The sequence below is a fragment of the Gymnoscopelus microlampas genome (assembly GCF_963454915.1).
Source record: "Gymnoscopelus microlampas genome assembly, chromosome: 9".
NCBI classification, from domain to species: Eukaryota; Metazoa; Chordata; class Actinopteri; order Myctophiformes; family Myctophidae; genus Gymnoscopelus; species Gymnoscopelus microlampas.
This window is the reverse complement of record NC_139946.1, coordinates 51,844,002-51,988,180: the sequence shown is the minus strand read 5'-3', so window position 1 is coordinate 51,988,180 and position 144,179 is coordinate 51,844,002. Positions and strand designations below refer to the sequence as shown.

The following is a 144,179-nucleotide window of genomic DNA, read 5'->3' as shown; positions in this document are numbered from 1 at the left end:
GGACACAGACACACATCATTAGTGTCCCAGTAACGTGTGATACAGGGTTTGCAGTAGTTGTGTCCACATGGAGTGGTGATTGGATCAGTGAACACATCCAGACAGATACAACACAGGAACTGGTCTTCAGACAGGAGACTGCTGGCAGACGCCATTTCTAAACACTGAGAATAAAGATGCAAATATATCAGATCAGATGTAGTTCTTGAATGCTACTTCTCACAGCTTATAGGGATAATATTACTAATTTCTCTAGCTTTAGTTCAAATCAATTCAATTTTATTAAAGTTTCAAATCACAACAAGTTGTCTCAAGACACTTTACAAGTAGAGAAGAGACCCGACAGTCCCACCCTGAGCAAGCAATTTTGCGACAGTGGCAACGGAAAAACTCCCCCTTAACTGGAAGAAACGTCAGGCAGACCCTAGGCTCTAGGGAGGGGGCCTTCTGCCTCGACTGTGTCGGGGGGAAAGAAGAGAGAGAGAGGGAGAGACAGAGGAGAGATACAAGTAGTAACAATAACAATAGTAGCAAATATAATAGTGTAAGATAGTATATGACAATATAATATAGTACAGCAATAATGTGTATGCAGTATATAATGGTATAATATAAGAATGTTAAGATAATATACAGTATGGTGTAGTGGTAAAGTGTAATGTAGTAGAAAGGCCTTGCATATATAATTTTATGGGATGGATGAGTTTATGTCCATGAGATGAGCCTGAATTGAATGAATATAGGATATGACGAATTATTTAATGCATTCATGACTTGAGTCAGTGTTCTCTGCATCATGATCTTCCATCCGTCCTTCCTTGTGTCTGTCTGAACTGATTACAAGTAGCCTATAGGTGGTCAAAGGTCTTAGAGATTAAGGATGGTCTCCATGTACCAAATGTAATTATTTCAGCTCTAATAACAGACTATATCATCCTGAATTAAAAGGCTTCACCTGAAGTTATTTAGCAATAATTAGAGTTTAACAATTCATTCAGTCAAGAGTTTCAGTTAAATAATTTGGAAACTATTGTGTCATGCAGCCTGTTATCTTTCATTATAATCAATCATACAGTATATTGTTATTTGTAAATAAAAAAGACTGTTACAGTCCTCAGAGGATCCTAACATTGCATCAACTGTAGGTAGAAGTGATAAATGCGGACAGGCTTGAGGCTGTTGACAAAAATATGAATTGTAAACGTATTTCCATCACCTGGCTGTATGTGGTTGACCTGTGAGAGTTAATGCTGCTGTTCAGGGCCTGTCTCTTCTTGAGAGCAGCATAACTCGAGTCACAGTAACCCATGACTTGTGATGTGACTTGGACTCGACTATCTGTGAGTTTAGACTTGAACTTGGACTTTTTTGTATTTATTAAGACAGCAGCTGGTCCTAACCAGCAATTAGTGAAGTTGTAATTGGTTCCCCTTTCTCTACCCACGTTATTGTTTGCTATTTTGCTTGTTTAGTTTGTTGAAATGTTATGAATGTACTTATTATGGGTTGTATTATATTGTATGTCACCCCCCCCCCCCCCCCCCCCCCCCCCCGCTTAAACACATGGCACTCAGTTTACAGACATTCGCACTAAAAGGACCACAATGGAGATAAGCTCTCAAGCCTTTTTGAGTTGTATCCTTTTGACATATGTAAAAATTATATGGTCAAAAAGATCAATCAATCAATCAAGGAGAGCATGTATTGTGAAAGCATGAACACCAGGTTAAAGAAAATATGAAGGTTAGGCTATATTGTGATTGGTCCTCTGTTCTTCCTGTCAGGAGAATGAGGCCCTACAACACTCCTTGAAATTATGTCGCACTATTAGTTTATCTAATCTGTTTTATCTCTGTCACTCCCATTGGTCCATTCTTATTGGCTCCTCTGGCTATGAGTACCAGAACACTGGGTTCAAAGGCCTGGTACATAAATAAACAAGAAGGAATTTGATAATAGGCAGTGTGCACCAAACACTTATTATTATGGCTTCCCAGACAATGTATCCACATCCACATATTGCTAAATGTACATAATAGTTTTTACACCTGTTCATTGCGGTTCACGTTCTCCTCAACCTGTAGCAAAATCAACTTCTCTGACATTCATCATGTGTTATGTTATGTTTTCAGCTTCTTAATTTCAGTCATTTGTCATTTAATTTCCTTAAACATGGATAACTGCAGCAGAACGACCTTAACACGTGTTGATATGGAGCTTTGCTTCAAGGATTGAGTCATCTTATAGGCTTTGTTCCAGCAGCAGGTTGTTGGAGATCAAGCATGGTTCACTTCCTCACACTTGTCTCTGAAAGACTATATGAAACATCTTGAATATCTCACACCACAGATCTCCACTTGCCTCTTTCCTTATTGCCATGCTTTAGGAGACATAGCTATAGGTTCAGCATTAATATGTTGACATAACAGACTGTTGCGTCTGTTGTTATAACAGAATATCTCTTCTCATCCCAAATTAAATATCTTCACCTGAAGTCATTTAGCACTGACTCTCAGTTATCACTCTCTTTAGTATGACTGTGTCTGCCTATCCCACTCATAACTTCATTCTACAGTTGATATATGAGCGTCAGCAACATCAAACTGTTTTCAGAGGTATTGATGCCATCTACTGGCTGTGTTGGTGGATTCCAGTGCCTGCTTCACCATCTTGCACCCATGCTGTCTTCAAATGTATGTTACTTCAAGCATTATACTTGATAACTCAAAGCCCAAGCAATTTTCTATAGCCTTTGAGCCATGTTTCAAATAAAGAAGGCTTCAATATCTACTCTATTCAGTACACTATAAAATAAAGAGTTAGTCCAGCTATCAAATTGAGAAAACTATCCACATGTCCCTCTGTATACATTTTTCTCCTCAATAAGTTGGCCAATCGATCTGAAGCTGTACATATTCATTGAGCATTGGCATAGGCAGGGACTGACAAAGCCGATTTTTCCATTTCCTTAAAACCACCAGTGACCTTTTAAGGTTTATAAATTGACAAAATGCAGAAAAAGAAAACGGCAACAACACGCCAGGGAAATGTATTGGTTTCATCTTCAGTGATTAGAACATTTTGAGTGAGTCTGTTCCACTGCAAACTGAATGACAGAGTTTATTCTCAGTAAAATTATTGTGACAGAAGATTACATTTGTAGTTGGAACTGCATCAAATACTCAGCTTTTCTTTGTTTTCTCAACTAGAATGAAGTTAAACCCTGTTTTGATCATAATTATAATTTCAATGACATTTTATTTATATAATTATAAATCGCTATTATTTTGTAGTGTGAAATCAAAATGCTTTTTGGTCCATCATACATGTTATTACCCTCTGAGAAGTAAAACATAATTATGATAATAATAAAAAAAATAATAATAAGCTCTGATTATTGTTTTTATCGTGTTCAGTTTACAAACACAAGAAGGGGACCCCCCCATTGCTTCAGAAATGTTGAGTTGAACTGAAACTTGAATGCAATAAAATTAAATAAAATATAAGATTAAGCCCTTAACGTAAGCAAGATTGCAATAGTACCACAGACAAAGACATTTTAAGCTAAATATTTCAATGGCGAACTCCCTTCGGCCAGAATGAACGACAGTTAAATGGCTTGATTTGACTGGAAATAAACCTGTAAATGAACCATTCCATACACACATTTGTTGTCTTAAATGAAAAACTAGCCTTTTCATAAAGAAAACAAAACACCATCAACAACAAAAACAACAGAGGATAAGTCTAATCTGGGTGATTGACAGGAGAAATGATCAGAGGAGCAGAGTTTTTGCCACCATCATGAAGTTCAGGACAAAAGAATGGATAGAGTTTCTCAGTGAAGGTGCAGCCAGTGAAAGAGTAGAGATGAACTCTGGCCTCCACATCATAAAATGAGACCAGACCCTCCTCATAATCCACAAACACTCCCACTTTCTGGACATTCTCTCGTACAGGGAGGAGGACATGAGGGTCAGCAGCAGCATAGTACTCATTTCCATTAATCATATCTAGAGTCCAGTAACCGTTGTTGGGGGTCAGTGTGATTGGATCCAGCTTCCTGTCGATGGACTCTCTGGCCACTCCTAAATACCATTGAGTCTTGTCTTTAACCTGAACCTCATAGTAAAATCTTCCTGAGGAGAAGCTTTGTTTGCCTAAGACAAAGATATATGGAGAGAATCTCTGTGTGTTGTCTGGGAGGTTCTTACTTATGTCTCCATCATTCACTTGTTTTCCATCCTCAGACAGGATGAGATTGCAGTGTGCTGTATCAGGGTCCAGAGTTACATCCACTGCATATTGCTGGATCCTCCTCAGTTCAGCATCACCCATCTTCTTCTTCATCTCTTGACTGAGTGTCTTCTCCAGCTGAGCCATAGCTGTCCTCATAGTTTCCCCGTATGAAGATTGCTGGACATTGATCTTGGTCCAGTCCTTAGTGGGTGGAGGGGTGTTCATGGATGGTATATTCTGGAGGAAACGGATGTGGTCCTCAGTGCGTGAGAGCTGCTTCAGCTCAGAGCTTCTCTTCTTTAACTCAGTGATCTCTTGCTCCATCTCTTTAATAAAACCTTCAGCCTGTTCCTTTTTGTTTTTCTGCTTCTCTTCAATCACGTCAACAACCTCAGCCTGGCTTCTCTCAATACAGCTGATCAGAGTAGTGAAAACCTGCACGCTGTCTGCTATCTCTTTGTCTGCATCTTTCTTGCTGAGATCTACTGATTGTTTGACCTCCTGAATCTTCAGTTGTCTCTCCTGGATCATCTGCTGGACTTCAGCCTCTGTCCTTTCCAGCTCAGCCTTCTTTCCTTCATATTCTTCTTTTAGAGATACAATCCGATGTAACCTGTGGTCTGACTCAGTGCAGAACAGACAAACACACATGTGGTCAGTCTTACAGAACAGCTCCAGAGGTCTGTCATGTTTCTTACACATAATGTCTTCCAGGTTCTTTAAAGGGTCGATTAGTTTATGTCGTTTAAACGCAGAGACTCTCTGATGAGGCTCCAGGTGAGTCTTACAGTAGGAGGCCTGACCATAGACTGTATAAATGAGATGGACAAACCCCCTCCGCTGCTTTCTACAGACCGAAAATGAATCCTTTGCTGCAGACTGTGGCTCCGCCATCTTTCACTACGCGTCAGAATGAGTTCAGACCATTATTGGTTGGGTAACTTGTCAATCAAGAGCGGGGGGCGGGGAATGAATGCTATTGGTTGTGTAGCATGTCAATCAAATCATCCCGCCCCTCCTAGAGAATAGCCTACTTTATCGTCAATTTTATAATAAATAGAACCATAATTTAGCAAAACGCATATCCTGATGATTGAAAGGAGACTTTAAACTAGCGACTGGAAGCATATAGAATTTATGACAATTTTTATTACAGTAAGAAAATCGAGTCTGAAAGTTGGTAAAAACCCATTGGCTTGCGTTAAAATAAATTCTTTCTGAACTCACAGGTCGGCACGGGTGAAACAGCGCCTCTCGCTGGACATTTACTAAACATCCGGGTTGGCCTCATAGTAAATATCTCAGCCTTGCCCCTTGGGCCTGACACACCAGGCAGGACTTCACAGCATTGTGCTTGGTCTCAGTACAAATGTCACAGGAGACTTCATCTGATTGAGCAGATTCTTGGTTTGTGTTGGAACTTCTTTTCAGCTGCCTTCTTTTCAGTGTCTTCCTGAACTGATCAGCCATCTCAGAAATGAAAGTATTGATAAAGACTTCTGGTCTCTTATTAAAGGTCTTTTTACATAGTGGACACAGACACACATCATTAGTGTCCCAGTAATGTGTGATACAGGTTTTACAGTAGTTGTGTCCACATGGAGTGGTGATTGGATCAGTGAACACATCCAGACAGATAGAACACAGGAACTGGTCTTCAGACAGGAGACTGCTGGCAGACGCCATTTCTACACACTGAGAATAAAGATGAAAATACATCAGATTATTATGAATCTGGTCTGGATTGTAGTTAGATCACATACTGTACTACGTCTACTAACATGCCAATTTGACCAATTGAAAGACTGGACAGGGGAATGTCATGGAATAAAAAAATAGGTAAACACAGAGCTGCCAAGTCTCACCCTTTGAGAGTGAGTCACGCAATTTAACCTCTTCTTACGCCTCACGCCACACTTCCATTTCACACGCTTTTCCCCCCCTTTCACAGCAAAAAAAAACAAAAAACAGCAACCGGGTGGAAAATGGAACGCTCGTCCTAAAACACACTGCCCCATTTTTTTCGGACCGTGGCCTCCGGATTAGACCCGGGATGAGGGTGTTTTAGGACGACGGTTGAACCGTCGTCCTAAAACACCCTCACATTGACGAGAAACGCAGCCCCAAAACACACTCGCCCCCATTTCTTTCACCGACCGAGCCCGCCGGATTTACCCGGCGCAAGCGTGTTTTGGGACGAGGCGTTCTTGTATTCCATCACGCCCACCAGCCAACATGTGATTTCATTCACTGGCTTGCAAAGTGTGCAGATTTAGTTTTTTAGTACTAAATATTTTAAAACAGTGAAAGCTACCGAGGAAAAAGAAACAGAAAGTGTTTAGACGACTCAAACTAACGACCACGGGAGTCGCTAGTTTGAGTCATCCAAAGTTTGACCAAAACCGAAGGTATTGAAGAGGAGGACACAGAGAATTTTGCGGTCATCAGAGATCAAAGGATTTAGCTGCTGCCATTCTGATAATGTCAGGAGCAACCAGACAACACTATGACCAGGTAGGGTCCAAGTTAGCCCTGGTCCAGAGTGTTAGTGAGTTAGAGAGAACTCACTAACGCTCTGGACCAGGGCTAGGTCCAAGTGTTTCCAAATGGACTGCAGTCTGCACAGAACCCTATCCATCAGATCAGGGGTCTTCAACCTTTTCAGACCAAGGACCCCCTAGCTGAGAGAGAGATGAAGCAGGGACCCCCTCTATATTGTATAAAATTGTGTTTCAGATTCAACTTTTTTTGTTTACTTGGTCTGCTCTTTTTTTCCCTCTACACCAAACACCTCTTTGCCAAAAATAGCCGATCTACAAGCTCACAACGCGAGGTGTTGTGAGCTTGTAGATCGGCTATTTTTGGCTAAAGTTCTCCTCAGAATAGGGATGCTAGGGTTCAAGTGGTTAAGGTAAAAAGAAAACATCATATCACACAAAGATTTGGCGGACCCCCTGTAGTAACTCTAAGGACCCCCTAGGGGTCCCGGACCCCCTGTTGAAGACCCCTGCATCAGATCCAAAGTAGACTAGGTTTTTTGCGACCAAAAGACCATGTAGGCTATTATGCAAGTAGGCCTACATAATGTTGACCAAAGTTTCTCAGCTGCATTATATTTGTTATTAGTGTCTATGTCCTCAGAAACAAAGGGGTTTATTAGTGAGAACTTACTTAAGCTGCTTTATAAATAAAGCACTTTGAAACTGAAGATGATGGCCAACGTTGATGATAATTGATAACAAAATATATATATATTTCAAAAATTACATAAGCCCCCCCCCCTGCAACGTTTCCTTTTTGCCACACATCTACACTTCATGGAATGTTGTTTTATTTGTGCATGTGTGGCGCTCGTGCATGTGATGACACTAAAGTCTCACTCTTAGATTTTACTGAAAGAAGCTGAAGCTGTGTGTAAACAACATGTCTGGATACAGTTGTGGCTTTTATTCTGTTAATGAATAATAAAATACATCATTATCTGCTGTACTCACGTCACGTGTCGTTAAGTTGTCAGTATTTCTGTGTAAGTAAGTCCTGTCGAATGAAGGTTTCGTACGGCCCAATTCCAAACCACCCCCTCACTGACTCATTGACTTGGGTGCGCGTTCATGTGAGCTCCGTAAGGGCTTGAGGGTTGTTCCAAATGAAATCGGAAAGTCAGCCTGAAGTCAGCGAGGGCTCGGGAACGCCCCTTTCTGCACCCTTTCCGTAAGTCAGCACCTTTGGAGACTTTGGCAAAGAAATTGCCCACAATACATTGCGTAGTGGGAGTTACCAGAGGACGCCGATACCCACGGTGCCCGGATTTAAAAGGGAAAGAGGCCTTTCTTCTGCGACGTCGCTGGCCGAGAAATAAATGCAGAATTAATATTTTACCACCGGTCTCAGTAGCGGGGGGGCGGAGGGCGGGGGGGGGGGGGGGGGGGATTCATGTCATGGCATCAGGCCAGGGTTCATTAGTGAGTTTTTTATTATCAAATAAATTGATTAAACACTTTAATCAACCCTATTTTATACTTCGTTGTACTAAGTTGTTGTGCAAAATAGCAACGTGTCCCAGAAATATAAAGTTACTCCTAAGGCTATCATATAATTTACTTATATTGACTGTATCGATAGCTGTTTCACTCATGATACAATGTCTCTTTTTTATAATATTTTATAATATAAAAGTTTATAATATTTAGAGAAATTCGAAGTTTCAAACAGGGAGGCAAGTGTCAGTCGAATCTTTGGTTGTCACGGCAACGTTGTCATCTGTCGTCAAGGTAACGTGGGACGTCACAAAGGGCTGTTCCATTGCTTTTGTACCCTTTTGGAACCCTTAAACCCTCCCACACTCAGGCACTTACCAGCTGACTTACCTTAAGCTAATGAGGGTGCAGGGCTTGAGGGCTTAGGGTGGAGTTTGGAATTGGGCCAGTGTGCTCAGTGCTGTTGCAAGTAATGTCAGCACTTTACTTTCACGTTTAGATTTACTGAGAAACACCTCCCCCTGGTAGCTGTTGAAAATGCAATGTATGTATTAAGACAGCAGCTGGTCCTAACCAGCAATTAGTGAAGTTGTAATTGGTTCCCTTTTCTCTACCCATGTTGTTCTTTGCTATTTTGCTTGTTTAGTATGTTGAAATGTTATGAATGTACTTATGGGTTATACACATGGCACTCAGTTTACAGACATTTGCACTGATCCTTTTGACATATATGTACAAACATATGGTCAAAAACATTCAATAAATCAATCAATCAAGGAGAGCATGTATTGTGAAAGCATGAACACCAGGTTAAAGAATTAGGCTAGGTGCTTAGTCCTCAGTTCTTCCTGACAGGAGAATGAGGCCTTACAACACTCCTTAAAATTGTGTTGCACTATTAATTCATCTAATCTGTTTCATCTCTGTCACTCCCATTTGTCCTGGCTTCACAGACAATATATCCACATGCACATATTGCTAAAAAATGTACATAATAGTTTTAACAGCTGTTCGTTGCTGTTCTCCTCAACCTGCAGCAAAATCAACTTCTCTGACATTCATCATGTTATGTTTTCAGCTTCTTAATTTCAGTCATTTGTCATTTTCTTTATACATGGATAATACAACTGCAGGAGGACGACCATAACTTCCTCACGTGTTGATATGGAGCTTTGCTTTAAGGATTTGAGTCTTCATCATCTTATAGGCTTCATTTTCCAGAAGCAGGTTGTTCAAGCATGGTTCACTTCCTCAAAGTCTCTGAAACATCTTGAATATCTCACACTGCAAATCTCCATTTGCCTCTTTCCTTGTTGCCATGCCTTAGGAGACATATAGCTATAGGTTCAGCTTTAATAACAGACATACGGTAGCCTACATTAATATGTTGACATAACAGACTGTTGCGTCTGTTGTTATAATTCATAACAGAATATCTCTTCTCATCCCAAATTAGATTGAAGTTGAAGTCATTTAGCACTGACTCTCAGTTATCACTCTCTTTAGTATGTGACTGTGTCTGTCCATCACACTCATAACTTCATTCTACAGTTGAGTGTCAGCAACATCAACCTGTTTTCAAAGGTATTGATGCCATCTACTGGCTGTGATGGTGGATTCCAGTGCCTGCTTCACCAGCTTGTAGTTGTACCCATGCTGTCTTCAAATGTATGTTACTTCAAGCATTATACTTGATAACTCAAAGCCCCAGCAACTTTCTATGGGCTTTGAGCAGTAGTAAAGGTGTGGAAAATGATCGATTCTAAGATGCAGATGGTAGAACAAAAACAGTTTTTTAGGGAGCTACAGTAGTAGTCCCAGGTCCCTCATTTGTACAATCCTTGTTCATCCATTATGAAAACCTGAACTCTAAATACATGAGTAACCTCACTATTTGGGCAGCAGTGGTTCACCTAGAGCACATACCACTACGGCTCAGTCCTTGCACAGCTGGCCCGGGTTTGAATATGACCTGATGAGGCTCTTTGCTGCTTGTCATTCCCCATCTGTCTTCTGCCATTTACTATCTAATGTCGCTATTAAATGAAAGCTTGAAAATGCCTCCGAAATATCAACAAGAAAAAAGATACAGCTACATCACGTAGAGCCTGTGACGTTGTTTATTTCAGCTGAATCTTGCAATCAAAATTTAGATTTTTGACTTCACTTTTAGCTTAAAGGTAGGGTAAGTGATTTGCTTTTGTTAAAATAAGTGTTAAATAGCTCTGTATTCTGATAGTACTCATTGCTATTAGAGTGTATGTTCAGTTATAGGAGTCTCTATGTCTCTCCACCTCTTTATTAAACAGAAAATGCGTTTTCAGTACTCTCTCCTGATTGGCTTATATGTTGTCACCTACCTGAAAATGTAGGCTACTATATTCTGTTTACTAAAGAGCTGGGGAGACCGAACAAACGCTCTGTAGCAATGATTACTATCAGAATATAGTACTTTAACCTTTTAACAAAAACAAAACAAAAATAACAAAAAAATATCACTTACCCTACCTTTAAGTATATTTCAGATAAAGAAGGCTTCAATATCTATTCTATTCAGTACACTGTAAAATAAAGAGTGTTAATCCTACTATCAAATTGAGAAAACTATCCACATGTCCCTCTGTCTGTCTGCATCCATTTTTCTCCCCAATAAGTTGGCCAATGTATCAGATTTTGTTTTTATAGACAAAACGCAGAAAAAGAAAACAGCAATAACACGCCATGGAAATATTAGTATAATAAATAGTATTGGTTTCATCTTAAGTGATTAGAACATTTAGAGTGTGTTCAACTGCAAACTGAATGACAGAGTTTATTCTCAGTACAATTATTGTGAGCAAATTACATTTTCCATTTGTTTGTGGTTGGATTTAACATAATCAGTATAACTGCTTCAAATACAACTCACATTTTCTTTGTTTTCTCAACTAGAATGAAGCTAAACCCTGTTTTAATCATATTATTTCAATGACATTTTACTCATATAATTATGAATGGCTATTATTTAATGTTATTACCCTGTGAAGTAAAAAGGTGATAATAATAATAATAGAGATAATAATAAGCTCTGATTATTGTTTTTATCGTGCTCAGTTTACAAACACAAGAAGGGGACCCCCCCCCTCCAGGACATGATCCAACAGAAATGTTGAGTTGAACTGAAACTAAAAATATATAAATGATATATGATTAGCAGTCCACTTCCTCCTGTTGGTACGGATGGATTCACATTGCCTCGTTCTGTACCAAAGTACACATGATCCGGATCCGAGACTATCTCCGGAGGCGGTCTCGGGTACGGTACGGTGATCCGTTTCGGGGAACGATACGCAACGTTCACACTATCACAACATCAGCCAAGTGGTCCAGGATTTGCACCCGGGACCGTAGTGTGAATCCGCCCTTAAATGAAAACAAGCCTTTTCATAAACACCACCAACAACAACAAAAACAGAGGATAAGTCTAATCTTGGTGATTTACAGGTGAAATGATCAGAGGAGCAGAGTTTTTACCACCTTCACTAAGTCCAGGACAGAAGAATGGACAGATTTTCTCAGTGAAGGTGCAGCCAGTGAAAGAGTGGATAATAACTCCCGTCTCCACATCATAAAAGGAGACCAGGCCCTCCTCATAATCCACAAACACTCCCACTTTCTGGGATTTCTCTCGTGCAGGGAGGAGGACATGAATGTCACCAGCAGCATAGTACTCATTTCCATTAATCATATCTATAGTCCAGTAACCGTTGCTGGGTCCCCGTATGATGGAATCCAGCTTCCTGTTGATGGACTCTCTGGCCACTCCTAAAAACCATTGAGTCTTGTCTTTAACCTGAACCTCATAGTAAAATCTTCCTAAGTCGAAGCTTTGTTTTCCTAAGACAAAGATATATCTAGAGAATCTCTGTGTGTTGACTGGGAGGTTCTTCTTTATGCATCCATCATTCACTTGTTTTCCATCACTGGACACGAAGAGTTCACAGTGAGCTGTATCAGGGTCCAGAGTTACATCCACTGCATATGTCTGGACCTTCCTCAGCTCAGCCTCACACAGCTTCTTCATCTCTTCACTGAGTGTCTTCTCCAGCTGAGCCACAGCTGTCCTCATAGTCTCCCCGTATGAAGACAGATGGACATTGACCTTTGTCCAGTCCTTGGTGTGTGGAGGGGGGTTGATGAATGGTAAATTCTGGAGGAAGCGGATGTGGTCCTCAGTGTATAAGAGCTGGTTCAGCTCAGTGCTTCTCTCCATTAACTCAGTGATCTCCTGTTCCATCTCTTTAATTAAACCTTCAGCCCGTTTCTCTGTGGTTTTCTGCTTCTCTTCAATCACAGCAACAACCTCAGCCTGACTTCTCTCAATACAGCTGATCAGAGCAGTGAAGACCTGCACATTGTCTGCTATCTCCCTGTCTGCATCTTTCTTGCTTATATCTACTGAGTTTTTGACCTTCTGAATCTTCAGTTGTCTCTCCTGGATCATCTGCTGAACTTCAGCTTCTGCCTTTCCCAGCTCAGCCTGCTTACCGTCATATTCCTCTTTCAGAGATAGAATTTCATGGAACTTGTGGTCTGACTCAGTGCAGAACCAACAAATACACACGTAGTCAGTCTTACAGAACAGCTCCAGAGGAATGTTATGTTTCTTACACAAAAAGTCTTCCAGGTTCTTTACAGGGTCGATTAGTTTGTGTCCCTTAAACCCAGAGACTCTCTGATGAGGCTCCAAATGAATCACACAGTAGGAGGCCAGACACACCAGGCAGGACGCCACAGCATTGAGCTTGGTCTCAAAAGTACAAAAGTCACAGAAGACTTCAGGTGGTTTAGCAGATTCTTGGTTTGTGTTGGAGTCTCTTTTCAGCTGCTCTGTCTCCGTGAACTGATCAGCCATGAAAGTATTGACAAAGACTTCTGGTCTGTCATTAAAGGTTATTATACATTGTGGACACAGACACACATCATTAGTGTCAAAGTACGGTGTGACACAGGTTTTACAGTAGTTGTGTCCACATGGAGCGGTGACTAGATCAGTGAACACGTCCAGACAGATAGAACACAGGAACTGGTCTTCAGACAGGAGACTGCTGGCAGACGCCATTTCTACACACTGAGAATAAAGATGAAAATATATCAGATCAAATACAGTTCTCCGTATTTTAACTTTTTTCATAAATTAATTCTTTACTTCGCCATTCTACAGTATGTCACACAAAAGTAGTAAAAATAGCCAATCTATCGGCTTTTCAGCTTGTAGATCTGCTATTTTTGAATCGGAATCCTGAAAAGAAACATTTTTATCTAATTTCAAATGCGTTTAGTTATACTTATGTTAACTTTATGAACTTAAATACAAATACATTGGACATAAAAAAAGACAATAGAAATGTAATACTAGTCATTAAGCTACTAATATAGACTGAAGTAAGTGAAGCGGGTCATGTTTTGGAATTGTAGCAGCTGAAATCAATAATATATCAGTATTCTGACATTAACCTGAGGGCCGCATTAAGTGAAGGTGGGGGCCGCCCGCATGTGGCCCCCGGGCAGCCAGTTGCCCATGTATGATATACATCATTATCTGTACTCACAAGTCTTTAAGTTGTCAGTATTTCTGTGTAAGTAAGTCCTGTCGAATGATGGTGTTGTAGACAGTGTGTGTCAGCCTTAGAGGTATGGGTGTCAGCACATTAGTTCCTGTTTACAGTGAGGTAATAACTCCTCCTCCTTGTAGCTGTTAACCCTTCACAACCTCTTTCTTCTAGCTGCCATTTACACCATTCACATCATGAGAGAGAAAGGAAAAACCTTTACATTTAACTTGTTGTTTATCTTTATTTCAGTGTGGAACACTGTTGCGTGTGTGTGTGTGTGTGTGTGTGTGTGTGTGTGTGTGTGTGTGTGTGTGTGTGTGTGTGTGTGTGTGTGTGTGTGTGTGTGTGTGTGTGTGTGTGTGTGTGTGTGTGCGCGCGCGCTTGCGTGCGTGTGTGTGTGTGTGTGTTTACTCTGCCTGGCTTCTTTGTATATAAAACAATTATAATTATTAAATAGTGATAATATTACTAATTTCTCTAGCTATAGTAAGGCCTTGCATATATAATTTTATGGGATGATGAGTTTATGTCCATGAGCCTGAATTTAATGAATAAAGGATATAAAGAATGAATTACAATTAATTAATCAATTAATGCATCCATGATTTTGAGTCAGTGTGTTCTCTGCATCATGATCTTTGTGGTTTAAAATGGTTGCTTCCTTGCGTCTGTCTGAACTGATTATTAGTAGGTGGTCAAAGGTCTTGGAGATTAAGGATGGTCCAATTGCTCACAGAGTCTCTGATGTAGTCTCCATGTATCAAATGTAATTATTTCAGCTTTAATAACTGAATAAAATGGCTTCACCTGAAGCTATTCAGCAATAATTAGAGTTTTATAATTCATTCAGTCATTCAAGTCAATCCTGTTTTGGACAGGATCCAAACATCAACCAAATAAACACATTTTGCAGAAGAATATTTGTACACAACCACAACCATCCATTTAATAAAAAAAACATGATTTTAACTTGTTCTACCTCTGGCAATGACATCTCAAAAACTAAAGCCTTGTTGATCTTTGCTATTTTGCCTTTTAGTTTAGTAAGTTAAAAATGTATGAATGTAATTATTATGGGTTATATTATATTGTATGTCTCTGTACCCCCACCCCCCAAACACATGGCACTTAGTTTACACACATTTCCACTAAAAGGGCCGCAATGGAGATAAGCTCTCAAGCCTTTTTGAGATGTTACCCTTTTGACATATATGTACAAATATATGGTGAAAAATATCAATCAATCAATCAAGGAGGGCATGTATTGTGAAACCATGAACACCAAGTTAAAGAAAATATGAATGTTAGGCTAGATGTGCTTAGTCCTCTGTTCTTCCTGACAGTAGAATTAGGCTCTACAACACTCTTGAAGTGTTGCACTATTAGTTCATCTGTTGCACTATTAGTTCATCTAATCTGTTTTTATCTCTGTCGCTCCCATTGGTCCATTCTTATTGGCTCCTCGGCCTAGGCATCTCCTATGAGTACCAGACAGGGGTGCAATGCTCACTGGACGGCCTTTGCACACCGTGCCGGAACCTATTTGACCAGGAGCACACGCAGGCACACGCATAGATTTAAAACTACTTTAAATTCGCACCTCAACAAAGTTTTCAAAGGCTCCCGACTCACACCTAGCGAATATAACATAGGAATAAGCCTGCATGCATATCAATTGTCCATTGTGTGACTTGCAGTGTAGGTGTTAAGCGACGTGCGCATCACGTCATTGAAATAGAGTGCAAGAACATACCAAATGAACATTGCATGCCTGGTACCAGAACACTGGGTCAAAGGCCAGGTCCATAAATAAACAAGAAGGAATTTGAGAATAGGCAGTGTGCACCAAACACTTATTAGCATGGCTTCCCAGACAATGTATCCACCTCCATGTATTGCTAAATGTACATAATAGCTTTAACAGCTGTTCGTTGCTGTTCACTTTCTCCTCGACCTGCAGCAAAATCAACTTATCTGACATTCATCATGTTTTGTTATGTTTTCAGCTTCTTAATTTCAGTCATTTGTAATTTTCGTTATACATGGATAATACAACTGCAGGAGAATGACCTTAACTTCCTCACGTGTTGATATGGAGCTTTGCTTTAAGGATTTGAGTCTTCATCATCTTATAGGCTTCATTTCCAAGCATGGTTCACTTCCTCAAAGTCTCTGAAACATCTTGAATATCTCATGCCATAAATCTCCATTTGCCTCTTTCCTTACTGCCATGATTTAGGAGACATCACTATAGGTTCAGCTTTAATAACAGACATACGGTACATTAATATGTTGACATTAATTATAACAACAGACTGTTGCGTCTGTTGTTATAATTAATAACAAAATATCTCTTCTCATCCCAAATTAAATATCTTCACCTGAAGTCATTTAGCACTGACTCTCAGTTATCACTCTCTTTAGTATGTGACTGTGTCTGTCTATCACTCATAACTTCATTCTACAGTTGAGCGTCAGCAACATCAAACTGTTTTCAAAGGTATTGGTGCCATTGACTGGCTGTGATGGTGGATTCCAGTGCCTGCTTCACCATCTTGTACCCATGCTGTCTTCAACTTTCTGGGCTTTGAGTTATCAAGTATATCTCAGATAAAGAAGGCTTCAATATCTATTCTATTCAGTAAACTGTAAAATTAAGCGTATTAATCGTACTATCAAATTGAGAAAACTCTATCCACTGTGTCCTTCTGTATCCATTCTTCTCCTCAATAAGTTAGCCAATCGCTCTGAAGCTGTACATAGGCATTGGCATAGGCATAGGCAGGGACTGACAAAGCAGATTTTTTTTTGAATTGACAAAATGCAGAAAAAGAAAACAGCAACAACGCGCCAGGAACATGTAGTGGTTTAATCTTCAGTGATTAGAACATTTTGAGTGAGTCTGTTCAACTGCAAACTGAATGACAGAGTTTATTCTCAGTACAATTATTGTGACACAGATTACATTTTCCATTTGTTTGTGGTTGGATCTAACATAATCAGTATAACTGCTTCAAATACTCACCTTTTCTTAGTTTTCTCAACTAGAATGAAGCTAAACCCTGTATTAATATTATGTCAATGAAATTTTACTTATATAATTATGAATTGCTATAATTTTATGTTATTACCCAGAGAAGTAAAAAGATGGTAATAATAATAATAAAAATAATAATAAGCTCTGATTATTGTTTTTATCGTGCTCAGTTTACAAACACAGGACCTTCAGGACATGATCCAACAGAAATGTTGAGTTGAACTGAAACTTGAATGCAATAAAAATAAAAATAAAATATAAGATTAAGTCCTTAACGTAAGTAAGTACCACAGACAGAGAAAGCATTTTAAGCTAAATACTTCAATGGAGAATTCCCTTCGGCCAGATTTGACTGGAAATAAACCTGTAAATGAACCCTTCCATACACACATTTGTTGTCTTAAATGAAAACAAGCCTTTTCATGAAAACAAAAACACCAACAACAACAAAAACAGAGGATAAGTCTAATCTGGGTGATTGACAGGTGAAATGATCAGAGGAGCAGAGTTTTTACCACCTTCATTAAGTCCAGGACAGAAGAATGGACAGAGTCTCTCAGTGAAGGTGCAGCCAGTGTAAGAGTGGATTATAACTCCCGTCTCCACATCATAAAAGGAGACCAGGCCCTCCTCATAATCCACAAACACTCCCACCTTCTGGGCTTTCTCTCGTACAGGGAGGAGGACATGAATGTCAGCAGCAGCATAGTACTCATTTCCATTAATCATATCTATAGTCCAGTAACCGTTGGTGGGTCCCCGTATGATGGAATCCAACTTCCTGTCAATGGACTCTCTGGCCACTCCTAAAAACCATTGAGTCTTGTCTTTAACCTGAACCTCATAGTAAAATCTTCCTGAGGAGAAGCTTTGTTTTCCTAAGACAAAGATATATCTAGAGAATCTCTTTGTGTTGACTGGGAGGTTCTTCTTTGTGTTCACTGGGAGGTTCTTCTTTGTGCGTCCATCATTCACTTGTTTTCCATCGCTAGACATGAAGAGTTCACAGTGTGCTGTATCAGGGTCCAGAGTTACATCCACTGCATATTGTTGGATCCTCCTCAGCTCAGCCTCACACAGCTTCTTCATCTCTAGACTGAGTGTCTTCTCCAGCTGAGCCACAGCTGTCCTCATAGTCTCCCCGTATGAAGAGTGATGGACATTGACTTTTGTCCAGTCCTTGATGGATAGAGGGGTGTTGATGGACCTGACGTTCTGGAGGAAGTGGATGTGGTCCTCAGTGTGTAAGAGCTGTTTCAGCTCAGAGCTTCTCTTCTCTAACTCAGTGATCTCTTGTTCCATCCCTTTAATGAAACCGTCAGCCTGTTTCTTTGTGGTTTTCTGCTTCTCTTCAATCACATGAACAACCTCAGCCTGGCTTCTCTCAATACACCTGATCAGAGTAGTGAAGACCTGCACGTTGTCTGTTATCTCCTTGTCTGCATCTTTCTTGCTGAGATCTAGTGATTGTTTGACCTCTTGAATCTTCAGTTGTCTCTGTTGGATCATCCGCTGAACTTCAGCCTCTGTCACTTCCAGCTCAGCCTTCTTACCGTCATATCCTTCTTTCAGAGATATAATTTGATGTAGCTTGTGGTCTGACTGAGTGCAGAACTGACAAACACACACATAGTCAGTCTTACAGAACAGCTCCAGAGGTCTGTCATGTTTCTCACACATAATGCCTTCCAGGTTCTTTACCGGGTCGATTAGTTTGTGTCGTTTAAACGCAGAGACTCTCTGATGAGGCTCCAGGTGAGTCTCACAGTAGGAGGCCAGACACACGAGGCAGGACTTCAGGGCCTTGAGCTTGGTCTCAGTACAAATGTCACAGGAGACTTCATCTGGTTTAGCAGGTTCTTGGTTTGTGTTGGAACTTATTTTCAGCTGCTCTGTCTTCTTGGACTGATCAGCCATCTCAGAAATGACAGTATTGACAAAGACTTCTGGTCTCTTATCAAAGACCATTGTACATAGTGGACACTGACACACCACATCATTAGTGTCCCAGTAACGTGTGATACAGGTTTTGCAGTAGTATTGTCCACATCCACATGGAGTGGTGATTGGATCAGTGAACACAATCAGACAGATAGAACACAGGAACTGGTCTTCAGCCAGGAGACTGCTGGCAGACGCCATTTCTACACACTGAGAATAAAGATGAAAATATATCAGATCAGATGTAGTTCTTGAATGCTACTTCTCACAGCTTATTATGAATCTGGTCTGGATTGTAGGAATAGAGCACAAAACGTTTGACCGGACAGGGGAATGTCATGGAACATGAAAATGGGTAAACATTAACTCTGGTCCATAGTGTTAGAAGGAGTTCTCCTAAGGAGAACCCCTTCTAACACTATGGACCAGGGCTAGGTAAACACAGTTAACTTTTACTCTGTTAATGAATAATATACATCAGGGGTGATGCAACTTTGATGATGGAAAGGGACACTACACTGGCCAATACAAACTAATAGGCGAGTGCGCTCCGGTGTGCAATTTCCAAACGCACACTATATTTCCACACTCACTCCAGAGGGACACATTGCACATACTGTCGGACAAAAACCTCTTATCTCCGTATTTTAACTTTTTTTTCGTAAATTAATTCCATACTTTGCCATTCTACAGTATGTCACACAAAAGTAGTAAAAATAGCCGATCTATCGGCTTTTGAGCTTGTAGATCTGCTATTTTTGCTATTTTTGAATTGGAATCCTATTTTTTTTTGCTATTTTTGAATCGGAATCCTGAAAAGAAACATTTTTTTTTATTTAAAATGCATTTAGTTTAGTATACATTTAGTATACTTATGTTAACTTTATGAACTTAAATACAAATACATTGGACATAAAAAATACAATAGAAATGTAGTACTAGTCATTAAGCTACTAATATAGACTGAAGTAAGTGAAGCGGGTCAGTGAAGCGGGTCATGTTTTGGAATTGTAGCAGCTGAAATCAATAATATATCAGTATTCTGACATTAACCTGAGGGCCGCATTAAGTGAAGGTGGGGGCCGCCCGCATGTGGCCCCCGGGCAGCCAGTTGCCCATGTATGATATACATCATTATCTGCTGTACTCACAAGTCTTTAAGTTGTCAGTATTTCTGTGTAAGTCCTGTTGAATGAAGGCTTTGTAGACAGTGTGTGTCAGCCATAGAGGTATGGGTGTCAGCACATTAGTTCCTGTTTACAGTCAAGGTATTGTTTACACTGAGGTAGAAACTCCTCCTCCTTGTAGCTGTTAACCCTTCACAATCTCTTCTTCTAGCTACCATTTACATCATTCTCATCATGAGAGAGAAAGGAAAAACCTTTACATTTAACTTTGTTGCTTATCTTTATTTAAGTGTGGAACACTGTTGCCTTCAGTTGCGTTCAGATTGATCTCCCTGGTTCAGTAATGTTTGTGTGTGTGTGTGTGTGTGTGTGTGTGTGTGTGTGTGTGTGTGTGTGTGTGTGTGTGTGTGTGTGTGTGTTTGATCTTTGTGGTTTAAAAGGGTTATATTATGTTAAATGTGTGAAATCTCTGTCCTTCCTTGTGTCTGTCTGAACTGATTAAACGTAGCCTAGGTGGTGAAAGGTCAAAGGTCTTGGAAATCAAGGATGGTTCAATTGCTCTCAAAGTCTCTTATTTCAGCTTTAATAACAGACTATGTCATCCTGAATTAAATGGCTTCGTCGGAAGTTATTTAGCAATAATTAGAGTTTTACAATTCATTAAGAGTTTCAGTTAAATAATGTGGAAACTATAGTGTCATGCAGCCTGTTATTTTTATTTTTTATTTTTTTATTATAATCACACAGTATATTGTTATTGTTTGTTTCTAAAGAAAACACTAAATAAAATGAGTATATTTAAAATCATAAAGAATTATCTTTTGAATCTGTTAGTTTGTATTAAATATAGTTTTTTTTCTTTTCTTTTCTTTTTTTGTGTTCTCTCCATTGTATTGTATCTGTTAAAGTGCTGGCTGCCTGTTAGAGGCTGGTGGCAACGGTCTTTGGTATGGGTACATTTAAGTGACATTCTTTGGTAATTGGTCTCCTGACTTTAATAATAACTGACATACTGTACAAACAAACCTTTTGGATTTTTCATTTCCTGTTCAACTTCTGGCTATAATTCATGTGTTTAAGTATATACATTTAAAAGATCAGATGGACAAAGGTATCCGCTATTCATACAAATCTTTGCTTTATGTGTGCAGTAACTGGGGGACATTCTGATCATCATTTCCAGAGATCTTTTGAAGCAGCCTATACATTTTAACCATTTTCAGTTTTGGACAGGATCCAAACATCAACCAAATAAACACATTTTGCAGTAAAATATTTTTATACAACCAAAACCATCCATTTAAGAAAAAAATGATATCTCAAAAACGAAAGCCTTTTTTGAAGAGTTGTTCCTCTAACTATAATTCTGCATTTGCTGAGCATAAAAATGTTTTCATGGGTACTGACGCCATCTACTGGCTGTGATGGTGGATTCCAGTGTCTGCTTCACTCACCTTCTTGTACCCAGGCCTTCTTCAAGTGAATGATTTTCATTTGTTTAAAGGTTCCTGGAGGCCTCAGTGTCTTGGAGACAACATATACATTCATCCTAATCTTTGATGTCCAATGTAGGATGCAACCTCATGTTCCCTTAAAACATTTTTTATTTATACATTTTTGCCCTTTGCCGTTATTTGGCCCTTAAGATTTTCCTCCCTGTCTGCCGTAGTAGTAGTAGGGGTAGTGTTATGGTTTATAGTATTATGATTATAAATGTTATTGTAATTTGGCTTAATAAAGTATTTGTAATATTATGTTGTCAATAACATACTGTATACTATTTATTAAGAATCATGTAGCATTATGCGTTGTGTGAGCTCTGTGTGTGCGTGCGCTTGTGTCAGGGTTTCACAGAAGCCATGAAGGCCATGGCAAGGCCACTGTGCTCTCTCAGTTTGGACTTATGCCCTTGACAGAAATATATATGGCCTATAAGACCTCAGTGGCCTTGATGCCCACACTTTTAATATCACCATTTTCTCCTTAGACCTCTTTCCTGTCATCATCATCATAACCGTTATTTCAACTCGGAGTACAGTTGAGGGGCAGGCCCTCATTTTCAATGTAGCCGAGATACAGAACACAATAATCAACAGGAATATATATAATATACATTAATCAATATTAAATCAGAAGACAGAAAAAAAAATACTCAAAAAACTAAAACAGATAGACCAGAAATCAATTAAAGCAGTTATACTCTGGAACAACAGTGTTGGAAACCATTGCCCTGTTGACCCAAGGAAGGCAGTGATCTGGACTTAAGGACTTCTGGAGCTCATTCCAAGCAGATGGAGCACTAACAGAGAATGCTGCCTTGCCTTGCTCTGTATGAGCAAATGGAACTTTGAGCGTCAGGAAGTCACTCAAGTGGGTCTGGTAGGGACTAGGGTTCTGATCCAACATAGAACAAATATAAAGGGGGGAGCATTCCTGAGATGGCTTTACAAATAAACAGATACCAGTGCTTATCACGCCTCTTAGAGAGAGAGAGGATAAGCCTGCGTTCCCATAGTAGAGAGTACAGTGATGGGTACCATAACTGTCACCAGTTACCCATCTTAAGGCAGAATGGTACACAGTGTCAAAGTGCTTTAAAATTGATGGAGCAGCAATCCTATAAATAATGTCCCCATAATCTAAAGCTGAGAGAAAAGTGGCTTCAATAATTGTTTTTTTTACAGGATGCAGGAAAGCATGCTTTGTTTCTATTAAGAGAAACACATTTGTATTAGTTTGGTGACAAGATTTTCAATGTGAAATTTAAATGACAATTTCTCATCAGGCCAGATGCCAAGATACTTATATTTTGAGACCCTCTCAATTGTAGAGTCACTCGAAGAGATTATGGCTAAATGGTCATGGTTGGTGGTTCTAGCCCTAGTGAATACCATGAACTTAGTTTTGCTTGCATTCAGAACAAGCCTAAGCTCAACCAGTGCATCCTGGAGAGCATTGAAAGCAAGCTGCAGATTCCTAGTGGCAAGCTGGGCTGTGTCGGCAACACAGTCACCGTGTCGTCTGTGTAAAGTTGGGCATAGCAGTCATTAAGAGCAGAAATAATATTAATATATAAAGTAAAAAGGACGGGGCCTAAGATTGAGCCCTGGGGGACAACCATGGAGACTGGTCGGAACTCAGAGTGCTCCCGGACAACGTTGACACGGGCAACACTAGTGTCTTTTGTCCCCCCCCCCTGTCTCTCCATCCGCATCTTCAAATGAATCCAGTGACTCTGATTAGTCCAGGGCTGAGTGTGGATGAACTTTTAACCCTTTTAGTTTCTACAAATATTGTCAATTTGTAAATATACCAATACATTATTTGGTGAGATAAGCAGCTTTTCATGTACTGTAGGCCTATTTATTTCACTGGACGTTATGAAATCCTCCCTAACCTGTAAGTTAAAATACGTGTTTCTTAAAATCAATGTTTTATTGTAATGTTTGTCTTTGAAACAATATATGCATTAATACTAACCATTAGTGTCAGAATTAGATGTAGAATTACCGGTATATGTTTGTATAACATTATTTTACTTGAGTTAAAATGGTCTAAGTTATTACCTTCTGAAAAGTAAAAAGAAAAGAAAGTACCTTCTTCCATCTGATTATTGTGTTTTTATTGTGTTGTGTAAACACTGAAAACATAAGAAGAAGGGAACCCCCTACATTCAGGACATGATTCACCACTGCACCCTGTCCCACAACCAACATGTTGAGATGAATGCAATGAAATAAATGATACAATCAAGTGATTGTGTCAAGGAAGAAATGTAGATAAGATTCATCAATCTCACAGACATAGAAAATATTTAAGCTAAACTCCATCTATTAGTCTTAGGCTGTACTTCAGACATTTATCTTGAGTTTAATAGAATACATCTGTTATGATTATGAACAATACATGGCTTGATTCGAAATAACAGCTGACAGAAAATAAAGGTGTAAATGAATCCTTACACATACACATTTGTTGTCTTGAAATGACAGCTGACAGAAAATAAACGTGTAAATGAATCCTTACACATACACATTTGTTGTCTTAAACAAAAACAAACCTTTTAATTTAAAGGGCAAGACCACTTTGGTAGAGGTTTGGGTTGTGTAGTTACCTTGCCATGATGTAACTCCAAAGGTGGGCAAGAAATAAAAAAATATTGCTCCATTGATTAGAAATTGATAATTCAAAATATGCTCCTCATTGACTTACATTGTACGGTAAAACAGCTCTCAAAGTCACTCTTTTAGCACAAAAACGAACGCAAACAAAGTTGATTCAGACAATATAGAACATCACCAAACCCAGTACTGTTTTTTTTTTTTTATAAAAATGTCAACTTCCTGTTGATTTTACCATTTTTAATAAGAAGAAAACCCGGACTGGATCGGCGGATCCGGATCCAGATCTTCAAATAGTAAAATCAACAGGAAGTTGATATTTTTATTAAAAAAACAAACAGTACTGGGTTTGGTGATGTTCTATATTGTCTGAATCAGCTATGTTTGGGTTCATTTATGTGCTAAAAGAGTGACTTTGAGAGCTGTTTCAGCGTACAATGTAAGTCAATGAGGAGCATATTTTGAATTATCAATTTCTAATCAATGGAGGAATTATTTTTTATTTCTTGCCCACCTTTGGAGTTACATCATGGCAAGGTAACTACACAACCCAAACCTCTACCAAAGTGGTCTTACCCTTTAAGTCTAAGTTGAGTGATTGACAGGAGAGATGATCAGAGGAACAGCATTCTTACCACTATAATTAGGGAAAGGATTAAAGTATGGATAGAGTCTGTCAGTGAAGGTGCAGCCAGTGAAAGAGTAGAGATGACCTCTGGTCTCCACATCATAAAAGGAGACCAGACCCTCCTCATAATCCACAAACACTCCCACTTTCTGGAGCGTTTCTCTTACAGGTAGCAAGACACCTACAAGAGCCTTGTACTCATTTTCATTCCTCATACATATTGTCCAGTAACCGTTGCTGGGTGCTATCTGGCTGCTTGATCCCTTCCTGTTGATGGACTCACTGGCTACTCCTATTGTCCAGTGAGTCTTCCCTTTAACTTCAACTTCATAGTAAAATCTTCCTGAGGAGAAGCCTTGTTTTCCTAAGACAGAGACAGACAAAGAGAATCTCTGTGTGTTGTCTGAGAGAACCTTCTTCCATATCTCTCCATGACTCACTCGTTTTCCATCCTCAGACAAGAAGAGTTTGCGGTGTGCTGTATCAGGGTCCAGAGTTACATCCACTGCATATTGTTGGATCCTCCTCAGCTCAGCCTCACACAGCTTCTTCTTCATCTCTTGACTGAGTGTCTTCTCCAGCTGAGCCACAGCTGTCCTCACAGTCTGCCCATATGAAGACTGATAGACATTGACCTTTGTCCAGTCCTTGGTGGGAGGAGGGGTATTGATCGATGGTAAGTTGCGGAAGAAGTGGAGGTGGTCCTCCGTGTGTAAGAGCTGTTTCAGCTCAGAGCTTCTCTTCTTTAACTGAGTTATTTCCCGTTCCAGCTGTTTAATGAAACCTTCAGCCTGTTTCTGTGTGGTTTTCTGCTTCTCTTCAATCACATAAATGACCTCAGCCTGGCATCTCTCAATACAGCTGATCAGAGTAGTGAAGACCTGCACGCTGTCTGTTATCTCCCTGTCTGCATCTTTCAGGCTGAGATCTGCTGAGTGTTTGACCTCCTGAATCTTCAGTTGTCTCTGTTGGATCATCCGCTGAACTTCAGCTTCTGCCTTTCCCATCTCAGCCTTCTTTCTTTCATATTCTTCCTTAAGAGATACGATTTGATGTAACTTGTGGTCTGACTCAGTGCAGAACTGACAAACACACATGTGGTCAGTCTTACAGAACAGCTCCAGAGGTCTGTCATGTTTCTTACACAGAATGTCTTCCAGGTTCTTTACAGGGTCGATTAGTTTGTGTCGTTTAAACGCAGAGACTCTCTGATGAGGCTCCAGGTGAGTCTTACAGTAGGAGGCCTGACACACCAGACAGGATTTCACAGCATTGAGCTTGGTCTCAGTACAAAAGTCACAGGAGACTTCATCTGTTTTAGCTGATTCTTGGTTTGTGTTGGAATTTCTTTTCAGCTGCTCTGTCTTCCTGAACTGATCAGCCATCTCAGAAATGAAAGTATTGACAAAGACTTCTGGTCTCTTATTAAAGGTTCTGTTACATAGTGGACACAGACACACATCATTAGTGTCCCAGTAATGTGTGACACAGGTTTTACAGTAGTTGTGTCCACATGGAGTGGTGATTGGCTCAGTGAACACATCTAGACAGATAGAACACAGGAACTGGTCTTCAGACAGGAGACTGCTGGCAGAGGCCATTTCTAAACACTGAGAATAAAGATGAAAATATATCAGATCAGATGTAGTTCTTGAATGCTACTTCTCACAGTTTAATAGTTATGAATCTGTCAAAACGTTTGACAGATGTTTCTGACCGTACTAACATGCACATTTTACCAATTGAAACATTGGACAAGGGAATGTCAAAGAAAATGAAAATAGGTAAACAACTTGTCTGGATTCAGGTGTGGCTTTTATTCTGTTAATGAATAATACATCATTATCTGCTGTACTCACGTGTCTTTTTAAGTATGTCTGTGTAAGTCCTGTCGAATGAAGGTTTTGTAGAGAGAGAGTATGTGTGTGTGTGTGTGTGTGTGTGTGTGTGTGTGTTGCAACAAGTATTGTCAGTATTTTGCTTTCAGTTTAGAATTAGGGAAACACTCCTCCTCCTTCTCTGTTAACCCTTCACAACCACTTCTTCTCTAAATGGCTCACCTGAAGTTATTTAGCAATAATAAGAGTTGTACCATTCATTCAGTCAAGAGTTCCAGTTAAAGAATTTGAAAGATATTGTTGCAGACTGTTATCTTTTATTATAATCATATAGTATATTGTTATTTTTTGTTTAGCTTCATCAACCAAATAAACACATTTTGCAGTAAAATATTTGTATACACCCACAACCATCCATTTAAGAAAACATGGTTTTACTTTGTTCTACCTCGGGAAATGACATCTAAAAAAATTAAGCCTTTGTTTAATTTTGTTCCTCTAATTACATAATTCTGCATTTGCTGAGCATCAAAATGTTTTCATGGGTACTAACGCCATCTACTGGCTGTGATGGTGGATTCCAGTTTCTGCTTCACCTGCTTGTACCCAGGCCTTCTTCAAGTTAATGATCTTCGTTTAAAGGTTCCTGGAGGCCTCAGTGTCTCGGAGACAAAATAGACATTCATGCTAATCTTTAATGTTCAATGTAGGATGCAACCTCATGTTCCCCCAAAACATTTTTATATGTTTGCACTTTGCCGCAATTTGATCCAGAGGTCCAACTTTCCCGCCTGTCTTCCATAATAGTAGTAGGGTTAGTTTTGTAATATTATGTTGTCAATAACATACTGTATACTATTTATTTAGATTCATGTGGCATTATGAGTTGCAGTGTGAGCTCTGTGTGTGCATGCATCAGGGCAGGAATTTCACAGAAGCCATGAAGGCCATGGCCACGTTCTCTATCGTGGTCGAGACTGGCTCTCCACTACATATTATTCAATATGTACGGGAACTGACCCCCAGGGGCAGTGCTCGTGGATACTCTTTAAGACACATCACTCATGGTGGCCCTGCCCTGATCTGTGATCAGTGGGGTATTTAAGTCCCACCCAGGCAGAGCCACTTCGACTCTTTGATTTCCACGAGTGCAGACGCTTGTGGGCTCAGCTTAAGACATACAGTATACAGAACGGGTGTTTGGCGGTCGTGGTCCACTTACTTTAGGTAGAGAGCAGGTCTTGCGAGGCTCCTCTCAGGACGCTTCGCTGCCATATTTACACCAACACAAGTTTATTCCATATTATTCCTGGCGCGGCGGGCACCCTGGTTCCGAATCTGACCTAGTCGGAGGGCGGACCAGGGCAGCTGCTGTTCTGCTCGAGTGACTTAAGTGGGAAGCCGTCTGTCGGCCGAACGCTTAGATCGCCGGCAGCGCCAGTGCCGCGGCTGCATTCTGGTTCCGAATCTGACCTAGTCGGAGGGCGGACCAGGGCGGCTGCGGGGTTGTCGCCGCCGCAGTGCGGTACCGAGGTAGAACCCGAGCGAGGCTGACCCAGTCGGCGGACCTCCGGGCCATCTACTATCGGTTATCATTATCATTGCCGCCGCCGGCGGAGCCAAGTAAACAAACAAACAAACAAACAAACAAACAGAGAAAACGTTTGTCTGCAGCGTGTACCTACTTCCGCATCGACGCAGGGCGTCAGCGTGGGGGGAGGGGCCTGGGTGCTCCCTAGGGAAGGGCTGCACTGTGCCCCGCAGGTCACAAGGCAGTGTGGCGCTAGGTCAGGAGTTATCTCCTGGCAGCCCTCTGACAAACTGCTGCAAGTCACTGTTGCAAATCACTGACTTTGGAAATAGATAATTAAGTGAAATAAAGAGACACTTGGCTCTGCCCATACACTTATAGAGATTAAGTGTACTTAATATACAAATATATAGACGGACGAATATTAAGTATATGAGTATACAATATTCGAGTATTGAGTATATGAGTATATAGATATACAAATACATACGTCTACGAATTTATACCTTTATATATAGGCCTATAATTTAGGTATAGATTTGCATGCATAGCTAAATAATATAGCAAACATGGCCAGCCCAGCGCCCCATCTCTGTCTGGGCTGTGGGATAAAGATGCCCGTGGAGGACGGCCATGATAGATGTATGCTTTGCTTGGGGAGGGAGCACGCACGCACGGGCAGTATGCACCCCTCTGCGTGCATGAATTGCTTTATCCTGCCGGCTAGAGTGAGGGAGGCCAGGGCTCGGTCGTTTCTCTCCAACCCATGAACACTGCCTTAGGGCAGCTGCATCCGGCCAAACGGCGTAAGAGTGCAGTTGGGGGCGACCAGTTGCCTATGCCACCTCCTGTGGCCACGATAACAGTGGCTACAATGCTCCAGCCAGGTGCCTGTTGTGTAGAGGCAAGCCGTTTCCACTCCAACCCAACAGACTGAACGTCCCAGGGTGGCAGAGCCGCACCATACGAGCGTATTGCTGCCAGGTTCGGGCCTGCGGCAACTGGCCCGCAGGCTCCCCAGGCTGTCTGAGGAACAGGCAGGGTATGGCTGCTCTCCGGTCGGTGAGGCGCCATCGGTGGCGGTCCTAGTCCAAGCTGTGGCCACTGGTGTGGACAGTCACTATAGCCTGCTTTACGGCGTATCACAGATTGTGTCGGTTTACGCGTCCGTGGCGGAGTCCCGTCAGTGGAAACACTGGGTGGGGCGTGCTGGTGGTCTGTTAGAACACACATAAAGCAGCCATTAGACCCCGCTACACAACGTATTATCGGCTAGGCCGGTTCACACGTTCGTGGCGGAGTTCCGTCAGTGGAAACACTTGGCGGGCGGTCTGGTGGTCTGTCCAACACAACCTGGGCGGCCATTATAGTCCGCTATGTGGCGTATCACCGATTGGGTCGGTTCACGCGTCCGTGGCGGAGTTCTGTCTGTGGATCTGGTCTCAGTGACGCAGGACAGAACGTGCTGGGTCTGCCAGGGGTCCCCTGAATCAGCCATTGCACACTATACAGCGTATAGCCGACTGGGTCGGTTTACGCGGCTGTGGCGTGGTTTGCTGGAGAACCGGGTTTGGTGATACCAGCAGAGTGCATCCGTGCTGTCAGGGGCGAGCGGAGCGCACCATATATGGGGTGTTGAACGGCGGGGCCGTCTACACACCTAGGTGTAATTCTGCGTGGTGGAATCCGGTCATCGGTGTGAGGCCGCGGAGTAAGCTCCTTGCTCATCCCGAGAATGCACAGAGCGATGGCTATCCGGATGCAGCTAGCCAACACAGAGGCTATTCCGTCACTGTATCAGCGCCCTGCTTACACGGCGCTTGCGTGACCAGAATAGCCCTTACCTTTAGGGAGGAGCTGCAGCAACCGGCTTGCAGGCTCCCCAGGCTGTTTGAGGAACAGGCAGGGTATGGCTGCTCTCCGGTCGGTGAGGCGCCATCGGTGGCGGTCCTAGTCCAAGCTGTGGCAGGAGGACCGAGCTTGTCCGATGAAGTGGCCTATCGAGCCATCGGCCATGTTGGGCCAAGAGGCCAGTGCCCGGCTACAACGAGCTAAGGAGGCTCGTGGAGGTGCACGGGAGGTGACGGCAGGAATGCTCCGGCAGGGCGGTGAGCAGCTTGCCTAAGTAATAGAGTACTTTTTCCACCACGGGTGTGGACAGTCATTATAGCCTGCTATACAGCGTATCACCGATTGTGTCGGTTCACGCGTCTGTGGCGGAGTCCCGTCAGTGGAAACACTTGGCGGGCGGTCTGGTGGTCTGTCGAACACAACCTGTGCGACCATTGTAGTCCGCTATACGGCGTATCACCGATTGGGTCGGTTTACGCGCCCGTGGCGGAGTCCCGTCAGTGGAAACACCGGGTGGGGCGTGCTGGTGGTCTGTGAGAACACACATACAGCAGCCATTAGAGCCCGCTATACAACGTATTACCGGCTAGGCCGGTTCACGCGTTCATGGAGGAGTTCCGTCAGTGGAAACACTGGCGGGTGGCCTGGTGGTCTGTCGACCACAACCTGGGCGGCCATTATAGTCCGCTATGCGGCGTATCACCGATTGGGTCGGTTTACGCGTCCGTGGCGGAGTTCTGTCTGTGGATCTGGTCTCAGCGACACAAGACAGAACGTGCTGGGTCTGCCAGGGGTCCTCTGAATCAGTCATTGCACGCCATACAGCGTATTGCCAACCGGGTCGGTTTACGCGGCTGTGGCGTAGTTCGCTGGAGAACCGGGTTTAGTGATTCCGTACTGTCAGGGACGAGCGGAGCGCAACATATATGGTGTGTTGCCGTTTCTACTCCAGCCCAACAGACTAGACGTCCGAGGGCGGCAGAGCGGTGAGAGCCAAGCTCAGGCTATGGCTCCCCCTCTTTATCTGCCCTGCCTGGTTTGGACAGGTCTGTAGAGATGGATTTTGTTTTGAGAAGACTACGAGTGTTGAGGCGGCCTCTTGGTCGGCGCCCTCCACATTCACCAGGTTCTACTGCATGAACGTGGCAGCCAGCACCCCATTCACGGAGCGAGTGCTGGGCTCCAGGCAGTAGAGCAGGTCATACTCACCGTGCCTCCGGGACCCCGGCTCCTGTGGGACGGGCCGGGGCTCGGAGTGATGTCGGGCATAGGAAGCTAGCCCTGCGCCTTGCGGGCTAGGTGGCTAAACAGTGAGCCTGTTTTTGACCGGCCTTGGCATCTGGCGGGGCCAGCTGGGCCTAGGTAGCGTCTTGCGCCTAGGCCACGAGTATTACATACTTCGTTGGATGACAGGAGTTTGGAGCACGCCTTGGGCTCTGATACTTCGGGCTTAAACTGCTTCGGGCTGCCGCGGGGGCAGCTGGGTCTGCTTATTTTCTCGCGGTGTGTCTTAGAGTGTTCCCATACATATTGAATAATATGTAGTGGAGAGCCAGTCTCGACCACGATAGAGAACGGGGGGTTACATCCGATGTAACCCTGGTTCTCTGAGTGGAGAGACTGGCTCTCCACGCTTGAGCCGCTCCGAAATTCGTGTCAATCAAAGTTAATCGAAGTGGCTCTGCCTGGGTGGGACTTAAATACCCCACTGATCACAGATCAGGGCAATGAGTGATGTGTCTTAAAGAGTATCCACGAGCACTGCCCCTGGGGGTCAGTTCCCGTACATATTGAATAATATGTAGTGGAGAGGCAGTCTCTCCACTCAGAGAACCCGGGTCCAATCGGATGTAACCCCCCGTTACTGTGCCCTCTCAGTTTGGACTTATGCCCTTGAAATAAATATTTGCCCTAAGCCTTAGGCCACAGTGGCCTTGATGTCCCGCCCACACTGCTCCAATTAATATCACCATTTTCTCTTCTGAACTCTTTCCTGTCGAACATTCGCCCCACGGCTCACGGTTCATTAGTCTGGTGTTGAAATCTACAATATTGTTCAGCAACCTTTATGATAAAGGCGAAAAAAGATAGTAGACCCGTGAGAGCCAGATTGCTCACATGCTGAATGAAGCTCCTGTGCTGGTATTCGATCCCATAACCTTGTGGTCAAAAGTCAAGAGCTCTTCTGATTGAGCTATGGATAGAGGAACTGTATATCAAGCAGAAGTCACACAGACCTTCAACTTCCTCCCTCGCCACTGTCACCAGGGTCAAAAACTTTATATTTGAAATCCGAACGTTTATGTAGATGAATGAATGGGTCAAAAATGTAGAAAGTGCAAACACCAGGTTGAAGTACATCCATGATGGTCATGACAGATCCAGACTGCATGGGTCATTTGCATAAGACGTTACCATATTGATTTTATCCCACTGTTGAGGGTTAGGGTTATATTTTATATATTTTGTTTAAGACTTACAGTAGGCTGCCTTGCCCCACTGGAATACAGTGACTGATATGAATGAATAATATACTGGACCATAGATAAAAAGAATACCTTGTGATGTCAGTGACATTTTATTACAAATGAAAATAAAAATAAGAAACAGTGCAGTAACAATACGTTTTCGTATAGCAGCAATTTTGCATGTACAATATAAATATAAATATATTGTCTGGCGGAAACCTCATTATGGCCAAAACTGTTTCAGCATAAACATTCTAAAATAGCAAAAACAGCAGATCGCCAAAAAAAAACATTTTCAATTTCACTTAAAGGACGACTTCACCACTTTTCAACATATCTTCATATAATAGGTCCTCACTAATGCTCATGATAAAATGATACAATCTTTTTCTAATCAGTCTGTGTCTCAGAGGAGGGCTGTAGACAGTTCAGAAACCCGTCTATCAGTGACATCATCGATGGGGAATCCAAGCTAATAGAAACTGCAGGCTTTGTATTCCTGGAAAGTTGCAATGCAATAATAGATCCCATTGTTCTCGCCTTAATACAAATCTGAATAAAAAAATTGTAATCTTTTTGGAAAAAAAAATCCTGCCTAACGATGATGTCACTGGTATACGGGTTTCTGGACTGTCCACAGCCCTCCTATGAGACACAGACCAAGTAGAAAAAAATGGTATCATTTTATCATGAGCATTAGTGAGGACCTATTATATGAAGATATGTTGAAAAGTGGTGAAGTCGTCCTTTAAATCTATGCCATTTATAGTTAAAATAAGACCCAACAGAGCAAATCGTTAAACCCAAGATACTTTTATTTTCCTGCTTTCTGAATTTGACATTACCAATATAAGTCCTCATGCAACACATTTGAACAAGCAAATAACAGATGTCCTGAAGATTGATCTGCAATGCGATGCAATCTATTCAACACCGACATGACTCAATAGTATGCCTTAAGAATGATTTTAAATCAAATATTAATTATGATTTTAGCAATTCAGGGGATGTGTCCAGATAGTCTACCTTTGGATACCCTATATTTGCATTGGTCCATTTTCTTTGCTTAAAACAGTGGTTCTCAACCAGTGGTCCTTGAGGGGGTACCAGGGGGTCCCCAGCAAAATTAGTTAGCAATCATTTAACCACTTAACCATATTTTATACCTTGGCTATTCAAAAATAGCAGATATACAAGCTCATAGCGCCACACCGAGTGCGGCGGTATGAGCTTGTAGATCTGCTATTTTTGAAAAATCCCTGGCACAAAATATTTTTGAGAAGGGGGGGGATCCGCAGCCAAATACATATACTTTTGGGGGTCCTGGACATGAAAAAGGTTGAAAACCACTGGCTTAGAACACTGGAGTGCTAAAGGAGAAAACTAAAAATGCTTTTGACAAACTGTGATGAAGAAAATGTAGGACATAAATGAAATGTGTAAATAACTGGTTATTAAGACTATACGACTGAAACCTTACGGGAAACCTCAGGGACAGATTCCTACGTGTGTGAAGCCTCGCCCCGATGTCTCAGTAACTTAGTGGATTTGCATGGCGATGACGAGGGCAGTTTGACCATCTGAGTAACTATGACTACTCAGATCTCTTTAACCATCGCTCCAATACAGTCCACCTCAAACCAGCAGAAAGCAACAATCAACTCCACCATGACGACACACTTGGCACTAGTGCTGAAACCATCATGTATTTTCTAAGTGATTATTCCACCGTTTACTTTTTTTGATTAACCTTTTTTTTTATTTGGCTATCAACGAATCAATGCAATGTGGTTAAAACATACATTAACCACTTCAGATATATACACATTTCGGCATTTGAAAATAGGCAAGTTCTACAAGTTCACAATGAGTCGCATCGCGAAGACTTTTACTTTAGCAGAGTACTTCTACATTGCAGCATTGATACCTTTACTTAAGTAAAAAATATATACTTTTTCCACCACTGCTTGCCATCCTGAATCACTTTAGTTCCAGTGTACTCTGGGTCTCCTTTCTGCTTGACAGGACCAGGTCCAACCATCATTACTGTGTCCTGTCATGTCTCTCTAAGCATGATGACACTCCTCGTCTCTGCTAAGTAATTATCTGAAGGAGCAATAATTAATCAAATTTATCAATTTAATTTATTAGAAATATATCGCAGCTGTCAGGCCGAAACCTCCTACTGTATCTCCGTATTTCAAACATGTTTTTTCGTGAATGAATGCCCTACTTGATCATACTACAGCGTCTTATATGATTTACGAGTTTGCAGATCTGCCATTTTTTACATTTGTACGACAACGTTTAAAGTGCGACTTAAGTGGTTAATCAGACCAATCAATTTAGTTGTAAAGTAAAATACAATTAACTTAACATTTTTTTCATGTTGATTCATTGATATAATACATACAATGAAATAGAAATTCTTAATTTTCGAATTAATAAAAAAAGTTATCGATAGAATAATCGTTAAGAAAATAATGGATGGTTTGCCACACTGCTCTATGTACTGGATGATAAGACATGCGTGTGTATGTGTGTACAAGTGAAAACAGTGGCATTAAAATGAATTAAAGAGATGGTATGTTACTATCACTCAGCTTAAGCTATGGTAACTATACAAGTGAGTGAAAAACACAGTTGAGAGCGGGTGAGGGGAACCTATGAGAAACTACAGCACGTAGTTAATAATGGTTTGATTCACTACAGAAAAACGTTAAATACTTGGTGCTTACGTTTCTCTAAACCTTTAGGAACAAAATGAACAAAACATAAAAAACAAATAACTTCATATATAAGCCTCAAAGGAAAAGAAACAAGACTGTACATTTTTGCAGATACTTCAACACCCGTGAATATTTTCCTTTTGTGTTTTTTTTTTACGAGGAGTATTTCCTAGAAATACAGGCAGAAAAACGGAAATGCCGGCAGCCAGCTGTTCCTTTATACAGTTTCATCCAGAAACAAACTTTTATTTATTTTTGTTGTTTTCTCAGTGACACAAAATAACAGCGAATGGTATTCCCAAAGTTAAAGTGCAATAAGGAGACATTGACAGGTTAGGAGGAGGAGTGACGACCACCCTGCTTACACGAGGTCACTCCCCGGAGCGGCAGCAAGCGCGGAAGCCGCACTGCAGGTTCTGGCAGCCGCTGGCCGTGTCTGCGTGAGGACCTGATGGAAGGAGAGAAATGCAGTTAGAGCAAGCTTTCACTGACTCACACACACACACACACACACACACACACACACACACACACCACAGTACAAGGGCTGAGGCTTCTGTTGACAATTATGGTCACGTAAGCCCTAGTTGCTGATGTTACGAAAATCGACCACAAGGATTTACACAGCAGCTGAGTAAAAGCTGCGACCACACTACCTGCAGTGTATTCTGAACGCCTGAGAAATGCCGTTGTTACGGTCACTCGAGGAAATGAAGAACACTTTCAGAGGATCAAGAGCACAGTTCTACGTAACATTACAAAACACCCCACTCGCTTATTTTGCAGACTTATGTTAAACATAATGATTATATCCTATAATCATAACGTACTCTTAACCACTTAAGCTCTATATACTTAAACAACTTAAGCTCTATATACTTAAATCATACGACGAATACTGAAAATAGGCAATCTACAAGCTCACATCTCGTCGCAATGTGATGCGTCCTGACCTTATAGGTCGGCTATTTTCACAATTTGTTTTAGCTTGGCCTAGTGGTTAACTCTTTCAGTGCCAGAGTATTTTCATAAAGTACTCCCCCAGTGCCAGCAATTTTTGTTTTGTTATTTTGTAATTTAATTTTCAAATAGCTTGTCTATATGCAGTATGCAACTCATACGACAGTTCTACCAGTAGAGAGCAGCAAATCGAGCCATTGATCACCTCGTTGACTCGCTCGCCCCCTCCCAAACAGGACATCACGTGACATCTGGTCATAACCGGATGTTTACGTTTTCGACAATCTCTGATCGGGTTAAAATACGATGTTATACACGACTACGATGACTGATCGTCACCCAGACCAAAGAGAATAGACGTAGACCTCTCCGTTCGTTTTTTCTACCGTGTGAAAAACCGTGACTTTCCCTATTCTGGCCGAAAATGACCGCGGGAAAAAAATTTGAACCGGAAACGGAATCTGCGTCATGAAACCGGAACCCAATGAGTCTGAAGGAGTCAGGAAGCGAAAGTGATCATGAAAAATAAACAGAATAGCGCGACCACAATCAAAAGTAAAAACTCGGGATTTCTCGTTCTGGCAGGGAGGGTACTCGGGGAAAACTCGGGATATCTCGGTGCGTGGCACTGAGAGAGTTAATGTACTGTGACTCATTCATGTGTTTGTGTATATGTACAGACAGAATTGCTACACTGATTATATTATGTTTTCCAACCTGCCGTATTTATGAGACTTCATATTTTTATATTATAACACAAGTAAAACTGCCAGAATATGATGAATCTGACTGAGGTATGTTTTAGCTATCAGACAAACCTTTGTACAAGAACTAGTTTTTTTTCCCCCTAACAGATCATTTTGGGGGGGGAAAACATGGCATCTTTGTAGCTAGTGCAAGCGCCCACTTACCTTCCAGCTCACAAGCTCAGCATCTGTTACATAAAGGCATTAGACTGGGAACAATGCATGCTGCGCTGAGTGGGGGGTTAGTTAGGTTTCATTACAATCATCACACAGCTGTGAAAGTCCTGCTGACGAATCTATCATTTGTCATTCAGCAGATGCACAGTAATGTCTGTCACAAGCGGTCCGTCTTTCCAGATGGACTGTTGGTTCAAACAGTTTCCAAATACTTCCACCTAACAGTCTGCATTGTTGGGCTCGCAGAAAATGTAAATTATAAAAAGCTGCGAAATTATAGCTAGCTGCTAAATCAGAAAGGTATTTCATATGTACATTTTAAGATATCTAAAAATGCATTATGGTGAACACCACATTGTGCTTGGTTGAATTCCCTTACGGTCTGAATAGCAGATGTCAGCTTCCTGTAAGAGGAGTAGTTACAGACTTGCTTTAGCGATCAAAGATTGTGGAGGAGCGGTCTGGCTTGAGAGACAAGCCACAGGCATAAACACATATTGTGTGTGTTCCTGTATTACTGTACTTGTGAGGGCCAACAAATAGGCAGAATTTGAGAAATAAGACATAGTGAGGACATTGTCCTGGTCCTCACAAGAGAAATGGTTGTTTTATAGTATATTTAATAATAATATTTTTAGAAGTAGGCTTACAATTAGGAAAAGGTTGAAGTTGGGGTTAGGATTAGACATTTAGAGGTTAGGTTTAGGTGTTAGGGTTCGAATGTCCTCTACAAGCTTTGAGCTTGTTGATCTGTTATGTTAGGCTTTAAGCTTAAAAATGCCAAGAGATGCGTATGGCGTTCATAAAATCACCGTCCTGAAACGGGAATAGTAATACAAATGTGTGCATGTGTGTGTGTGTGTTACCGTCGATGTTGTCGCAGTAATAGAAGTGCTCATCGTTGAGGGCGGGGCAGGCAGACACCAGCTCGTGCAGGCCCACTTCAGTGATGAACAGACAGCCGGAGAGGTTGAGGTGCTCTAAGAGCGGAAGCCCCCCACGCTGAGACAGAGCCCTGAAACACACAACGGAACCACGTTTGGTGCATGGTGGCATGCAAGGTGGTGTGTACAACAGACACACACTGCGTTCACAATACGTCCCTCTGTGTTTTATACGGCTTTACACACACTTTCGAAGACCACGAAGCAGTGTTGATTTCGTCGACTAAAACTACGACGAAAAATGTTTGTCGACTACCTTTTTTCACTGACGAAAACTAGACAGAAACTAAATATAAACTACGGTAAGCTATGATGACTATTGCCAATTTCGTCAACAAATTAAAAACTAGACAAAATGTTAGAGAGGGACTAGTGGAGAAGAGATCCAGTGGAACTAAAGACGAGCTCCAGTAGACCTAAAGACAAGTCATTTCATGCTTTGCTGCGCTCGGGTGTTGCGCTCTGAAAATGGCAGATCTACAAGCTCACAACGCGTCGTGTGAGCTTGTAGGCTATTTTCAGCATGCAACCAAGTGTAAAATCAGCCATTACGACCCAATCAAGGCACCGCCAACATACATTTTAGTCGATTAAATCAACTGTAGATTCAGTCGACCATAATCTTATGATATTAGTCAACTAAAACTAGACTAATAGTAAAACATTTCAGATTACTAAAATATGACAAAAACTAAATGAAATTTGATACAAAAGAAAACTGAATCAAAATTTGCTGTCAAAATCAACACTACCATGAAGTAATAGGGAAGCAATGGAGAGATTCTATTTAGAGCCCGGCTGATATGTCGGTTTGGCTCATATACAGTATCTGCCATTATTTAAGGCAAAGTTTTGTTTTTCAAATCATTTGAAAAAATTGGATTTGATTAACATTTCTGTTCTGTACTATTGATTCAAAAATGTTGTGCTGTAATAAAATAAGTTGGTCAAAACACCGGTAATCGGTGGTCTAGGACGAATCGTGTTTTCGGTTGGGCTATAATTCTTTTGGCAAATGTTTTCCCCTGTGGTTACAATGCAATGGAGTTTTTCATATAAATCAGTGGTTTTCAACCAGTGGTCCGGGGACCACCAGTGGTCCTTGAGGGTCTTCCAGGTGGTCCCCAGCTAAATGATGGAGAGTTGGTAACCAAATGGACCCTTGTAGATCTTTAACTCTTGAGAGCGTAAAATGAAACCAAATGGGTTAGGGTTAGTTCAATTATTGTTAGACATCTGCATTACTTATTTAAAGAACTTTCTATGGTATCAATACAGCATGGAATTGTGGACAGAATCGTATCCAACGATAGCAAAATATTCTAAGTCTTTGGGTCTAAAAGAGTCTAAATCTCATCAAATGGTGGTTCCGTGGCTCAAATGCCCAATAAATAATGGTCCTTGATATGAAAAGGGTTGAAAACCACTGATATAAATCAATCAATCTATCCATCCATCCATCCTATTGGAGAGTTCAATACATTTCCCAGCCCTGTGTGACATTTAAAACCATGTGTTTTAGTTGAACATGTTGCAGCCTGTGGTTGTGTTTACCTCAGGCCCAGGTCTGTGACCTGATAGCATCCAGAGAGGCTGAGGAACGTCAGTGTGCGCTTGGCCTCTGATTGGTCAGTCCTGTGTGTGTGGGCGGGGCACTGCGGCCCCCTGAGGGAGCATTTAGTCCTGAACTCCGCAGTGCCCGCCCTGCCGCGCCCCGCCGCCCCCCCGCTTAAAGTCCTGAGGGTGGTGTCCCCGCAGCAGGTGGAGTGACGGCAGAGCCTCTCCCCGGAGGCGGCGTACTGCACGTAAGAGGCGCTAAAGCCGGTCCTGAGGCCACGCCTCCTGCAGCAGCACGAGCCTCCGGCGAGCTGCGTCTCCGCCAGGCTCTTGGCGTCGGGGAGGGACGCCCCGCCAGCGCCGCCGCCGCCGCGGCGGCTCCACTCCGCCGCGTCCTCGATGTCCAGGTCCAGGGGGTCCAGCACCCACACCTGGGCCGCCGCGGTGCGGGCGCCGGCGGCGGCGGCTCGGAGGCCTGGCCGCTGCTTGAAGATGAGGGCCTGGCGTCTCCTGACGGCCGGGCGCAGGCTCCTCTCGTCCAGCAGAGAGAGGGGCACGGAGGAGCTCTTCAGGAGCACCGTGCGGCGCTCACAGTGTTTCTCCAGCGGCGCAGAGGAGGAGGAGGAGGAGGAGGAGGAGGAGGACGCCAGGTCTCCGAGGCCCAGAGACAGCTTCTTCAGGGTGAGGTCGGTGAGCTTCTCACAGCCCGATAGATCCAGGTGCTGCAGAGAGCGACAGAGGAACCCCGGAGAAGACCAGCTGGACAAGACAGAGAGACACAAACTTATTGTTTGGATTCACATTCAAATGCATTCATTTCTCCTGATGGCTGGTGGGGAATTAGTGGTAGTTACTGGTGGATGATGGAACTACACCCCGTTTTGTTGACTGCATTCCTGTGACTAAAGTAAGAATAGTGTTTTTGTGCATAACAAATTAAGACTGGGAATGCATCTGAGTCACTAATAGCAGATCTACAAGCTCATAGGGGTGCCGCGCTATGAGCTTGTAGATCTGCCATTTTTAAAAAAATCTTTTGTAACATTTGTAACTCAAATCTTTGCTTCTGTAATATCGCTATAATATCAGTGGTTTTCAAACTTTGTCATGTCAAGGACCACCCAAAATGATATATATTTGGCCTTGGACCCCCATCTCAAAAACATTTTGTTCCTGAGACCCCCAGAATCAAAGATTTGAGTCACAAAATAGCAGATATACAAGCTCTTTTGAATAGCCAAAGAAATCTTAAATAACAGAGAAGCATTCCCGGATTGAATGGGTTAATGGGCTAATACACGTCTTCTGCCCTCATCCATGCTTCTAACACGCCAATGTCAAAATGTGTCTTCCTGTACTGTACGTCACTAAAATCTCACACCCTTTTGTAGATCTTACAAAGGCAGTATCAATGGGGCATGGGGAAACCAACACTAATGGCACTTGTATTTTACAAAAAAATAAAATAAAAAATGTAATCCTACTATATGTAGCTTTAAATAACAAAACATAGCCATTACACAGTGATAAGGCTATGGGGGTAATACATAACAGAGTGAGTATAGAATACAGAAGTCCTGACGTCACTCGTTCATCCCCCGGTTCGTAAAGTAATGTCTCTATGGAGAATAACTTTGTGTCATCATAGAATCGTCTCATATAAGAATTGTGGTCCAAAAATAAACAAACTGTCTTTGTGATATTGTCTGGGAGGAGGTTCTGTATCGTTTATGATAGTCAGTCACTCATATTTGATACAGTCTGTTTCTGGCGAAAATGTAACTAATTTGTCGGAAGTAACATTATCGTTTTCTCACCGTCAGTTGATGGTTCATATCCATATGAGTCAAACCGCCGGGATCATTTGTTTATTTTTGGAACACAGTTCTTATTTTGTTGCGAAATTAAACACGTCTATGGGAATTCAGAACTGGGGGGAAAAAACGCGACCCAGGTAGGATGTGTAAATTACGTCAGACTTCGGTGCTCTATGGGGGTAATAATTAACAAAGTGAGTATGGTGCACTGGTTTACCTGTCAAATGCAGAGTCTGTAACGTCAGTCTGGGTCAGGTCCAGATGAGTGATGTTAGGGCAGAGGCTGATGATCTGACGGACCTGGAGGAGAACAACTCATCAAAAAAATGTGTACACAGAGTCCGTTTGATCTCAGGCAATGTTTACATTCACTGCCAACATTACACATAGACAGTATGTCGTTGCTGTTGGGTGGAAACCTCAAAACGCACCACGTTTCCAGCTTGTGGATCTGCTACTTTAGATACACACGACGCTGTGGTATGATCCAAGTAGGGCAGAGGTCTTCAACAGGGGGTCCGGGACCCCTAGGGGTCCTCAGAGTTACTACAGGGGGGCCGCCAAATCTTTGTGTGGTATGATTATTTTTTTACATGAACCACTTGAACCCTAGCATCTCTTTTCTGAGGAGAACTTTTGCCAAATATAGCCGATCTACAAGCTCACAACACCTCGCGCTGCGAGGTGTTGTGAGCTTGTAGATCGGCTATCTTTGGCAAAGAGGTTTTGTGTAGAGGGAAAAAAAGAGCAGACCAAGTAAACAAAACAAAAAAAATGAGTTTAATCTACAACACAATTTTATACATAGAGCGGGTCCCTGCTTCATGTCTCTTTCAGCTAGGGGGTCCTTGGCCTGAAAACGTTGAAGACCCCTGAAGTAGGGCATTCATTTACGAAAAAACATAGGTTTCTGCCCGACAACAACAATGTTCCGTGTGACATCAGGATGAGAGGGAGATGTTCTGTGCTTACGTACCATCTTACTAGACAGCGTGGAACTGTACCCCAGAACAATGGACTTGACAGAAGGACCCACTGCTGGGAGGAGGTGGTGGATCATCCCGTTGAGGAGCTTCTTCTCTCTCTGCGCGGTGCTGATGGCCCGGGATCCCTCTTTATTATGACCGCACACATCTGTAAACCAAACCACAGGTCAGGACGACACTAGGAACTATCACACTGGACAGAATATTAGAAATGATACCTAAACAAGACCCGGTCTAATAACGCCGTGGCTTCCATGTGGATCTCTGATGTGGCCAGTCTATGACATACATGGGCAACTAGCGGCCCGAGGGCCACATGCGGCCCCCACCTTCACTTAATGCGGCCCGCAGGTTAATATCGGATTACTGATATATTATTGATTTACAATATATATGTATATATATATATATTGATTTACATATATATGTCTACATTCTATTGTCTTTTTTACAATATAAAATTCTATTGTCTTTTTTATGTCCAATGTATTTGTATTTAAGTTCATAAAGTTAACATAAGTATAACTAAATGCATTTGAAATAAAATACCATTTTTACTTTTCAGGATTCCAATTAAAAAAAATCTCGATTCCAATTAAAAACTAGACGCGTCGCAATTCCGGGGAAATTGCAGAGTGTGGTTGCGCCGACGCCGGTCGCGGGTCGCGGCCGCCGGGACTCGAGGAATACTCTGGGAGGAATAACGTCGGAGGCTGCGCCAATTACATTGTGTCGTCACTCCTGAGATCGCTTGCGTTTCATTTTGAGAGGATTGATCCCCCCAAAAATCATGTTTTTGCATCAAACGGTTACATTTTGAGCATTCGTGGCGGCCCCTATGGATCAAAGTGGAAATGCTTTTGGGGATTTGTTGAGTAAACCACCCTCGACATGTGATTCAAATTTGGGATTGACCGGACGTTTTGTTCGTGATTTATGGCATTTTTGGTGAAACGGGCCCCTCCCGCTAACTTTGGAAGCCATTTACGGACGGACGGTACGGACTATCAAAATTCCGCTTGGATAGGTTTATCGCATGGGTCCATAGATCACGTGTACCGATTTGTGTGAGATTTGGAAAAAAATTGAAGGAAAAGGAGCAAAAAGTGTGTTTTGAAGAAAATTCTAAATGGCGGAAAATCTATCCTGACGCAAATGGGCGTGGCCTATATGGGAAGATGCGTCGTGACCCAAGGAATCCAGGGAAAAATAAATTTTGATTTTACGACCTACGGTTCAAGAGTTATAGGCCAAAAGGTAAAGGGGGCTGTTATAGCGCCACCATGTGGCCGACTGGTGTGATTATTTTCTTAATAATTTTTCAAAAAACTATTAACCTCCCCTCCAAGTTTTGTAACTGTAGCCTCTACGGTTTCCGAGAAAAAAATACTTGAATGGGAGTTTTTGCAATTCCCATTAAAGTGGATGGGGAAATTTAATGCACAAATAAATCAATATCAAAAAATCTATCCTGACGCAAATGGGCGTGGCCTATATGGGGAGATGCGTCGTGACCCAAGGAATCCAGGTGAAAAGAAATTTTGATTTTAGGACCTACGGTTCAAGAGTTACGGGCCAAAACGTAAAGGGGGCTGTTATAGCGCCACCATGAGGCCGAATGGTGTGATATTTTGTTAAATAATTTGGGACTTAATTATGAATTTTCCCTCCAAATCTGATGACTCTAGCTGTTAAGGTTTCTGAGAAAAAAATACTTGAATTTGAGTTTTTTCACTTTTCCATTAAAGTGGATGGGGACATTTAATGGCACTAATAAATTAATATCAATTAAAGTATTCAACCAATCTCTTATCAAAATACAAGCGCACGATTCCCGTTCAAGACGGTCATTTTGATATATAGCACAACATTAGGGTATAAAAACTGTGGGAGGAGTAGCGGTTCGAAAAAAGTTTATCTATAAAGATGGAAAGAAAGCTATAGAGTACTATAGTCTGGTTGCCCTGTTGGGCAACCACACTAAATAGCCGATCTACAAGCTCAAAACGCGTCACAGCGCGGCGCGTTTTGAGCTTGTAGATAGGCTATTTTTGCTACTTTTGTGTGACATAGAATGGCAAAAAAAGTTAAAATATGGCGAGACAGTATATGCAATGTGGCCCTCTGGAGTGAGTGTGGAAATATAGTGGCCCTCTCCATCATCAAACTTTGGTGCTTCATGTTTTTTCCGATAAGCTCAGCAATGGTAAGACGTGCATCAGGCGCATGTTTACACTGTAAACAACTCCAGTACTATAACCAGCGTGCTGAAAGGTCAGATACTGTGTGTGCTTGCATGTCTCATAATGATAAGTGTTGGTACAGTCAGTTTGCATGAAATTACAACCTGAAACTGACCCAACCCTACATCATGCAACACGACCTAACCCCTATTTTCTAAAATAGCAAAAAATATAACTTTAACAACTTAACCCATATGTAAAAAGAAAATAGCTTAGAATGGCTATTGATTATTAACCCATTAATACCTGGAACGCATCTGTGTCACTTTAGATGTCTTTGGGCTATTCAAAAATAGCAGATATACAAGCTCATAGCGCGGCACCGAGTGCCGCGCTATGAGCTTGTAGATCTGCTATTTTTGAAAAATTGTGGAAAAAAATTTTTTTCTATTTTTTTCCGAAAAACTTTTGAGATTTTGAACATTTTTAGAAGTGGCCTCAGGTCTTAATGGGTTAACAAGCACAAACGCCTATTTCCTGATCATCTTGTATTCGGGTAAATACTTCCGTTTGTCGTTCTCTCTCACTGGAGATCAACACTCACCAGTCTCATCTACGTCTGCGTCCTCGTCCCACTCCTGATAGGCCCGGCCCTCGTCCTGTCTGCTCTTCACCCACACCTCGTCTGGCTCCAGGTCCAGGTCACCAGGAGGACCGCTGTAGTAATCCCCTACATTGTGCAGACAGAGGGCGGGGGTTAACACAGATCCTGTTGCAATTTGGGCCATTGCCAGACTATGATATCTTACTCAACACATTTCTATCATACAGATAAATCTGCATCTAATACTACGTTCACTAGAGATGCGCGGATCGCGGTTTTAGCCGCGGTTGCCGCAGTTAACCGCAGTTTGGGTGGATTTGGGTCAATCAAATATAATTATTAATTAATATTGGATAAACCGCGGGTGAAATAATGCGGGAATTAAATTAATGATATCAATCTATAGGCCTATAATAGCTTTTGAAAAGCACTACATTTCACCGTGTGTGCGTTAACTGCGTTTGTAGTATTTTAATATTACGTCATTTTACACCAGGCACAAAATAGCCGCTCACTACATGTTGCTTTGCAGCCAGACGGTGTGAGTACGGTGTTGCCAGGTAGGCTGCGAGAGAAATAAGCAGCCAGGTCTATGAAAACAAGCCCAAAACAAGTGCCAAACCTGTACAGTCTATGTGCCAAACAAGCCCAAAAGTCGCTTATAAAAAGCCGACATGGTAACTCAATGAAGACGTTTGCTTGTTGTTAACATGGTTGTGGATTGTATACAGACACAGTCACTGCATCGCAACAGTGGTGAGTGACATTGTTTATAAGAAAACTAACATCAGGAAAATAACAATTATTTGGTGCGGATCTATAAATAGGATGATATAATTACCGCGGGTGGATGACGGATGGATAATGAATTTGTTAACGCGGATTCGGGTGACAAAAAAAACCATCCGCGCATATCTAACGTTCACACTGGCAGCGACAAAGTATCAGGCTACAAGTAATTTTCAATGGAAGCCAATGATATGAAGATACAAACTGACGGCGACACTTGTCGCTGCCTGACGAGCTACAAAACAAACACAAAAGAGTTGAGCTGGCTTAAAAAAGATTCTGCCCTCCAATGACGTGGTTAAGCGTCAATCACATCATGTTTTTGTTTCACAATTTCCACACAATTCCTGCTTGTAATGGAGGAAAACTAGTTCTTGCTATCAGCCAGTTCCCTGTTATATTTAACCCAAGCCTTTATATTTTCTTATATTTTTCTTGCTCGGCGCTCCCACGCTTGATGACATCAACAAGCATGTTGAGTAACACTTCAACAGAGACTCAGGAACAGTACAGCTTACCACGCTTTGTCGCTTTTGCCGCTGCTAATGTGAATTCAGCAGCCGAGATTCACTTGACTTTTTAGCGCCGTTACATAATTATGTACAGAGTCATCAGAACGTTCAATATTCATATTTAGCCCTCATGCATGTCCTCACTGTTTGATTCTGGCCACTCACTGGAGACCTACAGTGAAGGAGAATGAAAATCCTTCTGCTGGAGCTCCAGACTTTTTTGTCAACTATATTGAAATCTATGTATTAACCTCATTAACCCTGGTGTCACAATTTTGTGCATGTCATTATAGGTGAAATAAAAAATAAATCTAAGCCCAAGTATAAAATAGGGCTTTCGCGGTTGATACAGTATATGTCAACAACAGCGGAATATTTTTGTTATCTACTTACATGTGTTTCAAGCACCAACTATGTATCCTCAAGTCAATAACAAAATGAATTCCATCGTGTAAAGCAGGGGTCTTCAACAGGGGTCTGGGACCCCTAGGGGGTCCTAAGAGCTACTACAGGGAGTCCGCCAATTATTTGTGTGGTATGATAATTTTTTTTTTACATTGACCACTTGAACCCAAGCATCCCTTTTCTCAGGAGAACTTAAGCCAAAAATAGCCGATCTACAAGCTCACAACGCCTCGCAGTTTTTGGCAAAGAGTTATAGGTGTAGAGGGAAAAAAAGAGTAGCAAAAGTTTATCTGAAACACAATTTTATACAATATAGAGTAGGGGGTCCTTGGCCTGAAAATGTTGTAGACCCCTGGTGTAAAGTAAGTCAGTCAGCAGCCTACCTCTGGCCCAGCGTACGGGGTAGAGGTGTGTAAAGTAAGTCAGTCAGCAGCTTACCTCTGGCCCAGCGTACAGGGTAGAGGTGCCTCCACAGGGAGCCCGTCTTGGCCAGCACGGCCCATGTGCTGCACACCCGGCTACAGTGACACAGATCCTCAGGGCTCAGGTAGTAGAACAGCCTCAGTAGGATCTCGGTAGGCAGCTGGGAGATGTGTGTCGAGGAAGACCCCGTCGGCTCCAGTTCTGGGGAAGTAACAAAGCAAACGGGTTGGCCTTGAAAAAGGGACTCACTCTGGACCAACGTTGTGTTTTATAGTGAAGAGGTGAGATGGGGCTGGGTGGCCACGCCTCCTGCTGTTTAGCACCAATGACTGTGAGCTAATTGTAACACGAGACGATTAGTCATGTCCTCCTTTCCCAGACTGCAACCTACACAATACAAATCTTAAGAATGGCAGATGAACCCTCTTGTAAATTTATATTTATTTACTTAGAGACGGCATGCTGGATTTGGGGGCCCGTATTCGGCGAGGTCATGCTCAGCACCGGTTGGGTACAGTCACCCCCGCGGCGCTGCTCAGAGTCTTAATCAATTCCCCTAGCCAGATTTCAACAGCTCTTCTATGCAGAAGACACCTTTGACTTGAAGTAGACCATTTTTATCACCTTTTTTCCCCTCCCAATTTAGTCATTATGCCAATTAACCCACCCCACACATTTCTGCTGCCAATGCTGTTGTACCCTACAGGCACACCCTGCCATGGAGGAGTCCCCGACAGGAGGACTTAGTGCCTCCATTCTACTCACTCCACTGACAGGCACCGCCCCAGCCCGTAGGAGTCACTAGCGTAGCGCACAAAGATTGCGCTCCCCAACCGGCTTCCCTCCCTCAAACACGGCCAATTATGATTGCATATACTGTGTTGTTCAGCAAGCCAGATGCACCACAATGTCTTCGAACCCTTAGAGTCCACAGTGGTGGACACTTTCTTTACCCCGTCCCCTGCACCCCCCGAGCACCCTCTACATTATACTTGTTGGTTGTAAAACTCTAATCTAAAAACAATACTTGGGGAGATGGCTAATAGAGCACAGAAGTCCTGATGTCACTCGTTCATCCCCTGGTTCGTAAAGTCATTTCTCTATGGAGAATAACATTGGGTCATCTTAGAATCGTCTCATAAGAATTGTGGTCCAAAAATAAACAAACTGTCTCGGCGATATTGTCAGGGAGGAGGCTCTGTATTGTTTATGATAGTCAGTCACTTATATTTGATACAGTCCGTTTCTGGCGAAAATGTAACTAATTCGGCGGAAGTAACATTATCGTTTTCTCACCGTCAGTTGATGCTTCATATCCATAAGAGTAAAACTTTACTATTTTTTTATTTTTTTGGAACACAGTTCTTATTTGATGCGATATTAAACATGTCTATAGGAATTCAGAATGGGAGGGAAAAACCACGACCCAGGTAGGATGTGTAAATTACGTCAAGACTTCGTGCTCTATAGACCAGGTTTTGTCTAGTCCGTGTTGAGGCATGGACTCACCATCGTCTGTCTTCTCGTGGTCGGCGTATTTGAAGGCCTTCTGCAGCTGTTCCGCCTGGCTCCACAGACTGAGTCCCTTCAGCACCTCGGCTGCACAGTTCCACTGCTGTTGGCTGCAGTGCTGAGCTATCACCTGTAGGGGGGGGGACAGTTAATTTAGCTGATCGCTTTAATTGATTATGAAGAGAAAAAAAAGATTTTAATAAAATGATCAATATTCAAAAAGGGCAAAAACAGCAGATCTACAAGCTCACAATACGCCATGATGGGACACATTGTGCATTGACTAATTGATCTAGTCAAATATAAAGAATATTATTTGATTAATTTAACCCATTAAGACCTGAAGCCGATTCTACAAATGTCTTCTAAATCCCCCAAAAATATGTTTCTATATCAGTGATTCTCAAACTTTTTCATGTCAAGGACCCCCAAAATGATGAATTTGGCTGCCGACCCCATCTCAAAATATTTTGTTCCAGGGACACCACAGAAGCAAAGATTTGAGTTAAAAATGTTCGCTTTGAAATAATATATATTCAAAAGATTTGCACACATTTTCACTATTTTTCAAAAATAGCAGATCTACTAAAAATCTACAAAAATAGCCAAAGTCTAAAAGAATGCTTTTTAGCTCAAATCAAAAAGTGACACAGATGCGTTCCAGGTCTTAATGGGTTCAAATAAATAATCGATAGAACAATCACTAAGATAATCCATAGCTGTAACACCAATCACCTGTTTCTTGATGTCCTTGAGCTCCTCGTAGGTGAAGTATTGCATGAGCATGGGCTGAAACACCTGCAACATATCGCCTTATGTTACGAGTGTGAGTATAGGGACGTAACATCTTAGTTTATAAAGAAATGCCAACAGTGCCAACCATTGTTCCACAAGGAAGCAGGTTTTCACCCAACAACATTTCTCAAGTTGTTCTTGAGTGAAACACAGAGCTTATCAGTTTACAGGAAATATTTTTCATTTGTTTAATTCAAAAAAAAAAGAAGGGGGAAAGCCATTTGAATGTTTTCTACCTCTTCCTCTTCCTTCATGTGGGGCAGAAAGTCCTGTGTGAAGGCCTCCAGTCTCTCCTTCAGCTGCCGGGCATAGTTCAGTTGCTCGTATTCATTCTGGGAACACATCAGTGCAGCATTTAGGCTAAGTTATGTAATGCCTTACAAACATAACAGCCTATCCTCATTAACAACCTCTGACAATTCAACACATTCCCTTGAAAACCCAGACAAAAACATCAATTCATAACGTCCACTGTCTAGTCATGATCGGGTTTGCATGTGAAGCCCAACAAAACATATCATGGGAGCAGCACAGTGTGAATTAACACAGGAGTGACCCTGACAGCATACCAAAGGTCCAGGTGAGTTTCCCGTTTAGTAATAGGGCTACGGTTTAACTACAGCTAGCAAAGAGATATGAGACAATACTGTTTAACTATAGCTGGCAAAGAGATATGAGACAATACTGTTTAACTATAGCTAGCAAAGAGATATGAGACAATACTGTTTAACTACAGCTAGCAAAGAGAGATGAGACAATACTGTTTAACTACAGCTAGCAAAGAGAGATGAGACAATACTGTTTAACTATAGCTAGCAAAGAGATATGAGACAATACTGTTTAACTACAGCTAGCAAAGAGAGATGAGACAATATTGAGGACGAGTTCGGGAAGAGACGCCCTGAGCCAAGACAAACGGTGTCCATCTGCAATGTAAAATGTATTTGTCCCATCTGCAAATGTGCAGCGATAACAAGAAAGGGAAGTGGGAAAGAAAACACAAACCATTTGAGAAAATCCAGACGATAGTGAACTGAGAAAAAGAAAGGAAATTTCAACTCATGTGTTGTTTCATATGACACAGGACCACGTTTTGTCAAACGTGTTTTTAAAAGTCCCATAAATTATTTCTGAATATATAATTTCTTTATTATTCATATTAAACTATTAACATATTCTATGATTGTTTTGTTGTATTTTTCTTGACTTATTCTATGTTCGCATTATTCTGAATAGCAAAACTCAGTGGTTGTTTTCAATGATACTGTACTAGATCTGGCCAGCCTTGGAAAATGGCTAGTTAGATCTCATAAAAAATAAGTAGATCTAATAAACTAATGAAAGAAAGAATGCGAGCACTAAGGTTTTTTTCTATTGTTTCTTTCTTACCGGGTGCATGGACTAGTCATGTTCTTTACAATCAGAGGGATTACCAGCAGTCATGTCCTTCAGGCACTTTTTATTTCGTTTGCACGGTCAGCATGAAAAGGTTGCACATTACTTATTAACAAATATTTAAACACAGCCTTCCATATCTCTCAGCCGTAATCAAGCATTCTCTCTCAGTTTCATATGGAAGATTTCCAAGTTTGAGGGACTATCACAGACAATGGAATTTTCCTCTCCGCTTTTACAAACTGCGATTAGGACAGAGCGGAAGTCAGCTTCAACACAATTGCGCCATTCTGGAGAGCCCATTTTTCGTTTGCCCGGTAAGTTAGTGAACAATATCTCTGGATTCTTTACACTAACAGATCACAAAACCCAGTCTGCCCTCCATTACATAAACAGGACTCAAGTAGGTCAACATTTCAACCCACTTCTTTGTCCAAATGGCTTTCTTCTCGTCAGGTCCATATGTACAGAGAAACCATAAACATCCAAACGCATCTTACATAAATAATCAGCCTTAGAGACTAGAGAGTTCCATTTCTAAACCTGGCTTGTTCTCATGCTTGCCATTTTGTGAGAGAAAAACACCTCAAACTGTCATGTCACTGTAGCCACACAGAAATCTGGTTTCCTGTCTTTTTGCAGCCGAGTACCAACTCTAGGGAACTGGCACTTATGACTAGAGCCAGACCGATGCCAGGTTCCTGGGGCCGATGCCGAATCTGATTTTGGAGTCCTGGACCAACGATTAACAATGTTTTGACCCATATATGGTCAAAAATCATTTCCGTCTACAAGCTTGTAGCTCTGCAATTTTTTTATGTTAGAAAATGTTCACTTAAAATTGCATAATCATCAAAAAAGTCAAATAATGGCCGACATATCGTCCAGACCCATATATCTGTCAGGCTCTACATATGATGCACCTTAAATATCATCAAAAAGAGGAAGTAAAGTTACGCCTACTGTGGCCCACCTCACAGGCAGTAACGGCTAATGAAAGGCTAGTACAACTACATTCCAACAGCTGTGTGCTAGAGTTCCATTTACACGTATGTAGTAGTATGTACAGTGTGTGTGCATGGCCAAATCCATTTACACGTATGTACAGTGTGTGTGCTAGAGTTCCATTTACACGTATGTACAGTGTGTGTGCTAGAGTTCCATTTACACGTATGTACAGTGTGTGTGCATGGCCAAATCCAAGGGCTGTTAGTTTGTCACTTGAATGTCGGTGAAAAAAACTGATGTTGGATTTTTATTCATCAGGTATAACATTGTTGCAAACAGGGCTTAACCACTTGACCGTAATATATTTAACTGACCCCCTCAGATCGCCTAGAGGCCCATACTCGACCCCCTCTTTTTTACCTCTAGTCTACACCAAATCTCTTCACCGAAAACAACTATTTTCGCCAAATGTGCACCATTATTACTGTGGTTAAAGTACTGTGAACATAAAATCACATTTTAACTTTTCTTTTTACACAAAATATACTTCATTTCTGTTATCAAGCTGTTTTTCTGTTTGTGTCCCCCCCCCCCCCCCCCCCCTCCCTGAATGTAAAACAAAACAGACCATAAAGACATGTTTGAGTGCTTTGCTCAACCCAACAAGGCCTCCATTATTTGCTGGTGTGACTTTTGAGTGTCTGACCCAACTGTTATTTGTCATAATGGTCATGTAGCAGCAGCTGAGCCCAGCGGGCCTCACAGATGACTTCTCTGAAACCCAGCCAGTACCACTTGTTGTCTGCTGAGTCACACTGACACACATGGAACGCTCTTCTTCAGTGTCTCCTCTTAACCCATTAAGGCCTGTGGTTCCCATTCTACAAAATGTCTTCTAAATCCTAAACGTTTTTTTTGAAAAAAACGTATGTCAGTGTTTCTCAAACTTTGTCATGTCAAGGACCCCAAAATGTATATGTATTTGGCCACGGACCCCCATCTCAAAATATTTTGTTCCAGGGACCCCCAGAAGCATGTTCGCTTTAAAAAATGTGTGATGGTATGATATAAGATTTGCATTCGCACTATGAGCTTGTATATTTGCTATTTTTGAATAGCCAAAGTGTAAAAGAATGCTTTTTAGCTCAAATCTAAAAATGTCATTACACAGATGCGTTCCAGGTTTTAAGGGGTTAACGCAGGGGTTCCCAAACTTTTAACAACTCAAGACTTAACCTTACAAAAAATATATTATGAAAGATATGCAGTGTCCCGTCTAAAGAAAGACAGAAAGTAAAAGTAAAAAATGAATGAAAATAGTGAAAAAAGACGATCTACATGCTCGGCTAGCTGTCTTATTGTGAGCTTGTAGATCTGCTATTTTCATTATTTCTTAAAACTTTGAAAGTTTTGTCAATTTGTGGAATTGCTTTGATGATTTGGATATTTTGAGGTTTTATTTATCTTTTTTGGGAGGGGGGGGGGGGATTTGTGGAAATATTTGAAAATAATTGAAAGAATTGTAAAAAGCTGTACATTTACTAGTGACCTATAAAAATGATTGTGTGAGTGTGATGACACATCGTTTGGTAACCACTGCCCTTAACATTTTCTGCACGTTATTCACCTTAACGTTGCGCAGTCCTTTCTCGAACAGGGACAACATCTCGGAGAGCTTGTTGTCAGAGTGCACGTTGTAGACGGTGCAGCTGCGCTGCTGCAGCAGGCCGATGATGCACTCGTTCTCGATCTGCTCGTGCATCTTGAACTCCTTGAAGGTGGCACACAGCGACTGCAGGAAGGAGCGGAAGTCGTTGTTGTTGGAGAAGTTGGTCTTGGACAGCTGAGGAACAACAGAGGGAAACGTGTTTCAGAGGGAGCACTCGTTTAACAACTCATTAAGACCGGGAACGCATCTGTGTCACTTTTTGATTTGAGCTAAAAAGCATTATTTTACACTTTGGCTATTCAAAAATAGCAGATATACAAGCTCATAGCGCGGCACAGAGTGCCGTGCTACGAGCTTGTAGATCTGCTATTTTTTTTTAATCGTGAAAATGTGTGCAAATCTTTGAATATATATATATTTTTAAGCGAACATTTTTAACTCAAATCTTTGCTTCTGGGGGTCCCTGGAACAAAATATTTTGAAGGGGGTCTGCGGCCAAATACATATAATTTTGGGGGTCCTCGACATGAAAAAGATTGAGCACCACTGATATAGAAACATACGTTTTTCAGAATACTGTTGAGATTTAGACTTCAGGTCTTCAGGTCTCAATGGGATAAACATGCGCATTCACAACGCTCACAGGGTTCATGGTTTTGTGATTCACATACAACACTGCACAGCAGCATTATGGACATTCTTGTACTTCAGGCTTCCTCAACAGTCGATAACAATAAGATATATGAGCTGTATTGCTATTTGTAAGCACCTTATATATATTGGACAGTGTATATTTGATTAGACCCTGAGTCTTCTTGCTATTTGACTTATTTGTTCCTTTCTTCTCTATTCTTTCTTCCAACTCTTTCTTTAACTCCAAATGTTGAGACTGAGCTTGCACACAAAAATAATAATAATTCTACCCACTCTTTTACACCTGTAACTGTAATCGTGTGATGTTACAGCAGGACCACAACGGCCCTGAGGGCTTTTTGTGTTATCCTTTTAGCATCATTGTATAATCATACCACTGTTCTATTTGCAAACTGTTAATAAAGTATTCAATCAAAGTGACAATAAAGTTGGTTATGAAAGATAAAAAGGTAATAACAACAACAAACAATAGGGATAAAATAAGAATGAAAACAGAAAGATGTTGTTGCCAATACATTGGCCCTGTTGGCAGCAGGGCCAATGTATTGGATTTTACTAGCCTTGGATCAAGACTATAATTTTTATCGATTTTGACATTTTATAGATTTAACATGTCAAAATCCAAATACATCTATGATAGTCTTGATCCAAGGCTAGTACTTCACTATAAACATGTGTTGTGTTGTTGTATGGGTGACACAGTGGTAATGTTACAGCAGAGCTGAGTGGTGGCTCAGACACTTTAATGTCGCACCAGACACCGTTACTTAGATGAACCCAGGTCTGGAGAGCAGACAGACCGCCACTATGTCCACCATCATGTCATCATGCATTCAATGAAAGGTTCCAGTGTGTTTGACACGTTGTTCGGAACCGCAGCAACAACAAGCCCGCCGTCGTCGCGTTGCATAACAAGCTAACTTTAGCTGCTACGACAAGTTGAGCTGCGAGCTAACAGGATAGAGAGAGAACACCAGACATGCTACAGGGGCGTGTGCTAGCTCTGGTCCATAGCGTTAGAAGGAGTTCTCCTTAACCGCTATGTTACTTTAGAGCCGTTCCCCGCACACCCCCGGTAGCGCAGCCTCTTGTCTTTATTAAAAATAGAAAATACACTTTCGCTACTCACTAAAATAAAGACAGTTTTAACATGTGTAAAGCCTACTTTCCTTAGTGGGAACACTCTGAGCCCCCCACCTCACGTCTAAAATACACTTTTTGACCAAAATTTCAAATAATCCACTGGATGGAAAAAAATGTTTTAGTTGCTCCGCTGCGCCCCCTACAGATCTTGTCAATATAAAACTTCCATTGACCAAATCTTTAGGGGGCGCAGTGGAGCAACAATTGTTTTTCCACATCCGGAGAAATATTTTCTTTTCGGGCCAAAAAGTGTATTTTAGGCGTGAGGTGGGGGGCTCAGAGTGTTCCCACTGAAGAAAGTAGGCTTTCAACATGTTAAAACCGTCTTTGTTTTGGTGAGTGGCGAAAGCGTATTTTTTTATTTTTAATAAAGAGGAGAGGCTGCGCAGCCTGTGCTGCCGCGGGTGTGCGGACAACGGTTCTAAAGTAACATAGCGTTAAAGGATAACTCCTTCTAACGCTGTGTATGCGTTTACAATGAGACAGAGTAGAACCAACAACACAACCAGACGACAACACATGTCACTACGACCATCATATCGTAACCCTCCATTAATCGATTACTACTAACCGATGAGACGATATGAAAACAAGCCCTCCAATGGTTCCCTCCTCTATGCTAACCCACCAGAGCTAAACGTGCGCAGCATGTTTTCAGCCTGCTCGGTTCAGAGGAGGAAGCTTTGTTTTTGGTCCCCTTTCGACTCATATTTCTACTTTGTGAGACGTCCATGTTGTTGTATAAGAACTTGTCGTACACACCTTGTCGCAGTAGAGGCCCACCAGCTGCTTCATTCGCCAGTGTGGGCCGGTGAACACGTCCACCTCGTCTGGAAACGGAGCCATGTTGTTCCTCATCAGATCATCAACACTGACTGACTGACTAGAGCAGAGCAGACTACTGCGTCATCATACACAACACTGACTCAGTGTTGCCAGATTGTGCAAGAGAAATAAGCAGTGGTGGAAAATGTAATCACATTTTTTTAAGTAAAAGTACACCGCAATGTAGAAATACTCTGTTACGGACCAAGTAAAAGTACGGAATTAAAAAAAATACGTGAAATTAGCAAAAGTGGACTCATTATGCAGAATGTCCCATTTCACAAGTTTTCATACGTATAATAAAATGTATACACATGTTTAAAAAATAGCAGATCTACTAGATCTGCTATTTTAAAATGGCTGAAATGTAGGGCTCTAAATGTGTGTTTTGTAATAATCAAAATTACAAACTAAATAAACTTTTCGAATAATTATAGTAGAGTAAAAGTACAATATTTGCCTCTGAGATGTAGTGGAGTAGAAGTAAAAGTACTGAAAATTGGAAATACTCAAGTACAGTACAAATACCTCAAAATTGCACTTAAGTATTTAAGTAAATGTACTAAGTTACTTTTTTTCCACCACTGGGACTATACAAACAAGCCAAAAAGAAGCGAGCAATTTAAATAGCCGATCTGCTATTTTCTAAAACATCTTGGAGAAAAGGTGAACACAAATCTGGTACTGGCAGTCCATGGCACAAAACATTTTCATATGGGAGTTGGGGGGACAAATACATATTAATTTGGGAGTCCCTGACATGAAAGTATTTGAGAACCACTAGTTAGGGGGGGGGGGAACAAATAAGCAACTGCACTTTAGAAACAAGCCCCAAAAACCGCAACCACCAATATTTACAAGCAACTTTACAGGGGGAAAAAGCCCAAGGTCGCTTATAATAAGCGGACATGGCAACAGCCTGTCACGTAAGGGAAGGAGGAAAGAGGCGTGTTGATGCTACACACAGTCCCATGGTCCGGGCGGACCGACGAGCTGTGATTGGACACAGTTGGTTGTTGTGGAAACTGCTTGCTGGTGGTTGGTCGTGGCAGCTGATAAGGCCAGTGCAAGCTTCACGCATGCGCATATAAATAAATATTGATAATAAATAATAATAATGATCATAATAATATTAGTATTATTTAATATAAGTAAGTATAACATTACTTCTGCTACTACAACTACTACCTTTTGAACACTACCTTTAAAAAAAGTTTTTATTTAGAGTATAGCCAATACTTTTTTCTCCCCAATTTAGTCATTATGCCAATTGATTCCTCCTCACACACATTTCTGTGTTGTCACTGCTGTCGTATCCTACCTATTTTATTTCTCAGTGACAATATAAATCTAACAGGTAATAATACAAATCTAACAAAAGTTTTCAAATAATTGTAGTAGAGTAAAAAGTACAATATTTGCATCTGAGATGTAGTGGAGTAGAAGTAAAAGTACTGAGAATCTTAAATAACCTAGTAAAGTAAAAAAAATCCTCAAATTTGTATAAGTACAGTACTTGACTACAGTACTTAGTTACTTTCCACCTAGCCATGGTTCACATGATGCTCGTCTGTCACAAGTATGACAGTCATGTTTCAGGGCTACTCTCCACCAGGTGGCAATGCTAGACCGTGGTACCCCAGCCAGGGGCAGCTGTAGCCCAGAGCACATGCAGGGGCAGAGAGGTGTGTGGACTGGAAGCTGTGAGGAAGGGCAGCTCCAGGAGTTTCTCAGTAAATCCAAACTTAGTAAAACGGTGACTGTAGTTTAGATGGTGACACTGACAGCACAAGCTCTCTCTACAAAACCCTCAGTCAACAGGACACAGAAATACTGACAACTTAAAGACAAGTGAGTACAGCTGGTAATTGCTCATCATCAACCCATGTTAAAATAGAGAGAAGCTTAACGTCTTGGGTTGAAATGGGTATCACTTATTCTATATAACTTGGGCTATTTTAACAGCAAAGTATTAACCATTCAAATGCATTCTGACACTGACACATTGGTTGTCACAGTGTTTGGGGTTGGTTGTCTCTATCAATGGGGTTTTAGGGTTTCCTGATCATGGTTCCTCCACAGATGTGGGGATATGCCATTTAAGCTTAGTAAATAATGACCAGGCAATAGCAGTGTTAAACATCATGCTGTCTTTCTTTGAACAATGTTTAGTTGCATATCACATATTGCATTGTTCAAGTGTGTGTGTGTGTGTGTGTGTGTGTGTGTGTGTGTGTGTGTGTGTGTGTGTGTGTGTGTGTGTGTGTGTGTGTGTTCTTTTTAGAGGATTGTCGTGTAGCTGTGGGAGAGACTGACAGAGCCAAGAAGACCCTGCCTCCTGGATTTAAGGTAAATACATACAGTACATACACTACAGGCTGTACACCATACAGTTCATAGCATGTAGGCCTATATAACATATGAAACATTATCTTAATATCTATCTCCATAAATCTCCGTCAATTTTAAATGGTTAAAATCTACACTAATCTATGACGTGAGTGTACTGTGGTACTGACTCACAGTTTTCAAGGGAGGGCATAAACATTACAATGTTTCTCTCTATATCAAAGAAGATAACTAGAACAATGAAAGCTCATGTGCACAAGTGCTACATTCAAGGCTTCGTTCTACTTGAATAGGCTTCTCAACATTATTGTGCTATTTTCCCACACAATCCAGACCACATTCATAATTATTAACCGATACAGTGATAAGTAGCATTCACAAACTACCACTGGTGACTGGTACTTTTTCCGTTTTTATTCTCATTCATTCTCTGTGTAGAAATGGCGTTTGCCAGAAGTCTCCTGTCTGAAGACCAGTTCCTGTGTTCTATCTGTCTGGACGTGTTCACTGATCCAATCACCACTCCATGTGGACACAACTACTGCAAAACCTGTATCGAACATTACTGGGACACTAATTGGCGTCAGTGTCCACTATGTAAAAAATATTTCAAAAAGAGACCACGTGTCTTTGTCAATACTTGCCTTTCTGGGTTGGCTGATCAGTTCAGGAAGTCGCTGCTGCTGGAAAACAGTTACAACATAGACCAAGAACCTGCTAAACCAGATGAAGTCTCCTGTGACATTTGTACTGAGACCAAGCTCAAGGCCCTGAAGTCCTGCCTGGTGTGTCTGGCCTCCTACTGTGAGACTCACCTGGAGCCTCATCAGAGAGTCTCTGCCTTTAAACGACACAAACTAATCGACCCTGTAAAGAACCTGGAAGACATTCTGTGTAAGAAACATGACAGACCTCTGGAGCTGTTCTGTAAGACTGACCACATGTGTGTTTGTCAGTTCTGCACTGAGTCAGACCACAAGTTACATCAGATTATATCTCTAAAAGAGGAATGTGAAGGAAAGAAGGCTGAGCTGGGAGAGACAGAGGCTGAAGTTCAGCAGATGATCCAGGAGAGACAACTGAAGATTCAGGAGGTCAAAAACTCAGTAGATCTCAACCTGAAAGATGCAGACAGGGAGATAGCAGACAGTGTGCAGGTCTTCACTGCTCTGAGCAGCTGTATTGAGAGAAGCCAGGCTGAGGTTGTTGATGTGATTGAGGAGAAGGTTAAAACAACAAGGAAACAGGCTGAAGGCTTCATTAAAGAGCTGCAACGTGAAATCACTGAGTTAAAGAAGAGAAGCTCTGAGCTGAAACAGCTCTTACACACAGAAGACTACCTCCACCTCCTCCAGAACTTTACGTCCATCAACACCCCTCCACCCACCAGGGACTGGTCAAAGGTCACCATCCATCAGTCTTCATATGTGGGGACCACGAGGAAAGCTGTGGCTCAGCTAGAGAAGGCACTCAGTAAAGAGATGGAGAAGGCGCTTGATGATGCTGAGCTGAGGAGGATCCAGCAATATGCAGTGGATGTAACTCTGGACCCCGACTCAGCAAATCCCCATCTCATCCTATCTGAGGATGGAAAACAAGTGAATCGTGGAGACAAAAAGAAGAAGAAAAGAAAAGAAAACGATCATCTCCCGGACAACACACAGAGATTCTCTTCATATATCTTTGTGTTAGGAAAACAAAGCTTCTCCTCAGGAAGATTTTACTATGAGGTTCAGGTTAAAGACAAGACTCGCTGGCATTTAGGAGTGGCCAGAGAGTCCATCGACAGGAAGCTGGATTCCATCACACAGAGCCCTGACAACGGTTACTGGACTTTATGGTTGAGGAATGGAAATGAGTTCTATGCTGCTGCTGACCCTGCTGTCCTCCTCCCTGTACGAGAGCATGTCCAGAAGGTGGGAGTGTTTGTGGATTATGAGGAGGGTCTGGTCTCCTTTTATGATGTGGAGACGGGAGTTAATATCCACTCTTTCACTGGCTGCACCTTCACTGAGAAACTCTGTCCATTCTTCTGTCCTGGACTTAATGATGGTGGTAAAAACTCTGCTCCTCTGATCATCTCTCCTGTCCATCACACAGATTAATCCTAAGGTGTTTGCTTTTTTTAAATGAAAGGGTTGCTTTTCATTTAAGACAACAAATGTGTGTGGATGGAAGGGTTAATTAATGTACGGTACAGGTTTATTTTGAAAATCAAGTCAAATCAATCCATTTAACTGTTGTTCATACTGCCTGAATGGTTAATGTAGTTCTCCTTAATATGTATTCTCTGTCGTGATACTGTTGAAATCTTTCCTACATTTCTTCAAGGACTTGATTGTATATTTGATTAGATTTAATTTTATTGCATAAGTTTCAGTTTAACTCAACATTCCTGTTGTAGGACGACTGGGTGTAGAGGTGGATCATGTCATGAAGGCGCTCCCTTGTTTTTTGTGTAAACTCAACATGATGAAAAACGCAATAATCAGATTGAACTGAATCAGACTCTTATCAGATGGTAATAACATGTCTCATTTCATTTTCTTTTGCATTTTGATTTCACACTGAATTAAATAATAGCAATGTATAAATAAGTTTAATGTCATTGAAATTATACAATTAAAGCAGGGTTTAGCTTCATTGTAGTTCTGAAAATAAAGAAAAGATGATTTGTATTTGAAGCAGTTATACTGTTAAATCCAACCACAAACAAATGGAAAATGTAATCTGCCATGTCACAATAATTGTGTCGAGAATAAACGTTCATTCAGTTTGTAGTGGAACAAAAACTAAGTCTGACATTTTTCTGACCATTGAATCTTAAAGCATAATACAGTGAACTTGTTCATTTAACTGTCAAAGCTTAAGAATTGACCATTAAGTGTCCACAGTTTCAAAGTTAAATTAACACCCACGAATTTGCTGTATACTAAATAGATGTTGGTGTCTTCTCTTTCTGAAATACACATCATAACTCAAAGCCCAAGCAAAGCACGGACGCACGCCAGTGCTGAAATGTCATCATTTTAGTGGCATGGTCATTTTGCCTTTGAGGTTGTCAATTTGTTGAGGGTGCAAAGACCAAATGCCGGGACAGCAAAGCCATGGTTAGGGAGGATTGTATTTTTAATACATGGTATAACTTCCAGTGAAATCTTTACATCAAAAAATACCTATATAAAAATTAAAGCTGTTTATTTCACAAAATAATTTATAGGTATATTTAAAAATTGAAACTATTAATAGAAACTCCTGAGTCAAAAGATCATCCACGTTCAGCCATGGACTAATCAGAGTCACTGGACTCATTTGAAGATGTGGATGGATAGTCAAGAGAAAAGAATTCAGAATCTCGACAAAAGACACTGGTGTCTGAAAAGTTGATGTTGACAGGAAAGAGGTCAGATGTGAAAATGGTGATATTAATTGGGGCAGTGTGGGCGGGACATCAAGGCCACTGTGGCCTTAGGGCATTATGGGCATATATTTATTTCAAGGGCATATATGTCCAAACTGAGAGGGCAGTAACGTGGCCATGGTTTTCATGGCTTCTGTAAGACAGGTGGGAAAAGGCCCAAATAGCAGCAAAGAGCAAAGAGTATACTGTAAATAAAAAATGTTTTGGGGGAACATGAGGTCATTTAGCAGACGCTTTTATCAAAAGCGACTTACAATAAGTGCATTCAACATAGGTAGGGAACAAAACTACTAATCACCAGAAGTCTTAAGTGCATTCTCTTCTAAAACAAGAACTGAACAGATGAGACAAATAGGAAAATCAAATGAGCAAGAGCTAAAACAAATAAGTGTATCGATTGGACATTGGACATTAAAGATTAGCATGAAAGTATATTTTGTCTCAACACTGAGGCCTCCAGGAACCTTTAAACAAATGAAGATCATTCACTTGAAGAAGGCTGGGTACAAGCAGGTGAAGCAGACACTGGAATCCACCATCACAGCCAGTAGATGGCGTCAGTACCCATGAAAACATTTTGATGCTCAGCAAATGCAGAATTATGTAATTAGAGGAACAAATCTCCAAAAAAGGCTTTATTTTTTGAGATGTCATTGCCCGAGGTAGAACAAAGTAAAATCATGTTTTTTTCTTAAATGGATGGTTGTGGTTGTATAAAAACATTTTTCTGCAAAATGTGTTTAGGCTGCTTCAAAAGACATCTCTGGAAATGATGATCAGAATGTCTACCAGTTCCTGCACACATAAAGCAAAGACTTGTATGAATAGTGAATACCTTTGTCCATCTGATCTTTCAAATGTATATAATATACATGTTGCGGCTGATTTCATTCCCAATAAATGATCAGCCGGCAGGCTAAGCCTGGGAGAAATTAAAACTGTGTGACGCGCATTAAACATGTAAAAACTCCAAACAAACGCTCAAGTTTAAAAGTATTTACTGTGCAGTGTCACCAAATTATTACAATTTACAATTAACAAATCTGTAATAAATATGTGCACCAAATAACTTAAACAGTGAGCAATTTAACGATAATACAAAAAATGCGGTCAACAAAAATAAAGCTCTCCCATCTCACCCTACCTCCATGGTCAAATCAGCCTTAGGGTGAGCAGGTGAGAGCCATTACCTTGTAGACACTGAGGCCACCCCCAGCGACACTCCCATCACCTAGGTGCCAATGTGGTGCCCTCATCAATAACCCACTTTAGTGCACACTTGGCTCCTACAATACACTTAAACACATTATGAATTATAGCCGGAAGTTGAACAGGAAATGAAAAATCCAAAAGGTTAGTATATGTAGACTAGAGCATCACTTATCATTAAAGTAAGGAGACCAATCACCAACGAATGTCACTTATATGTACATGCATTGATAGCATCCGAATGGGGTGTCCTTAGTAGGTTATTTGCCTATTCACTTCACTATCTGATGCCACCAGCCCCTAACAGGCAGCCAGCACTTTAAACAGATACAATTTATTTTTTATATAATACAAACTGACACATTCAAGAGACAATTATCATTTTAAATACACTCTTTTTTTATTTCTTGTTTTCGTATTTAGAAACAAACTAACAATAGCCTATACTGTATGATTATAATAAATAAAAGATAACAGGCTGAAACCTTTGACTGAATGAATTGTAAAACTCTAATTATTGCTAAATAACTTGGTACATGGAGACCTATATACCTTTATCCTTTATCTCCAAGGCCTTTGACCTTTGACCACCAGCCTCATGCATCCCATGAAATCCTATATGAGCGGCCTTACTATAGCTAGAGAATTGAGTAATATTATCATATATTTAATATAAGAAGCCAGGCAGGAGTGCACACACACACACACACACACACACACACACACACACACACACACACACACACACACACACACACACACACACACACACTAAACCAGGGAGATCAATCTGAATGCAACAGGCAACACTAAGATACACTAAGATAAAGAGCAAAACTAAATGTAAAGGTTTTTCCTTTCTTGCTCTCTCGTGAATAGTGTAAATGGTAAGAGGTTGTGAAGGGTTAACAGCTTCCAGGAGCAGTGGCGGAGCGTCCGGGGAGGCAAGGGAGGCGGCCGCCTCCCGGCCCGCGACCCTGGAGGGCCCGGCCGCCGGGCCCTCCAGGGTCGCGGCGCGACCTCTCCGCGGCGCCTCTCCGCCTCTCATTTCATTAAAGCAACAACATAACCCTAACCTAACCCTAAAACCGAAATAAAGTGACAAAAAGCCCCCCAAAAGGTGACCGACCCGACCCAAACCCGCAAAATTTTCCGCGCGCTTCGCGCGCGGGATGTGCACCCACGCGCGCGCAGCGCGCGTGCGTCGTGGCACGGGGGGGGGCCTGATCACTGTGCTCTGCCTCCCGGCCCGGCTTTCAGTTGTTCCGCCACTGTCCAGGAGGAGGAGTTTCTCAGTAAATCTAAACTGAAAGTAAAGTACTGACAATACTTGTAGTAGTACTGTAGCACTGAGCACACACTCTACAAAACCTTCATTCGACAGAAATACATACTGACAACTTTAAAGACACGTGAGTACAGCAGATAATTATGTATTATTCATTAACAGAATAAAAGCTGTAACTGTATCCAGGCATGATGTTTACCTATTTTCATATTTCTTGAAATTCAAAAAGACTAGGGGTGACCGCTCTTTCATGGCCACGGCCCCGCGACTCTGGAATAGCCTGCCCCTCCACATCCGATCCGCCCAATCGATCGGGGCTTTCAAGGCCAAACTCAAAACCCATCTTTCTCCCTTGCTTTTAATAGCATCTAATTTTACATGGTTTGCTTATATCTTACTCCATTCATAATCATGTCTATGTATGTATTCGTTATGTACCTAGCCTATATGTAATTTCCACTTATACTTACTTCTCCTTCCCTCTCTTATGTTGTCTTTTAAAATTGTTTTCCTTTGTTGCTCTTAAATGTTTTTGTGAACTTGCTCTGTTGTTTTGCATTGATGTTTTGAATTTGCCTGTACAGCACTTTGGTTCAGCTTGCCTGTTTGTAAATGTGCTATATGAATAAAGCTTGTACATTTTACCAATCTTTCAATTGGTAAAATGTACATCTGTCAACAGTTTTGTGCTCTATTCAAAAACAATCCAGACCAGATTCATAACTATTAAACTGTGAGAAGTAGAATTCAAGAACTACATCTGATCTCATCTGATCTGATATACTCTCATCTTTATTCTCAGTGTGTAGAAATGGCATCTGCCAGCAGTCTCCTGTCTGAAGACCAGTTCCTGTGTTCTATCTGTCTGGATGTGTTCACTGATCCAATCACCACTCCATGTGGACACAACTACTGTAAAACCTGTATCACAGAGTACTGGGACACTAATGATGTGTGTCTGTGTCCACTATGTAAAAAGACCTTTAATAAGAGACCAGAAGTCTTTGTCAATACTTTCATTTCTGAGATGGCTGATCAGTTCAGGAAGACAGAGCAGCTGAAAATAAGTTCCAACACAAACCAAGAATCTGCTAAACCAGATGAAGTCTCCTGTGACATTTGTACTGAGACCAAGCTCAAGGCTGTGAAGTCCTGCCTGGTGTGTCTGGCCTCCTACTGTGAGACTCACCTGGAGCCTCATCAGAGAGTCTCTGCGTTTAAACGACACAAACTAATTAACCCTGTAAAGAACCTGGAAGACATTCTGTGTAAGAAACATGACAGACCTCTGGAGCTGTTCTGTAAGACTGACCACATGTGTGTTTGTCAGTTCTGCACTGAGTCAGACCACAAGTTACATCAGATTGTATCTCTGAAAGAAGAATATGAAGGAACAGTGGTGTGTTCTACCGTCAGATGCTGTGTACGGCGTACACCTTGAGATTATTTTTCGTCGCCATCGTATACCTTCAAAAACTGTTCAAAACAGCGCATCTGATACGCTGTGATACGCTGTGATACGCTAACTGCCCAAGGCAGGGGGGGCAGCAAGAATGTGGGCTAACTCTGAGTTGATGGCTTATCAAGTGTGAAGCTATTGTTCTTGAGGTGATAAGTAATGGCTGCGACGGAATTCACACATTAACAACGACGCGAATACTAATGAAGTACTTTAATCAGGCGCGTCTGATGCGTCTCCAGAACAGCCTCCGTCTGCTGCACCAGAGGCAGAGACACGGCCACTGTCCCGGACAGAATCGCTCTCTCTGCTCTCATCTGTAGCCCCATATAGTACCTCTCCCTCCGCTATGTATACAGCGGAGGGTGAGGTTCCGATTGGAGCTACTCTCATCTGCTGACACTACACTCAATAAGGAAAACCAGCCTGTCGATTCCAGCGTTGCTCTTGTTTTCACATTCAATATTTTTGTGGGCCACGAAAATGTTCACATTAAATATTTTTGTGGGCCACACACGCGCGCGTAGCGCGCGGAAAATTTTCACATTAAATATTTTTGTGGGCCACACACACCTCAAGAACAATTGCACGCGCGCGAAGCGCGCGTGCAATTGTAAATTGTTTTTACATTTTGTGGGAGGCAGGGAATAATCATAGTATACCTTCAAAAAAAAAGTAGAACACAACACTGTGAAGGAAAGAAGGCTGAGCTGGGAAAGGCAGAGGCCGAAGTTCAGCAGATGGTCCAGGAGAGACAACTGAAGATTCAGGAGGTCAAACAATCAGCAGATCTCAGCAGGAAAGATGCCGACAGGGAGATAGCAGACAGTGTGAAGGTCTTCACTGCTCTGATCAGCTGTATTGAGAGAAGCCAGGCTGAGCTCATTGATGTTATTGAAGAGAAGCAGAAAACCACACAGAAACAGGCTGAAGGCTTCATTAAAGAGATGGAGGAGGAAATCACTGAGTTAAAGAAGAGACGCTCTGAGCTGAAGCAGCTCTCACACACTGAAGACTACCTCGACTTCCTCCAGAATATACCATCCATCATCACCCCTCCACCCACCAAGGACTGGACAAAGGTCAAAGTCCACCAGTCTTCATATGGGGAGATTGTGAGGACAACTGTGGCACAGCTGGAGAAGACACTCAGTCAAGAGATGAAGAAGCTGAGTGAGGCTGAGCTGAGGAGGATCCAACAATATGCAGTGGATGTAACTCTGGACCCTGATACAGCAAACGGTGAACTCATCCTGTCTAGAGATGGAAAACAAGTGAAACATGGAAACATTATGAAGAACCTCCCAGTCAACACAAAGAGATTCTCTACATATATCTTTGTCTTAGGAAAACAAAGCTTCTCCTCAGGAAGATTTTACTATGAGGTTCAGGTTAAAGACAAGAATCGCTGGTTTTTAGGAGTGGCCAGAGAGTCCATCGACAGGAAGCTGCATCCAATCACAGAGGTACCCAACAACTGTTACTGGACTATAGGTATGAGAAATGAAAAGGAGTACTATGCTGCTGCTGACATTCATGTCCTCCTCCCTGTACGAGAGAAACTCCAGAAGGTGGGAGTGTTTGTGGATTATGAGGAGGGCCTGGTCTCCTTTTATGATGTGGAGACGGGAGTTATTATCCACTCTTACACTGGCTGCACCTTCACTGAGAAACTATACCCATTCTTCTGTCCTGGAAGTAATGATCGTGGTAATAACCCTGCACCTTTGATCATTTCTCCTGTCAATCACCCAGATTAGACATTAGCAGATGTTGTGTCACAACCTGACAATGCATGGAACATAGGCAGAGCACGAGATTTTGGCTCCCCAAGAGATTTACACAGATTAATCCTCTGTTGTTGTTTTTGTTGTGGGTTTTTTTTGTTTTTGTTTTTTGCATGAAAAGGATACTTTTCATAACAAATGTGTACATGGAAGGGTTCATTTCTAGGTTAATTTCCAGTCAAATCAAGCCATTTCACTGTCTTTCATTCTGGCCAAAGGGAGTTCTCCATTGAAGTATACATCTTAAAATGCTTTCTATGTATGTGGTACTATTGCAATCTTGTCTACGTTTCTTCAAGGACTTAATTTTATATTTTATTTCATTTTATTTTATTGCATTCAAGTTTCAGTTCAATTCAGCAGTTCTGTTTTGGGACTGGGTGTAGGGGTGGATCATGTCCTGAAGGAAGGAAGGGGGGTTCCCTTCTTGTGTTTGTAAACCAAAAACGATAAAAACAATATTAATATTATTATTTGTATTATTATTATCATCATTCTTTTTTTTTTTTTTTACTTCTCAGAGGGTGATAACATGTCTGATGGGCCAAAAATGATTTTGATTTCACACTACAAAATAATAGCAATTTATAATTATATAGACCCCTTAACAGACGACGTCACACTGATAAGAACCAGTATGCGTGCAACCAGTATGCGCTAAATGAAACCCATTCTATCATCATTATCTATTGATTGCGTGAAACAATCACCTGCGCATCCAGTCTCAATGTTAGTAAACAATTAATTGGTCTATAAGTAAAATACCATTTATCTCTCTGTGATACTGTTGAAATCTTGTCTCATTTTTTTCAAGGACATGATTGTAAATTTTATTTTATTGCATTGCATTGCATGAACTTTTCAAAGTTCAACTCAACATTCTTCTCTTGATTCTTTTTTAAAGATATGTTTTTGGCTTTTTCTGCCTTCATTGATAGTTTACAGTAGACTGACAGGAAATGGGGAGAGAGAGAGATGGGGCGTGACACGCAGCAAAGGTCGCCCGGATCGGGATTCGAACCACCAACACGCAGGCACCAGGCGTTAGCATTAGCAGCCTAGGTGCCCGGACCGCTACGCCAGCCGTCCGGGCCCAACTCAACATTCCAAGGCGTTCCCTTGTTTTTTGTGTAAAATGAACACTATAAAAACACAATAATCAGATTGAACTAAATCAGATACTTATCAGATGGTAATAACATGTCAGATTTTGATTTCACACTACATTAAATAATAGAAATGTATAATTATAAGTAAAATGTCATTGAAATGATATGATTAAAGCAGGGTTTAGCTTCATTGTAGTTGAGAAAATAAAGAAAAGATGGTTTCTATTTGAAGCAGTTATACTGATTATATGTTAATCTGCCATGTCACAATAATTGTGTTGAGAATAAACGTTCATTCAGTTTGGAGTGGAACAAAAACTAAGTCTGACATTTTTCTGATAATTGAATCTCAAAGCATAATACAGTGAACTTGTAGTTCACTGTTCACACATTGAGGTTTATGCAGCCCTGCTGCTTTGATCCTGTTACACTGTAAAATCCTAACTGTTCATTTAACTCTCAAAGTAAAACAAATTGACCATTAGGTGTCCACAGTTTCAAATTTAAGTTATACTAAATAGATGTTGGTGTCTTCTCTTTCTGAAATACAAATCATAACTCAAAGCCCAAGCAAAGCACAGACGCATGCCAGTCCTGAAATCTCATCCTTTTAGGGGCATGGTCATTTTGCCTTTGAGGTTGTACATTTTTTGAGAGTGCAAAGACCAAATGCCAGGGCAGCAAAGCCATCAAATAAAACAAATATTTTAAGAAATACATGCAGTATGCTATATATATTTCAACTAAAGGGTTAGGGAGAATTGTATTTTTACGGTGAAATAAATACATGAAAAAGACAGCCTATATACTGGCTGTTTATTCACAAAATAATGTATCGGTATAATTACAAATTGACATTATTTGTAGAAACTCCTGAGTCAAAATATCATCCATGTTCAGCCCTGGACTAATCAGAGTCACTGGACTCATTTGAAGATGTGGATGGAGAGTCAAGAGGAGAAAATAATTCAGAATCTCAACAAAAGACTCAAAAAACTGTTTGTCTCTAAACTCTGGTGTCTAAAAACCATGTTGACAGGAAAGAGTTCAGAGTGTGGGCGGGACATCAAGGCCACTGTGGCCTAAGGCTTAGGGCAAATATTTATTTCAATGGCATAAGTCCAAACTGAGAGGGCACAGTAACGTGGCCATGGCCTTCATGGCTTCTGTGAAATTCCTGCCCTGATGCATGCACACACAGAGCTCACACTGCAACTCATAATGCCACATGAATCTAAATAAATAGTATACAGTATGTTATTGACAACATAATATTACAAAACTACCCCTACTACTATTATGGAAGACAGGCGGGAAAGTTGGACCTCTGGATCAAATTGCGGCAAAGAGCAAACATATAAAAATGTCTTAAGGGAACATGAGGTTGCATCCTACATTGAACATTAAAGATTAGCATGAATGTCTATTTTGTCTCCGAGACACTCAGGCCTCCAGGAACCTTTAAACGAAGATCATTAACTTGAAGAAGGCCAGGGTACAAGCAGGTGAAGCAGACACTGGAATCCACCATCACAGCCAGTAGATGGCGTCAGTACCCATGACAACATTTTGATGCTCAGCAAATGCAGAATTATGTAATTAGAGGAACAAAATTAAACAAAGGCTTAATTGTTTTAGATGTCATTTCCCGAGGTAGAACAAAGTAAAACCATGTTTTCTTAAATGGATGGTTGTGGGTGTATACAAATATTTTACTGCAAAATGTGTTTATTTGGTTGATGAAGCTAAACAAACTATAACAATATACTATATGATTATAATAAAAGATAACAGTCTGCAACAATATCTTTCAAATTATTTAACTGGAACTCTTGACTGAATGAATGGTACAACTCTTATTATTGCTAAATAACTTCAGGTGAGCCATTTAGAGAAGAAGTGGTTGTGAAGGGTTAACAGAGAATAGGCCCCTGGGGTCCCTATTTAATGTAAAAAACAATGGCAAAAATAGCCAATCTAAAAGCTCACAAGCTTGCGAGTGATATTTTTGATAAAAGGTTTAAGCTCTATATTCGGATGGTAATGATTGCTATTCAGTAGGTCGGTGTCTCTTTAGTAAACGAAATACATTTTCAGATTGGGATACCAATTCTATCCAATCAGGAGAGAGAACTCATACATACAGGATAAACAAGTGAAATTTGAAATGATTAAACAAAATAAATCTGACAAAATGTAAACTGGAACAGTATAAAATGTGAAGCCTTTTTAACACTGATAAATGTCTCATCACAGCACCTTTTAAATGGTTAATAACAATACAAAACCAGTCTCATATCTTAGATCACGTGTAAAGTGCAGTAAAGTGAAGACGCTCCATGCCGTTAATAAACGTCTATCTTGTGCGGACCAGCGAGGCCAGGTACACCCACACAGAGAGCACGTTGTTGGGGTAGGGGTGCACGTACACAGCCAGGGCGAACTCCACGTTGGACGCGTCGACGCTGTGGACCCCCGTGCTGTAGACCGCTTCCACGATGGGACGGATCTCTGAGAACGGCAGGTGAACCGGGAAGCCAACGATCTGATGAAAAGAGAGAGGGAAGAAAACACAATGAGAAGTACTGTTCCAGAATCTGGTAAGAATCAATTCCCCCTAAAGGCCCATGGCTGACATTTTGGCTCCCGCAATAGAATGCTCCATCATCATCACCTCTGGAGTGGGAAGCTCTGTATCTGATGATTGTGTTGTTCCCCAGAACAACCTCACTGCTTCTCAAAGTGGGGTCCCCGGGGGGGGGGGGGAGTCAGCAAAACTGCTTAACCCATTAAGACCTGAGGCCGATTCTACAAAATGTCTTCCAAATCCTATCCAGCTTAAAAACAAAAAAAAACTATGTTGCTATATCAGTGGTTCTTTTTCATTTCAAGGACCCCCAAAATGATATGTATTAGCATTATGAGCTTGTAGATCGGCCATTTCCGAAACGTTTTGAGCACCTAATGTTTGAACAACACAAATCTATATCCCAGTGTCCCACCCTGCACAACAATTGTTTCAGATGGGGGTCCGTGGCCTAGACATACATTTTGGCTCCAGCAATAGAGTGCTCCATCATCACCTCTCGAGTGGGAAGCTCTGTATCTGATTTGGTTGTTCCAGAACACTCCATGGGTGATTAATCGCCTGCAGTAGCTCCTCCAGTCCACTACACCACTCCCAGACCAGACTGGGGGGACATGGACTACTAAACTGAGTGAACCTGACCCGGGCAAATAGGGACATGTTGAACCAATTTAAGTTTTGTGGGCCAGTGCCCGCTATCCAATATCCAGCCCCCCCCCCCCATACCTAATTTAAATTTAAGTTAGAAAACATCTAATCGATTTCAGGAAGTCAGTATCATGTCAGTATGTCAGTATCATACTTCCACCTGTACAAACCCCATTCAACACTTACAAATCTAGACAATCTTCCATCATCATACCAATAAAAAAACGTGCAACTATACTCATTCATTTGACTGTTTGAGTCAAAGGATAGGATGAAATGAAGAAAATATGCACTTGAATATATGAAACTGCACCGCCCCCTCCAAGAAGTCATACATTAAAGGAGTAGTTCACCCAAAAAATTACTTATCTTCTATCCATTACACGCCCCATGAAGCCTTGAATTCATGGAGATTCTTTAGTTTTTGTCGCATTCCTAAACCAATAATTTGATGACCTGTGGAAAAATGCTAATGTCTCCGTTAGGAAACTCAAAGAGTCTCCATTGAGTCCGCCGGTTATCAAATTATTGGCTTAAGAATGCGACAAAAACAAAAAAATCGGGGTGTGTAATGGATAGACAAGTAATTGTTTGGGTGAACTACTTGAACTACCCTGTAGTCTCCCAGCAGGCTCTGTAGCTCCAGGCGGTGCTCGTCGGCCATGTCCCGCCCGCCGCTCAGCTCCAGTTTGGGGAGGAAGTGGCGCAGCGTGGAGGTGCAGTAGCGGTTCCAGCGGGTCGGCTGGCGGGGGCGCCACTCCATCAGCTTCTCTTTGAGGATCTTCTCGATTCTGTGGAGCGGAGGAGGGGTGGTTTGTTCTCATTGGTTAATGGACGTCGCTGACTATGTTGACCATAACGTTGTTGTCGGGCAGAAACCTTTTATCTCCATATTTTAACTTTTTGTGTTTTGTCATTAATGCCTTACTTGATCATACTACAGCGTCACACAAAAGTATCAAAAATAGCAGATCTACAAGCTCGAAACGCGGCGCGAAGCGACGCGTTTCGAGCTTGTCGATCTATTTTTGAGCCATTTCTATTATTATTTGAAATTGTGAAATTGTGAAAATAGCCCAAGTTCACAACTCGTCATGGAAACACGCTGTGAGGTCTGTGTAGATCTGCTATTTTCGCTACTTTTTGTGTGACACTCTTGTATGAAGAAGTATAGGGCATACATTGACGATGACATATGTTTCTGCCAACATCGACGAAAAAACATAAGATTCCACCACTTGCCTGTCCTGTAGTTCAGCGTAGGCTGCTTTATCCGTTCTCTGATACACCAGCTCCTCCGGCTACATGGGACAGAGATGTAATGTAATAATAATGTAAAACAAATCAAATCAATGTGTTTTTTCTTAAATCCCTTGAAAACAATTGTTTTCAAAGTGACACGAAATAAGAACTTTAAAGGTACACTACGTCCAAGTCGGAACACAATCAGCTGATTGATCATTAAAATAAACATGCTCTGAAAAATGCATGCGGCCCACCCATCTGGCACCTTTACACTTTAGTGGCCAGATGGATGGACCACGAATGGTTTCAACATTTTTAACCCATTAAGACCTGGAACTGTGTCATCTTTAGATTTGAGCTAAAAAGCATTATTTTATACTTTGGGCTATTCAAAAATAGCAGATATACAAGCTCGTAGCACGGCACCGAGTGCCGCGATACGAGCTTGTAGATCTGCTATTTTTGAAAAATCGTGAAAATGTGTGCAAATCTTTGAATATATATATTTTTAAAGCAAACATTTTTAACTCAAATCTTTGCTTCTGGGGGTCCCTGGAACAACATATTTTGATGGGGGTCTGCGGCCAAATACATATCATTTTGGGGGTCCTTGACATGAAAAAGTTTGAGCACCACTGATATAGAAACATACGTTTTTGAGAATACTGTTGAGATTTAGGAGACATGTAGAATCGGCTGCAGGTCTCAATGGGTTAAGTGGGCCCTGATACAGAAAAGGTTGAGGACCACTGACTTAGAGATGACAAAGTTCTCACAGGAACAAACAGGAGCATCCATAAACGCTGGACACTCACCTGAACACTGGCCAGCCCAGGATGGGAGAAGGAACGAGAGAAGAAGGGCTTCCACAGGTTGGCTTTGGTGATGTCAAAACTCATCCTCATGGGGGAGCTATACTGCTGAAGGTTGAACCACACCTAACAGAGAACCACAAAACATTAAAACAATCATCTGCTGACTTCCCTGTACAACAGAACAAACAGAACAAACAAAACAAACGGGGAAAAGAAAAATAAGCATGGCAAAAATGCTAAACCCCCCCTGTTGCCTGTCTATGGTAAAGGCAGTCTGTGTGTAAAACAATGCCAAGGTCACTGGCATTTTACAGCTTTTACATACATAGACATACATGTAAATATGTTTATAACTTCAGGGGTAAAAACCTTCAGTGTGCTAGGACCAGCATACAAACTATGCTGCTATTCTCTGATTATTATTATTATTATATTTTTTACTTTCTTTCTTATTTCCTCCTTTTCCATGTTTATTATTACTGCTGCCACAATGCCAGAGGTGTTTGTGTAACACATGGTTACACAAATCTCTTATGGGGGTTCCAGGCATGAAAAGTGGTGGTCCGTGGCCAAATACATACATTTGGGGGTCCTTCACATGAAAAAGTTTGAGAAACCACCTTTTATGCAGTATTGATGAATAATGAATGAATGTAGTGTACCAGACAGTGAATGCTGTATGGTTGATCATGTTCACTCACGTTGTCAGTGTTGACTATGCAGCCTACGGCCTGCAGGGGGCAGAAGGTGTCATACTGTCCATAGTACTGTCCACTGCTGGGGTTCCAGATGATGTAGCGGTTCTGTTCTACAGTGAGCACGTAGGCTGTAAGACCCTACAAACACACATAACATAGACTGTAAGACCCTACAAACACACATAACATAGGCTGTGAGACCCTACAAACACACATAACATAGGCTGTAAGACCCTACAAACACACATAACATAGACTGTGAGACCCTACAAACACACATAACATAGGCTGTGAGACCCTACAAACACACATAACATAGACTGTGAGACCCTACAAACACACATAACATAGACTGTGAGACCCTACAAACACACATAACATAGGCTGTGAGACCCTACAAACACACATAACATAGACTGTGAGACCCTACAAACACACATAACATAGACTGTGAGACCCTACAAACACACATAACATAGACTGTGAGACCCTACAAACACACATAACATAGGCTGTGAGACCCTACAAACACACATAACATAGACTGTGAGACCCTACAAACACACATAACATAGACTGTAAGACCCTACAAACACACATAACATAGACTGTGAGACCCTACAAACACACATAGGCTGTAAGACCCTACAAACACACATAACATAGGCTGTAAGACCCTACAAACACACATAACATAGACTGTAAGACCCTACAAACACACATAACATAGACTGTGAGACCCTACAAACACACATAACATAGACTGTAAGACCCTACAAACACACATAACATAGACTGTGAGACCCTACAAACACACATAACATAGACTGTGAGACCCTACAAACACACATAACATAGACTGTGAGACCCTACAAACACACATAACATAGACTGTGAGACCCTACAAACACACATAACATAGGCTGTGAGACCCTACAAACACACATAACATAGGCTGTAAGACCCTACAAACACACATAACATAGACTGTAAGACCCTACAAACACACATAACATAGACTGTAAGACCCTACAAACACACATAACATAGACTGTAAGACCCTACAAACACACATAACATAGACTGTAAGACCCTACAAACACACATAACATAGACTGTGAGACCCTACAAACACACATAACATAGACTGTGAGACCCTACAAACACACATAACATAGACTGTGAGACCCTACAAACACACATAACATAGACTGTAAGAAGACCCTACAAACACACATAACATAGACTGTGAGACCCTACAAACACACATAACATAGACTGTAAGAAGACCCTACAAACACACATAACATAGACTGTAAGACCCTACAAACACACATAACATAGGCTGTGAGACCCTACAAACACACATAACATAGGCTGTAAGACCCTACAAACACACATAACATAGACTGTAAGACCCTACAAACACACATAACATAGACTGTAAGACCCTACAAACACACATAACATAGACTGTAAGACCCTACAAACACACATAACATAGACTGTAAGACCCTACAAACACACATAACATAGACTGTGAGACCCTACAAACACACATAACATAGACTGTGAGACCCTACAAACACACATAACATAGACTGTGAGACCCTACAAACACACATAACATAGACTGTGAGACCCTACAAACACACATAACATAGACTGTGAGACCCTACAAACACACATAACATAGGCTGTGAGACCCTACAAACACACATAACATAGACTGTGAGACCCTACAAACACACATAACATAGACTGTAAGACCCTACAAACACACATAACATAGGCTGTGAGACCCTACAAACACACATGACATAGACTGTGAGACCCTACAAACACCCATAACATAGGCTGTGAGACCCTACAAACACACATGACATAGGCTGTGAGACCCTACAAACACACATGACATAGGCTGTGAGACCCTACAAACACACATGACATAGACTGTGAGACCCTACAAACACACATAACATAGACTGTGAGACCCTACAAACACACATAACATAGACTGTGAGACCCTACAAACACACATAACATAGACTGTGAGACCCTACAAACACACATAACATAGACTGTGAGACCCTACAAACACACATAACATAGACTGTAAGACCCTACAAACACACATAACATAGACTGTGAGACCCTACAAACACACATAACATAGACTGTGAGACCCTACAAACACACATAACATAGACTGTGAGACCCTACAAACACACATAACATAGACTGTGAGACCCTACAAACACACATAACATAGACTGTGAGACCCTACAAACACACATAACATAGACTGTAAGACCCTACAAACACACATAACATAGACTGTGAGACCCTACAAACACACATAACATAGACTGTGAGACCCTACAAACACACATAACATAGACTGTGAGACCCTACAAACACACATAACATAGACTGTGAGACCCTACAAACACACATAACATAGGCTGTGAGACCCTACAAACACACATAACATAGGCTGTGAGACCCTACAAACACACATAACATAGACTGTGAGACCCTACAAACACACATAACATAGACTGTGAGACCCTACAAACACACATAACATAGACTGTGAGACCCTACAAACACACATAGGCTGTAAGACCCTACAAACACACATAACATAGACTGTGAGACCCTACAAACACACATAACATAGGCTGTGAGACCCTACAAACACACATAGGCTGTAAGACCCTACAAACACACATAGGCTGTGAGACCCTACAAACACACATAACATAGACTGTGAGACCCTACAAACACACATAACATAGACTGTAAGACCCTACAAACACACATAGACTGTAAGACCCTACAAACACACATAACATAGACTGTAAGACCCTACAAACACACATAACATAGACTGTAAGACCCTACAAACACACATAACATAGACTGTGAGACCCTACAAACACACATAACATAGGCTGTGAGACCCTACAAACACACATAACATAGACTGTGAGACCCTACAAACACACATAACATAGACTGTGAGACCCTACAAACACACATAACATAGGCTGTGAGACCCTACAAACACACATAACATAGGCTGTGAGACCCTACAAACACACATAACATAGGCTGTGAGACCCTACAAACACACATAACATAGACTGTGAGACCCTACAAACACACATAACATAGGCTGTGAGACCCTACAAACACACATAACATAGGCTGTGAGACCCTACAAACACACATAACATAGACTGTGAGACCCTACAAACACACATAACATAGGCTGTGAGACCCTACAAACACACATAACATAGACTGTGAGACCCTACAAACACACATAACATAGGCTGTGAGACCCTACAAACACACATAGGCTGTAAGACCCTACAAACACACATAACATAGACTGTGAGACCCTACAAACACACATAACATAGACTGTGAGACCCTACAAACACACATAACATAGACTGTGAGACCCTACAAACACACATAACATAGACTGTAAGACCCTACAAACACACATAACATAGACTGTGAGACCCTACAAACACACATAACATAGACTGTGAGACCCTACAAACACACATAACATAGACTGTGAGACCCTACAAACACACATAACATAGACTGTAAGACCCTACAAACACACATAACATAGACTGTGAGACCCTACAAACACCCATAACATAGACTGTGAGACCCTACAAACACACATAACATAGACTGTGAGACCCTACAAACACACATAACATAGACTGTGAGACCCTACAAACACACATAACATAGACTGTGAGACCCTACAAACACACATAACATAGACTGTAAGACCCTACAAACACACATAACATAGACTGTGAGACCCTACAAACACACATAACATAGACTGTAAGACCCTACAAACACACATAACATAGACTGTGAGACCCTACAAACACACATAACATAGACTGTGAGACCCTACAAACACACATAACATAGACTGTAAGACCCTACAAACACACATAACATAGACTGTGAGACCCTACAAACACACATAACATAGACTGTGAGACCCTACAAACACACATAACATAGACTGTGAGACCCTACAAACACACATAACATAGACTGTAAGACCCTACAAACACACATAACATAGACTGTAAGACCCTACAAACACACATAACATAGACTGTGAGACCCTACAAACACACATAACATAGACTGTGAGACCCTACAAACACACATAACATAGACTGTAAGACCCTACAAACACACATAGACTGTAAGACCCTACAAACACACATAACATAGACTGTAAGACCCTACAAACACACATAGACTGTAAGACCCTACAAACACACATAACATAGACTGTGAGACCCTACAAACACACATAACATAGACTGTAAGACCCTACAAACACACATAGGCTGTAAGACCCTACAAACACACATAACATAGGCTGTAAGACCCTACAAACACACATAACATAGGCTGTAAGACCCTACAAACACACATAACATAGGCTGTAAGACCCTACAAACACACATAGGCTGTAAGACCCTACAAACACACATAACATAGACTGTAAGACCCTACAAACACACATAGGCTGTAAGACCCTACAAACACACATAACATAGACTGTAAGACCCTACAAACACACATAACATAGACTGTAAGACCCTACAAACACACATAGACTGTAAGACCCTACAAACACACATAACATAGACTGTGAGACCCTACAAACACACATAACATAGACTGTGAGACCCTACAAACACACATAACATAGACTGTAAGACCCTACAAACACACATAACATAGACTGTGAGACCCTACAAACACCCATAACATAGACTGTGAGACCCTACAAACACACATAACATAGACTGTGAGACCCTACAAACACACATAACATAGACTGTGAGACCCTACAAACACACATAACATAGACTGTGAGACCCTACAAACACACATAACATAGACTGTGAGACCCTACAAACACACATAACATAGACTGTAAGACCCTACAAACACACATAACATAGACTGTAAGACCCTACAAACACACATAACATAGACTGTGAGACCCTACAAACACACATAACATAGACTGTAAGACCCTACAAACACACATAACATAGACTGTGAGACCCTACAAACACACATAACATAGACTGTGAGACCCTACAAACACACATAACATAGACTGTGAGACCCTACAAACACACATAACATAGACTGTAAGACCCTACAAACACACATAACATAGACTGTAAGACCCTACAAACACACATAACATAGGCTGTGAGACCCTACAAACACACATAACATAGACTGTAAGACCCTACAAACACACATAGACTGTAAGACCCTACAAACACACATAACATAGACTGTAAGACCCTACAAACACACATAGACTGTAAGACCCTACAAACACACATAACATAGACTGTGAGACCCTACAAACACACATAACATAGACTGTAAGACCCTACAAACACACATAGGCTGTAAGACCCTACAAACACACATAACATAGGCTGTAAGACCCTACAAACACACATAACATAGGCTGTAAGACCCTACAAACACACATAACATAGGCTGTAAGACCCTACAAACACACATAGGCTGTAAGACCCTACAAACACACATAACATAGACTGTAAGACCCTACAAACACACATAGGCTGTAAGACCCTACAAACACACATAACATAGACTGTAAGACCCTACAAACACACATAACATAGACTGTAAGACCCTACAAACACACATAACATAGGCTGTAAGAAGACCCTACAAACACACATAACATAGACTGTGAGACCCTACAAACACACATAACATAGACTGTAAGACCCTACAAACACACATAACATAGACTGTAAGACCCTACAAACACACATAGACTGTAAGACCCTACAAACACACATAACATAGACTGTAAGACCCTACAAACACACATAGACTGTAAGACCCTACAAACACACATAACATAGACTGTGAGACCCTACAAACACACATAACATAGACTGTAAGACCCTACAAACACACATAGGCTGTAAGACCCTACAAACACACATAACATAGGCTGTAAGACCCTACAAACACACATAACATAGGCTGTAAGACCCTACAAACACACATAACATAGGCTGTAAGACCCTACAAACACACATAGGCTGTAAGACCCTACAAACACACATAACATAGACTGTAAGACCCTACAAACACACATAGGCTGTAAGACCCTACAAACACACATAACATAGACTGTAAGACCCTACAAACACACATAACATAGACTGTAAGACCCTACAAACACACATAACATAGACTGTAAGACCCTACAAACACACATAACATAGGCTGTGAGACCCTACAAACACACATAGACTGTAAGACCCTACAAACACACATAACATAGGCTGTAAGACCCTACAAACACACATGACATAGACTGTAAGACCCTACAAACACACATAACATAGACTGTGAGACCCTACAAACACACATAACATAGACTGTGAGACCCTACAAACACACATAACATAGACTGTAAGACCCTACAAACACACATAACATAGGCTGTGAGACCCTACAAACACACATAACATAGACTGTAAGACCCTACAAACACACATAACATAGACTGTAAGACCCTACAAACACACATGACATAGACTGTAAGACCCTACAAACACACATAACATAGGCTGTAAGACCCTACAAACACACATAACATAGACTGTGAGACCCTACAAACACACATAACATAGACTGTGAGACCCTACAAACACACATAACATAGACTGTAAGACCCTACAAACACACATAACATAGACTGTAAGACCCTACAAACACACATAACATAGACTGTAAGACCCTACAAACACACATAACATAGACTGTAAGACCCTACAAACACACATAACATAGACTGTAAGACCCTACAAACACACATAACATAGACTGTGAGACCCTACAAACACACATAACATAGACTGTGAGACCCTACAAACACACATAACATAGACTGTGAGACCCTACAAACACACATAACATAGACTGTGAGACCCTACAAACACACATAACATAGGCTGTGAGACCCTACAAACACACATAACATAGGCTGTAAGACCCTACAAACACACATAACATAGGCTGTGAGACCCTACAAACACACATAACATAGACTGTAAGACCCTACAAACACACATAACATAGGCTGTAAGACCCTACAAACACACATAACATAGACTGTAAGACCCTACAAACACACATAACATAGGCTGTGAGACCCTACAAACACACATAACATAGACTGTAAGACCCTACAAACACACATAACATAGACTGTAAGACCCTACAAACACACATAACATAGGCTGTGAGACCCTACAAACACACATAACATAGACTGTAAGACCCTACAAACACACATAACATAGGCTGTGAGACCCTACAAACACACATAACATAGACTGTGAGACCCTACAAACACACATAACATAGACTGTGAGACCCTACAAACACACATAACATAGACTGTGAGACCCTACAAACACACATAACATAGACTGTAAGACCCTACAAACACACATAACATAGACTGTAAGACCCTACAAACACACATAACATAGACTGTGAGACCCTACAAACACACATAACATAGACTGTGAGACCCTACAAACACACATAACATAGGCTGTGAGACCCTACAAACACACATAACATAGACTGTAAGACCCTACAAACACACATAACATAGACTGTGAGACCCTACAAACACACATAACATAGGCTGTGAGACCCTACAAACACACATAACATAGACTGTAAGACCCTACAAACACACATAACATAGACTGTAAGACCCTACAAACACACATAACATAGACTGTGAGACCCTACAAACACACATAACATAGACTGTAAGACCCTACAAACACACATAACATAGACTGTAAGACCCTACAAACACACATAACATAGGCTGTAAGACCCTACAAACACACATAACATAGACTGTAAGACCCTACAAACACACATAACATAGGCTGTGAGACCCTACAAACACACATAACATAGACTGTAAGACCCTACAAACACACATAACATAGGCTGTAAGACCCTACAAACACACATAACATAGACTGTAAGACCCTACAAACACACATAACAAAGGCTGTGAGACCCTACAAACACACATAACATAGACTGTGAGACCCTACAAACACACATAACATAGACTGTGAGACCCTACAAACACACATAACATAGACTGTGAGACCCTACAAACACACATAACATAGACTGTAAGACCCTACAAACACACATAACATAGACTGTAAGACCCTACAAACACACATAACATAGACTGTAAGACCCTACAAACACACATAACATAGACTGTAAGACCCTACAAACACACATAACATAGACTGTAAGACCCTACAAACACACATAACATAGACTGTAAGACCCTACAAACACACATAACATAGACTGTAAGACCCTACAAACACACATAACATAGACTGTGAGACCCTACAAACACACATAACATAGACTGTGAGACCCTACAAACACACATAACATAGACTGTAAGACCCTACAAACACACATAACATAGACTGTAAGACCCTACAAACACACATAACATAGACTGTAAGACCCTACAAACACACATAACATAGGCTGTGAGACCCTACAAACACACATAACATAGACTGTAAGACCCTACAAACACACATAACATAGACTGTAAGACCCTACAAACACACATAACATAGGCTGTGAGACCCTACAAACACACATAACATAGACTGTGAGACCCTACAAACACACATAACATAGACTGTAAGACCCTACAAACACACATAACATAGACTGTGAGACCCTACAAACACACATAACATAGACTGTGAGACCCTACAAACACACATAACATAGGCTGTAAGACCCTACAAACACACATAACATAGACTGTGAGACCCTACAAACACACATAACATAGACTGTGAGACCCTACAAACACACATAACATAGACTGTAAGACCCTACAAACACACATAACATAGACTGTAAGACCCTACAAACACACATAACATAGACTGTAAGACCCTACAAACACACATAACATAGACTGTAAGACCCTATAAACACACATAACATAGGCTGTAAGACCCTACAAACACACATAACATAGACTGTGAGACCCTACAAACACACATAACATAGACTGTGAGACCCTACAAACACACATAACATAGACTGTAAGACCCTATAAACACACATAACATAGACTGTAAGACCCTACAAACACACATAACATAGACTGTAAGACCCTACAAACACACATAACATAGACTGTGAGACCCTACAAACACACATAACATAGACTGTGAGACCCTACAAACACACATAACATAGGCTGTAAGACCCTACAAACACACATAACATAGACTGTAAGACCCTACAAACACACATAACAAAGGCTGTGAGACCCTACAAACACACATAACATAGACTGTGAGACCCTACAAACACACATAACATAGACTGTGAGACCCTACAAACACACATAACATAGACTGTGAGACCCTACAAACACACATAACATAGACTGTAAGACCCTACAAACACACATAACATAGACTGTAAGACCCTACAAACACACATAACATAGACTGTAAGACCCTACAAACACACATAACATAGACTGTAAGACCCTACAAACACACATAACATAGACTGTAAGACCCTACAAACACACATAACATAGACTGTAAGACCCTACAAACACACATAACATAGACTGTAAGACCCTACAAACACACATAACATAGACTGTGAGACCCTACAAACACACATAACATAGACTGTGAGACCCTACAAACACACATAACATAGACTGTAAGACCCTACAAACACACATAACATAGACTGTAAGACCCTACAAACACACATAACATAGACTGTAAGACCCTACAAACACACATAACATAGGCTGTGAGACCCTACAAACACACATAACATAGACTGTAAGACCCTACAAACACACATAACATAGACTGTAAGACCCTACAAACACACATAACATAGGCTGTGAGACCCTACAAACACACATAACATAGACTGTGAGACCCTACAAACACACATAACATAGACTGTAAGACCCTACAAACACACATAACATAGACTGTGAGACCCTACAAACACACATAACATAGACTGTGAGACCCTACAAACACACATAACATAGGCTGTAAGACCCTACAAACACACATAACATAGGCTGTAAGACCCTACAAACACACATAACATAGACTGTGAGACCCTACAAACACACATAGGCTGTGAGACCCTACAAACACACATAACATAGACTGTGAGACCCTACAAACACACATAACATAGACTGTAAGACCCTACAAACACACATAACATAGACTGTGAGACCCTACAAACACATATAACATAGACTGTAAGACCCTACAAACACACATAACATAGACTGTGAGACCCTACAAACACATATAACATAGACTGTAAGACCCTACAAACACACATAACATAGACTGTGAGACCCTACAAACACACATAACATAGACTGTGAGACTCTACAAACACACATAACATAGACTGTAAGACTCTACAAACACACATAACATAGACTGTGAGACCCTACAAACACACATAACATAGACTGTGAGACTCTACAAACACACATAACATAGACTGTAAGACTCTACAAACACACATAACATAGACTGTGAGACCCTACAAACACACATAACATAGACTGTAAGACCCTACAAACACACATAACATAGACTGTAAGACCCTACAAACACACATAACATAGACTGTAAGACCCTACAAACACACATAACATAGACTGTAAGACCCTACAAACACACATAACATAGACTGTGAGACCCTACAAACACACATAACATAGACTGTAAGACCCTACAAACACACATAACATAGACTGTAAGACCCTACAAACACACATAACATAGACTGTAAGACCCTACAAACACACATAACATAGACTGTAAGACCCTACAAACACACATGACATAGACTGTGAGACCCTACAAACACACATAACATAGACTGTAAGACCCTACAAACACACATAACATAGACTGTAAGACCCTACAAACACACATAACATAGACTGTAAGACCCTACAAACACACATAACATAGACTGTAAGACCCTACAAACACACATAACATAGACTGTGAGACCCTACAAACACACATAACATAGACTGTGAGACCCTACAAACACACATAACATAGGCTGTAAGACCCTACAAACACACATAACATAGACTGTGAGACCCTACAAACACACATAACATAGACTGTAAGACCCTACAAACACACATGACATAGGCTGTGAGACCCTACAAACACACATGACATAGGCTGTAAGACCCTACAAACACACATGACATAGGCTGTGAGACCCTACAAACACACATAACATAGGCTGTAAGACCCTACAAACACACATAACATAGACTGTAAGACCCTACAAACACACATGACATAGGCTGTGAGACCCTACAAACACACATGACATAGGCTGTGAGACCCTACAAACACACATGACATAGGCTGTGAGACCCTACAAACACACATAACATAGGCTGTAAGACCCTACAAACACCCAGCCCGATTCGACCCCCCTTTTACCTCCATTACACAATTTAAGTTAAATATTTCCCAAAAGAAAATTAACGATGTATGTAAACAAACATACAGACCCATTTGTAGCCCTCTCCTTTTATAGAACCACACTGTAAAAATACGAGCAGTCGAGCACTATAACTACAAGTAAGACGCGCGAACGCTGGAAGCGAACGCAGCTCGAAAATAACAATAAGAAGAATAGAAAGGAATGAGCAATTACTTGCCATCCGGCCTGAAATATGCACAAATGACATGGAATTCTTAGATATCCCAATAGATGAACTCGTGTAGATGCTTGTAGATGTGTTATTTTTGACTGTCGCTGCTATATTTTTCTCAGAGGAGTGTAATTAGTCACCCAGGGGCACAGGCGAATTTCAGTCACACTGTAGTGCATGCAGGCAATGAGAGCGTGAGTCACATGGGGGCAGCCAATGAGAGCGTGAGTGACATGGGGGCGCGGCTGCACACATACTGCACACAGACAGACAGAGACACAAGCCGAGCCGAGTTTCATAGTAGGCTCCACTTGGGCGGAGGCGCGTTCGCAATAACTATAAAAATATAGTTTAAAAAATGGTTTTCAAGTCAGGTGGATGGCTTTAAGTTCACACCACATCTATAACAAATACAATGGTGAACGATATACTGTAGTAGTTTAACATTGCATCAAGTAAAAACACACTTAGAAAAAATCTAAATTCCTGCTGCAACATCATACCGTACAAAACAAGTCAAAGAACTTAGCCAAACGATACTCTTTGGCTGCACTGACCTCGGGGATGGCGGTGCCGACGATAAGCCACGCCTTCTTGCCCATGGACAGGAAGTAGTTGCACAGCAGCACGGCGTGCTCTTCCTCGTCGCCGGCGAGGAGGGTTAGGAATTGCTGAAAACAGGAAGAGGAAGAACGGCTTTTAGTTTGTAGCCGTTTTCCTTCCGCTGTACCTTCAGAAAGGTCCCATCGTTCCTATAGGCCTGTCACAATTATTACATAATTGCCTAAATTGGAATTATTTGAGATAATCGCAATTATTTTGCATAATCTCCATGTTTTTTCCAAAAATTGCAGAAATAGCAGATCTACAAGCTTACAACACGTCACTTTGTGACGTGTTGTAAGCTTGTAAATCAGCTATTTCCAAAATGTGTCAGTAATTTCGGTGTATATTTAAGTTATTTGTCATATCTGTCCTGTGCAATTTGTGCCCTAAAAACAGAAATTAAATTTGTATTCTTATGTTCCAATGTTCAACGCCAAAAACACAACAAAATCATTAATCGCAATTATGTGTATGACAACTAATGGTCAACTTCAATGTGTAATGGTGACTCACATCACATTTAATAATGTGTAATGGTGACTCACATCACATTTAATAATGTGTAATGGTGACTCACATCACATGTGCTCCACAGGTCACACACGCTGGAGAAGGACACGCTGTCCGGCAGGGAGGGGATGAGAGACACGAACCTGGCCACCAACTCCTAGAGACACAGGAACCTTTTGTGAGACACAATCCCCTCTATAGAGCCCGACTGATCTCTAAAGACAGAATCAGCAGAATCTGTCAGCTCCACTGCCCTAAACATGTTGTGTTGTTGTCAGTAGGAATAAACACAGAAATAGGTTCCCAGATTGGAGCGCTGGTCAGATGGCTCCAGTGCCAGATGGCTCTGGCACTAGAGCCATCTGATGTCAGATGGCTCCAGTGCTGACCCAGACCATCAATTACTGGTATACATACATATTTTGTCAAAAACAAAAAAAAACATTACATATCTCTGCTGTCGGGCAGAAACCAGCTATGTCCAAAATATTAACGTTTCTGAAAATGAAGAGCAACACAATACTCAACTGCCTTATCAAAGTCGGTATGGTGACTTTAAACATTGTCAGATACTTGAATGTGTCCTTATATTATCATTTCTTTCCCAAATACAGCTCAAGTGGAGTTTTTTTTACCATTAATGTGGAAATGTTTTTTTTCTCGTCTGACTTTGTCATTCTAATCAATGGGGGACAAACCACCTAACTCCACAAGATGGGGTTGGTGGTTTGTCCGACGGTTTGAGGATCCAATGGAGTTAGGAGGTTTAGTCAGAAGCGCCTTTTTAATACAGCGACGATATATAACATAATATGTTATATATCGTTCATGTGTTTCTATCAAAATATATATTATATATTTTGATAGAAACACATGAACTGAAACTTTATTTTATGTAACTACATGAACTCTTTTCAAAGGTTTTAAAAAAGGAAATCTACAACCTCACAAGCGAGTTGTGAGGTTGTAGATCACCCATTTTCACCTAGAACGACATGCCCAAAATAGGGACGGCAGGTTGAAAGCGATCATAATTGCGACGCACCAATGTCCTCAAAAGAGACAAACAATATCCGGTAGTATCGGGTCAAACCGATATATATATATATATCAGCCGAGCTCTAGTCCAGAAGAAACACACGAGGATGGGACTGACCATGGCCTCCTGGGGGCTGTTGGGAAAGGCGTCCAGCAGCTCCTGCGGGGGGTTGAGAGGTCGGATGTAGCGGGTGATGAACACCGTCTTGCCGTTGATGTCGATGACGGTGGTGAGACAGGGCCGGTCTGGGAAGCTCCGCTCTGCCTCTCTCTCAAACTTCTCTGAGGCCTGCAGCAGACGCTCGTCCTCACGGGTGTCAAACTGACACAGGAGGAGGAGGAGGAGGAGGAGGGTGCAGGACATTACAGAGAACAAGGGGTTAACATAGTAAGCAAGGTAAACACGAGGTAATACATCAAATGCATAGCAAAAGTAATATAGGATATGTCATCAAAGGTAAACCAAGAAACTATCATCAGTCTAAACAGTATAATTAATATCCGAAAAATAAATAATCTGTACATTGAACCTATACAAACTATAGGATGTCAGGTCAACAAATGAACTGTCTACATAACATGCTATATAAATTACATTCTAAACTTTGCATAAGACTGCAAGGTCGTCAAGGCTACGGCAAGTGCTACAGGCTAAGGGGAGTCTGAAGAGGTGAGTCTTCAGATTACGGGAGTGAGTCTGCAGTTCTAACTGCAATGGGGAGTTTGTTCCACAGTTTGGGAACCAGAGGGGAGAAGAGTGTGGGACTTGAGGAACACATCATGTCATAGACATGAACGACCATCAGTAAATGTTTGATGAAGTTGGGACTCTAAATGGGCTTTTAACTCAATATGGTTTTCAGGGCTGCAACAGTTACTGCACTTTCAGTGATTATTATTATTTGGATTTTTTAAAATGTGTTATATGTCAACGACTCGACACAAAGTAATTCAAATAGATTTTCTTTATGAATATATACAAATGTTTTTGTCTGATTAACCACTTAAGCACTATTTCATGCTTTGTCGTACATCAGTGTCACACAAAAATAGTGGAAATAGAGGATCTACAAGCTCACGGAATTGTAGATCTGCCATTTCCTCTATGTTTGAAAATACATAAAAAAATGTATGGACTAAATGTATTAGTTTGATTAAGTGTTGCACCCTTATGGTTAATCTTCCAAAAAAGTAAGCGTAGGAATTGATCTCACTGTAACACAGATCATCCCAGTAAACATTTACCTTCACTTCCTTAATCTAGGCAATGCGGCGGCAGAGCAAAACAACAAGAGAAAAGGAAAAAGAAATGAGAAAGAACAAATAAAAGAAAGAGACGTCAACACAAATAAATGCAGTGATGTAAAAATCACACACTGTAAAACAACACACTGTTTTAAACACACACCACACACACACACTGGCACATGACACTTGAACATGCACACACAAACAGAAACACACAAACTGTCGGGTGGAAACCTCATATGTCCAAAACTGAGGATTCAAACTTTACTTTTGAGGATTCAAAAGTCCTACAAGCTCAAAACTTGTTCTGCTACTTTTGATGCTTTTGTGTGACGTTGTAGTAGGAGCTAATTTACGGAAAAAACACACAAAAGGTTCAAATACGGAGTTTCTGCCCGACAACAACGATATTCAAGTGTCATGTGCATATTAAGCACCACAATGTAAACATACATACATATAGAGGCACATGTAAATATATATTTATACACACATACAGCTCAGTCCACACATGCACAGAACGATAATATTTGCAAGTAGGAACCATACACACAGCACATACAAGCACCTCAAGCTGCTATGACCAATGTATGACCAATGTATGACATGAACATACATGCTATAACCAATGTACATCATTTGTTATTGTCTCTTACTGTTGGTGCTATTCTCTATCATTTCTATGTTATTGTTTATTATTGCTGCTATTCTTTATAATTATTTATTTGATGCCGTTATAGCTGCTACAAGGTCGAGGAAGCAAAAACCAAAGAATTGTAGTCTTATGTACTCGTACTGTATATAAGATGTAACAACAGAGAAGGTGACGATGGTGCCCATCGCTATTAATTTCAGCGGTTTGACGGCACATTCACTTTCTCGTATAAAAATCGTGAACCTTTCATGAGCATAAACTATGAGGCCATGTGCTTTTACCCGTTCTCTGATGGACTCCCCAGGCACCAGCTGGGGTTCCATGGTGATGAAGAGTGTGACGAAGGCTCCCTCGCTCAGGCTGCGTATGGCGTCATAGCCTCCCTCGCTCCCCAGGCTGCGCTCCTTGCTGTATCCCAGCAGCACCGGCGGCGTGTCCACCTTGAACGTGCCGTCGATCTGTCCAATGGCAACGGGAAACCAAATGAGCCTCAACTTCAGCCACACAAGAACGGATGCCACAGATGCCACGCAAGGAAATGTGACCTGTATTCTTTCTATGCTGCCACCAACATGTGGAATGGATTACCAAACGACATTAAAGATCTCCACTCCCTAAATCCAAACTCAAAACATTTTAGATGTTTTGCTATAACCATTATTTTATACTTTGGCTATTCAAAAATAGCAGATCTACAAGCTCATAGCTATGAGCTTGTAGATGTGCTATTAAAAAAAAATCTTGAACATTTTGTGCAAATCTTTGAATATATATTTTTTGAAAAAAACATTTTAAACTAAAATCTTTGCTTCTGGGGGTCCCTGGAACGAAGTATTTTGAGATGGGGGTCCGCGGCCAAATACAAATCGTTTTCGGGGTCCTTGACATGAAAAAGTTTGAGAACCACTGATATAGTAACATACGTTTTTTCAAGAAACTGTTAGGATTTAGACGACATTTGTACACACATTTTCAAGATTTTTCAAAAATAGCAGATCTACAAGCTCGTAGCGCGGCACTCGGTGCCACGCTATGAGCTTGTAGATCTGCTATTTTTGAATAGCCAAAGACATCTTAAGATGACACAGATGCGTCCCCGGTCTGAATGGATTAAAAGCATGTCTGACCTCAAAATACAACTGGGCTTAGTTGAACAACTTGAAACACCATGGTTGTAACATCCTCTGGCCGCCGCCCTAGCCCACCCCTCCTTTTTCTGTATACTGTATACCTTTTGCTGCTACTGGAGCTTTTACCGTTTGTATTGTATTATTGTATGTCTTACTGATGAATTGAATACAATGGACCACTGTTAACTTGTTAATTAAGGATTCAATCAATCAATCAATCAATGAAGACCCTTACCCTGGACTGGGAGTAGATGGTACTGAAGGGGATCTTGACGCAGCCCAGCCAGTGTTTCTCCACCCGTGTGTGAACCGACGTCCCCCTGTCCTCGTCATCCTGATGGCGAGAAGGAGTTCAGTTTACCACTTTAAACCTGGCATCCTTATTTTGGGCCTGTCACTATTGGCACAGATTCGGGAAAACAGCTAAAATAGCCGATCTACAAGCTCAAAATGGGTAGCAGCACGTGGTGGGCTTGTAGATCAGCTATTTTCACTATTTAAAAAAAAAAGCGTAAAATGTTAAATAGGGCATAAAGCTGCAATCAGTACCGTGAATTAAAACGTTATTTTCACCAATCTGTATGGTAAAGTATATTAATACAATAATTTAACAGAAAATAGCAGATCGACAAGCTCACAGCGCGTCACGCTGCAACGCATTGCGAGCTTCTTGATCTGCTATTTTCTGTGAAAGCTTTCCCCACAAATACGGACACCGGGGTTTACTGTAAGTGCTTAAAGCTTCAGACTGGTGTGATATTGCATTTCCAGACGACTGAAGTCACATCCCGGCCATGTGACCACAGCGTCCCCTGAGGTGACATACAGTAGACTCACCACTCCCGTCTCATAAATCATCTCATCAAAGATGTTGATGAAGACCTCGTCCTTGATGGACTGCAGGCTGGCCGTGCTGTAGTCACCGTTCGGAGCACTATAGGGTGGAGCGATAAAATAACTTTGAAACACGTTTCATATGTCAAGTTTTGTAATGTTGCTGGTTCCCATGAATAACTTTAATAACTTCCAACAATGAAGCAAAGTTGCTCTCAGCTTGTCTGTGCATTCTCTCGCTATGATAGCATAGTTATTCACCGATATTTTTGAAATATGGCTACTTACATTAATTCACACATGAAGTGGTGCTTAAGGCTGATTTGGTATTGGCTTTGCCTTCATATATTGCCCTAACATAAACGGCAAAACTCATATAAATTCAAATCTCTGATTTATATCTTGTTGGAAGAATTCCCAAGTTTTTGCATACACAACTTGCATACACAAATAACGGTATGATATGCAAACCAAATGATAAATAACTTTAACAGAGCCGAATTCAAGTTAGTGGTTAAGAATGTGTGCATCACAATTTCTGCCAAGCCATGCACTGCTTACCACTGAAGGTACTATCCTCTAGTTAAGTCTAATGTAAATATAATAACAGAAAGCCACACAGTTATTAACCTAAAAGGTAGTTCCAGCTCCTCATTCCAGCAGGGGTTTGGTCCATCTGCAGTTGTGGTTTGAAGAACTGTTCTTTGGAAGGTCACCTCCACAAACGGTCTCACTTGTACCTGAGAGACCAACATTGACGCTTACAATTTAGGCATTTAGCAGACACTCTTATCAACTCTTATCAGAGCAACTTAAAATAAGCAATGTAAACAAACACATACATCAAATGCAGAGCCAGTGTAGTGCCTCAGTAAACTAGGATCACACGTAAGAATCAGTCTAAACAATATGCTATCAAAAATAATCTGTGTATATAGGATACCAGGTAAACAATTAACCTAGCACTTGTCTAAATAACATGCTATCAAAATTACATTTTTAACATTGTGGTCAAGAAAAAACAAGCCCAAGTAACAAAAACACTGCATGGTCGTCATATCTAGGTCGAGTTCTAAGGTCTGAGGTGTAGTCTGAAGAGGTGAGTCTTGATTATGGGGGGGAAATTGGGAGTGAGTCTGCATTTCTAACTGCAATGGGGAGTTTGTTCCACAGTTTTGGAGCCAGGTGTTTTAGGGAAGGTTCAGCTTCTCTTTGTAGACCAACATCAGTGTTTTGTACTCGGTAGCGAAGAGAACACCAGCCAGAAGATAAATAATCTTTTCAGTGAGGGTCTATCTGCAGGCTAGCTGTCTGCTCCATCATGTTTACTGTACCTGATCCAGGAGCCAATCACAGCCCGGCATAACACTCTGGGAAGGCTGGCCCGCCTCAAACGACTCGCTGAAAGTTCGAGCTGATTTTGATGACAGTGGTTTGCTGTAATACCAAATGAAATCTGGATTAAAATCATCCCATTTGTATATCAACCGAAGAGCTTCCTTCCCAGGTAAACACAAAACGGTGGACAGCAAGTAGATAATCTAAGACCTCATTTAACAAAATATTAAGGTTATAAACCAAGAATCTATAGAAAGAAAGATATATTAACTTTGGGCCAAGATATATTTTCCAAAATGTATATGTCCATATTTATTTTCTTGTTTCTTTTCTTTTTTTTCCCATAGCAGACATTCATATCTGCTTTCTATTTTGCAAGATTTTGTGACATTCTCATCACAAACTAGAGCTGTCATGTTGCGATAATCTGTGACATTGAGATCTCAAAAAAGTGGGGGAAACATCAGCTACATACCTGAAGACAAACAGCAGCTATGCTATCATATGGTATTTGATGTGTTCTGTGGTAGTATTAGAGTGGGTGCAGGCAGTACGGCCACCACTTAGGGCTGAGGAGGTTACTCTATCGATACAGCAGGAAATGCTGTGTGACGCAGTATTGAAAAACAAAATCACTTATTGGTGCCACAATGCACAAACAGCTCATGTCTGATACTCAGACATGAGCTTGTTACAACATGACTGTTTACATTATTCTGAACAAAAGACAAAAAGCCTGTAGATAGGGGTGTCATACCTGGCATAAGGCCTGTAGATAGGGGTGTCATACCTGACATAAGGCCTGTAGATAGGGGAGTCATACCTGACATAAGGCCTGTAGATAGGGGAGTCATACCTGACATAAGGCCTGTAGATAGGGGAGTCATACCTGGCATACTGCCTACGGATAGGGGTGTCATACCTGGCATAAGGCATGTAGATAGGGGTGTCATACCTGGCATATGGCCTGTAGATAGGGGTGTCATACCTGGCATAAGGCCTGTAGATAGGGGTGTCATACCTGGCATAAGGCCTGTAGATAGGAGTGTCATACCTGGCATAAGGCCTGTAGATAGGGGTGTCATACCTGGCATAAGGCCTACGGACAGGGATGTCATAGGCTCTGATGACATTAAGCAGCAGTTTGATGTCTCCATCAGACAGGTTCTGAGCCGTCACTTTCTTCCTCTCTTTCCTCTGAGGTTTCAGCGGTCGCTTGGGTTCGGCCAGCTTGAAGAGGTTCAGTCCCAGAATCCTGATGATCACAAACAGAAATGTTTTCAGCAAAGCCCTCCTGCTCTCTGGAAATATAATGTGTTTTCAACAGAAGTGTTGAGCTACAGTTTTTCTGTTGAAAATACATCATACTGTTACTACATGTTAACAAGGATTAGTTTGACTGATCATTTCACAGCAGAATTCAAACAGGAATGGGGTTAATTATGATCTCAAGACGGATTCTGCTAACAGCAGAATCCGTCAGCACCACTGCCGTAAACATGTAGTGTTGTTGTTCGTAGGAATAAACACAGAAGCACCCGGGAGGAAGTGGACTAAGAAAGGGGAGGAGCCAAACGGAGTTCCTGTTTCTACACCAAAAAGGAGGTGGCGCCCCAGAGGCAAAAAAAGAAAATCTGTCTTTTCTTTTTTTTTTCTTGAATGGGTTCCAAGATTGTTTATTACCAGTCTAGATGTCAAAGGACTAATGCTACAGTATGTGGGGTATGTGGGAACTAAAAGTGGGAACTAAAAGGGTAAACATACAGGGAAAATACAAATAAAGTCTATGAACATACCCACGACGTGAACCACTGATAAGACAAATGCAAAGCATAGCGTGGAAATGGAACATAAGAGATTATGAAATAAATCATTAGATGACACAAACAGAATGAAGTCACATTCTACAAGGTGGCTGTGATCACATTCATAGTCCACACAATGCAACCATACATACAATTATTACATCAACACAAATGTAACGACGGCTGAAAAACGAACATATTTCATATAATATTTCAATTTTGGCATCCACATGTTGTGAAAAAAATGTTAAAAAGACAATTAAAAGAAATTAAAAAAAGAATGAAAGAAAATGGCAGATTGGCAAAACAATCCAGAGAAAAGGGTGTTTGCAGCCAGGCCAGGGGAATGTGATGTTTACTCCATCATCAAACAGCTTGGAGCAAGACGGGAGCCAAAGTATTCTGACATCATCCTGTGATCTACACAGCCTGCCTGTGGTCATGACAGCTTTATGCAGCATTTCTCAGACATCCTCCAGTTCAACAGAACCCACATGAATCATCAAAACAATTTGTTTCTGAGCTGGAGCAGAACGTGAAAAGAAAACAAATTGGCAGCATCCTATAAATGGCTGTTTAATAGTTCCTCTCTGACACGTACCCTTGGACCACCCAAACAATGACGTACGGTATCGTGTCAGGAAGCAATGGATTAGACCAGATACAGGGGAAACAACTCATGCTGTTCATACTGTATACCTCTAATAAAAACACAAATATTTATCTTACAATCTGTATTGACAGCCTAATTGTGGCCATTCTCTGTGTTCCTGCAATTCCCATGATGCATTTCATGCTCAAAGCAGCGGGCCTGGCGGGCCAGCCCGTGTGGTTTATGGCTGATATTATTATCAACCTGATTAATTTCCTGAAGTGAAGAGTGTTACTTTTCCATAAACACAATAAACAAGGACAATGTCATGACTGAAAACCAGGAATTAAGAGTTGTAGTTGTCATATTCATATTTGAATAAATTTGTACCCCGGTGAAGTTACAGTGGTACAGTCTGTCTGGGTAAACTTTTCAGCATGACCTCAGTGGCCTTTCAGAGACAGAGGTCTGTTCAATGTCATGGCTGTGAATAGGTTAGGTTAGACCACTGTTTCCCAAACAGTGGGTCGGGACCCATGTTTGGGTCGCAAGTGAGTATATATTTCAAAATATTTTAAAAAGTTTCAACAAAAATAGTCATAACGTTTCATCAATTAAAAAGCAATTCCAACATTTTTCGAAAGTATTTCATAAATCAAATCTAAAAACATCTAATAAATACATTAAAAAAAAACTTTTAAGAACTAGTGAAAATAGCAGATCTACAAGCTCACAACGCGTCGCTTCGCGCCGCGTTGTGAGCTTGTAGATCTGCTATTTTCACTAGTTTGGGTCCCGGGCAAACATCTCATTTCTCTTTTGGGTCTTGAACTAAAAGGTTTGAGAACCCCTGGGTTAGACAAATCTAAGCCAGAGCATTTAACGCCAATGTTTACCCGATGTTTGGAACCTCCTCTTCTACGATGAGGTCAGACAGGATGAAGTGATGCTTGGCCACAAGGAATCTGTTGAGGACCGCCTCTCTGATCTAATTAAAACCACAACAACAAAAGACACAGGGTTAAAGGTGGCGGTGGTCACTGGTCGGTGACAGTATTGATCAATGCTCTTGTGAGGGTGGAGAACCAATCTGCTCACCTTCTGAAGGTACCTGGCCACCAAGGCTCTGTGTGAGTCCAGGTGATCTTTGGTGTTGATAACGTCTCCGTCCTTCAGTCTCTTCTCATATTCCTGAAATGAGTTTTTGACAAAAAAAAAAACATGATAGCTTTATATACAGGGCTATTAAAATCTTTCTTTATGACCAGAGGTGTTGAATGCAGGTTAAACACTGCGTAGATTTCAAGGGTCTTAATACATTTTCAACTTTATCTTCATATAATTGGCCGTCACTAACGCTCATAATAAGATGGAACAATTTCCATCTACACAGTGCCTTTCTGGTGGACTATGGACAGTTCAGAACTCACCGATGATGTCACTGGTAGCCAACTGTCCACAGCCCTCCTCTGAGACACAGACCAAATAGTCAGAAATGGAGCAATCTTTTATAATGGGCATTAGTGAGGACCAGTTATATGAAGATCTGATGAAAATGAGTGAAGTTGTAATGCAAATAACAGATTTACAAGGTCACAACGAGTCGCATTGCAAGGCATTATGTGTGGGATATATGTGCGGGGGCATAATGACTAAAGTATGAGAAGAGTAAAATAGTGCTGACGTATCCTAACCTGGAACACCTTGTCTGTGACCTCCCTCTCCAGTGCCGGGACGTGTTTGTAGTGGCGGAACTCGGCCACTTCGCGGTTCCTCAGGCGGAGCAGACGGAACCTCTTGGAGCTCTCCAGCTCCTCATCCGTCACAAAGTTAAACTCCTCCTGCAGCTGCTCCAGACGGAAGTACTCTGGAGCCGTCACCTCCCCGCTGCTGGCCACCTGGAGCCAGAGAGATGGATGATCCTTAGTGTTGTTAACCTGTTAAGACCTGAGGCTGATTCTAAAAATGTCTTCTAAATCCTAACCGTTTTCTGAAAAACCTATGTTGCTTTATCAGTGGTTCTCAAACTGTTTCATGTCATGCAAAATTATATCTATTTGGTTGCAGACCCCCATCTCAAAATATTTTGTACCAGGGACCCCCAAGAAGCAAATGTTCGAGTTAAAAATGTTCGCTTTTAAAAAAAGAATATATATATATTCAAAGAATTACACAAAATTGTTCAAGACAAAACTCTATACTCTAGAGTATTTGTTCAGTAAAAGGGGCCTGCCTGCCTCTTCAGCTCTTTAGTAAAAAAGGAAGAAAACATTTTCAGGTGTGTCGTCGATTTCATCCAATCGGGAGAGAGTACCCATTTATCAGCTTCAATTTTATTTTGGTATCTCTACCTGGAAATGCATTTTATGTTTACTAAAGAGAGAGGGGAGACCCCTGTTAGTGAATAAACACTCCAATGATTAGTTTCAGAATATAGGGATATGTAAGACTTATTTTAACACATTTAACACATTGTAACCAAATGTAACCAAATGGACCTCTTGGAGTTACAAATGGATAAATGAACACAGAGGCTTTGACTGTGTAGACTAGTTAGTTAGTACAGTTTACCCACTTTCAGCAGCTGCATGATGGCGGCGTTTGTGGGGTCGTTGGGGTCCAGCCGCGATTCCGTCGCCCACTCCCCGATCTTCTTCATGTCGTTGAGCCCGGACGCCCCGATAAACGAGACCGCGTCCGGCTGCCTCAGTCCACTGTGCATGCAGACAGACAGACAGACAGACAGGCAGGCAGGCAGACAGACAGACAGACAGACAGACAGACAGACAGACAGAACATAATGTAAACACTAAACAACAACAAGGCTCTCCGGTGTTTCGCTGCACATGCAGTACTACAACTCTGTTGCATAAGTATTGTTATTTCCCTGATTCACATCTATAACGCAGCAATTATGCCGTCTACATGACGTGAGGGCTGCCTTTAGGGAAGAGAGCACTTTACCCAAAGACAACAGAAGAACACTGTGATAATGGCACACAGATGTAAACAAACAAATCATTCTGGACCTGACAAAAGTATTAAAATTGTTTCCACGCCTTTTTAATTATTGTGTTTATGTGAAAATGTTATCAATGTGATCTTCACAGTAAACGCTCCCGTAGAGGATGCTACAGTGAAGGAACAAAGGGGAACAACAGGAACATGACGTCACGTTACCCGTGCATGGCGCCAGGCTGTTGGGACATGGGCGGGGCCAGGGGGACGTCATCCTCTCCGAGGCCCCATGACACACAGCAGGACAGCTTCCCAGAGGTCAACAGCGTCTGTTTGTTACCGCCGTCAGCCTCGAACGAGAAGGGGACGTCTGAAAAACACATAGACATTTATGAGTGGAAGGGAAAATGACCGTACATTCTGAGTACCACACTGCGGTCTACGGCACTGTACACCATGGGGAATGGGGAGGTTTTCCTTTTTTGATCGGTTGAATACTTAATTGGTCAGAAATGTAAACAGTGTGTGGTTCAGTAAGACGTTAAAGCTAAAAGGATAACACAAAAAAAGTCCTGGGGACTTGTTTCCATTCATCAACATAGCAATTAACACAATAATACACGTCATCAACAAATACAAACACTACTGTATATGTACACATGAGATGGGAAAAATACATTTAACTCCCCTTTTGGTCTGATATCCTGATAGATATTTTTTCAGGCCAGTTTTGAAAGAAATCAGTGTTACACATCCATGCTATGCACACTGCTATATTTAGCTCCCAGGATCCGTGTGTGCGTAAAGTGACGCACATAGCGACGCACGCACGGCGATTGTGGGGGTGAATGCGTCCACGACAACACGGTGAAAGAGGTCGTGCGTGCCACACACTGTAGCTAGTTATAGCCCCGCCCCCTAGACCTCATATCATTCAAGATAATAATGGATGGTGTTAGAGGGCATTCCACATTTTGGTGGCAGATTAGTAGAATGAGAACTTTCCCATGTTTGTTCTAAATTTGGGTGGTACCAGTCAGATCATGGTCGCTCGCTCTATTCAGTAGTTTACACACACCCTTGCAAGGTGACAACGTTACTTTTTCTGTGACAATGACTGTTGTTGTTTAGACTAATAAAAAAAGGAGTGCTTCATAGGCTCTTCAAGAACAAATAAATCTCTCTTAGCCCATTTATACCTGGAACGCATCTGTGTCACTTTAGGTTTCTTTGGCTATTCAAAAATAGCAGATCTACAAGCTCATAGCACGGCACAGAGTGCCGCGCTATGAGCTTGTAGATCTGCTATTTATGAAAAATCGTGAAAATATTTTTTTTAATATTTTTTTCTTTTTCACTTCTTAACCAAACACTCTTTTTATCTGTTTAACCACTTAAACCCATTTTATACTCCACCATTTAAAAAAAAACTTGAAATATCTTGAAAAGTTTGAATAAATGTTCTCTTACGGGGGTCCCTGGCACAATGTTTTTCTTTCAAATGGGGATCCGTGGCTAAGTGCTGTTTAGAAGGTCCTTGGCATGAAAATGTCAGAAACCACTGGATTAGGTGAATCCTAGCGTGTTGGTGTTAACCCATTAAAACCGGGAAAGCAGCAGTGTCATTTTAGATTTTAGTGTTGGCTATTCAAAAATAGCAGATGTACAAGCGTGCCACGCTGAGAGCTTGTACATCTGCTATTTTTGAATAGCCAAAGAAATCTTAAAATGACACGTTCCCGGTCTTAATGGGTTAATGGGTATGATGAGGAGTGTGTGTGTGTGTGTGTGTGTGTGTGTGTGTGTTCCATTCACCGCTGCCCACAGCTTCGTGGTCAAACATGACCCTGTGGTTGCTGCTGAACTCCTGCTCCTCAGAGGAGGAACTGCCTGTCAGCACGGAGGACTCTGGTACTGGAACAAACACCTCCGCCAGGAGGCTGTGAGACGTACCCACCTCCTCAAACACCTACACACACACGGACACACGCACACACACACACACACGGACACACACACACACACACACACACACACACACACACACACACACACACACACGGACACACACACACACGCACGCACACAAATCAGAACATAGCAAAGTCACCCAGTGACAAGTAGCCCCACAGTCACAACGTGTCAATTAGTCCAAATGACAGTGTGTAAGACATTATTATTATTAAATGTGAATTGATATTTAAAGCGTTATTCCAACAGGTAAACAAGCACAGAGAGGGAGGAAAGACAAGGAACACAGGTCTCTACTATCCGGTCAGTTACTGGTAGGGCTGCAACTATCGATTACTTTCTTAGCGATTTTTGCATCGATTACATTTTCGATTAATCAAATAATCAAGACATCTTTATGTTATTTCAACCATTTGGATTTTTTTTTGTAAATGTTTTGGAAGATTTTCACCATGACATGCCCAAAATGTATTATTAATTGATTACAATATCAAATATTTTTTTCAAATTGATTAAATCGATTAGTTTGATTAACTGTTGCACCCCTAGTTACCGGTGCTCTCTGTATAAGCTGTCTTTGTACCTGCAGTTTGATGCTTTCAGGGCAGTTGACGATCTTCAGGTTGAAGATCTGACCAAAGTGGACCCTGAAATCAGAGTTGAGGGAGCGGCTGTCTGTCCTGGAGACTTCCTTCTCGTTGTACAGGATCTTGATGAACAGAGAACGCTTGGCCACGTCCTCCCGGCGAGCTACCTCCGCCCTACAGAGAGGAACATGAACACATGGGTGGTGAGAAACATCTCGTCCATTTGGTTCGTGAAAATCTTCTCTTGTTGTCTCTCTATTAAACAGGTTGGACCCCAATGGAAACAAGCCATAGTGTTTTCTTGGGTTTAAAATCCTCTTAACAGACCTTATATTGAACTGTACTTCCCTGTGCTTGTCTTTGCAAACTGTTAATACAGTATTCAATCAATCAATCAATCAATCAATCAATCAATCAGGTGTTCACAAATTGTTTCAGTACCAAAATATACTATAAATATTTGGTGTCTTCCCAGGATCAAAAAAATATGTGAATTCACTACTTAAACGTAGGGTAAGTGATTTTCTTTGGTCAAAATAAGTGTTAAATAGCTCTATATTCTGATACTCATTGCTATAGAGTGTTCAGTAACAGGAGTCTCCATGTCTCTCCAGTTCTTTATTAAACAGAAAATGCATTTTCAGGTCGGGATACCAATTTTATTTGATTGGCTGAAATTTTGCAACCCACCTGAAAACATATTTTCTATTTATTAAAGAGCTGGGGAAATGGGGAGAACAAACTGTTACTGAACAAACACTCTATAGAAGAATATAGAGCTTTAACCTTTTAACCAAAAAATATCACTTACCCTACCTTTTAAGCCCTATTTATAAAAAAGTGAAAATTGCTGATTTACAAGCATGTCACGATGCCACTTGTTGTGAGCTTGTAGATCTGCTGTTTTCAGTATTTATTAAACGTTTATTTGAACTTATCAATTATTTCAGAAATCATTTTGTGATTGTTTGAAATAATAATACTTATTTTTTATAGGAAACGTAAAAAAGGTGCTATTTACTCGTGACCCCATAAAAATAGGGTTTAGGAACCACTGCTCTGGAACACAGTGGTTACATACCTGGGGCACTGGTCACTGGCGGTGATGTTTCCGGAGGCGGTCAGCTCAGGGACCAGGACGGGTTCTCCTGGTTTCCTGCGGATCCTGGAGGCTTTGTCCCGAGCCCGCTCCTCTATGGCCCCCAAGTCTGGCTTCTCTGGAGGCTCGGGCTTCGGGGGCCCTTCCTCTCCCTCCGCCTCGCTCTCCTCCTGGTCCTCCTCATCTTCCTCCGTCTCATCCTGAGGCTGATCTCTCCTCTTCTTTTTCTTCTTCTTCTTTTTGGCTTTCTGTAAGTTAACGTTAAGAATCACACAGGTGTGTATTAGTGCAGTGGCTCTGAAACCTTTTCATATCAAGGACCCCCAAATTGATATTTATTTTGTTGCGGACCCCCATCTGAAAATGTTTTATGCCATGGACCCCCAGAAGAGAAGGTTTGTGTAATTATATATATTTTTTCGATTTTTCAAAAATGTTCAAAAATAGCAGATGTAAAAGCTTGTATAGCTGCTTTTTTTGAATAGCCAACGTATAAATGGATTAAGTGGTTAAAATTATTGTGATGCTGTATTGAAACATTTAGCTGGGGAAGCTGCGAGCTTGTACATCTGCTATTTTTGAAAATATTAGAAAAATCTTTTCAGATGGGGGTCCGCGGCCAATTACATATCAATTTTGGGGCTCCTTGACACGAAAAAGATGGAGAAGTAGTCTTGTTATAGTGTACCTGCTTCCTTCTCCAGGTCTTCCACTCCTCCAGCTGTCTCCTGTACTCAGTGACTCTCCTCTGATAGTCGTCCTCCTGCTCCGTCTCCAGCTCCACCACCTCTGCTAGGATCTGTGCTTCATACTGCTGTTCATCAGATGACCGCTCCACCTCCTCTCTGGAGCACCGGAAAAAACAATCCATCAATCAATACATACACGGCCACAGAGCACCGAAGTCTGACATCACTGCCGCTAGAGGGCGCTATCCCCCTGAGTCACAGAGTTATTTTTGAGTGGTGCCAACCACTCCTACATTTGACTTTGTCCGTCCGTCCGTATGTCCGTATGTCCGTATGTCCGTCCGTATGTTTGAGCACGGCTGATTGGTCAAGCTTCACGTGACAACATATTGTTGCTGATTGTTGCGGATGCAACCAGTTACACTTTCAAAGGCACCACTCTCTTCACACTGGGTGTGATTTTTTGTAATGTAAATCCCATAGGCAAATCTTAGATCACGTCGTATAAGAACTCCCCCGGCGATTTTACTCATACGGATATCTAACTATATAAATGGCGACGGACTTCCGCACCCTCGGTGTCCACACCCCACAGCTCTGTTATCGAATAAACAACGCACCGCCAGACCACATGTCGCCAACTGACTCGCCACGGCCGCCGCGCTGAATTTACGCCTCGCGTAGGGGACATCTCACTGCACACTACACCTTTTCCACCGCGCAACATAATTAATTCTACTCACCAAATGTCGGACAAAACGGAAGGGGAGGCAGCTTCGTACCGTTTACCGTGCGCACGACCTCATCACCACAACAGCAGCCAGCCGCTGCGGGGGGTTTTTTTTTTTTTGGTCACCATTTTCTCCAGGCACCATTTCTGGTGTAACGTGCGAGCATGCGCTGGGTTGCGCCGCCATTGCACTCTGCCCATCTCCTCCACACCAACACACACGCAGCTCCTTTGCTTCAACCCCCCCCCCCCCTTCTTAGTACCTCCTTTGTTCCACCCAGGCCGTTACTTTCACTTCACTCATGTCTCGATCACACTATGTCCGTCCTTCACGTGCCATGTTCATCCCAAACACAAACACAAACAACTCGGGTTGCCAAGTCGTTGGCATGCCAGGTTCTCTAAAAACAAGCGCCAGAAACAAGCAACCACCTTCATGAAAAAAAAAAAAACACCGAAGGGGTCCGCCATGTTCCAGGGGGGTCCCCGCGCGTCCCAACACTCCACAGGGGGTCCGTCGACCAGCAGGGGGTCCGCGGGGGTCCCCCTCAAACATCAAAAATATATTTTTTTCAATTTTTTTTTTTTTTTTTTTTTTACTTTTCCACAGTTTTACTCCAGCAATTTCAGTACCCCAATATACACGCGGCCACGCTGGGCCCCGTGCGCGGCTGGGGTTGAGGGGGGCGTAGCCCCCCGAAACTCTAGTGAATCATAAACCAATTAAGACCGGGAAAGCATCTGTCATTTAAACCATTATTTTATACTTTAGCTATTCAAAAATAGCAGATATACAGTTTACAGTTTACAGTTTAGGCATTTAGAAGACGCTCTTAATCCAGAGCGACTTACAGTAAGCAAGGACACAAGATAATCATAATACACATAATACATCAAATGCGTAAAAATTGTAATTTCATAATAAAGTAATACATAGTAAACCAATAATCTAATAATAACTAATACATACGTAAACCTGGAACCTATCATCAGCCTACATTGAAACTATGCACACTATACCACGGCACTGAGTGCCGCGGAATGAGCTTGTAGATTTTTAAATTTGTGCAAAACTGCAAATCTTTGAATATATATATATTTTTAAAGCGAACATTTGTAACTCAAATCTTTGCTTCTGGGGGTCCCTGGAACTAAATGTATTTGGTCCGGGGCCAAATACATTTTTGGGGATCCTTGACATTGAACCACTGATACTGTATTATAGCAATATAAGTGTTTCAGAAAACAGAGAAAAAATAAAGATTTAGAAGACATTTGTAGAATCGGCCTCAGGTCTTAACGGGTTAAAGTCGCCGGGGTGATTTGTTTATTTTTGGAACACAGTTCTTATATGATGTGGATCTACAGGATTTGGCTATGGGGTACTCCCATTACCCAGGGGTAATGGGAGTGATATCAGGACTTTAGTACTCTACTTGTTAGGGGCCAGACAGCACCGAGTGATGGATTATACCATGATAAAGACAAGGGGCTTTTGTTATTAACAGAAGATAAATCTACTGTAAAAGAGATCAGGTCACAGTGTGGTCTTCTTGGACAAATCAATATTTATGAACAAGGACAGCATTAAGCAAAAGTTAGAGCCCTGTAGACATGTAAGCCAGACAAGACAATAGAATTGAGTAAGAGTCTCTATTGGCTTGTTGTGAAATAAAAAACAATCTAACAGACTGTATTGTGTGAGCTTATCAGGAGACACATGTTAAAGTTGATCCATCACTACCTCTTAATCCTCAACAATGCTTTCATTGATAGCAAAGCTCTGGTTGCAAATCGAAAATTGGCGGAAAATCACCTCATGTGCTGTCCAAGTGCCCATTTACTTGACTTGCATGCTATAAGTTTGGGGATAGACGTGTTCAGCTGCACATATTTAGACTAAGGGCGTGTTCACGCATAGTTTTATGTGTAGAAAAAAAACAGAGCACATGGCACCTTTTGAGTGCACTGGCTGAAAAAGCGGATCACACAACATGCCTTTTGTTTCACCCAAGTTGAACTTTTCTCAACTTTTGGAAGTGCTCCATCCCGCTGAAAAAGCAGCCTGGGGTGTTTTGGAAGACAGACACTCTCTGTGTGCCTTAAAAGAGTACAGTGTATACCCTAAAGCACTGTTTCCCAAACAGTGGGTTGGGACCCATTTTTGATCACGAGTAAATATTATTTTTGTTTACTACACATTTGTTTACATTATTTCTAAGAAATTCCATACATTAAAAAAAAAACATTAAAAAGTAGTGAAAATAGCCGAACTAGAAGCATTCTGTACAACACATTGGGTTTTTCCCCTTACCTCCTGAGGTACAGTTTGTAGGGGGTGTTAATGGTGAACCTTACCTCCTGAGGTACAGTTTGTAGGGGGTGTTAATGGTGAACCTTACCTCCTGAGGTACAGTTTGTAGGGGGTGTTAATGGTGAACCTTACCTCCTGAGGTACAGTTTGTAGGGGGTGTTAATGGTGAACCTTACCTCCTAAGGTACAGTTTGTAGGGGGTGTTGGTGAACCTCTGGAAGTCCCTCAGAGCTTTGAGCTCCTTCCAAAGCTTCACTATGTTCTTCAGCAGCGCCCTGTCCTTCTCCTGCTCCCTGTCCCGCAGCAGACGGGTGTTCCTGTGAGACAGAGCCACAATGTCACCCGTCCTAGAAGACAAAGGGCTTTCTAGACCACTGGTTCTCAAACATTAAAAAAAAAAAAGAAAAAAAAAGATTTTCAAAAAGTTACAAAAATTTAACATTTTAAGAAACTTAATAGTAAACTAGAAAAGGTGCTCCCCGGAGCACAACTCTCCGCCAGAAGACTTGTGTTGGGAATGTTGGGAATGTTCTATCTGTATAAGTGTCCTATCCGTCCTGTCTGTATAAGTGTCCTATCCCTCCTGTCTGTATAAGTGTCCTATCCGTCCTGTCTGTATAAGTGTCCTATCCCTCCTGTCTGTATAAGTGTCCTATCCGTCCTGTCTATGTAAGTGTCCTATCCGTCCTGTCTGTGTAAGTGTCCTATCTGTCTGTCCTGTCAGCCATGTCAACTCGAAATCATGCTTGCTGGCTTGGGCGTTAACTAAGCATTTGTAGGATCGAGGCCTTCCCATCTAGAGAGGCTTTAGCTTAATTAAAGTATCTGCTTTGCATGCAGGATTGTTGGAACTGTTTTACCTCACTTTGAAAGTGGCACAGACACTTTCAAAGTGACACATGTTTTTATAGGCCGCTATACGTCACTAGCCAATCGGATCACACTATTTCACCGTATTGTCACGTGTCACGTGAGGCTTGACCAATGTTAGTCCCAGTTTCAGAAAGTGAAAACAAACTCTCCTGGCGGAGAGAAAAATTGCAAAAAAGTGTAGGCATAAGGCAAGAGATTGTGCCCAATTCACTGGGGAGAGAGGAACTCACCTGACTTCCAGCTTGTACTCATGTATCCTCATCTCCATGGCCTGGCTGAGGGCCTGACCACTGTGGATCTCATGCATGTTCCTCAGGGCGTTCCTCAGCCCGTTCAGCTACCCCACACACACACACACACACACACACACACACACACACACACACACACACACACACACACACACACACACACACACACACACACACACACACACACACACACACACACACACACACACACACACACACAGGAAGAAATCAACTACATGGAACAATATTTCCCTGAGCACATCACATACAGTAATAAAGTGAGAAACTGGAAACCACAGTCCAGCCACAGAGGAATGGTTAAAGAGGGAATCCTGTGAGTAACGCTGTGAGGTCTGAAGCAGTGGTTCTCAACGTCGGGTTCGGGGACCACCAGGGGTCCACATACAGCAGATAGACCCGTTTGGGTCTGCAAGTCTGGTTCATTTTGTACACTCTCAAGAGTTAAATGAACACAGAGGATTTTACAGTGTAGATTGGGGTTCCAGTATTGTTTAGTTCAGTAATTCTCAACCTTTTTTTAAATATCGTCTCCAAAACATGTCCAAAACTGATTCAAATTAAAAAATAGCAAAAATAGCAGATCTACAAGCTCAAAACGCGTCGCTTCGCGCCGCATTTTGAGCTTGTAGATCTGCTACTTTTGATGATGTTGTGTGACCGACTGCAACGCTATGTATTGTTACAGTATATATTATTATGTCAACAGACAGACCCCCATTACATTTTTTTTAATTATCTCTGGGACCCTCAAATTGGTCCCCGGAACCCTACGTTGAGAAACAGTACGTTTTAAAGGACAGTGGGAGAGCCTTCTTGGATTCTTGGTGGAGTTCCTCAGGACCCCTGGTGACCATAACCCCCCCCCACCCCGCCACCCTGCTTGGCATCAGGGATGAACACATTGTGACAGCACTGTAGCAGCTGGACATGTTACCATAGCAACCAACAAAGAACACAATAACTATTCCAGACCCCCTTTCTTCATCATTATATCGTTGTTGTCGGGCAGAAACCTCATTTCTCCATGTTCTAACTTTTGGTGTTTTTTCGTACAATAACGCCCTAAGTGTGATCACACTACAGCGTCATACGAAATGTGGCGCAAAGCGATTTTGCTGTTTTTGAATTACAATCCTGAAAAGCGTTTTGGATATATGAGGTTTCCATCTGACAGAGACTACTGTATTATACTGTACTGTATATTGCCACTGTCAGGCAGGTGCATTCTGGGTGTTGCAGTCCGTCCATACCTTGTCAGTGAGGTGTGTGGTGAGGTTGTTGTGCAGTCTGTTGAGCTGCTGGTCGTACATCTGTGCCAGGCGGGCAGACAGGACATGCTCTCTGCTGAACAGAGGGTGGTGGGAGAAGATGAGACCCGACACGTCCACGTCCAGCTGGTAGTCCCCCTCCGGGTCCCCTATGCACAGGTTGTCACGCTTCAGAGCCTGGAGGGAGGAGGGGACACGAAACAGGGACACAATTCATCATGACATGCAGTGCTCCTGGCCGAGAGCATTCATTCAGACATATACACGTGGGGGATTATTATGGCTGTGTACCAGGAGCGTGTATTTAAGTTTGTGTGCATGCTGTCTAAATCAGTGATTTTCAAACTTTTTCATGTCAAGGACCGCAAATAAATAGGTGTCTGCCGACGGACACCCATCTGAAAATATACAGTATGGGACAGGGACCGCCACACAAGATTTGTGTTGTTAACACATCCACTGCCAGGCCCGTAGTCCTACGGGCCGTTAAATCCAACCGTTAACTGCCGTTCCCGTAGTCCTACGGGGCGGGTGTTTTCCCATGTTAAATCGTGCAGGTGCAGATTCCGGATTTTTTTTGCACTTCCGGTCTCGAAGGGGGCGGGCCGGAAACGAAATAATACTGTTTCCGGTTTTTCTCCCGCCTCCGTTTCCTGTCTAGCGGTCAACTTTGGACGCCATTATCTCTGGCTTGTTGTTTTTCTCACCACATCCACCATTTTAGCGTTTTCCTCTCGTTCTCCAGAATGCAGTGTCGGATCGCCGCACGGTTTTCAGCGTTTTGTTCGGTCGGGTCCCGTGTTTGTGTCGAACCAAATGAACGCGGATTTTAAACGGATTTAGCGGGGCCTATGACGGAATCAAAAAAACAAAAAAGGTAAGAAATAGCGTGGCACTACGATGGACGTTCTGAGATTAGCCGATGGCAGTCAATGTGTTAAGATGTTTCAAAAAATATTTAAAAAAATGTCACATCTTTTTAAAGACTTTTTGAAAATAGCAGATCTACAAGCTCACACCGCGTCGCAATGTAGATCTGCCGATGTATATGGGCTTAAAGTGGTTCAACTGATTTTTAAAAACTGATTTTTTAAATATTTTTTTGGGGTCTTTTTATGCCTTTATTTAGAGGGATAGGGAAGGTAGGCTAACAGGAAATGAGGAGAGAGATGGGGGGTGACACGCAGCAAAGGTCGTCGGGAACGGGAGTCGAACTCGCGACACGCTGTCAGACTGGCATTTCAGCCTAGGGTGGCTGGACCGTCACGCTACGGCCCAGGCCGGTTAAACTGAATTTGATGCTACTGTACATATATTGACTAATTTAGCTGCAGGGATCCCCCTGGAACCCCCTCAAGGACCCCTGGGGGTGCCCACAGACCCCACTTCGAGAACCACCACCAACAGTGCCCTCAGGAACCGACGGTAATGATAATATGAGACGTCCCGTGTTGACAACATGGCGCCCTGCGCCGCGGTCATCTGAGGCCCTCGTTTTGCTCCATGACTTCATCTGACCATGACAGCTGCAACAACTTTTCACAGGATTAATAATGAAGGATGATTCTCTGGGTATTATACACATCACACACTGCCAAGTAGCAATGGGTGCCGGCCGGGGCCTCCGCTCGTACAGTCCCTCCGCTCGTATACGTTCCCACCCAGATCCTGTTTTTAGACCTAGACAGAGATTTAACCCATTCAAACCGGGAATGTGTTCCTTCCACGTGCTACGTCCAACCAGGGAAACTCCCCCCTGTCAGGTGATAAGAAGCGGCTTGTTAGCTCTCATGCATTGAGGGAGGCATGAGCTCTCCCTGGGTTGGCAGAGGGAGTGTAGTGCCCAGGAGTACTTAGACAATTGGCACTGGGTGAAAAAGAATGGGGTTACAAAATCGTGGGATAAAAAAAAAAAAAAAGATTCCTTTGGGCTATTTTTTGTGAAAACAATCGTGAAAATGTGTGCAAATCTTTGCATATATATCTACACTTTTAACTCAAATCTTTGCTTCTGAGGGGGTCCCTGGAACAAAATATTTTCAGATGGGGGTGAAATACATATCATTTTGGGGGGTCCTTGACATCTAAAAGTTTAAGAGCCACTGATATATGTGTATATTTTAAAAACTGTTAGGATTTAGAAGACATTTGTAGAGTCCCCCAGAAGCAAAGATTTGAGTTACAAATGTTCGCTGCGAAAAATATATTTATTCAAACATTTTCACAATTTTTCAAAAATAGCAGATCTACAAGCTCATAGCGTGGCACTCTGTGCCGCGCTATGAGCTTGTAGATCTGCTATTTTTGAATAGCAAAAAAAGGAGTCTAAAAATGACACACATGATGCGTTCCCGGTCTTAATGGGTTAAGTAGCGTGGTAACCCAAAAGAAAAGTAAATTGTGCAGAAAATCCAGACATTACAGTCTGGTGACCTCATTTATATCGCCTTGGAGAGGAAGCCCAGCTTGCATTAACACCCTCTGGCAGCTCAGATGCCCCCGGAGGTTTTAGCTGCAGTTGTGTAATTTCATCTGTGTACAGATGAAATCATAGATATGGCAACAACACCGCTCGCTCTGATACCTGTTTACAAGACCAACTACCACCCCTCACTCTGGTCCCTGTTTACAAGACCAACTACCACCCCTCACTCTGGTCCCTGTTTACAAGACCAACTACCACCCCTCACTCTGGTCCCTGTTTACAAGACCAACTACCACCCCTCACTCTGGTCCCTGTTTATAAGACCAACTACCACCCCTCACTCTGGTCCCTGTTTACAAGACCAACTACCACCCCTCACTCTGGTCCCTGTTTACAAGACCAACTACCACCGCTCACTCTTTTTTTGTTATCTTTTTACACGTTGCCTAAAATAGGAACGCCAGGTTGACTTGAAAGTGGTTAAAGGGATATTTCACTTTCAAAAGTGACTTTGGGTCATTTTTATCATCTACTCAGGCTTTTGTGAGCCCCACATACCGTTTTTAAGTTGCTTGATTCAGTATTTAGTATTATTATTCAGTATTATATTAAATGTTTTTATTGTATTTAATATTTTACGTTTAAAAAAAATATATTAAAAATAAATGAAAAAACTTATCGAAAAAACGCGGCCCCCTCGCGTATTAGGAGGGCAGGGTGAGTCACCAGAACCAAGGACGGGTGTTTTTGATGAATCTAACATAACAAATTTAGTTTGAAGTTACAATGGGTTTGTATAGGAAGTGTCTGATAAAATGAATATCAAATATCTAAATACTGAATCAAGCCAAAAAAATGGTCTGTGGGGCTCACAAAAGCCTGAGTAGACGTTAAAATTACCCAACGTTTTTTTGAAAGTGAAATATCCCTTTAAGTCTGTCTGTGGGATTTACAACAACTTGAATCCCTGCAGAAAAATAGACGATCAACAAGCTCGCAACATGGCTCAACAACACGGTGCAACACAGCGCGTTGGGAGCTTGTAGATCGGCTATTTTGGGCCAAGACGTGATGTTGACTGAAAAAAAGCGGTCCAAATACAGTTGCAACCTGTGAAGTGGGGGTATGTCTGACCTTCCTGTACACAGCGTGCAGAGCAGGGTCCATGTCCTCCTCCATGTGGAACAGAGGAGGTCTGGTGGAGGACTCCTTTATGGGGTCAGGAAGAGCCATGATCCTGCCATCGTCTCCAAACCACTTCTTCCCCTGCACACAAAAAAAGTGTTCCGTCAAGCGTGCAAGGTTCAATGCACTGTCTATGTAGAGAGAGGAGCTCCTGCAGACATCACTACTACTGCTGGTATTTGACATTAGAATCCATTAGAACAGTGGTTCTCAAACTTTTTTTTGACAAGGACACCCAAATAAATATTTTGGCTGCGGACCCCCATCTGAAAATGTGTGTCTTTTGTGTCAGGGACCCCCAGAAGAGAAGATTTATGTAAAAACAAATAAAATGTTTCAAAACATTTGATATTTTTCTAAAAGATAAAGAATTGCAGATGTACAAGCTCACAGTGTGGCACGAAGTGATGCGCTGTGACCTTGTAGATCTGCTATTTTTGAATAGCCAACGAATAAATGGATAAAGTGGTTAAAATGATTGTGATGCTACATTAAATACTTTTGCTGGGGACCCCCTGGACCCCTGGACCCCCACACACACACACACACACACACACACACACACACACTTTGAGAACCAATGCATTAGCCAATTCAATCAAGGATATTACATTTTTTCCACAAGAGTGCCTTGTTTCTTTTCCTGTGTGGTCATTAGATTGATCAGTTGCCATGTACAGTACCTGCTCCTGTTTCAGGATGCGGTTCTCCAGAATGTTCTCGTTGGACCGTAGAACAGGAGGCCGCTCCCCTACGTACAGACCCTCGTCCTCCAGATAGCGGGGACGCATGTTCTCAGGCAGTTTGCTGGAAGCTGGGACTATAGGAGCACATACACACACACACACACACACACACACACACACACACACAGAGGAAGAAATCAACTACATGGAACAATATTTCCCTGAGCACATACAGTAATAATGTGAGAAACTGGAAACCACAGACCAGCCACAGAGGAATCGTTTTATTTTATTTTACTTCAGTATGACACGCGCACACGCACACACACACACACACACATACACACGCTCAATGCCAAAACTAAAACAATGTATTGATACAAGGGGTTCAAGGGTCACGTTTTACTGATCACATACACATGGCGTGTATGGCAGTGAGATTCAATGGTTCCCATATGCATCTCTCTCTCTATCCACAACACACAATTAACACACAATGAAACAGAGATACATACAATTATGTCTCTTTTTGACAACAAAGGACAACCCAGAACCTTCCACCTGAAACTCTCCAGAACCCGTGAAGTTCTGTGACTGCTTTTGTTTACATTTCCAACAACAATAACAACCCCTGAAGGGGAAGGTACGTCATAAAAAAAATATATCAGTTTACACTCAAAGGACCACAATGTAAATAAGCTCTCAAGCATTTTGGGGAATTTTAGCCTTTTGATATATATGTACAAATATAATTATGTTCATGGATATTCATTTTTGTCAATAAAAACATATTAATCAAGATCCACAGATAGTTACACTGATAGAATATAACACTAATACTACTAATAATAATGTAATAAGATATACATGCTTCTAAGCCTCTGTCAAGGTGACTTACTGACCTTTAAGAGAAGGACTCTATTCAGACTTAAAGGACTAAAATAACATATAGCCTTTTTTCCTACTTATATCGATCCCAAAAGTGAAACTTTTGACCGCAACAAATAGCATGAGTAGCGATATGCTTATGGGCTCCACTCTATGCTATGGGGACTGCTCGGGAAACTGGACGACAGGAGCAATTCTGCAAATAGACCCCCATGGGGGCCAATAATATGTCATTTTAGTCCGGACTTGTCCTTTAAGGAGTATTTTCTTGAGCTTTATCGGATCAAGCAAGGTACAGTACAGTATTGCATTGTGAATGTGAAAGAGTTGCAGTCAAAGTGTACCGGTTATGTAGCTGGGGGTGAAGAGCAGCTCGCTGTCTCTCTGCAGACGTCTGTGGTAGCCCATGTACTCTGCTCTCCTCATCTCCAAGAAGTCCTGAGTCGACTGTTCAATGACGAACAAGTCCTCCGACTCCTCTGGCACCAGAGGAGCTTCTTCACTCTAAGAGCGGGACACAAAGGACACATTTGACACATAAATTAACACCCTACGTGATCATACTACAGCGTCACACAAAAGCATCAAAGGTAGCAGATCCTAGAAGCTCAAAATGTGGCGAGAAGCGTTTTGAGCTTGTAGATCTGCTACTTTTGATGTATTTGTATTTGAACCCTGAAAGGTAACTGTTTTGGACATAGAAACTATCAATTATTCCAAACACTGCTACATTAGACCATTGTTGAACTTTTTCACCTATGATGACACGCCCAAAACAGGAACGCCAGGTTGAAAGTGGTCAAAGCAGGTGAAAAACATAATGCACACATTTTACATGCATGTGACCAAACCAGTGTTGATTTTGACCGCACATTTAGATTTAGTTTTAGTCATAGTCTTTTGAATAAAGTTCCATTCAGTTTTAGTCATATTTTAGTCATCTGAAATGTTTTAGTTTTTGTCTAGTTTTAGTCGACTAAATATCATAAGATTATAGTCGACTAAATCTACAGTTGATTTAGTCGACTAAAATGTATTTTGGCGGTGCCTTGATGGCGTTGTAATGGCTGATTTTACAGTTGGTTGCATGCCGAAAATAGCTGATCTACAAGCTCACAACGCATCGCAGCGCGACACGTTGTGAGCTTGTAGATCTGCTTTTTTCAGAGCACAACACCCGAGCGCAACCAAACATAACATTTTAGTCTATTTTTTATTTGTTGACGATATTTAGTCTTCGTATTAGTCATCATAGCTTAGTTTTTATTCAGTTTTTATTTAGTTCTACGGACATTCTTCGTCATAGTTTTAGCCAACACTGGACCAAATGACAGTTCAAAAGAATGACGCAATGCAACCCGCACTGATGGACAGCCAGACCTGCCTCGCAAGACAAAGGAAAATGTTAAATCTTTGAGGGGAGTGGTCTTCATTTCATTCAAACACATGGTGCTTGTTGGACATACGTCCAAAAGCCAAAACGTTTATGATCTGAGGAGAGCATTTGTTAATGGAAACCCTGTGTCCTGCTCTCATACCTCGGAGTGTGTCTCACCCCTCATCGCATGCAAACGCTGCAGTCTGGATAATCCCAACAACTGTCCCATGCTCCATGGCAGATCTGGAAGCATTTGTGTTTGTTTGTTTGATTTTTTTAAGCCTTTATTTGACAGTGATAGTGTGACGAGTGAGACAGGAAATGCGGCGAGAGAGAGAAGTATGGGACTGACATTCAGACATGGACCGGCCTGCCGGGAATCGAACCAGGCCATGAGGTACTGCATGTGCCCTAACCACTCGGGAACCGGCTCTAGATCTGTGAGGTTTCACGCCGTATTATTATTAACCCATTTCGACCTGGTGTGCCTATTTTGGGCATGTCATTATGGGCGAAGATTTCCAAAAGAAATGTTTGTAGAAATGTCTACAAAAATAGGCGACCTACAGGTTAAGTAGGCCTGTCACAATTATTACATAATCGTCTAATCGCAATTATTTTAAATAATCGCAATTATTTTAAATAATCACAATTATTTTAAATAATCGCAATTATTTTTGCACAACCGTCATAATCGTCATAATCAATTCCATGTTAAAAAGAATCATATTTTTTTTAAAAAGGCAAAAATAGCCGATCTGTAAGCTCAAAACGCGCCGCTATGCGACGCGTTTTGAGCTTATAGATCTGCTATTTCCACTATTAATGTTTATTTTTTAGTATAAACTAATTAAATATGTGTCGTTTGTCATATCTGCCCTGTGCAACTTTTGTTTACTAAAGCTAAAAAGCCAAACAGAAATATTTTTTTTATTCATAATGTTCCATTAATTTTCAACGACAGAAACACAATTAAATCGTTAATCGCAATTATTTGAGTGATAATTAATCCTCAACTTGTGACAGCCCTACCTACAAGCTCACAACATGAAAGTGTAAAAAATGGCTTAGGTGGTTAGTGACCAACTGAAATCAGTCATCAAGAACATCCTGTGTGGACTGAGTTCAAGTCTTCACGTTATGCGTTTTATTTCATCATATGTTTTTTGCATCTAACCTGCTGCTGGGTGTCCTCTCCCTCGCTGTCGCCTCGTCGGTCTCTTTCAGCATGGCGTTCCACCTCCGTCTCTCCATCTCCGCTTTCGTCTCCGTCCTCTGAAGCGTGTCTTGAATGTTTCTTCCCTTTTCTGAAGACACTGTCACTCTCCTCGGGAGTCTCTGGGTCGAAGTTGAATGTGAAGAAGTTGAATGCCTCTTCCGCGGTCGGTAGGCCCGTTTCCGCCTACGTCAGAAAAACACTTTGTTATGTCATTTATTTAGTAAATAAATAGACAGCAGCTTGTTATTATTTTTGGTGTTTAAGCCTCACACGTCTCGTCGCCTCGCGGTATTTGGCCCTGGTGCTGACAGCAAATGGGACGTCATTTCCTTCCGGCCTGTCAGTGTCAGCCTGTAGAAACATTGGGAATGAGTCAACAGTGAGCGTGTAGGGACAAAATACTAAATACTATCAGTGTATAGTATACACAGATTAGGTTACTCCTGCAATCGCCTTGAAAATTCTATGAATTGGATCCATTTGATTACAGAGGGTAAATAATAACCCTTGAAGGCTCACCTCTCTCACCTCTCTGTCAAACCTGGTGAGAGTGTCTCTGTCTCGGAGGGTCTGCAGACGACTGGGTCTCTCCTGAGTGGGAGGGTCCTGCTGCAGGATGCTCTCAGCTTTGGACTGGGAGATATAAAAGAAAAACATGTATTATGATATTATGACATTATTTCACCGCCTTACCTTGATTCTTTTTTTTTTTCTATAATTTTTATCCCACGATTTTTATTTTTTTTTCACCCGGTGCCAATTTGCTAAGTGATCCTGGGCACTACACTCCCCCCACCAGCCTAGGGAGGCCAGGGCCGAGCTCATGCCTCCTTCAATGCATGAGAGCCAACTGACCTTCTTGTCACCTGACAGGGGGGAGTTTCCCTGGTTGGACGTAGCGCGTGGAAGGAACACGTTATTCCAACCAGTTCCCTTCCCCTCCATCAGGCACCCCGGCTGACCAGGGGGAGGTGGTATAGTGACCAGGATTACTACATGTTTTTGTGAGGGTATTAACTACCCTAGGAGACACGGGGAGAACATGCAAACTCCACACAGAGTAGGCCCTTTCGCCAACCCCACCTAGGGTATGGGCGCTGGTGACGCGGAGGAGAAGACACACCCCCAGTGCCCACAGCGTCCCCGGCGGGAATCGAACCCAGGACCTACTAGCTGTGAGGCGACAGCGCTGCCGACTGCGCCACCGTGCCCCGCCTTGCCTTGATTCTACATCAGGTAGATTCAAGATGTCCTTTACCATCTTATGAACCACTTAAGCTCCATATGCTTTGTTGTACGGCATAGAGTGAAAATAAATAGCAGATCTTCAATTCATTCCTGCGTGTTTAGTAATGAATGGACACAAAACATCCTCTTAAGAGAAGTGGGTCTTTACTCTGGCTGCTCTCATCTTCTCTCTCATGCGCTGTCTCATGGTGTGGTCTGAACGGCTGGAGCCGGGGGTCTGCAGGGGTCCCTCTGACGAGTCTGGGGTGGCTGAGGCCTGACGACGCAACGGGGGGAGACCTGGAGGACCAAAGGGTTTCATGAAACGACTGTTTACTCCTGTTCATGACTTGTATATTACCATCAGTAACGATCAGTGCTACGCCACATGGAGAGAGAGGAGGGTTTAGACAGGATAGCGTCGTAGTCGTGCAGAAACCTTGTATGTGAAAATTTCCACTATTCGTGTTTTTTCGTCTTTTAATGGCCTACTTCGTCGTACAAGAGAGTCAGGCAAAAGTAGTGAAAATAGACGATCTACAAGCTCACAATGCGATCTGCAATTTTCACTATTTCTGAACATTTCCGCTCCTTTTGCTGAAAAGTTAATGTTTTTGACATACAAGTTTCCCCCCGACTGTGACAATATGAAGGCCCACCTCTGTGGGAGCCAGCCGGAGGTCTAGACAGGACCGCTGGTCTCTCTGCTGATCTCCCTTCTCCGCTGATCTCCTGCACGTTGTCCTCGTGGGAGTCCTGGGTAGAAGACTGCTCCAGGAGCTGAGGGATAAAAGTCCAAATGAAATATTCTTATAATGTCATTTATTAAAATCTGACACTGCAAGATACATCAAATTCCTTAAATGCCTCAAACATTACATCAGCAAACATAAAAAAAAACATACATCACAATCATAAAACACCATAAAAAAACCTTACATTGACCAACATCATCTGACACATTGACACAAGGTCATGTTTAAAGGAGTAGTTCATCCCCAAGAAATCTTATTTTATATCAATTACAAACCCCATGAAGCATTGAATTAGTGGAGATTGTTTTGTTTTTGTCGCATTCAAGTCAATATTTTGATGACCGGCGGAAAGATGCAATGTGTCCGGTAGGAGACTCAAAGAGTCAAAAGACAAAAATAAAAAAATCTCCATGAATTCAGTCTTCATGGGGTGTGTAATTGATAGAAAATAAGTATTGGGGTGAACTTCTCCTTTAAACAGGTAGAGAAGATAAGAGGGGAGGAGGTGGAATTGTACCTTCTTCTTTCTCTTCTGCCTCTGAGCCTTTAGCTTGTGTTTCAGTGTATCTCCGGGGTCTTCCTCACCACCTGTGAGCTCCTGGTGACACACACACGCACACGCACACGCACACGCACACGCACACACACACACACACACACACACACACACACACACACACACACACACACACACACACACACACACACACACACACACACAGATATTTGTTTTAAATGGCACCAACACTTCCCTACAAACAGGGTGCAGCCACACTGCTAGCATTAGCATTTGTTTGGCCATTCTAAATGCAGTCGTGAGAAAGAGATCTTTGCTTCAAAAGGACACAATAGTCCGTGCTGAGTAGAGCAACAGCTTGCCAGGCGAGGAGAAGCACTGTGAGCATGATGGAGGCAGCAGTGTGAATAGAGCACAGCAGCACACAGACAGAACACAGCAACACTACTACAGTGAGTCTACAAGCTCCATTGGGGAAGAGAGACACCAACCTCCATTGTAGTGTGTCTTCTGTCCTCTCTCAGCCTGCTAGCTGGAACCAGAGCCTAGTACCAGGTGGATTATAAAGCTTACATTTACTGCATTGTTGGCCTCTCTCCCTGCATGTGTGTGTGTGTGTGTGTGTGTGTGTGTGTGTGTGTGTGTGTGTGTGTGTGTGTGTGTGTGGGTGGGTGTGAGTGTGTGTAGAACACCCATAGGTCATGTTGGGTCTTGTCTGGCAAGTCTCCTGTTATTGGCTGCCTGACTTGTAAGACACACAGTAAAATCCTAAGATCCTTTTTTGGGGGAATATCTGACCTCCTTGTATATGTACGGTATATATTTCGCTGCGCTCATATCAGGATTATTTGAATATCTGACCTTTTTCTTGTTCTTTCCTTGTATTCCTATAATTCTTCCCTGAAAACTACAAAAGATGGGAGCTTGTGCAAGAAGAATTCCACTCACTGTTTTACACCTGTAAAACCTGTGATGTGACAATCAAGTTAAGTTAAGTTAAGTTAAGTTAAGTTAAGAAGTTAAGAGTTTGTTTAACTCTGAAAGTGTACTAATTTTGTACATTTGTACACTCTCAGAGTTTCAAATGGATAAATTAACACTCAGGATTTTACTATGCAGGGCTGTTCATTGTACACGCATCATTTGCAGGTTCACTGCGGGCGTACAGTGACAACAAGGTGTGATGTAAAAATATATGACATTATTTCACTTTACCTGCGTGTCCCCCTCATCTCTGTTCTTTAAAGAGTCTTGCAAGTTGCGATGTTTCTTACGCAGTCTTTCTCCAATGTCCCTGGAACAACAAAGGTGAGAGGAGGGCATGTAGAATATCTTTTTAAATGTGAGGATGCAAGCCATTGTGTGGAAATTATATTTTATATGATGTACCACTTTTTTACTTGTAATGTTTTTAGCTCTCTGTGTCTATGTGTGAATGCACTATAACTGTAGCAGCGGATTCCATCCGTCTATCCATCTATCTATCTATTCATCTTTCTTGATGGGTCTCATTAACTAATAGAATGGGAACACATACAATACAAAACACCAGAAAAGTGGAAATAGCGGCACTCCAAAAGATAAAAAATGCAACACTTTAGCTTAGATTGACATGTTTTTCATCTGCTACACCAGACCGCTAAAAGAGATCATCATATACCTCGAGGAGGCCATGGCAAAAGATGATGGCAAGAAGTTGAGATGAAATTGAGGTCCACTTCTACATCCACGGGTCCATGTTCATGTAACATACATGATATCCTTTCCTTCAAGCAGGTAGTTTCTCTGTAATGTGAATAATAATATACACAGTAAAATCCTGTTTTCCTTCATTTATCCATCTGTAACTCTGATAATGTGCAAATGTAACCAGTGGTGTAGTACATGTACTCAAATACTGTACTTAAGTACAATTCTGAGGTGTTTTTACTTTACTGGAGTACTTCCAAATTTCAGTACTTTTTTTTCCTACTCCGCTACATCTCAGAGGCAAATATTGTACTTTTACTCCACTACAATTATTTGAAAACTTTAGTTACTAGGGGGTCCCCAGAGTTACTACAGGGGGGCCGCCAAATCTTTGTGTGATAGGATCATGTTTTTTACATGAACCACTTGAACCCAAGCATCCCTATTCTGACTGGAACTTTAGCCAAAAATAGCAGATCTACAAGCTCTGCTTGTAGATCTGCAAAGAGGTTTGATGTAGAGGGGGAAAAAAGACTAAATATTGACCGTTCAAGTGGTTATATGTCTGAAAATACACATTAATCGATCATACACTGATGACAGTGCTCTCAAAGTCTATGAAGCTGTCTAAGAAATGTATGAAAATGTTTAATTTACAACACAATGTTATACAATATGTAGTGGGGGTCCCTGCTTCATCTCTCTCTCAGCCAAGGGGTCCTTATTGGTCTGAAAACGTTGAAGACCCCTGGTCTAAATAATAGATCTCAGTGAAACGATGTAAGAACCAAACACAAAGCTTATTATGTTGTATTAGAGCTAATATGAAGCTATAAAACACATGATCTATCTGTCTAGACCATTGGTTCTCAAAGTGGGGTCCGGGGACCCCCAGGGGTCCTTGAGGGGGTTCCAGGGGGTCCCCAGCAAAATGATAGATTAGGCACCAAATGGACCCTTATGGGTCTGTAACTCTGAGAGTGTACAAATGGAACCAAATGGACCCTAACGGGTCCATTTGGTTCCATTTGTACACTCTCAGATTTACATTAACATAGATTTTACAATATAAATTGCGGTCCAAGTGATATAAATGCCATTAAATGGGGGTCTGTAGCCCTAATGCATATCAAACTGGGGGTCCTTGAAATTAAAATGGTTGAGAATCACTGCTAGAGCCGTACAAAATCTTCTCTTATGGGGGTCCCTGGTATATCTTTTGAAATGGGGGTCCCCGCGGGCTAATAAGTGTCAATTTGGGGGACCTTGACATGAAAAAGTTTGAGAACCACTGCTGTAAATAGAGTGAATATGAAGCTATAAACACATGTGTCTGTCTAGACTCCATCATTACAGAGCTTATAGACTAACAGAGTCACATTGTTGTGGACCTGTTTGAAACGGGACCCTATAATAACACAGTGTAACATTAGAGACAGTAATTGTATTGTAAAGAGCTTACCGTTATTATGATCTGCCTGCTGCCTAGTAACGCTTATAAACAACTCGTGTGTGTGGATGCAACCAAACATGGTGTCTCTTCTCTGGATTATCATTGGTCTGAAGGACTGTCAATCATCTGCCAACATCATGACGTCATAGGCTCGCTGAGTACGGTGGCCGAGGAGCTTCATAAGACAATACTGCGCTTATTTTGGAATTGTACCCATACACACTAACAAGTTTTGGAAGGATGTCTCTCTGTATATTGTTGATAATGTTGACTCTGACTTTGGTCTTTACTGGTAAAATGTACTGTTTGGCTTCACTAATAATAGTAATGAGAAGATGAGGAGGTATTCATAATTAATTTGATCATTATTCTAGCTAAATTTCATATACAGTACATATACTGTACATAAATCCAAATGTAGTCATTCCAAACCCTCATTCATTGTATTTTAGATTGAAAAAAGTGGAGCTTCATAAGTTGCACGCAAATGCAAACCTTTTTTATACGGGCTAACTTCAATCAATCTTTATTTTAGCCCCTAATAGGTTGATATAAAAGACAACAAAGTTAAAATTAAAACAACAACAAAATGGTACTAAATGTCAAAAAGGTTGCATACACATTCTTTATAATACTTGTTTGTTTATCATTTTATGGTACTTAATTTGTATTCACTGACAAGTAACATTGTATTTGTGAGCATTGTGAATCCATCTAATCAATGACCCTTAGGGTCTAGTGGGCACATTAACCCTGTATGTGTTTTGTTTATTCCAGACATACACCCTCAATACTTGGTCAATTTGACCTTTGGCTTTGTACTTGGTCTGCTCCTTTTTCCCTTTACACCCAACCTCTTTGATTAAAAAAAAAATATATAGAAATATAAAATGGTTGGCTCAAATGATGTAAAGTAGCTTTACATCATTTTTTTTAACATGCACAGCAGACATCATTATCAACTAAATTTACCCTTCAACTTCTTGTGTATCCCCAAAATCACTGGCTATCATAGTTTTGTAGCAATTAAGTAGCATTTGTAGAAATATTAGGCCTTGAATGTAATAACGTAATTATTATATGTATGTGGCCCCTCGTTTGTAAAATAAATGTATAAAAAAATGAATGGTGCCCTGTGTTCTCAGGGTCACCGTGTTAATGTTGCCTATTACTGGTTCTATTCATAAAACTTGGCTTCCTAATTAAAATGAACTTCTGTGTCTGAGTTGTTGTAATAGTATTTCATAATCACTTAACAATGTAATGTCTTTTGGCTGCAGAATATCAGTTTAAAATCAATCTTATAAAAATAATCATTTGTCATCTGCTGACACTTGGCATTGCAACCATGAAAAGTCCCCACTCGAAGTTCCAAGAAGCACATTTCTAGAAAAAGACTCAACAGATTTATTCCGCTCGATTTATTTTTCTTGCAACACCTTCGTGAGGGGCACACACACACACACACACACACACACACACACACACACACACACACACACACACACACACACACACACACACACACACACACACACACACACACAAAAGTGAAAAAACCTAGAAGGGTATTTACATAAAATATATTTTAAATCACACATACAGTATGTATACATTAAAGGGATATTTCACTTTCAAATAAAATAAACGTGAAAAAATATATGAAAAATAAATGAAAAAAGTAATGGAAAAAGCACGGCCCCCTCACGCATTAGAATGTCCCTCTAATGCATGAGGGGGCCGTGATTTTCCCTTTAGGCTACTTTTTTCATTTATTTTTTATTTCTTTAATGTTTATTGCAGGGGTCTTCAATGTTTTCAGGCCAAGGACCACCTAGCTGAGAAAGAGATGAAGCAGGGACCCCCTACTCTATATTGTATAAAATTGTGTTTCAGATTACTTTTTTTTTTACTTAGTCTGCTCTTTTTCCCCTCTACACCTATAGCCTCTTTGCCAAAAATAGCAGATCTGCTATTTTCGGCTAATGTTACCCTCAGAAAAGGAATTCTAGGGTTCAAGTGGTTAATGTAAAAAAACGAAATCCTATCACACAAAGATTTGGTGGACCCCCTATAGTAGCTCTGAGGACCCTCTAGGGGTCCCGGACCCCCTGTTGAAGACCCCTGGTTTATTGTATTTGAAAGTGAAATATCCCTTTAACTATTTAAAAAAATGCAATTTTACAATAGAGCTACCGTTAGTGTAACACAGTTAAAGTCGCTTGCTATGCGTAGTCCTCTGCTAGCGAGTCCAGATAGTTGGTATCGGCGTAGAGCAGGAAGCCATTGAACAGGCTGTCGGCCCAGCCCGGGTCGGCGAACAGGCCGTTCTGGTCCTGGAAGAAGATCTCCAGCCACACCTCGTCCTCGGGGTTCAGGTACATGGCGGTGGAGCCCGACGCCACGTCGTGGTTCCCCGTGTTGGCGTCGAAGGTCTTGATGCGGTACTGGCCGTTATGCACCAGGCCGATGGCCAGGTGCTTGTTGGCCAGCGTGATGTCGTAGGAGAAGTAGTAGATGCCCGGGTAGGCACAGATGAACTTGCCCGTCAGCGGGTTGTAGTGGCCGCCCTCGTTGAGCAGCACCTTGTTGAACCGGATGGGGACCTTCTCCTGCGGGTAGCTGCTGGTGATGCCCACGGAGAAGGCCGCCTTGGGCACCAGGCTGCCGCATCGGCAGACGCCCGCCGTGCCCGGTGGGCCTCGTCCGCCCTTGTCGCCCTTCTCGCCGTGCTGCCCCGGGGCACCGGACGGACCCACGTCTCCGTTCTCTCCGGAGGGGCCCAGCTTGCCCCCGGGGCCGCGGGTGCCTCGCAGGCCAATCTTACCGGTCGGGCCCACCTTCCCCTTGAGCCCTGAAAGAGGGAGAGAGAGATTGAGAGAGAGAGGGTGCTGAAATGGCAGCCTTTTTAGCTTTTTTACCCCTTTTTTCTCCCCAATTTAGTCGTTATGCCAACTGATTCCTCCCCACACACATTTCTGTGTCGTATCCTACTGACTCACCTGCCAGCGAGGAGCCCCCACCAGGAGGACGTAGAGCCTTCGTTCTACTCCTCCCGACCAACACTCCCTCCTGACAGGTGCCGCCTCAGCCCGTAGTATCACATGCAGTGACAAATATCACCCTCCCCTGAACACGGGCCAATTGTTTTCGTGTGTAGACGCTCGACCATGCCGGATGTACCATCACTGTGGATTCGAACCCACAACCTCCGCGGTGGTGGGCAGGCACTTTACCCCTGTGCCACCCGAGCGTCCCTGGCTGACACGCTTTAAGTGGTAGTTGATACAGTCAGATACCTGTTATTAAAGTTACTGTATGTCCTCTGTGAACCTTTGTGCAGGTCAGTTATTCTTGACTGCCTTTGTGTATCCTGCAGGCTTTGTTTGGCCTTTGTGCAACCCTACCATTTAAGGATTAGGATTAACAGACACTGAGCACTTAAACCCTCTAGATTTACTGAAGTAAACTGGACCTGAGTCGGCCCTGTACCTTTCTCCGTCTACACCAAATCTCGCCAACAATAACCGATCTACAAGCTCACAAGCCGTCGTGTTGTGAGCTATAGATCATCTATTTTTAGCTAATGTTTGCCCCCAGAATATGGACGCGGGGGTTCAAGTGGTTAAAGTTGCCATGATAACTTGTATTTTTTACCTGGGATTGGAATCCAGGTGTACCGCTCAATCCAAGAGTCAGTCCCTAGTTGGTCAGGGGAGCTATTGCGCTTTTGAGCTTAAGGCAGTACTACTTGTCAACCTACTGGTTGACAAGTAGAGTAGGATGCAAGAGTAGGAGGAGACCACCTACCACTGCAGATGTATTGTATTAACATACTCTACCACACAGATGTACTTGTTAACATACTCTACCATATGGATGGTAGTTAAAATAATGTTTCATTCAATAAAATAAGTTGCGGATCGCAGCTTTAGACCAGATGTCAGGCATTATGTCACTCTTGGAGCAGGGCGTCAGTCATTTAGGCCAACAGGCCCTATTAGTATGAAATCAAACTACCTACATTCCGCCAAACGCATTCAACCAAGCAACAAACGTAGCCTCAGGCGATGAAACAGTAATCACGCCTGCATGCTGATAAAGAACAGTTTGTCTAGAAGTGTGTGTGTGTGTGTGTGTGTGTGTGTGTGTGTGTGTGTGTGTGTGTGTGTGTGTGTGTGTGTGTGTGTGTGTGTGTGTGTGTGTGTGTGTGTGTGTGTGTGTGTGTGCGTGTGTGTGTGTGTGTGCGTGCAGGCGTGCATGCATGTGTGCGTGTGCATGGTGCGTGCGTGTGTCATAGAGTAAAAGCACGTTGCTGCATGTCGGGTCGAATGTGAAATTCCGATTTCCACACATCATGGAAAACACAGGTACTGTTGTACATGACGTTTATCGGGTGACTGCGAGACATGTATTCAACTTGAGACGGTGATGATAGATGGGACTGTCTCTCTTGGCTAAGAGCAACACAGCCAGTGATTTACCCTTTGTTCTGCTGAAGAGTTCAGGACCTTCATGGCAGCTTTGCCCATGTGAAATATCTAGGCCATGATTCAACTCAAAAAGCAATCAGATCCTCAGAACCAGCACCAAACCCTGAACCTTTGATCAATTTCGTCACTGTCGGCAGAAACCTCTTATCTACAGTTTACGGTTTAGGCATTTAGCAGACGCTCTGAATCCAGAGTGATTTACAGTAAGCAAGGACACAAGATAATACATCATAATACATCATAATACATCATAATACATCATAATACATCATAATACATCAAATGCATAAAAATAAAACCAAGAACCTATCATCAGTCTACATTGAAACTATAGGATGCCAGGTCAACAATGACCTATCTGTCTACATAACACATGCTATCTACTGTAAGTTACATTTTAGTCTTTGCATAATCCTGCAAAGGCTAAAATGTAACTTAGATAGCACGTTAGACAAGTCCATATATTTTCTCCATATTCTTTTTGCAAATGAATGCCCTACTTTATCATACAAGAGAGTCGCACAAACATTGTGAAAATAGCAGATCTACAAGCTCAGAACTGAACTTGTAGATCGGCTAGTTTCACTATTTTAAAATGTAAAATTGTGTAAAAGTGTATAAATTGTTGCCGTCGGGGGAAACCTTGTACGTCCCTTTTTATAACAATTTAAAAAACATTTTAAAATAGTGCAAGCCTATAGCTGCATGTGTCTCAATCAAAATCCATGCTTTCAGTCGTTTTCCAAACATAAAAATGTATAAATTGTTGCTGACGTCCCTTTTTTATGATGTGTTTGGAAGGCATGACTGAAAGCATGGATTTGGACTGAGACACATGCAGGTATACAGGCCTGATAAGACGTCATACTTTCACTATGTGGCAGGATGGCTATGTTGCAGATGGTAGGATATGACCTTTAAAAGATCTGGGAACCGTTTCAAGTTTATGCAAGGCTCCGCTTTATGGTGGCTGGCACAGTCCAACCTTTCCACTTAACACAAACAATATGCTGCAGCACTATTTTGAAGGTTGAACGTGATTATATGGGTCGTGTGGTCCAGGCCCAGGGACCCCCAGGGGTCCTTGGACCACACGACTCGTTCCAAAGGGTCTCCTGCAAAATGTGTTAATACAGCATCACAATAATTTTAGCCACTTTATCCATTCATACGTTTGCTATTGAAAGCTCACAGTGTGTACATCTGCTATTTTGGAAGAACATCTTAAAAATCACAAAAATGATTGGGAAATTCTGAATAATTTTGATTTTTTTAAAATGTCCCTGGCACAAAAAAAAATCAGACGAGGGTCCATGGTCAAATATTTCAATTTGGGGGTGCTTGACATGAAATAGTTCAAGAACCCACTGGTTTATCTGATACCTGTTTCTCCCCTTTCTCCCTTTTCGCCCTTCCTGCCGTCTCTCCCGTCTCTCCCCGGGATGCCCACGTTCCCGTCGCCCCCCGGGGTGCCGCTGGGTCCCGTTTTGCCCGGCGTGCCGGGGGTCCCCGGGACGCTGCAGATCAGACGCGGGATGGCGGCGGATCCTTTATTCCCCCTGGCCTCCAACAGCTGTCCAAAGACGCAGTGGCATAGACACACCGCTCCCATCAGGGTCCACATCCTCAGGTCTGCTGCATGAGGCCAAGAGAGAACAAGACCTTAGAGAACCATTTAAACCCTATCCACAAGTTTCCTAGGGCATTGTGGGCATCACTTCCCGTCGATTTGATCCCTGATAGGGTGCATCCACACAAGGAAACCGTTACTTAAGGAAAACCGGAACCCGGATATGCTTTTCAGACGCGCATCGGGGCGGTATTTCCGTTTGTTCTTATAACATGGGAGTGGATGGGACTTCCGACTTCCGAGCGTCAACTTGCATCTCATGTGTGGATGCACCCATACCTGATCAAATCGACAGGAAGTGATGCCCGCACAACGCCCCAGGAAACTTGTGGATAGTTGATTGAGGGGAGTCCCTCATGGCTCTATACTAGTGGCTTTTTTTTTCTCTGCTCCACATTAAATATCTTTGCTAAAATTAGCCGATCTACAAGTAGATCTGCTATTTTCTGCGAAGGTTTTCCCCATAATATGAGTGCTGGGGTTTAAGTGCTTAAACCTACCTTCCTTATTTTAGGCCTGTCATTATACTGTAGGCAAACATTTTCAGATTTTTCACGATTTTTACAATTGCCAGCCGATCTACAAGCTCACAATGCCTCTCGCGGCACGAAAGCGTTGTGAGCTTGTAGATCGTCTATTTTCGAATACAGCCCAAAGGATAAATGAGGGCTTAAGAAGTGGTTGACAACGACTGACATGCTTTTAAGAAGATCCATGATGTGTTTAGACACATAGGTTACACAGACCAGGAAGTTTTCCTCACAATAAGAAAAGTTTGATTTGAGCGAGAGCCCAGTTTATAATCCTGAAATCAGATTAGAAAGGAAGACTAAACCATGTCCTCCAGAGTCAGACAAACTCTCTGCAGAGCCAGAAAGTGAGGAATGAGTTCAGATAAACAGGAACTTAAAGCTGCAATTCATAACCTTTTTTTTGGTGAATAAAATGTTAGGAAGGCCAACAGGTCAGGGGGCCTATGGATAATTCCTTTTCTACTCCAAGTTCAAAAAACAAAAAAGCCATATCCGTTTTTCATTCTATCCAGGCCCCCTGACCCCAACAGGCCGAAACGTGAATCAAATAAATCACTACATATGGAGCCGTAGAGAGTGTGTGACTGCTTTTCCTTCTTTTTAACTTTGTTTCCGGACGGTCAGCAGTGCATTACCGTTCCTGCTATAGCTCAACAGTTAACATTTCTAAGCTTTTGCACGGAGGACCAGGGTTCAAACTCCGGATAGTAGGCCTATATGGGGCGGCCATAGCTGAATGAATTGGTTCTCAAAGTGGGGTCCAGGGGGTCCCCAGCAAAAGTAGTTAATATTGCATCACAATCATATGAACAACTTTATCCATTTATATGTTGGCTATTCAAAAATAGCAGATTTACAAGCTCACAGCGTGTCACTTCGTATAATCATAATTCATATAATGTTTGAATAATTTTTCCTTGTCAGAAAAAAGTTTGAGAACCATTGGTGTTGAGAGGTGGACTTGTAAACAGAAGGGCCCCCGGTTCATCCCCCGGCCCCCAGTCTATGTGTCGAGGTGTCCCTAAGATAGAAACTTAGCCTGTAACTGTTCCCTGGGGGTGATGTATTAATGATACTTCCCCACTGCTCCTATGGGTTCAATGTAGGACAAATGATGTACGAAATGTATTATAGTTACAAAACAATAACCCAAAGGAGTTACCATATTAAGGGACAGACTGCAGCTTTAATAGGATTTTTCATTGGCCCACAAAACACGGTTCTTATCTCAAACAGAAAAGTGTGAATCCCGTTGAGCCTGACTTGTGATCATAGAATGTAGAACGAAACAAGATGTGCCTCTTAATCATGAGACGATCATAATCTAGTTTATGTCCCTCATACGCAAAGACACGCACGCACACACACACACACACACACACACACACACACACACACACACACACACACACACACACACACACACACACACACACACACACACACACACACACACACACACACACACACACACACACACACACACACACACACACACACACACACACACGCTGATGCTCTGTCGTCCCACAGAATGGCCTGTCAAGAGGCCCTCAGATGAAACACTTGGCTCCTCTTCCAAGTCTCATTTTGCCAACGCATTCCTGAGCCGTGACATCACAGCCAGCACAGTCATGTCAGGGGAACTTTAATCAGGAACCAGCGGAGCGTTCGGCAGACAGACATAGATAAACACAGAGACCAGCTCACGTTCACTACTGTATCTGACCCATAAAAACCTTCTCCATGGGGCTGTGTTTTAATTCAATACTCGCCAAAGATCGGCCAGAGATCCGAGATTGAGGATAAAGGTTTGCCTGTGAAGGGACAAGCCAACTCCCTAAGCCTGGTTTAAACTTAGATGGACATTCATCTTAGATCGCTCATTGAAAACAGCCGATCTACAAGCTCACAGTGTGTCTCAGTGTGAAAATACTCAGTTTAATGATAATATAACATTTATATAAAGAAAAACGATAATTATGTATAAAGAAATGTCATCCTATTTCTTGCGTAAAACCTTGAAAAAAGTGAGTTTTCATTATGATACTGCTAATTAGAACCTTAGAAACCTACTGTGTTGGTTAGACTGATCCAAGCTGGAACACAATTGATTGATTGATCATAACATGGCTGTGAAGGGACAAGCCACCTCCCTAAGCCTGGTTCAAACTATAGATAATTGTTGCTAATTGAAAATAGCCGATCTACAAGCTCACAGTGTGTCGCAGTGCAACGTGTTGTGAGCTTCTAGATCTGCTATTTTGGGTGCGTGACCCCTGCATGCACCTTTAGGTATAATAGGCTTTATAGAAGCTGGAGATAATGACCTGGAGACCACCAGGTCAACCTCTAGACAGTGATAAAATCTATCAACGAAAGGGAAAGTCTTATTTCCCTCAGATATCATGCAGAACGGTTAGTTCAATAACTAATTACAGCACCATCGATATGCATTCATAATTACTGTGTGAGGGTGCTGAAAACCCCTATGTGTAATGGTTCCTTATGAAGGTAATCTCTTAAAGACAAAATAATACAGAGAAAAATGATCACTAAGTTGTCAAGCATGTTTAAATGGCCGTTAACATAACACCAAGCACTGTAACTATAAAGATCTAGTTTTAAAAATCATTCTGACTGAAGTGGAGGGCAGAGTTCACACCACAACTATAACAAATACAAGGGTGAAAGATACAGTATATAGATATAGATATAGATATAATTATCGTTATAGTTATAGTTACAGTTATAGTTATAGTCATAGTTATAGTTATTGTTATAGTACTTGTGTGAGCGGCTCTTAATACATGTTCAAAGCTCGGGTCTCAAGGCTCAGCGAGAGTTTTTTCCTTGAGGCTGTTAGATATTTGAAGGACTAAACAATTAACAAAAACAAAACTGCACTCAATCTGTAAATGCCCCCTTGTAGATTTGCTCACAGTTTACTGCCCTAATGTACATTATAATAATGACGATCACTATTATCATCTTGTTATAATGTATTGTTGTTGTTAGCACCTCTTGAACGTTTATTTGCACGTTTGCTCTTGCATAGTCAAACGGGTCAATGTTGGGGTAATCTCTCAACACAGATTCCGCTGTGCAGCAAAGAAAACACAGATCCTCATTTCTTCTTTTGTGAATGGATTCCCAGATTGAAGCTGAGTGGTCGATATGAAGCAGAAATGCCCAAAAAAATATCTTGGAAGTAAGTCAATTTATGCTCTAAGAGTTAAATAAAATGTCCCTGTGTGATTTTGTACATACGTGGGCGTGTGAATGTTGGCTTTAAACATCTGTTCGTACATCTGCCCTTAGTGAGGGGGTGTAGGAATATGTGTGTCAGTGTGAAGGGGGCCGTGCATTTCTCTTCCTAAACATGAGGTCGTACTTATGTTATTCTGCTATACGTTATATGAACCCCTTATACTGACACAGACATCGTTCATTCAGCTCTGCTCCATTAAAGGGAGTCGGTGCTCATCAAATAGTATGTTTGCACTCAGATAACAAACATAAGCTATACACAGACTAGAGAGGTTCATGCACTCAGAGGATTGCATGCTGAATCTCCCCCAACTAATGTCTTTGATGTCAGTCATCTATCACATACCTCCAGTATGACATATTACTCCATATTTGGGCAGAACTTTTCAGCCCCGTCCCACTGCCATTGACTGAATTAAACAATATGAAAACATTTAGGTGCATCCCGGCGGGTCTACTGGCAGTTTACACAAGACATTTGGCGCTGAGCGGTTGGTGAAATAATCTCCCTCTTGAAATACTAGAGATTCTGTAATAAGTAGGCAGGACAAATATGAGCTTGAGGCAATACACAGACATGAAGACACACGCACACGGCCGCACGGCCGCACGCACGCACGCACGCACGCACACACACACACACACACACACACACACACACACACACACACACACACACGCACACACACTATGCTGTTGGGAACAAGCGGAGGCCTCGGGCTGAAACAGACGTTGTCAGTGAGGAGGCTATAGAAGGACAAGTGTTCATATGGTGGAACATGTTTTCCATGTGAGGGTGATGACCTGACCATGGAGACTGACAGAGAGAGAGAGAGAGAGAGAGAGAGAGAGAGAGAGAGAGAGAGAGAGAGAGAGAGAGAGAGAGAGCGAATCCCCGCCCGCCCTTTCCCTTACAGGCATGATGTCATCATGGGTAAAGAGCTATCATCAAACATCTCACCATGGAGGAGACACACGCACACGCACGCACACGCACACACACACACACACACACACACACACACACACACACACACACACACACACACACACACACACACACACACACAATGTAACTGCATGTTGCTGTAGTTTGGACGCAGGTTTGCATTTGCTTAAAGTTTGCATTAGATTAAAGTTGTTAATAAAACTAAAAACTAAATAAGGGCTTTAGAGATTCATATTTGCTTCTTTCCTTTTGTTTCATCATGCCATTTCATCCATTTCTTCTGTATATTAGTTTGTTCACTAAAAGCAGTACTTAGAAACATGCACACATACACACACATAATGCACAGTAAAATCCTGAGGGTTAATCTAACTCTGGGAGTGTACAAATGTAACCAAATGGACCCGTATAACCACATGTAGAATTACAAACAGATAAATAAACACTAAGAATTCTACTGTGTATACAAGCCATTCACCTGCTAAACTATGTGGGTATATAGATTAGAGCACTTATCACAACAATTATTCTTCATATTAAACAAACTAATAATGCACTTATTACATCAAAAAGACTGATGCACATGCACAGTGAGTGGCTCATAATGTTCTTACCCAACACTAGTCTTGGCAGAGAGCTTGATGTGAGTTATGCCCCACAGCTGTCAGAGCAGAAGGTGTTCAGGTCTTCAGTCCTGCTGGTGAGTCCAGGTCCTTGGCTAACATGCTCTTTGTCTTGTGTTCTTCTAATTCTCCTTCTTCTGGTCTCCTCGCTGTGTGTGCGTCCTCCACAAACATCTGTGTGTGTGTGTGTGTGTGTGTGTGTGTGTGTGTGTGTGTGTGTGTGTGTGTGTGTGTGTGTGTGTGTGTGTGTGTGTGTGTGTGTGTATGTGTGTGTGTGTGTGTGTGTGTGTGTGTGCTCTCACTGCCTGCAGAGCTCTCAGCTGCTGTGTCGCTGTCAGCGGTCTTGTAATGTAACAGCAGTTTCTCTGGAGTCCCTCCATCTATCCATCCCTCCCTCCCTCCCTCCCTCCCTCTCTCTCTCTCCCTCCCTCCATCCATTCACCTCTCCTTCCCTCCCTCCAGTGGTGGAAGAAGTATTCAGATTTTTTACGTGATTACACTGCCCCTACAAAGACAAAGTGCAGTATAAAGGCTTAAGTTTAAAATTATTCAACGGGCCAGCCAAATGGGTTATCGGTGTATAAATTATATAACGCCCGACTTGCTGTTGGAGTTAGTACAGAGGCCTTGATAGGGTGCAACAAAAAAGGTGTATTTATTCTGATTGTTTCACCGACAAGACAACAAATACATGAACACAGGCAGCTCTCCACACAGGTGACATGGTGGTGTGTGGCTGGCAGCTTTTATACTCAGCTGGAGGCAATTAGTTTGAACTCAACCATGTCAAGGGGTAGATTACCGAATAATACACATACATAAATACAGATAACATTAACTCTCATAACATCAATTAAAACTCCATGAACTACACCAATAATGATTCTACTACAACATAAATATTAGCAATTGCAAACACACATCACATCATAACCCCCCCTCTGTTATCCTGATATGGTCCAGCCCAATCATGCTGGCAACAAACAGGTACCGTTGAGCATTCAATCAACCTCAACAATAAAACCTCACACTACAAACATATTGCACTCTCTCCATATTGCACTGCAAGGTGAACTGTGCAAATATCATTCAATACATGAGGGTTATCTCAAACATAAGTAACAGAGGACCTCTCTCTGTTACAGTTATATTCTATTCATGAGGTAAATGTTTATCAACATCAACATCAACATCCCCAAAATCATGGAGGCTGATTTGACCTTTGAGACAAATAAATCAATCAACGTCTCCAAAACTGTAGTTACTGCACTTTGACTTTGCAGGGCATGTATAGGCTAAGTAGCAATACCACAATGCAGAAGTCCTGAATTCAACATTTAGTTTGTGTTAAAGTGCGAAAGTATTGGCTTCAAAACATAATTAACAATAATTACAATACCAATACTATAGAGTACTCATTATGCGGAATGTCCCATTTCACAATCTCATGATTGGATTGTAATTTGTAATGCATTCATGTGTTCACCATTTTAATGTTACAGCTGGTAAAGGTGGGGATGGTTTTGTTGTGCTGCTGGATCTCTTAACCTATATGTCACCTAATACATCATTGTTTATGTTTTGTATTAATAATCATCTAAATCTGCACAGCAACCAATGCTGTCAAAACACAATATTTGCCCCTAAGATGAAGTGGAGTATAAGTATAAAGTAAAAAAAAAGAAAAAAAGGAGGAAATACTCAAATAAAGGTCCCTCTGAACTGTGCTTAACTACAGTACTTAAGTAAATGTATTTAGTTACTTTCCACCATTGCCTCCGTCCCTCCCTCTCTCTTCTTCTCCCCCAAATCCACTCCCTCGTCTCCGCCTGCCTCATAAACTTCTCCAGAAGCAAAGTAGCGATGTAATTTCCCCTCGGGGGCCACTGCAAAACCTCCTTTATTTATATGGCTCCATCTGTACACTCTCAGAGTTACATTTAACACTGAGGGTCAGTGTGACCAGCTGATGGGTGAAGAATGGACTCTGGACCATAATATTATTACATCAAGATGCTCACTGTGTGAGTCACCCGCTGAGAGACTGAACAACTCTAACAGTCAGTCAGTGGCTGTAATATCATGTATTCACGTTAAAATAATTTAATTAGATTAGCAATCTAATTGGCAATTCAATGACATCAAAGCTGCCATCCATAGCTTTTATGTCCTAGCTGGCATTGGAACCCCAGTCTCCCATGAGAGAGAGATCACATTTCCACCGACTCAGACAAGATGCGATCCTGCTTGACCAGGCCAGGGGAGATATTGCACTTAACCACTTAAACCCTATATGGTTGACCCGCCGGTGTCCCTCAGGGCTCTATACTAGTGTATTTTCTGTTTTCTGTTATTGTGGGGAAAGCTTTCGTTGAAAATAGCAGATCGACAAGCTCACAACGCGTCGCAGCGCGTTGCGTCGATCGGCTATTTTCTGCAAAAGCCTTCCCCATAATAAGGATGCTGGGGAACATAGAGTATGTTAATACAATATAACTTCTACAATGGGGGTGGTTGTATTTTATCTCCCTGTTCTTCTAGACATTTAGATCGTGTCAAAGGTCATGTCTCACTTGTCCTAGACACAGGATCTGACACAAATGTTTGATGGTCAATATTGAATTTATCCCCTGAGCAAGCAGGCAGGCTCTATTAGCTCAATGGTAAACATTTCAGCACTTAGAAACCAGGTTCGAATCCGGGGTAGAAGAGGAAAGTTACATAGTGTTGCTTTAAGAACTTCAGGCTAGCTATATAGATAATAAATATTAATCATACAGATTGTTTAAAATAGCGTTTTATTGATTAAAATAAGTCCCAGATTGCAGCTAGTATATATATTTTAATACTTGCTGGTTTCACATTCAAAAGGACTGATTGTAGTGGTTATATCAAACTGATTTCAGTTGTAATTCTGACAATTGTTCCCTAGATGGGGACAAACCTAACATTATGTTTGGTTGTGAGGTTAGGAGGACAGATCTAATTGTTTTGCTTACACACACACAACTCTAAGTGAAAAAAAGAGAGCATTTGGTTTGTCTCTGGGTGGTCTGTTTATCGTCATGACGTCTGCTTTTAGAAATAATCGCACAGGTCAGCAGCCCTGACTTCCTCCTCTCTACACACACTCAGTTCTTGGCCAGACATTTGAGAAGGATTAGTTGCGACCTTTGGCCTTAATTATCTAAAGCACAAAACATCACCTCCTTATTAGGAAGTGACACAATCTATTGGATGGTAATACGTAATACATTCATGTTTTCATCACTTTCATGTTTTAGCTGGTGAAGGTGAGGCTGATTTAACGAATTCATGTTCTGCTGGGTAGCTTAATGTATAATAATAATATATGTTTTTTTAAAACACAGCCCCCTCACGCACAATATCAGTCACCAGAAACAGGGATGTGTGTTTTTCAATGAGTCTTTGACGTTGTAATGGTCTGATGAAATGAATATCAGATATCTACATATTGAATCAAGTAACTTAAAAACTGTCTGGGGTGCTCACAAAAGCCAGAGTAGAAGTTTAAATGACCCCAGAAGTGTCCTAAAGCGCTTTGACCCTTTAAGACCTGGAACGCATAGTGTCATTTTTAGATTTGATCTAAAAAGCATTATTTTACACTTTGGCTATTCAAAAATAGCAGATCTACAAGCTCATAGCACGGCACCGAGTGCCACGCTACGAGCTTGTAGATCTGCTATTTTTTTTAAATCGAGAAAATGTGTGCAAATCTTTGAATATGTATATTTTTAAAGCGAACATTCTTCGCTCTCAAACTCAGACTCAAATCTTCGCTTGTGGGGGTCCCTGGAACAACATATTTTGAGATCCGCGGTCAAATACATTTTGGGGTCCTTGACATGAATAAGTTTGATAACTCATATAGCAACATAGGTTTTTTCAAAAAAACTGTTGGAATTTAGAAGACATTATGTAGAATCTGAACTTCAGGTCTTCATGAGCACATGAGTAAACGTAAGCCGCTAACTCTAACAGCACCAGAACAGGAAAGCCAGGCGTCAGCCATGTTGTGTCCAAACAGAATGGGTCTTTATTCAGGAAGTGAAAGGAAAAACAAAAAGTTTGTAATCAACACCCCATTTAAATACAAAACCAACAAAAATAAAAATCAACAATGATATTAATTTTGCATATCAAAGAACCATTCAGTAATAATTACAATCTGAACACCTCATAAACCGCTTTTGTGAATCTATACACAAACTCTGATTTAGAAATTAGTTACTTTAACAATAATATTACAAATATTTAGCTTTAAAAATAATTCCAACTCAAAATAATATCTTAGCAATTAGCATCTTAAAACTATATATACTGTATTTCCACATAAAAATACAAAATAATACCAATGACATTTAATATGAAAAAAATATTCCAAGAACTCTGCTACTAGTAAACGAAATAAAAATACAGGATAAAACAAAGTGAAATGAAATAGAAATATGCATGAAAAAGTCTCTCCTTTTGTTAGCAAAACACTATTCAAAATAACTACAATCATTTACATCAGTACAAAGATATCTGGATTTAAAAATAGTTGCAATGAAAAAAAGGGGTTTCTTTTTTCTGACAGTAAAAAATGACACCGTGGGATCAGAAATCTGCAAAATATGCAATGAAAAAAATAAAATCTGCATTTAAAAAGGTTTACACTGTAATTCTTAACTTCTTTTTTTTAATTATTATACAAACATTAGAAACAGTATTGCACGTCACAACACAGATTCGAGGTTAGACAGCCTTTCAAAATGTGTTATTATATTCAAGTTTTCAGAGCATCGTTGAGGACCGGCCAGCGAGGGCCTTTGATGCGACTGGGGGGGGAAATCTCAAGTGTCTTCCATGAAAAATACTAGAACCTTCAATGCTTTTCCTTCCTTCAAATTAACCACTTTCATCCTGGCGTCCCTATTTTTGGGGCGAGCCGTTTAGGCAAAGAAATGGTCAAAACAAGCTAAAATAGCTCATATACAAGCACACAACGCGTCGCATATTAGTGACGTGTCGTGTGTGTACATGGGGCTATTTTTTAGCTTGTTTCGAAATAGGGCTTAAGTGGTTAAACGTGTAATTGTACTAAAACCAAAACTGTTTGACCAAATTGTACAGCTAAATAAAATGTTTCCATATATTATTAAAATATGAATGATATGATTCTTTGTTTTTGAACAGAACCATTAGCTTTTTGGACATAATGTAGCGTGGAGCTGGGTTAGGGGTTGGGTGGGTCGGGAGAAACATATAATATTTAAATAGAAAAATACAATCAAAATCAAATAGTTATTTGTCTACAAAAATAGTGAAATAAATATGATTATTTTTTTGTTTGTTTTTTACAAAAACAAAGACACAGCACAGTACAAAGTAACAGTGTTCAAACATATAAAACGGAACACAACCCTCACAAAAAAAACAGCACGAGTCAAGTGTTAACAGGTGACGATAATATTCAAAACGAGTTCTCTTCTGAGCACAGGACATGGGGAGGCGGGGCCTCAGGGGAGGCGGGGCCTCAGGGGGGGGGAGGGGACACACGTCACATGAACGTTAGTCACTAGCTTGCTTTCGTTTAGTGGCGTCGCGCTGCGGAATCGACCACGACGCGTCACAGAACCCCGTGACACAGCCTGACAAACTAAACATGTATACTCCGTCGTACGACGGTGTCGCACACCGAAGATTTTGAGCTTGTAGGTCGGCTATTTTTAGCGCACAACACCGTCACACGGCAGAGTATAAACCAGGCTTCAGTCCCTACAACGCCTCGACTACCTCCGAACAATATATTAGAAAACACTGGACAAGTGCGCCATTCACAGAGAACACGGACAACTTAAGACCACTGCTTCACGCTACATATCTTAAATAAAGAAATCATGGAAAAATAAAAAAAATCAATAAATCATCTGTAGAATTATATAAATACATAGAAGTATAACTTATAGGTAGGAGTCCGTGATTTTCTTCACGGAGGAAAAAGTGGGTCACGACACAACTCGGCATTGAACTCAACAAACCGCTGGGGTGGAAGTGAACAGCAATTAAAAACGAACAAATCAAGGGGGGAATATAAATTATTATATAGGAAACGTAGTGCATAACGTGTCATTAAAATATCATTAGAGACACTGGTGATAGTGAAGGGCCAGTGATGGGTATAAATGTTGACAGAAAATGTTTTATAAATAAATTAAATAGGTGAATAAATAAATAAAAGTCTTATCTCCACTAAGGTTCTCTTTCGTAGCATTAGTTTTATAGTGAGATACTTAGCCTACTCATGCTACTTAGAGAACCGGGGTTACGCTAGTAACCTAAGGTTTTTGTAACAGTATATATACGCTTGATGATGCCTGGACCGAGTTGGACCACGAGGCAGGGCTTGGGACTCACCGTCACAAATGGTTCTTTTCGACTACAAAAGGACATACAACCCGGAACCTTCAATAAGCTGGAACTTTCCAGAACCCCGTGAGGTTCTGTGTTTTGGTTTACTTTTCCATTATAGCCATTATGGAAGGGGGAGGTATTGTACGAACACCTCGTGAAAGACAAAAGTTCTGCTTTTTTTCGCTTTGTTTGAAAAAGGTCTTCTCCAGAATTCAGGCTTAGTACTCCTGCCTGAGCAGGGCTCAAATTAGGTTCTGATAACCTCCTCTGAAACCGAGCCTTAACGTGTGGAAACACGTCTAGAACCCGTGAAGCGCGTTGCACGACACGGTTGACTTATTGTTGTAGTGGAAAAGAGCCAAAAGACACTAGGAATATACTGCAGAGATACACACGTGTACAGTACCGAAACGGAGCGCCGGGGCCAACCAGCAGCGTCCATTACTCAAAGAGAGAGATTGTCCCCAAGGAGGAGTACTTATTTAAGAGCGACAACTTCACAGGGGCCACGCGGCCCCAAGAACAAACCAACACAGTCAAACCTGGAGTGCCTATTTAACTGCCAAAAGTGTAGAAATGGACCCTTTGTGAGTCTATCTTTACACTCTCAGAGTTAAATTAACTGTGTATAAAAAGAAAGAAAAAGAGAAGCGTTATTCATATCGAGCATACCGATAGATCTAATCGACATTATGAGGGGGTTTTCCTTTTCCCTCTCACCTTCACGCTCTCTGGGCGTTAGAACCGAGACCAGAACGTCTCTGGATTCCTGGGAGCCGCTATATCACACAGGGCTAACGCCTGATTGTTCTGACATGTAACTGAAAAGAAGTGAACCGTTTGGAGACAAGTGGAACATCGTGCTACGAAGGTCCATCACATGTCCGTCTCCACAACAGTATTGGAATAGCTCTCTGTTTGATTGGCCAACTAGCGTCACTCGTTACACTATACTACATTGCACATATTAAGCCTGATTCAGACTTCGTCGCATGGCGGCGTCTGTCCCCGAAAACAGCTGATCTATATAGATCTAGCTGGAATATTTTCGGCGACCGATGCCGTCATATGATATAGTATAAATCAAGCGTTAGTGTCTCCCAGTCCTGATCTTTTTAAGCCAATCAAGTCTTTCGCTGTTTGAATTTGGTCTGCTACAGGCTACGCTACATTAGAACAAACACCATCAACAATACAGGAGAAGGGATAGGGAAGGATGAAGGCAAGGTGAAGGAATATTTTGACGTTTAATTTTTTTCCCCGTTTCGTTTAATTTCTCCTCTAGACGATCTGTTTGTAACTAAACTAGAACCTCGGTCCACGATAACAAGGGTTCACACGGCACAGAGACGACACAAGACACAGAACCACTCCACACCACTCCACTTCTCCACACAATTCCACTTTTGTTTTTTTTCTCCCCGCCATACGAGCCACGAAACGGTGGTGGCCTTCCACTAGTCTACAGTAGAACCAGTTATCGCTTGTTGTTGTAAACGACAGATAAACATCAATGCATGCAAGTTTAAATAAGTTTGTTTTTACTTATTATTCGCTTCACTTATTCAGTAATTATTTTTTTTCTCTCTTAGGCATCTGTTAATGTTCAGTCATGCGACTCGGTAGGATTTATAATGTGTTTGTCTTATAAATAAATGACTTCAGTGGTTTTTTTCTCCTTTCTTTTTTTTTCTTATTATTCTCAAAGTGATTTAGTCAACATTTACCCTACGTCATGCAAATGGTGTAACTAAGTCTATGGATGTAACTAACATGCACTTTAAACTTTTTCACATTTTAACTCTTTCATGGCATTGGGGGGCCACAAGTTATCGAGTGCAGACTGCAATTCATTTTTCACAATCCTGGTTTATAGATGGCATTTAATAGAACACCTATATACGTCTACTCATATATACTCAGATATTCATATTATATATCTATATGTCATTACTGTCGGGTGGGAAACTCGTACGTCCCAAAAAAACGCAATCTTTCCAGGAAATGGAAAAAAGGGAACTTGTGTTTCAATGGATCCAACGGAGTTAAATTATTTAGTCACAAGCTCTTGACAATGGTTTTCATTGGTTAAATATTTATAAAACCTACAGACAGTGTGCCAGATCTGCTTATTATAATTTCCCAGCAAGATTCTATTTGAAAATAGCAGATCTACAAGCTCACAACGCGTCGCATCGCGACGCGTTGTGAGCTTGTAGATCGGCTATTTTCAAATAGCTGATGTACATGTTAAAGTACTCAGGTGGCCCATAGTCGCTTCTTTTGGGCTGGTTTTCCTTGACCTGGTTGCTTGTTTCTCTCACAGAATCTGGCAACACCGCCTACGGACAGTCTTATCCCACTTTCAACCTGGCATCTTAGGCATTACAGGTGAAAAGCTGTGTTGTGAGCTTGTAGATAGATGGGCTATTTTCACTAACTTTAAATATAAATACAAAAATACAACGAGGAAAAAAATAGGTCTCTAATTTATGAAGAAACACAAAAACATGAAATATGGAGATACAAGGTTTCCGCCCGACAACAACGACACACGACAATACAGCAGCAAAGCTTTTCTAATATAGCTTGGAATTATAAATGTACAGTTAATACAAACCAGATTCTATATTTTGAGGTAACATTTTATGGGTCAGTATGAGCGCAGAAGTAACCCTATAGCATCTTATTTTATTTTTTTCTCTCAATAAACTCCCTAACCAGGAGAAAAGAGCACAGAGCAACGTTAGAAAATAAGAGTTTGTTTTTTGCGGCAGAAGAGTTTATCGGTTTAAAACGCTTCCTACCACCTTTTTGCTACCTTTGGTTAATGACCTGGAGCAGGCGAGATTAGAGAATCAAGATTTTCCCAGACATGAGTGAGTGAGTGCGCGCTTCACACACTGCGGGGCGGCTAGCAGCAGACAGACAGATAGACGGACGGACGGACAGACAGACAGACAGACAGACAGACAGACAGGCTGCCCCCATGCAAAAAAACATTCTCGTATCTACCTTTAAATCTCACTTACAAAAATAATAATAATTAAAAAAACCTACAAAAATCAATCTCTTCGTATTTTTTGTTTTTTTTAGATTCGTTCTTCCGTTGTTTTTCTTCAAATCTCCTCTTTTACAAAACATTAAAGTACCACAAAAAAGAGTCGTCGAGTTGTCAGAGCCTGAGATGTGATAGGGGAGGTTTTGGTGAAAAAACTGAGGCTTGTGGTGTTTTGGCTGCTACAAAAGATATAGAGATATACGTATATACATACTGTTTAGGGTTACATACTCAATTATACTGATAGCTTAGGGTAAGAGGCAGAGCCAGGCTCTTTTTCCTGTTAACCAGGGTTTCTTTTTTTCTTTTTTTTCCTTCCTTCCTTCCCGTCTGACCGTGTGTGTATCCATCCAATGGGGAGGCGTGGCTAATTCCAGCGGAAGTGAATCTGGCGGGGCCGGTCGGCGCCCTCTTTGACCAGCGGCTTGTGGAACTCCCTGCCGGCGCGGGAGTGGATGTTGGCCCAGCAGAACTCGCAGTAGTACTGCAGGCAGGTGACGTTGGCGCAGAAGAAGGGCGCAAACTTGCCGCCGCAGCGCGCGCCCTGGCACTCGTCACACAGCTGGTCGTCCAGGACGTACGGCTTGACCTCCAC

General features: G+C 41.6%; 8 protein-coding genes across 10 annotated transcripts in view; 2 read left to right on the top strand and 6 right to left on the bottom strand.

The window, feature by feature from the left end:
* LOC311051637 (uncharacterized protein) overlaps positions 1-155 on the bottom strand; it is a gene marked incomplete at its 5' end in the record, with an annotated part of 10,454 nt that extends 10,299 nt beyond the window's left edge. The window contains one exon of the mRNA XM_084066217.1: positions 1-155. This exon is cut by the window's left edge and continues 1,471 nt beyond it. Within this exon, the coding sequence (XP_083922343.1) occupies positions 1-155 (155 nt within the window).
* Positions 156-3,521: 3,366 nt separating this feature from the next.
* LOC311051636 (uncharacterized protein) lies at positions 3,522-26,613 on the bottom strand. The gene is made up of 7 exons (XM_084066216.1): positions 26,524-26,613; positions 24,634-26,274; positions 17,315-18,830; positions 15,321-15,349; positions 11,869-13,326; positions 5,560-5,934; positions 3,522-5,037 (listed from the first exon to the last, which is right to left on the bottom strand). The coding sequence occupies exons 2-7, from the start codon at positions 26,263-26,265 to the stop codon at positions 3,748-3,750; spliced, it is 6,300 nt and encodes a 2,099-aa protein (XP_083922342.1). The 5' UTR covers positions 26,266-26,274; positions 26,524-26,613; the 3' UTR covers positions 3,522-3,747.
* Positions 26,614-33,154: 6,541 nt separating this feature from the next.
* Positions 33,155-56,191, bottom strand: fbxl5 (F-box and leucine-rich repeat protein 5). Its single transcript, XM_084067041.1, has 12 exons — positions 56,063-56,191; positions 53,462-53,677; positions 49,728-49,823; positions 49,432-49,494; positions 48,694-48,826; positions 47,200-47,385; positions 45,056-45,181; positions 42,259-42,416; positions 41,500-41,582; positions 39,463-40,224; positions 37,831-37,979; positions 33,155-35,529 (listed from the first exon to the last, which is right to left on the bottom strand). The coding sequence occupies exons 1-12, from the start codon at positions 56,156-56,158 to the stop codon at positions 35,453-35,455; spliced, it is 2,145 nt and encodes a 714-aa protein (XP_083923167.1). The 5' UTR covers positions 56,159-56,191; the 3' UTR covers positions 33,155-35,452.
* A 2,723-nt stretch (positions 56,192-58,914) lies between these two features.
* Positions 58,915-60,748, top strand: LOC311051996 (E3 ubiquitin-protein ligase TRIM21-like; the record flags this gene model as incomplete). Its single annotated transcript, XM_084066744.1, has 1 exon — positions 58,915-60,748. The coding sequence occupies one exon, from the start codon at positions 58,915-58,917 to the stop codon at positions 60,577-60,579; it is 1,665 nt and encodes a 554-aa protein (XP_083922870.1). The 3' UTR covers positions 60,580-60,748.
* Positions 60,749-64,410: 3,662 nt separating this feature from the next.
* Positions 64,411-67,635, top strand: LOC311052647 (E3 ubiquitin-protein ligase TRIM21-like). Its single transcript, XM_084067721.1, has 3 exons — positions 64,411-64,516; positions 65,195-65,788; positions 66,553-67,635. Exons 2-3 carry the CDS (start codon positions 65,204-65,206, stop codon positions 67,609-67,611), a joined length of 1,644 nt encoding a protein of 547 aa, XP_083923847.1. The 5' UTR covers positions 64,411-64,516; positions 65,195-65,203; the 3' UTR covers positions 67,612-67,635.
* Positions 67,636-70,632: 2,997 nt separating this feature from the next.
* On the bottom strand, positions 70,633-122,639 carry cc2d2a (coiled-coil and C2 domain containing 2A). The gene is made up of 39 exons (XM_084066431.1): positions 122,615-122,639; positions 121,124-121,248; positions 120,679-120,757; positions 119,955-120,008; positions 119,464-119,544; positions 118,851-118,971; positions 118,361-118,491; positions 117,493-117,597; positions 117,235-117,315; positions 116,923-117,147; positions 114,712-114,871; positions 113,477-113,613; positions 112,743-112,874; positions 109,166-109,360; positions 107,874-107,980; positions 106,947-107,087; positions 103,726-103,882; positions 103,020-103,285; positions 101,935-102,112; positions 101,196-101,349; positions 99,603-99,750; positions 98,998-99,136; positions 98,117-98,320; positions 97,521-97,613; positions 97,319-97,410; positions 95,113-95,280; positions 94,022-94,124; positions 93,318-93,427; positions 92,691-92,787; positions 92,089-92,187; positions 91,005-91,181; positions 88,939-89,142; positions 87,850-87,939; positions 87,224-87,337; positions 74,744-74,878; positions 74,043-74,165; positions 73,225-73,283; positions 72,596-72,773; positions 70,633-71,292 (listed from the first exon to the last, which is right to left on the bottom strand). The coding sequence occupies exons 2-39, from the start codon at positions 121,135-121,137 to the stop codon at positions 71,104-71,106; spliced, it is 5,040 nt and encodes a 1,679-aa protein (XP_083922557.1). The 5' UTR covers positions 121,138-121,248; positions 122,615-122,639; the 3' UTR covers positions 70,633-71,103.
* Positions 122,640-124,615: 1,976 nt separating this feature from the next.
* c1qtnf7 (C1q and TNF related 7) lies at positions 124,616-134,330 on the bottom strand. Its single transcript, XM_084066905.1, has 3 exons — positions 134,095-134,330; positions 128,482-128,733; positions 124,616-125,459 (listed from the first exon to the last, which is right to left on the bottom strand). Exons 2-3 carry the CDS (start codon positions 128,720-128,722, stop codon positions 124,831-124,833), a joined length of 870 nt encoding a protein of 289 aa, XP_083923031.1. The 5' UTR covers positions 128,723-128,733; positions 134,095-134,330; the 3' UTR covers positions 124,616-124,830.
* Positions 134,331-142,802: 8,472 nt separating this feature from the next.
* cpeb2 (cytoplasmic polyadenylation element binding protein 2) overlaps positions 142,803-144,179 on the bottom strand; it is a 34,511-nt gene continuing 33,134 nt past the window's right edge. For all 3 annotated transcript variants that reach the window (XM_084066354.1, XM_084066355.1, XM_084066356.1), the window contains one exon: positions 142,803-144,179. In XM_084066354.1, coding sequence (XP_083922480.1) covers positions 143,952-144,179 — 228 coding nt within the window. In that variant the 3' untranslated portion in view covers positions 142,803-143,951.

Excerpts from the sequence above, each read along its gene's own strand:
- LOC311051636 (XM_084066216.1), bottom strand. The coding sequence starts at position 26,265 with ATGGCCTCTGCCAGCAGTCTCCTGTCTGAAGACCAGTTCCTGTGTTCT. Across the intron at positions 18,831-24,633 it reads TGATCATCTCTCCTGTCAAT|TGTCCACTATGTACAATGGT; the intron begins CACTCAACTTAG and ends GTGGTGTGTCAG. Across the intron at positions 5,935-11,868 it reads CACGAGAGAAATCCCAGAAA|TGTGTAGAAATGGCGTCTGC; the intron begins GTGGGAGTGTTT and ends CTTTATTCTCAG.
- fbxl5 (XM_084067041.1), bottom strand. The coding sequence starts at position 56,158 with ATGAGGAACAACATGGCTCCGTTTCCAGACGAGGTGGACGTGTTCACC. Across the intron at positions 49,824-53,461 it reads AAGGACTGCGCAACGTTAAG|AATGAATACGAGCAACTGAA; the intron begins GTGAATAACGTG and ends ATGTGTTCCCAG. Across the intron at positions 49,495-49,727 it reads ACATGAAGGAAGAGGAAGAG|GTGTTTCAGCCCATGCTCAT; the intron begins GTAGAAAACATT and ends GATATGTTGCAG.
- LOC311052647 (XM_084067721.1), top strand. The coding sequence starts at position 65,204 with ATGGCATCTGCCAGCAGTCTCCTGTCTGAAGACCAGTTCCTGTGTTCT. Across the intron at positions 65,789-66,552 it reads AAGAAGAATATGAAGGAACA|AAGGCTGAGCTGGGAAAGGC; the intron begins GTGGTGTGTTCT and ends TGTGAAGGAAAG.
- cc2d2a (XM_084066431.1), bottom strand. Across the intron at positions 99,751-101,195 it reads CCACGAAGCTGTGGGCAGCG|ACGTCCCCTTCTCGTTCGAG; the intron begins GTGAATGGAACA and ends TGTGTTTTTCAG. Across the intron at positions 73,284-74,042 it reads CTGGGCTGGCCAGTGTTCAG|CCGGAGGAGCTGGTGTATCA; the intron begins GTGAGTGTCCAG and ends TGTCCCATGTAG.
- c1qtnf7 (XM_084066905.1), bottom strand. The coding sequence starts at position 128,722 with ATGTGGACCCTGATGGGAGCGGTGTGTCTATGCCACTGCGTCTTTGGA. Across the intron at positions 125,460-128,481 it reads GGGAGAAAGGGGAGAAACAG|GGCTCAAGGGGAAGGTGGGC; the intron begins GTATCAGATAAA and ends TCCCTCTTTCAG.